The sequence below is a fragment of the Rhopalosiphum padi genome, chromosome 3 (assembly GCF_020882245.1).
Source record: "Rhopalosiphum padi isolate XX-2018 chromosome 3, ASM2088224v1, whole genome shotgun sequence".
In the NCBI taxonomy this organism is placed as follows: Eukaryota; Metazoa; Arthropoda; class Insecta; order Hemiptera; family Aphididae; genus Rhopalosiphum; species Rhopalosiphum padi.
The window spans coordinates 44,610,398-44,726,773 of NC_083599.1; the positions used below are offsets into that span (position 1 = coordinate 44,610,398).

The following is a 116,376-nucleotide window of genomic DNA, read 5'->3' on the forward strand; positions in this document are numbered from 1 at the left end:
GCTGTAGGATGGTCATTAGGACCTGAGACTTGTCTAATGATTCCAAAAAATTTCTATTAAAATTAACATAATAATCATCATTATATTTGTACAGAAAAAAAAATATAATATATATTTTACAGGTTATAAAGATAATTTAATTACTTCTAGTGAGTCTTGATTAAATTTTGCAGTTAGGACATAACTAAAGCCACATTCGTTCAAAAGATAGTCTATTAAGTGTATAGTTGAACTTAAGGTGATTCGTAGTCCTTCACTAGTTGGTCTAGTTAGGAACTCACTTTCTTTAATTAGTCCTTTTTCCAAATTTACTTCCCATTCATCCAACCAGTGTATAGCATTATTTAATATCTAAAATCAAAACTCAAATTAATTTTTAATCTCAATTAACATTTATGAACATATATAAACATATAATATAATATATGAATTAAAATTATAATATTAAATTAAATTAAATCAACACAATATTAATTATACACAATCAACAAACATGCGTCACAAACACACACACAAAACATAAAAAAAACCTCCAAATCATGACTATTTTTTTTAATTCCTTCAGCTGTATGTCTCCTATTTAATGCATCAAACATATCATTTATTCTATTTGTAAATGCTACTGTTTCTTCAGATCCCTTAAAACAATCATAGTTTTTATTTCTATACAATTCAATACCTACTGCCATCGATTTGCTAAAGACCTGTAGAAAATTATTAATAAATGTAATAAATAGTTGTAGGAATCAATTATTTTATTTATTACCTGAACTGCATATTTGACCTTCATCTTTGAAAGATTGTTCAATTCAAAATGATGTTTAGTGAGTTTTGGACAAACTTTAATAATATTGTTATTTTCTATTTTAAATAAATTTGTATAAAAATCCCATTTAATTAATGACTTAAACGGATCCAACTATATAAAGTTTAATAACATTAAAAAACATTTACATATTATTATATAATTAAAATCTATTGAACAATTTTAATTTACTCTTAATTCTTTATTTGTGAATAATCGATTTCGAATTGTTTTCATCAAATGGGGCACATCAGAAAAAACATAAACTTTTCTTGCTGTATCGAAAGGATTTTCAAAAAAATTGCAAAAGTTGTTTCTTTTGCCTGATACCTATTCAAATGAATTAATTCATACTCAATAGTATCAATACAAAATCAAGTTTAAAATATAGTAATTTATTAATAAATTACCCCTAGAATAGACCACATATTACGATTGGTTGCTGCTCCATCACTCGTCATACCAACTATTTGACCTCCAGTCTTTTCAATTAAAATAATGGATTTAATAATTAATTTGGCAAGATCAATTCCTACATTTCAAAATTAATGTGTAATGTAAGCATTTTTACAATTTTCCTGATGTTATTTGTTAATGTATAATACCATTAATACCTTTTACAGGACCATGTGAGGCAAACACTGCTATAGGTTGTACAAAACTCTCAGCTAAACTTTGCCACATTAAGACAAGTCCATGATTTGCTTTTTTATTGCTGTCTTTTTTGGATTCTATTTCCTCTCCAAAATCCTCAAGTCCAATGTAGGTAAGTTCTCTAGTGTTAACACTTAAGCTTTCTCTTAAACTAATTTCATCAAAAAGTAAAATACCTTTTTTTTCAAAATTATTTTTAGTTGAAAACTTTTTGGTTAAAAGTTTAAATAAATTTTTATCAAAACCACATCCAATTTCTACTGCCAACAAATGCTTTCTAATGGTATTAATACAAGGAAGTGGTAATATATTCTGATCTCTCAAAAACTTGTATCCACTAGGAGATCTAGAAAAAAATTAATTTTATTGTTTTAAATCATGTATTTTTCAAATTATTTTATTAAACTAAAATTGTGCATTTACCTTATTTGAAACAATAAACACAATAACATCCAGTTCTCACTGTACCTACGGTTTTTGGAATTTTTAATTTTAGAAGCGTTATATATTTCGTATAATAAGTCAGTTTGATTTTTTGGTATATTGTTATTTTGAATTATTTGTTGGAAACTGTTAGTAGAGATTTCTTTCATTTTATTTTTCATTTTGTTTAGTGTAGATTCTAAAATTGTAATTTTATGTTTTGCTCTAAAAAGACTTTTGGAAACGTCTTTTTTAATTCTTTTTAAATTATTAAGCTGTTTTTTTTTGTTTGGTGAAAAGTAAACTTTTGAGGATTTTCTATTGAATTTATTTTTAATGTTGTATAGCAATCTTCTACACCATAAACACATGTTACTGTAAAGATTAGAATATTCTGTTAAATTTGTATTAAATTTTTTTAATTGTATATATATTGTATTTTTTTTATATAATATAATAAATGTGAGTATATAATTACTTACTTTTTATTGCTTTTAAGTAATATTGTAGTACATTTATAATGATACCATGACTCATAAAATTCTATTATTTGTGGTCCAAGTTTAGATTTAATATCTGGAGTATTATTAAAATTATCACATCCACTGCAAATTTTTAAATCATGCAATAATAATATTATATTTTCCAAGTCTTCAATACATTTTATACAATACGAAGATGACAAACCAATATCTTCAGTTGTAATTTGTTTATTATTTATATGAATAAATAAATTTAAATCTATATTTAAAGTAATAAAAATATATTAAATATTAGTATTTACCATTTAGTTAGTTTAGTACCTACCTTCTGTTAAAACAAGTTGTTTTTCTATATTTCTTAAAAAAGTTTTTTTATAACTCCCTAATGTATAAAACCCAACAAAAGTTTTATTTGGATAACCATACAGTTGAACATCAGAAAACCAATTTGATGGAACATTTATCATTTTGATCATTTTTAAAATTGATTGAAATATTATTGAATTATTCAATGGTGATACCTATAGATACATGTAATATATAAAATGTTTATTACAGGGTCTTAAAATATAAAATACAAATCATAAATGTTACTAAATGCCTTCACTATTTAACTTTTTGACTATTAAAACTTATACTATTACTGTTTACCGCTTTAGGACATTCATCATCAATATTTATGTTAAATGTATTAACTGTGGTAATATCCTCATTCTGGGAATAGCAGTGATCATTTATAATGTTAAAATGATTAGTGATCTATAATATATACAACATTATACAACATTAATGACTAATACCTACACATCATGTATTTCAAATAAAAAAAAATTTAATATTTATAAAAACCTTTTGTTTTTTATTTAATGGTATATAATCTAAGTTGGAAATTGTACTTGAAGTTGGTTTCATTAAATTATTTTGACTTATATTTGGTCCAATACTGTTTTCAATGATAGGCTGCAATTGTAAACATTTTTGAGGGACAGCTCCAGTTTTAAGTCTTGGTTGTTTTAGACATATCTTAAATGCATTTTATGGTTTTTTTATATAACTATATGACATAATGATTTGAAAAAAAATTAAAAATATACCGTATATTTGTTAGTTCCCTGGCCTGATACCCATTCTCTTGTTATATCTTGAGGCTTAAAATGATTTTCACATATCCGAGATTTAGATTTTAATGTAAAACCTAAAGCTTCATTCCAAACTTTGCATAAATCTAAGTCTTTAGGTACACCAAAAGTACTTTTTTTTCTTTTGGAATCACAAAATGGAACACAACAACTCATTTTTGTTTTAAAGAAAAATATATTTTGGATCAATAAAAAAATAGATCTACAATAGTTATACCACAGAACAATATAAGAATGTAACTAGTAACCACAAATTAAAATATATTATATAATATATATTTTCTAGTAATTGTTAATTTAATTCGTGGAATTTAAACTTTGGCGGTAAATTATCTAGTAAAAGTCGCCACTAATATGATAACAAGCGCTAGGTGTAGTTTGCAACAGCTGTTCTAGCAAGTCAATTTGGGTTCCAGTAAAATGGTTGTTTGTATAGGTCGTTGGGTATCCAGTATATTTTAATTCGTGGTTATACTTATGGATTGTCCATTGAACCTGTGGATAATTATGCGAAGAGTTGCAACACGCATGCATAATTCGGAGACTCGTCGCTAATATCGACAACAAAATAATACGGTGTGATTACATACCGCCGATATAGATACTATATTATGATCTAACTATCTAGCACGAAAAAATATCTTTTGCCGTGCTATTCAAGGTGCTCTCACTCCAGCAAGGGGTAAATTAAAAACAAACGATCACATAAAAAAAATGTACAATAATGACGGATGTAATGACCGCACCTACCTCCTAGGTATATCTAAGTCTAATAATGAAGTATCTACTGCTGATATAAAGTGCATTGTGACATTTATAATGAAGAGTATTGCGAAATACTATTTATTTAATTTTTATAAACAATAATTTATTATTTGTTCCTATACGGAATAAAATATAATTAAGAACTATTGATTAGTTTATAACTTACTGATGAGAACCCTAGTTACCTCAAATAATCAAAATGTTCATTATCGAGTGATAAACTCTCGTGACTCGTTGATATAATATTATTTACGATAGGATATCACGAATCTGCTATATATACCTAGTTACAACGAATTTTCATATTTGCCATTTAGAAATAATATGGAATATGGTAATAATAATTATAATTAGAGTTTAGAAGTAATGGAAGTTATAGGAGCTAAAATATGCACGAACAAATTATAAAACATACATGAAAAAGTGTGAAATGCAAAAAATTATGCAGTTCATTATTCAAAAATATTTAATATCGCTATTACTTATCGACTATTGTTATTACTTATTACTTATTATTTATTAATATACACAAAAAAAAAATATAAAAATTATATTAAAGTTGTAATATTGTCTATTTAAAACTAAAATATGGCGCGTAACCGATTGGCATTTAACATTTTATTAACTAAAAAATAGTAAAAAAAATAAATTTTAAGATTTTTAGAAAATATTAATTATGCATGATAAGTAGGTATGCGTATATCATAATATAAATATCCACTTTTTTTCTTTAAAATCGACAAAATATGCAAAATATATATTTTAATTTTTAATTTTTAAAGTCAACATTGTATAGCTCGGATTTCTAGCGTTGTCTGCTATAAATCTAAAGCAGTGGTCGGCAACCTTTTTGTACTCTTGGGCCACATTCACAAATAAAAAAGTTCGTGGGCCAGACAAAAATAAAAATTTTATATTCTTAAATTATTTACTATAAAAAAAATACTGTCTAAAATTTAAATAATAATGTTTAAAAAAAATTTCGTTCTAAAATTTAAAGAGGGATGCGGTGGTCCATGGGCCGGTTACCGACTAGGTACTGAATTCTATAGATTCTATATTATAGTCATATAGACTATAGAGCATAGGTACCTTCGGTAATCGATCAAAAAATCCATTATATATATAACAGAAATCAAGTTCTTATAACTTTTTAGCACGAAAACATGGTCCTAATGTCAGCAAATAATTATTTAAAGATATCTCATAGTTTTTATATTTTTTCCAAGTATTTATTATAAATGCAATATTTTTTCTTTTTAATATTTTGTTGTTTTTTGTAATATATTTTTAAATAAGATTTGCTCTGAATATCCAATAAAATATGTATAACTTGGTAAGTAGATGAATGAGATGTATACAACTGAGCGTTATAGTGGCTATGGAAAGGTCAGGTTGGGCCCATTGGTTGTTCTTGCTTCTGTTAAAGGTTCAGTTGCCCACAAAATTGGTAGAAAAGCGGCATCAGAGGATATAAAATTGTACCGAACTACGTTTTTATGCTAAAAAGTTAGAAACTTAATAGTTAGAACTTATTTTTTGTTATATAATATATATATATATATATATTATGTGTCGTAATATTAAATTAGTGTGGTGTATTATTATTATAGTCATTATTTATATAATAACATTTTTTTAAATTAAATATTTGTGTTGTGTTTACTCAAAGAAAAAAGGTAAAAAGTGCGCAAATGTGTTACGCCCATCCAGTACCACCGTACACCACTAAACCAAGTAAAATAAAATTTAGTGATGCGATGCCTCAAAAGTGAGTAAATAAATATAATAGGTATTTTAAATTACATTTAAACTGTGTAAACGTCATATCCACGTGGAAATCGTGAATATCTTTTGGAAAAATATCGGAAATTGTACTATTTTGTTATGCTATTGTCATAAATATTTAACCTTAACGTCCTTAACTATTAAAATTAGTCTAAAAACGATAAATTATCCTCATCATAAAATGTTTTTATTTATTTAGTTGTAACTCCAATAAAATAAGACTAAAATAGTCTAAACTTTGGAGACTTGACATTTTAATACTTATAACTTATTAACAAATTTTTTGGAAATACAAATATTAAATGCTAAAAAATAGTTTTTCGAGCTAATATTTTTTAACTTAGAATGTAGGAACTTTGTATAAGTATGTAGTTAATCGTATGGTAAACGTAAATTTATTTTTGAATTTTTAATGAATGGTTCAAATTTTGAACTAAACTAGACTTTAGATGATTTTCATTACAGTTGTAAATTTTTAATATGGAAAACATTTCTAATCGAAATTTTGATACTTAAGTACACTTTTGGTTTAAAACTACAATTAGTGATTAATTTTAATACGGACTACACCATGATTGTAGAATGTAGATAGACGGTATTTAAAAAAAGAAGTGTTAACATTTTTAAAATATTTTATTTATTAAGGTTAAGTTTTGTTTTGTTTACTTAACAACAAGTTCTATAAAAAAAATTAAAATACTATAACAAAAAGACAAATGGGGGTACTGAGGCTGTAGTCACTATACGAATCTGTTAACTATCAGATACTGAAGTCCCACCAAATATAGGTATACATACGAAAATACTTCTAGAATATTGTCGATTGGCCCTATCTTGAATATCCCTTAGGATCTATAGACAGGTAAAGATTATCGAAGTGTTTTCTATTTGGATTACTTACTTTAAAAAATAAATAATTTAATTGACTTATAATCTTAGTTGTTATTTATTTTAAATTAACGTTTTCAAATAAATTAGTTTGTTATTATATCTTATTATTATAACTATTATCAGTTATCACTAAAAAGTATATCTTTGTTATCGAAATAAGTATTCTAAATTTATGTTATTTATATATCAAATATAATAAGCATTTATTATCTGTATTACATTATTTTTATTATTGGGAAAAGATTATAATCATGAAAAGTTCTATTGTTAATACGGTAGATGAGAAATGTGTATAAGGGATAAAAAAAACAGTTTCACACTACTACGGTCATTTAAAACACGCATGAAGTTTAGCTGTACTATTGACTGTACGAGAGTAAAAAAATTGCCTATTCATAACGCTTAAAAATAAAGCTTTTTCAAAGGCCTTTAATTGAGTTTAATTACATTTTCTTATACACTTCATAGCCGTAGGCCCGTAGCAGTCAGTCGAGTTATCTTTGTGCTACATTTACATCATTGCCGTCGCCTAAAATATAATTTGATTCCTATAAATTAATGTTATTATTTTTTTTACACTTATTAGTACAAAAATTAATTTCCATAGTTAACCATAATGTTAGTTTTAATTTTTTTTTATATCAGATATTTAAAATGCTCGGATGTTAGTTAAAATTGTTGGGTATTAAATTTATTATTATATTATTTTTATTTTTGTCTTAGACAATGTTTATTTTAGAGAAACAGTGATATAATAATAATAATAATAATAAGTATAATATTTAAATGCCACTTTTAAACCAAATGGTTAATAGACAAGTAAATTAAATAAAGCGTATTAATTATATACTATTTATATATATATTTTTTTTCATTTGAAAACATTATAATTGGCCATTGGGTTTGAGGGGGAACAATCTTATCACCACAAAAAAGAGACTCGATAAAATAAAAGCATATAGTTGTATTATATTTATTGTATTTATTAAAATAAATCATTTTAACTTAAAACAATTATAACAAAAGAAATGGATTATTTTTTTAATATCTAATATATATTTGTATAAGTACACTTGGTTTATGTAATTAACCAAAATAGGAATATAATCAACTCATTTACTTTTTAAAACTTATTTTCATATACTATATATTGTTAGAAGTAAATTTTAATGGTGCTAAAAATCAGATAAAATCCCGCCTAATTATGCTAATTGTACTTACAAGTTTACAGAATTCACAAAATTGAAGGTTCATATCATTGATGAAATTTTATTAATATATATATACAGTAGTACATCAATGAATCAGTTACAGATTATTTGAGGGGAAATTCTATGAACTTTAACAAAAAAGCAGTTTGTGTTAAAACTAATTGTCTAAATAATAATACAATAAAAATAGCAAATAAAATATTTTAGTATGTTTTATTCATGGTATATTTTGAATACACAAATATAATAAATAATCGGATATTTCTAGCAATAAACCATTTTATTAAAATAATTGATCTAAGACTAAATTATAAAACGAGCATATAATAGTATGTATAAACTAATTAATTTCAATATTAGTAATACTAATTGTATGATATAAAATATTGGATTTAATCAAATCATTTATTAAAAACAATTGTTAAATCATAAACCCGAACCGCGACAAAATCTTAGGTAATATTATTTTGTACAGTAATTAAATAGTTTTTAAGACTAGAATTATGAAAAAGTAGAAATTTAAAACTTCTAAACAAATGTCAATTCATCAAATCAAGTTATAATTACATAATATATTATAAATAAAATATGTAAATTAATTGCACAATAATAATTAATACAAAAATTTTATTGTCAATGTGTTAGTTTTTAATAAGAATAAATCCAACTTTAGATTAAAATATATAAATTATCTGCAAACATTTTAATTTATACTATTTTAGTACAAAACTAATTTATCAATTAGTGTTAAAAAGTGTTAATTCTTTTAATGTCTACAAATAATGTATAAGAAATGTTTTTATTCCTATATTTTGATTAAGCTTATCTAAAAATGTTCTGTGTGTAAAGGGCACATAGTAAATTGTATCATAAAATGTATCTATATTACTAATAAAAACCATATTATAATGGTGTACACTGTACATGTTTTATGTAATGTTCTTTAGCATTAGATATTAACACTTATGGTTTTTATTCTAATTTTCTTTAGTTATTTTTTTACAAAAATTTTTTTTTGTTTATAAAATAAAATAATTTAGTGAATTATTATGGTATAATTACTCTAAAAATCAAATTTTAGATTTAAAAGGAAATGGGATAAAAAGCATTATTACACTCAGAATATAATTACTACATAACATTTAACAATTAAGATTAGATATATTATATATTAATTGCTTTATTTGTGAGCTCTGTAAAATTCAATAACATAGAGAGTAACTGAAGTTCATGTATATATTTATCAATAAGCTACAGTACAACATTGATAATCTAGATGAATTTAGAGAAGTGTTATCTAAATTATTGGTGGGTTTACAAGGGTACAAAATTATCAAGAAATGTTGTCCTATCAACTTAATTTATTAGTTTTTATAAAAAATGAAAAAAAACAAGTTATTTACATAATAGGATGTAACATGGGTTTTCTCTAAAAAGGCCTAGTTAATTTTATTATTTCTTATGTAGTGAAAAAATTGTTTTGTTGTTAGTGTTCTTAACGTTCCTTCAAATTGTAACAATTTTTTATAATGGACTGAGAGTTTAGGTTAATGAAATATGTGTGAATAAATTTATTTTATAGTTAATTAGTTCTTGGAATTTAGATAAATTACTATAAATGAACTACTGTAAATTAATTTTTAACAAAATTATGATTAAATAAATAGTATAAGTTGACTTCAATTGTAAAATGGTGTCATATAGTTTCAAAAATATTTCCTTCTAATTAGATAATTAGTTTTTTTTAACAATGTACATAATAGGTAACCCTGTACACAAAATATGATCAAATAAAGTGTCTTTCTGAATATGTATTAATATGATAGTGATTTAATAAGTATTTATTTAGCATAAGAATAAAACCATATTTAACTATAATTTATTAGTTTTACTTAATAAACAGTATATAATAAAATGTTTATCAACGTTATGACATATTACGTTAAATAAAAATGCTTTGTAAAATCATGAATATAATAAAGTAAAGAATGTTTTATAAATACGAGTACACAAAAAAAAATATTAATTATTTTTAATTATCAATTGTATCAATTACATAAAATAAATAATCCAACTAAATTAATATCAGAAAGACACTAATAACTGACCGTTCCAAATATTCTTAATTTAATTAAAAAAAAAATTAATCAAGTTATTTGTACAAAAAATAAAACAAATTCGTTTGTTCATTCACGGGATTTTACACATAGATAATAACAATTAGAAATGAGCAAAATGACGATTTTTTACAACAAATGACAATTATTGTAATGACAAGTGTTCAAAGACCATTAGCAAAAAGAGTTAGTTTGTAATTATGTAATTCTATTATTTTAAATTTTATTTCAACCTTAAACAATTCATTAATAATTTTAAAAGGATATGGATGTGATACCTACACGTGTTATATGTATAACAAAGCAAATTTGAGTTTAGCTGTATACATTATGTGTTCTTAGTTTTAATATTACAGTAAATTAATCTATGAACAAATTTAAATGTAAGAATTTATCAGTGTTCTTTTGTGATTTTTCAATATTTTAATTTTTAAGCAAGTTCTAAGTATGTAAAATAGAATAATTTAAAAATTCTTATTGCTCGTTTTAAAATATAAAAAATAAATTACCAACAAAAGAACACATATGTTTTTACCTTTCAATTGGTTAATAAGTTAATAAATTATTATACACTGTAATATTAAAACAAAGAAAGTAAATGTACTTAGCTGGTCATAGATTTATTATATGTTGTAAGACTTAGACATGACATGCAGTATCACATACTATTAAGTTAAAAAAAAACTACTAAAATTGAATATGTTTATGATAAAATTAGAATTAATTTACATTTAATAAAATTATACAAATAAAAATTAAATTAAAAATTTTAAACTGTCTAGAAAAATGTTATATAATTACTGTGGACTATTTGATTATTTGACAATTAATAGATTTATTGTTACAAAAAATGTGAAATTAATTCAAAAATATATTAAACCTATACAGTACACATATAACAAAAATGTAATATAATTATTTCATAGTTGAAAATATATAACTTTAAATAATACTTATATCTTATAACTTTTAACAGTTTTAATATTAAATGTATTTCAGTTGAAAACCATACCTGGTTACTTAGAAAAAATATATTTATTGTTTAATAATTAATTATTGGAAGTGAATTTATTTTTTTTTTTATTCATGTTGATTTAAGAAATATCATAGCAAATTATCCTTTGAACACTAGTCATTTAAATATTTAATATTGTATTCGTAATTATTAATTAATTATAAGCATACTACAAGTCATAAATATTAATTAATTGAATAGATTTAAAAATAGTATCCCACATAACATTGGAACGAATTAAACACTAAAAATATATCTTTAATTACTGACTGGATTTTAATAATAGAATAAAAATATATGTATAAATGACACATTGATGGAGATATTATATATAAAATATTGATCAAGTGATCATTATTGTTATAGCGATAAAATGAAACTTAAATTTTAAATGTATCAAATAACAATTGGACTCATCAGAAGTAGAATATATAAGATAAAGATGTTATTACCAACTCTATGACAAATACTCATAGAACTCTAGTAACCCATTTAAAATCAACAGGAATAAATTTAAAAATTGTATATAAATCTAGAAGCTGAACTTAAGGTTAATTATTAAAAATGTACATTCTATTAATACAAGAAAACATTTATAAACCATTTGAAAAAAACAGCAATGTCTGGTTTTACATAGGGGGAATAACTACAAAATGTGTATGTCCATCAATGTGTTAATGATGAATATTAATAGTATGAAAAAATTAACAGTTTATAAAGATTAGAAACTAGAAAATGCAAGACTAGAATTAAAATGAGCATTTACAAATAAAAACAAAATAAAAATAAATGCAAAATCAATGAAATAGAATTTTATGACCAGAATCGTTTGATATTGTTATAGAACAGGGATGGGCAATTGGCGGCCTGCGTTTCATTTTTAACAGGCCTGGTGGCTCGTGCTACATTTCAAATTACTTTATAAAAATATAAAATTTCAGAATTTTTCAGTATTTTATTTTATTATAATTATAAAACTTGTTTATGGTAAATGGTAAAACATAGATAATAATTCTTATCTAGCATTGAACTATAAATGTCAAATGTAAATTTTATTGACCTTTTTTTTTTTTTGCTTTCTATGTTCTCTGGACTGCTAGATTTTTACTTTCAAAAAAATTGGCCCTCTAGAACAGCGGTTCCCAACCCATGGGCCATAGGCCGCGAGCAGCATGGTACTGGACCACAAGCCATAGGTATAATATTAAATATTATATATATTTAAAATAATATTATTATATATTTTTTGTTATATTGCTGATCATAATAATATTTAATCAATTTTAACTAGTGTACAATAAGTATACAATTAACGATACATATCAAACGCTTGAATGTAGTTTTATCTTATATAGCAGGGGTGGCCAACTTTAATAGACTTGCGATCGACATCCAAGATTTTCTAGGTTGTCGCGATCGACCAAAAAAAAAATTTGTCAATAAAAAAAAAATATGTATATTATATATGTGCATGCGTGTTACACTTCTTTTATTCGATATCTGTATATAATCTCATTTTTCATAGTTATTTATTGCATTTTCTAAGTATAATTTTTATATTCGTTGATATATTAAGATATACAAATTTACAGAAAAAATTCAAAAATTCAAGAAAATACGAAAGGGAGTCGTGATCGACTGGTTGCCCACCCTTGTTATATAGTTTTATAGTCTATATATGTATATAATATATAATATATATATTATAATTTTATGAAAACGTATATAGGTATGTTATGGGTGGGCCTCAAATATTTTTTTACAAAATTAGTGGTCCGCAAAACTAAAAAGGTTGAGAACCGCTGCTCTAGAAACATTGAGTTGCCCATCTCTGTTATAGAACATAGTGAAATGTTGTATGCTTATTCTTATAAAATCTAGATTGGGATCTTATTAATTTCTAAAAAACATTTAGAGTTATAATAATGATACCATTTTTCATCTAAGTTCAAAATTCTTTTATAAATTCATAACTTGATATTATTGTCTTTTTGAAACATGTTTGTTGTATAATGGCCTATAATAAAAAGTTAAGTTATTAAGTTTTTAAACATAAATACTTGAACTTTATACATTAAATTAAAAAAAATTAATTAAAATTTTTTTTTATAAGTAATTCATTAAATTCACAAAATTCAAACTAGAAAAAGAAATAGAAAGTAAAAAGAGATCCTTAAATGTTACTTCATTATTAGTTTTCACAAGTTAATAATTTCAAAAAATTGATCGCACAATGATTTCAGATATCCATCAATAATTTTAATAAAAAAAAATTATTTATGTGTTAGTACACTATAGTATTATTAATTAACACATTATACCTATAATAATAGTTTAACCTATCATATTGATAAAAAAAACATGTATTATACTATTTAACTATTAACTATCGTAACTAGATGATCCGTGCTCACGATTTGGACTTGGAGGAGTACTTGTATTACTACTGTTGTTTGAAGCTACAGAATGCCTTGAACTACCAATCTGATGATCCTATTAACAATATTAGTTATAATGTCTGAAGTATTATAAATAATGTATGATTATCATGACCACTTACTTTATATTCATTTAAAGATGAAATGCTGCGATTTAATGAATGAGACATTGGTGGTAGATCTGTATCTGAGTGATGATGTGAATAGTTAGATCCAAAAGATTCTGGTGTTCTTGGTGGGAGTATTGTTTTCTTTTTTATGTAAGATCTTTTTGCAGTAGATCCTAAAATAAATAAAACAAGGGATTACTATATTTTATTTTAGATAATTAATATTTTTATTTTATACGTGCATTAAAATAAAACATTTTAGCTTAGTTTATTGGAATAATTTAAGAATTCATAAATTGTTATTAATAAGGAGAAATCACTAAACACAAATTATATTAAAAAAATTAAAATTAATAATTATAATTAGATTCTATTATTTATGTTATGACATAAATAATTAAAAATCTTTTTTATTGGCTAGTAATACTTTTAATGTATGCTACACGTACTATTTAATATTACAATAGTCCATACAACTACATAGTAAATCATGCCAAGCTTACCAACAATTGGATGATAAACAGTTTTATTAATATCTGATCGTAATATTAAATTTTTACTTTCTTCAGGTGACTGACGAGTCATGTCAATCACATATTTTGCTCTTGCCATTTTGAACTTGTCTAAATTATAATATTTTAATTGTAATAAATACAATTGAATTGTTTATTAAAATCCATTTAAAACTTTGTTGACAGTTAAAATGCAGTTGACTTTAATTTTTTTTTTTCTAAGCCGGTAAGTTTATTTATTTTAGTTTTAATATTTAACATTTTTATATATATTAAATAGAATGTGATTAACCCACCACTTTGAATTATTATAGTTGATGAATGGTAAAATAAAATTTATTTTAACAATATGTTCATTAATAATATTATTCTAATAAGCCTGACCAACATATTTAAATACAATTGTATAATTATTTCAATATTTTTTATTAATTATTTATTTTTACTAAAATCTTTAAAAATGTATTAGTATCAAAACCTTTATTAATACTATTTTTTTAATCATTACTCATTAAAATAAAAAAGTAATTACCACTCAATGTTGAATGTTGCTGCGATGGACTTCGTGAAATTTGAAATGAATGCTTATTAGTTGTAGAAGTAAATGGTTGAAGAGGCTATAAATAAATAAATTTTAGTTTTTTCTATATCGTTGAAATTATTATTGATAAATATTAAATAACTATTACTTTAGTTGGAGGCATAGAATCGGCAGTTTCAACAGTTGTAGGTAAATCAAGCAATCTTTGAATTTGTATTCCATCTCCTGGTCCCATATGACTTATATGGTTAAAATTAGTAGGAGCTGATATTATTTTTGACCTTCGATCAGGTCCTCTAATTGCTTTTTGTCCTTCACGCACTGAAAACCTTCTTCTGGTTCGTGGAATAGACATACTGCCAGTTAAATCTCTCCATCTGATGTTGATTAGTTCTCCTATAATAATAATATTCAATTTTACAAATTAGAAAAAACTTTTTAATATATATGTTTTTAGCATACTTTGGTGTACATTGGACAAGTATATTATACATGGTAAGTCATCAATATAACACACAGTTAATGAGCCAGTATTATTAATAGGATGGGAATTTCTTAAGTTCAAAGTTTGAATCCAATCACCACTATCAGCATTAAATATATTTATATGGGTTTCACTATATATCAATAAATGACCATCACAATAACCTGTAGAAATTAAACAACAAGTTAAGTATAAAATATTCTTCATATATTAAATAAACCATATGGTTTAAAAAAAAATACATAACTTACTAGCATCAATAAGATCACTAGGATACATAATTTCTCTGTCTCTTGATTTCCGACCTTGAGAATCTACAAAAATACCTAAAGATTGGAAGATGAGTAGAAATTCTCCTCTAGGAAGTTCAATTGCTTTGATTGCATCCATTGCAGAGTATGATAAGAAACCCATCATGTGATTATCAGGGTGTACCAAAGCTGTGAAACAAATAATATTATAAATAAAAAACTTTATACTTAACCAAAAATAATAATATTACAGATTGGATGATGATCTCCAGTTATATGGTAAACACTGAAGCCAGAATGGTAGCCGACACATAACCGTCCATCAGTAAATACAGTTAAACTTTGTGCTTGAGATGGTAGCATTATTTCTCTAAGTCGCTTATGCCTCAATTTAGTCCTGGTTACCTCGTAAATAATCACCTGAGAAGTATTCTACAATGTAAATAAATAGATTTTAATTTAAATTGAAATAAGTTAAAAGAATATCGTACTTAGATATGCTGACACCGTTTTACTTATAATTTTACTGTTATTTTTAATAATAAGACTGAATTGACCATTTATCATATTTCTAGGTAAAAATATTATCAGAGTATTTTTTTAAAATATTTTAATTAGAGTTTCAGTATTTAAAAATTGTAAGAAAAAGCTCTTGTGGTTTCTAGGACTAAAAAGTACTAACAAACGCACAATAATTTTTATATAAATAAGAAAGATATATTAATTAAATAATTAATAATACTTTACATTTTAAAATACTCATAACTTGTTCTGAAATTATAAAATAAAAAAATAACAAGGTACCCTAGACAATTTTATCTTTTTTATCTTTAAGATTGATAAGATTAACAGATTAAAATTGATTAACAAGTCAATTAACTCAAATTTTAAAAAATAATAGAGTAAAAGTATTCTTCTCCACGTAATATTTGCTGTTAGTAAAACTAAGTCAAGATATATCAGTACAAAATCCTCTTAAGGATTTCTTCATTTTACCTGTCGTTTTACAGCTATACACAAACAGTACTGAAGATTTGTCATGCCAGGATACTTCTTCATCAGCCCAGTGCAAAATGTGATACAACCTTTACTTTCAACTACTTTAACCCATTCCACATCATCTCCATCTAAAGCACGGACTGGAATTAAACGAACTTGTCTTTGTTTACCAGATAATACAACAATAAGTTGCTCTTCTGCTATATAATCTATTTGAAAAATTTTCTTTGCTTCTCCAATTTTAGCGATTTCTAATGAAAGATTAACAGAAATTAGATAAAATTATATATTTTAAAGTTGTGTAACAAAATATATTTATATTTATAAAACAATACACACCTAATTGATCTAAATCTATACAGTACAAACCATCTTCAGTTCCTATTACTAAACGATCGGGATCAATTATAGCACTAGCCATGGCATTTTTGGTAATTGAAATTGTATTATCCACGAGTTCTTTTGCTTTAAATATCTAAATTAACGAGAACAATAACTAATTGAGATAAAAACTTAAATTAAAAATATATAATTTGAACTCTTACTACCGTCGTATTGGGTAAATTATTCCTTTTCAAGATTCTATGTAATTCACTTAGAGCAACAATCCATTTATTTTTTTCACTTTCTGTGTCGGCTAACATTAATGTTTGATTTTTGACTCCAGGTGGATCTAAAAGTGAAGTAGTTATCTAAAAAAAATTAATAAATTAAAAATCAAACAATGGATTTATAAATAATTCAAAATCTGACAAAATACATACACGAAAGATACAAGGGATATCTTTTTTTCCAGCATGAATAACATCAGATTCTCTTACAGAAGAGACTGCAAATTCTGGATCACGCATATCTAACACTTGGGATACAGTTACTGCAGGTAAAGCATTTCGATCTTGCGAAATGTCATATAGAAATAATTTGAAATCGCACACTACCACAAACTGTCTCACCCATCCTTTTTTAACACCACCAGATCTTGGCACTTTGACATAACCTTCATAAGCAGTACCTATACCTCGTGTGGGATCTATTCCTAATGGTCGTTTTGCTAAAATAATAATTGCATATTTAACAAGTTTTTTTATATAAACGTTATATATGTAAAATATAGATAAATACTTTGATCAGGAGGCACTGGACAAAGCAATGGTACTTTGTCTGAACAAATGGTGTGGCACACAAATCCACACACCTCACATATTACACCTTGCCGAACAAGACCAACCATCAATGATGTACAATGGTTGCATTTAGTTGGAGAAGAAAATGTTCGAACTACAAACTGATGACATTTTCCTTTTTCAGAAATTAAACTGTTAGGGTTCTAAAATTTAAACATTAAATAATAAAAAGATATCAAACAATAAAATTAAATAATAATATAAGTCACTAACTGTGTTATTGAAATCTGAAAAGCTAGACTTTCTAATTGATAGTGCTTTATTGTCATCAAAACTTCTATCATAACTATCAATACTATCATTTAAATTAGATTTATTACTATTTCCAGTTGCAGATTCATTTAAAAAGTGATCTAAATAGGATAGTGGTGAACATGAAGATTGACCTAAAACTGTAAAAATATTAATTATAACACAAAAAAATAATAAATACAAACATTGTAATTAAAAACTAGATTTAGTAAAAATTAAAACATATTTAATTAACACAATAACTAAAAACTTAAACATACAATTATTTTATAGCTCTAAAAGGATAAAATAATATTTAATATGAATTGATTATATTCAGATATAAGAATCGATGACAAGTTTAAAAATATTTTAGTTTCAAGTTTGAACATTCAAATTCAAAATTTGTTTTTAATTAATGTTTTAATTAGTAACTAGTATTTTGTAATCAAAAAATAATTGGAATATTGTATTTATTGACAAATAATTAATACATAAATAAATATATACTAAGGATAAAATTAAAACAATTTATAGTTGTTTAATTTAAAAATATGGTAAATCTATATAAATTATAAATAATTTATTTGTTAAGTGTGACCCTTACATAAATAAAAAATTTTAATGGCAGAAGTGATGCTATTTCATGCACATAAAATAAGTATAATAATAAATAATTAATTTATATTTACTTTTATTATTATCTAATTTATTTATAGTTTTATTGTGTTCTACTATTTCTTCAAACTGAGATTAGGTACTTATATAAAATTTATACACACTACATTGCATCTTATCAATAATCACACTACAATTTAACACATATTATACACAAGTCTAGCAATTATTACTTAAATTAACAAAAATTACATTAACATGAATGTCTCAATAATTAGGTAACTTCCTTCAAACTTCTAGTCAGTGTTGTTAATAAAACAATTATGTTAAGGTTAACAGCAAGATGATTTCACACATTAATCTAATCATTACAAACCTATTGACAAAAGAAGTTCTAGTCAGAAATAGTATTGAAATAAGATAATGACGAGCCCCCAAACACAACTCGATAATCCAATAAACAAAGGCAACTTGCCTAATTAAATAAAACAAATTATTATAATCGTTATAGTAATAATTGTTACAGCATAGATTATAAAAGATAACTTTGTACAGTTTAAAATGTTTATAATCATTTCTAACATGATGAGCCAACAAATAAAGAATCAATGTCTATCACATAATAGTTTAAAAAGTTAAGCCACACTACACATATATTTTTTTTATTATTAATTATAAATAATATTAAATATTTGAATAAGAATATTACATTTTTAAGTAGAATAGTTAGACTTTTATAGTTAAATAGGGTATTAGATAGCTCATTGCCTTTTTTGTTGATGTTGAATAAGAGGAGACTATAAAATGAACTGTAGATTGAAAAGCAATTGTCCATACTCATATTATCTATATTCATGAATTATAATTTAATCCCGCAATAGAAGTTAAATGAAGTATAACTTTAACCTGTAAGTGGGACCTCGTAGTGGAAATATCAAGGATTAAGTTTCAAATACCAATATTCCTAAGATATCTAAGTATTAAAAATAGATGCATAAACTATGCCTCCACCACAATGTCGATTACATCTGTTAAAACCATTAATGAAGAGGGACATTCAAACTAAATAGATTAAGTAATGAAATTATTTTTATACCACACTAATAATCTAATTAACTTAAATAATAACTATCAACTATTTATAGATACTACATTATATATAAATATTTACTAATTAATATCCTATTTTAGAAGCCTTTATTAGAATTTTTAACTGAAAAATTAAAATGTATTCCATAATATGATTGCTGAAAAATCAATTAAAGTAAAAATTAAAAACATTATTTAAGCTGTGCAAATTTGCACATTTAACAGGCAACTTAAACATGTATACAATAGACAAACCACCATACTCTGAACATAATTGGCAGACACACTACACGGGCAATCTTAGTTTGTGCACATTTACTAAAAATAAGTTTATTTACACAAATTTTATTATTTCGGATTATTTTTAATACAATTACTCATTGGCACACAAATTATGGATATACATTTTCATTATTACATTGTTTATACAGAACTTCAGCTTTATTTGTCTTGGTTGTTTATAATTTTGTTTTTGAATTGAGTTGAATATATGATTCAAAGGCATAATCAGGTAAGTCTTAATTCATCATCCAGACCAAAATTTGTAAAATAAGTTATCTCAATTTTTTACTAAGGAAATAATGGAAACTAAAAAATATTTAAGCCATTTATCAACCAATAAATTATTATTTTAGTACTCTCGTAATAGTGAACTGCTTAAAAAATCAAGATTAAAATAAATGTTATCAACTTCATAGAATTTTATATAGAGGAAAAACATTTCAAATTGGGTTATGATCATATTTAAAGTCGACATGGATTTCTTAAGTAATAATTTGCAGATCGAGAATGTATATGATGATTAATATTAGAAAGTTTTACACATTGATAATTTCTATCATTTATTTATGTTTATCTTTTAAAAATCAAAATACAAATAGCACATAAATATTTTTTTATAATTTGAATTTTATAGAACTGAGTTAATTTGAGAAATAGTAAAATAATACATAGATATAAACACATTAAATATTGTGGCACAAATGAATATAATATTTAGTGCACAAACAAGTTTCAGATTTTAAATGATAAATTTTAAAATTTGTATGAATTAGTTATAGTTAACCACAAATAGCCATAACAATTTGCCACTATCTAATATATAATGAATTTTTATAAGATTTTTACCTAAATATTTTTATACTTTTGACTAGTCATATTAAATAATTTTTTTTGTTTGCTTTTCTTAGTAAATTGGTTACATTCTAATCTGGAATTGAAAAAACACACAATGTTCTGAATATAATTTATGAGTCTAAAATAAAATTTAAATGATAATATAGTATAACAGAAACCTAGATAGATCTTAGGTAATCTGTAATTATATGGCATAGAAACATAAGATGTTCTAACCTATAAATATTTATTGGGAGAAAATAAAAGCGTAAATATTAACTATGCTGGGACACTACACTATGAAAACGCTGTAATATTAAACTTTATCAAAATATTTTATCTTACAGGATTGTCTGGCATCTAGCTGATTTTGTAATTCCTTTATCATGTCATCTTTATCTTTCATATTATATACCAAAGATTCATACCGCTGATGAAAATCTCTTAATTCTCTGAAAAATTATGGAAAACGTTTATTATTATTGGTAACTGAGTTAACTTGAGTTTAATTAAGAGTAATAAGGATTTTTACTTTGAATGTCTTGGACAATGCTTTTACTAGCATCTAAATTAAATATTTGTTATAGTACAAGATAATTTTTTGTAATTTTTTAGAATTGCTGCTTATTGAAAAAACAATTTTTAGGTTAAAATTTTACTTTCGAAATTGAAACTCAAACTTGTAAAATTACTAAACTAAATCATGAACCATGATTTAATCTATAGACATTTTTAGAACTGTATGGTTTAACATTATAGTTTCAGTTTAATTTTTATATTTATTAATGTAATGGAAAAATCTTTTAAATAATATTTTTAAGTAATTTTACAATTTAAAGCTTAAAGTTAGGCTCCAGTAATTATTCACATTAAAATTACTAATAATTTTTAATATTCATCATAAATATGTATTTTGGTATAAGCAAAAATTCTAAAAATCTAATATACTTTTAATAAAAAATAATAATATTAGCAATATATAAAATTATGATATAAATTAGAATTATTTGTTAGAATATTATAGGTCCTTTTCCAACCCATCGATGTTTATCAAAAAATCATAATATTATGTTCTTTCACAAAATATGAATACATATATGAAATAAGATAAATCGTACTTTTGCATTGCAATTAATTCTGATCGAGTCTTGCTTAACTCTTCGCCTATTGATTGCTTAGCTTGAATTTCTGACTGCAATGAACTTTGAAGGTTTAAAAGTTCCATTTTATCAAGTTTTTGGCTTCTTCTATTTCTCCAACTATTATCCTAAAAATAAAATATTTTTAATAACAAAGACATCTATTCGGCAATAGTTGATTCTAAGATGCTTATATTTATATAAGATAACGAATAACTAATAAATATCCTGCAATTAAGCAGGTGTCTTAAAACTATAAAAATTAATAAAATAAAATCGGCAAAATATTCATTACTTAGTCAAATAGTGGGAAAAAATTGAATTTTGTATTAAAGGATTACCTTTTTTACTAAAAAAAAGTATTTGCTCAACAATTATAAAACAAAAAATAAATGAATACATATTAGAGTATGCTAATATCAAAATAATAATGATTAAGTTAATATAATGACAATATTGTATAAATTTATATATTTTTATTAATATAAAATAATTTTAAAAAAAAAGTCCAAATATTTTTGAACTATAAGTAAACTATTTAAATGAAAGAAATAAATTAAAATGTAATATATTAAATATTATTCTTACTAAAGCTGATTGGCCATTATTATTTGGACACTGTTTTAAATATTCTAACTCTTCTTTCATTTTTGCTGCCAAGACTTGCAAATATCCTCTAGCATCTTTTTCATCACTAATCCTAAAAATATAATTAATAAAATAAAAATATAATATGTAAGGTGTATATTTAATTTTTACCATTGAATTATGTCTGATATTTGAGATTCCAATTGATTAATAGTCTGTTTTTTTACATGTAATTCATCTTTCAATCTTTTATGTTCAAATTCAATTGAACGGATTATTTCATTACTTTCTTTTTTCTGAAATTTTTTTTTTATATTTAACAAATTTTAACCAATATAAACATTAGTTTTATTAACTCAGTACAAAGTTATTAAATTATACTATAATAAAAATATTTCAATAATTAATATAAACAAATCAAAGATAAACATACTTCTTTTTCTAAAGACTTTTGAATAACTTCGTTTTCAAATATTTGATCTTTCAATTTGTTAGTATCCAAATTATATTTTGCTTGTTCCTTGCTGATATTTTCATTATATTCTACTTCTAACCGTTCAATCTCTCCTTTCAATCTATTTAAGTAATTTACATTCGTTAATTTATAAATCAACAAATTAATTTTTTATAATTGCTGTATAATTAAAATATTAATAAGTACATTAATATCATAAAGAAATGATCAGCTAATCATAAATATTATATATTTAATTGTATAATATTAACATGTATTTAATCATAATGTAAATGAGACAAAACCTTTTAAAATTAATAAAATAGGATATTTTTGTGAGAATGCTTTTACAATTACCAAATAAACCGACATAACATTTTTATGTTTGGAAAAAACACGGGAAGTTACTCTACTGTAAAACTAGAAAAAGGCACAAAGAACTAAGCTACATTGTGTATATTACAACAAAAATAACTACCTACATTTATAGCATTCGATCGTACAAACACAAATGTTTCTGTGATCATTAGGTATTGAGATATTTCATTTTTTAGTATTTGGTGCAATAAGAATATTATCAAAAATGCTATAAAAGTAGGGAGCAAGAAACAAACACATGGCTCTTGGTATATCATTGCTTACAACCTTATATAATATCAATATGATGAAGATGTTACAAGTAAAGATTTCTTGAATAAAATATATAATTTTTTTTGTAACTTCAATTTTATTAGGAAAGATACACAACTATACACTAATTATTAGTATAATTATAGTTTAATTTATTTATACTTGCAAATTTCACTTAGACTATTGTAAATTTGTAAATAATTATAAATTTACTTTTATCACTATATTATACTATTTAAAAAAATCATAATATTAGATAGATTAACTATCATGAAAAGTTTAATATTGTGAGTTAATGTTTAATGAACTCAAAATATAAAGTAAAATGTATAGGTTTATTGATTTTACTTTACTGTGGTAATAGATAGAATATAATAAAATAATATCATAATATATATTGTATAGATCAGTGGTTCTCAACCACCGGTCCGCGATAAAAAAGATACCAGTCCATGTAATATTGGAAAAATTATATTTCTAAAGTAGTGGTTAAATGATAAAGTTAAACCTTGTACATTGTGACCAGATTTCACACTTGGAAATATTTATCTGTAAGTATCTGTTATTATATTCTGACATCATTGATTATAAACTAGTCGTACAAATTACAAAATAACAAAATCAGTTTTCAATTGCGACTGAAATGTCCCAAGATTTGTATGAAGTATTGACTGAGAAAGTTAAAATACTTAATTTTATAAAATGCAATGCCTTAAATTCTAGGTTATTTTCAATTTTATGTGAGGAAATAGGATCTGAGCATTCTCATTTATTAATGCATGCAGAAGTTTGGTGGTTATCCCACGGTAGAGTCTTGGCTAGATTTATTGAGTTAAGAAAATAAATAGAATTATTTTTAGTTAAAAAAAAAAGCAATTATATCTTATTCATACAAAATACTGAATGGATCACAAAATTTACTTACTGATCTGATATTTTATTTTAACATGATAAATACTCTTAATTTAAGTTTACAAGGTCCGCTTACAACAATTTTCACAATGTATAATAAAGTTTATGCATTTAAAAAAATAATACAGCTGTGGATAACTCGTATTCGGGAAGGAAACTAAGAGATGTTTGAATCTTTTTAATTATTTTTAGAAACTAACAAGGTAGACATTGATAATATTACCATAAAAATTAAAACAAAAGGGTTGAGAACCTTTGGTATAGAAACAGAGCTTCAAAAAATATAAATATGGAACCATATATTTTGCAGAATTTTGATATACATTTTTAAATGTAATCTTAACAACAAAAAATGTAAGAATCCTGTTTTAACGAATTATAAGATATTATTTAGTACTGTTTTATTTCTAATTACAAGAAATAAATTAAATAGGTCATTAAATAGATACTTATTAATTTATTTAATTTAATAATTTAGTTATTTAATTGTTTTTAATTATAAAATCTAAGATTTTAAACATGAAATTTTATTCCCATTGGTTAGCATACCAAAACATGAAAGGTCTTCAAAAAAATTTTTTAAAAAATTTTCTAAAAAATACATATCATTGCTTTTACAACCAATTCTAAATCTAAAATATTTCTTTTATAGTTTTATAATAAATAAAAAAAATATTTTAAGTTCACATTATATAGGTACGTCAAGTGCTAATTTTTTTTAAATTTAACATACCGAATTATTTCTTGCATTGCTCTTTGGTTAGCATTTTCATTAGTTTCAAAATTATTACTAGCAAATGACGGTGGATTAGATCGTTCAATTTCACTCTTATACTAAAAATAATATTTTTATTATATAGTTATCTTCATATCAATTAATATTACAAATAATTTATTTACTTGATGGTACAATTCTTCATTTTTTTCACGCAGTTTACGTTCATTAATAACTTCAGCTATAGATTCTTCTAATCGACTTTCAAGCTCTCTACGAACTTTTTCTGAACGACGAACTTCTTGACGTAATATATCTATTTTTGACATAGCCTCTTCTAATTCTTCCTCTTTATCTCTAACAAGCCTAGAGAGCTTTTGTTTGTGTTGCCTGAGTTCAGATAACCTAAAATAATTAAAACAATTAAAAACCACTAACATCACAAGAAAATATTCTTCTTCTTAATCAGCAGAATTAATATAATACACATACTTATTAGTAACATGACCGTATTCAGTCATAGCATTGTTCTTTTGTCCCATGGCATCCATTAATTCTATTTCTTGAGCTTTTAATTTTTCTTGTGTTTCTTGTTTTTCCTAAAAATAAAATGTTAACTGTATTACACTAAACAATTTAAAAATATTAAAAATAAAAGCAATTTTTAACTGCATTTGTAACTAATATTACTAAAATGTTTTAACTTACATTTTGAATTAAGAAATAATAGTGTTTTATATTTTAAACAATAGTAATTATAATTTTTACATCAAACTCAATATAACAATAGTTGTAATTAACTAATTTATACTTAAAATGTCTATTAAGCATTTAGAATTAAATACTTTACTATCAATCGATATTTGTATAAATGCAATTTTGTAGGATCTTTACATTTTATTTATAAATAGTTAAATTTTTTGTTGATTATATTAAATAATTATTGCTCTATTTTGTGCAGGCTAGATGTGGTTAATAAACAAAATTGATTGTTCTACTCATCAATTAGGATAGACCGCTGATTTTTTTTTTATTAATAATAAATACTAAATACTTAATCAAAAAAAATATAAAATAAAAATTTAAGGTTATAATTAATTACTTACTTTTTGGAGTTCTTCTTTTTCTTGTTGAAATTTTTTTATTATAATATCCAATTCATTTTCATCACTAAAAGAAGCATTATGAGTTTTTTTATTTTCTTTATATTTTTTTAATTGATCTTCGGAATCTAAACATGAATATAATGTGAATTAATATTTATACATAATAAATTATATTATATTAATTTATTTATTTTATTTAGTTTATGAAACTATATTGTAATTGAAAATAATCTGTCTTCAGTTAGGACTACATCTTAAAAGTTGACATTTTGTTTTTTTTTTTTACTTGAGTAAATTTATTTATACAATGAAATATCCTCCAGTTTTTTTAAATTATATTAAAAATTAAATATAAAAATAAAACAAATAAAACGTATTTTATTTGATATTTTATTGATTTATTTTAAATTAACATGTGTGTTATACAGTATCAAATCATTATATAATGTTGTTATTTTTATTTCTTAAGAATTTAAAACACTGAATCAAAAATATACTTCTTTACAATTTTATTGTTGCATCTAGACTCAACAGACAGTAAAACAGTGGCTGCATCCACACTGCATCTAACACTGACCATACCCAAGCAATTAATTGGCGTTAAACATTGCCAAGAAATTGTACCTTTGTAAATTATTATAGAACTAGTATTCTATTGTTTAGTATAACTTAAGCAATAAACCTAAACTAAAAATTTTTATAACCTAGCTTTTGTTTTTTATTAAGAATAATTCATAACACAGAAAAAAAATATTGAATACTGTTTATTCCAGTAAACTTTTCAATAGTATTAATTAACAAAAAAATCTGATGAACTGATTCAAAGTTAAATTAGTAAAAATATCAAATAATATTATTTCAACCTTCTACTTCACTTTTTCTTTCTTGAGATCGCATTCTTTTAGTTGTTTTTCCCGATGAAAGAGACTTTCCAATAGATCCAAGATCTGATACAAAGCTATTTTGAGTAAAAGTAAAACCAATAAAAGGTAAATGTAGAGCAGAAAATATAGGATTTGAAGGAGTAGGAGGAAATATATCAGTTTTAATATCAATTTCTTCAACATCAAAATGACTGGTATCAGTTGGACTAGACACTTCAGGAATATATGGTGCTACACTGTCTCTTATAGTATCCCAATCTACACCAATAAACCAATTATGTTCCTGGAAAATGTAATTTTAAAATAAAATAATTATTATTAAAATTATTATGAGTATTATGATTTAATTTACTTTGAAGTCATTGATGCCAGTTTGGCCTAATCTTTGTTCAGCACTACAAATGAGTTTTTTCATTAAATCTTTTGCTTCTTCCGAAACTTGTACTTCTTGATCATTTGGGAAATCAAAACAATTCTAGATCATAGATTGGAAAATAATTATTTTTTGGTTGATCATAACAATTAAAATCTCAATTTGCCAAATGTTGAAATATAAAAGTCATGAAATTATATAGTAGGAGAAAATCAGGATAAAAATTAATATAATTTTGACCAATAAAAAAAAATGAATACATCTATTATGAAAATTAACAAATATAAGACACTATAGAAATAATATATAATGTGAAGTTAGTGTATATTCTCAATAGATATAGTTAAATTCAGTTAAATTAGTTAATAAAAAGCAAGTAAAATAGGATATTAATTGTTATTGGCCACATATTTTGAGTCGTTCAGATTACTATATCATTAAGATAAAAATTAGCCAAAGAAAGAAATAATGAATCTTGTAATTAATTTGTAACTATTCTTGAATCAGTATAAATAATTGAATATATAAATTAAAAATAAATAAATATTGAAATAAAATATAATACTGAAATTTATACAATTATAATTATATAATATCAAAATAAACAATAAAAAATAAAAAATAATATTATACCTTTGAAATTCATTATAATCAATGTTAAGTTTTTACAATACTTCAAAATGTTAATTTAATACAATTGGAGGAGAAATACTAAGATAAATTCTTTAAAAATGAATATAAATACCTTGTGATTCATTATTTTAGCATAAGTATGTACAAGAGATTCAGCATAAAATGGAGTTTCTCCATAAATCATTTCGTACATACATACTCCCAATGACCACCAATCACATTCTCGTCCATAACAACCTTGTCCATCTTCAATAGCTTGTAATATTTCAGGAGATATATAATCTGGTGTGCCAACAGCAACATTGCTTTCAACAAAACCATTTGAACCCACTTTTAAGCATGATCCAAAATCAGCCAAACGTATATGACCATTAGCATCCAATAATACATTATCAGGCTTAATATCTCTGTAAATTTAATACTATATTATTAGATTCTAAATAAATTTCTATTTACTAATTTTAAACGATAATTTTCTTAGTAAAAAATGTGGTGTATTAATAAATATGAATCTAAATAACTTTATTTAACCTTGCATATTTTAAATTTATTTTCCAATATATTTTTGACATTATTAAATCAATTTTTGGAATCTGAAATAATTTTTAATAACTGTTCTTTTTCATTTTAATGTTCATATTATATCATATATAATCTATTTACACACAACATACAATACAAGTGAGTTATTGGCAATAATACAATAATACGACACAGATTTTCAATATTCAATTAAGTATATAAGTGACCAATTATCAAATATAAAGGTAAGACATTTACTGTATTTGTTAAAATATATATATTCAATAAATCTAATTTTAGCATTTTATTTTCATGCAACAATGAAACTCTACTTTGGTTGTTTAATACATTTCTAAAAAAATGTTATAACTCACCTATGAACATAATGTAAATCGTGAATTGAATTAATTGCTAATATCATTTCAGCAATATAAAATCTGGCCATATCTTCAGGAAGGCGATCAAAAAATTTGCTCAATAAAGTCAATAAATCTCCTCCGCAATAATAATCCATAACAAGATACTGAAATACATTTTTAATGAAAAAATTGATTTAAATTATAATTATACACATTAAAAGTTAAAATACAAGTAAATAACTTCAAAATAAAACCTATTACAACTTTTAACAGTGTGGAAGAGATTATTAGAAGAGATACACAATTTAGCTATTAAAGTTAAAGGTATATTTAGGGTATTAACTATTAAGTATGATTTTATTAATATTTAAATTTTAAAATTATTTATAAGTATTTAAAAATTGTAATATTTTACACAGTTTTGTTTAACAACATAATTTTGAGATGAAAGATCAATCTACTTCAATGATAAAAACAGTGACACAACAATGCTTTTACTAAACACAAATTTACTATGTTACTAGATATTTAATTGTGTACTAACATCCATTTAAAACCCATATTTTCAGTCTAAGATTGTTTACAACTTATAAATATATATATATATATATATATATATATTGGAATGCTAATGATATACATTTTTAAAAATTTTTAGTCAATCTTAGTACCATTCAAAAACCATTTATTATATTTAATAGGATATGAAATTTTAATTATCAAGATATAAGCAATATAACTTGTTTATAACTTGTATAGGAGGTATATTCTTTTAATTGTATTTTATAATATACAAAAAATTACCAGGTTTGTTTCATCTTGAAAAGCATAATGTAAGTTAGTTATCCATCTACGATCACCATACACCAAAACATCTCTTTCTTCCTGAAAATTCATTTAATATATAAATTATTATTTAACATTTTATCATATTAGTATTAAAAACATTATTTTACTTGAAAACATGCTGTTTCAGCTCTTTTAAGCATCTCCCATTTATTAAGAATTTTCATAGCATATACTTTATCTGTTCCTTTCATATGTACAACACATACTTCTCCAAAAGCTCCACGGCCAATTACTTTGATAGTCTCAAAATCATCTCTAGTCAAACGCAATGACTTAACACATAATGCCACAGGTTTTACTATAATTATAAGTAAAACACATATTTAAAATATTATTTTAAGTAATAGTCTAAATGATCAGTTTTTTTCTCTTTTTTAATTTCAATCATTCTATGAGCTGTACATAATATAATATGCAACACAGTAAACGTAAGTAATGACATTTATTTATTTAATATATTAAAAAAATTTAAAGGCATGATCAAGAAAGAACCACAACAACTGACAAAACACTTCGGTATAATTCAATGCTAATAATTAATAAGAATGAATTTGTAAAAATAAAAAAATTGCAGATCTGTTATTTTTATCAATAATTAATAATTAATACATACCAAATTCTATAAAATCAGATACAGTCTTTTCTCTGCGTAAAGAAGAATTATTACATTCATCATATAGCACAAGCAAAACATCTAAAAGGGTTTCAATACTGAAGCATTTTCCTTGTCCTTGTATTGGACCTCCTAAAAATAATGCTTCCAACTGTCTCAGTCGATTATCGCCTAAGAAATGTAATTTTAAAAAAAAATGAAAAATAAGTTATTAATAAAAATATAAAATTGTACTATATTACCTGATAAAAGTTTTATATCAGTCACAGCTTCCGACATGGCATTCCCGTGACTTGACAACTAAAAAATCTAAAAATATATACATTTATGTAAATTAAATTTATACTTTATAGTTGATATATTATACTTAAAATAACTGAAATTAAATTTTGTATAAAAAATATATTACCTAAGGTAATTCACATACCAATGAAGTCTATCATAATTTTTATTATGCTTTTTAATTAAATCTACTTTAAAAAATAGTAAGTAAAATATATGTTTAATTTGATAGTTCAATTTAATAAAACTAAAAATTGAAATCAGTAAATGATACCTTAAACTTTAAGGCTTAAAGACCTATATTAAGCACTTAATTTATGATATTTTTTTTTTACAATATTAAATAATATGTTTTTACATCCAGACCATCCAATTGTTAAATGCTTATAAAATTAAAAAATGTCTTTAAATTATAAAATGAGATTCTAACTCAAAATAATGAACTCAAACAAATATTGAACTGTGTGGAAACATACAAGTAATAAATAATAGAGTTAAATACATATAAAATATAAATATATAAAGCATAAACTAAAGAAAAGGATTAAAAAATCATGAATGGCTTATTATAATTATTTATTAAATAACTAAGAGTGTCTCCAAAAGAATGCAGGATTTAAAACTGCTATAGATCAAATTTATTTATGCAAAAAATAAACATATCATTTTCTTCAGAAGAGGTTGAGGTTTAAACATGAAAAACAATATCAGGCATAGCCCCCCCCCTACTAGCCCTACATGCAATCACTTGGTCCATGAAATTCTTCATCACCCGATCACATATTGCTCATCAAGTTTACAGAGAACACGTCCAAACACCAAACCTACCCACCTCGATCTTGCAATTTGACATTGTGTGATTTTTTCCTATCGGGATATACTAAGTCACAAGTTTACCAGAACAAACCATGCAATTTGTTAGGCCTTAAAAATATAAAATATCGATAAGTGATAGGGTGGTTTCAGTTTTCAATAAATAGGAAATATTACATATGTGTTCATGTTTTTTAAACTATTATATCACAATAGATTAAAAAATAGACAAAATTATTAGACATTAAACCAAGAGAATAATGAAAATTAGTATCAATAGTAGTATATAAGTAAATAAATGATAAGTGATAAGAAATATATCTTAAGTCGAAGCAATAATTCCTACATAAAAACCTAACCTAAATACATCCATGATTGTACTTGTACATCAGGTTTATTAAATTCTAGTATTAGATATATTATACTGATCTTAGAGATTCTAGAATTTAAATATGTCTTTTCTATAAACATAAAAGTTATTTATGTTTATTATTGATTAATTTCATAATAAATAACCAAATTTAAAAAGGTAATTGTTATTCTACAGCCTTCCAAATTAAACTAGTCGTAACTTGATGTAAAAATTAAAAGATTTTATTTTAAAATTGAATACATAAAATGAAACTTAATTTAATACATCATAGAATTAAATTATGCTAAGAGATTTACTCAATGTATGCAATACCTATATTTTTTATTTTATAACTATAATATAAAAATTAAAATTCAACAAATATTCACTTTTTATACATTATAAACTCATTTATAACATTCATATTCAATAAAATATATATTTATAACACTTAATGAAAAACGAAAAATGATTTTTAATTACTTAAAACATATTCTAATAATAACATAGATATTTTAAACCAAAAAAATTATAAAATCAACATTTAATCATGATACAAACATAATACATAATATTATTATTTATTTACTTGGTAACCAATTGCAGACATAATATTATATTCTATACTAAATACTTCCTAATAAATACATAGTTTAGAAACTAATACCAATATATTTATCAATAACAATAACTTTCCAAAATCTTTTAGGATGATGAAATTATATGTTTTATTTTTCAATAAATATTATAAATAGATTAATTCACCAAGCTTGCTTTGCCTCCTTTTTACTGCAGTTAAATACAATTTATTTTATGTGTTTTTGTAATACTTAAGGAGTGTCCTGTCGGGAGAAAAATTTCTATTTTACAAATAAAACACTCTTTTTTACTTAAAATTATTTGTAATTCATCTTTAAAAAAAAATGTACCTAATCCAAAATTCAAATGAATAATTTTTGAGTTGATAAAATATTTCTATAAGGATTAAGTCTTTGAAAATGGAATATTGGATCTTAGATTTATTATACTTTGATCATTTTTACAAATTATAAATGTAGATAGATTAATATTTTTTACTAAAATGTATAATTCACCATAGCCCTCATATTTTCTAAATTCATTATCATCCACCTATTAACAAAGTTAAATAACTCAAAAACTAATAGTTTAAAGTTTGATTTTAAAACATTAAATGTTCACTAAATAATTTACTGAAAAAAAATTGTATCACTATAGGACACATCTTCGTCATCAATGCTAAAAATCAGATTTTTAATAACTGCAATATTACAGAAAAAAGACGTGAACATACTTAGTGAATATTATGTCTATAATATATTGTATCATTTGTATTTGTGAATAAGATAATATCAAATTTTGCTGAATTCGTAACCAACCAAAAAATTAACAACTAGAGGATGTCCTAATTTTATCATGTTTTAATTTATCTTGATAAGTTTATAATCTCCTTAAGTTATAAATTAAGCACTTTTAATTATTCAACACATAAAAAACACAAAACTGTCTGATAAATAAATATATTAGTTATTAAAGAACAAAATGTCAATTTATATTTCAAATACTTAAGATTATGGAATTATAATTTCAAATGTTTAGCTCCAATGACTAAACCGAAAAAAAAAATAAAATAACCAATTCAAGCTATACAGAAAAACAATGTTACAGATTCAATAACTTTTGATATCCTACATGAATAATTATGAAATTTATAACCTAGAACACAGTTCACAAAGATCAAAATAATTAAAGAAAACGATATATTTTAAATCAGCATCCATATTTTTTTATCATAATTTTTAATAATTATAATTCATAAATAATGCACCTAGGAACTCATAAACCTCCTTTTAATTATATAAAACAGTAATTGATTTAATTGAATATAAACACAACAACTGTATTTATATTTATTAATGTTTTATGATTTGTTTATTAGTCTTGCTTTTATGACTAACTAATAATTTTAAGAACCATTACATCAAAATATTGGTTATTTTTATTTTTATCGAGAAAAAAAAGTAGTTTATTATTGAAAAAGCGAATATTTTTGGAGTTGTAGTACTAAAATAAATAAATAACAATTAATAATAGGTACTACAATAAATTATAATCATATAAAATATAAGTACATTAAATCTTAGAATACTTTTAAAAAATTAAAAGTAATTAACAGTAAATATCAAAATTCAAACATAACACAATTACAATTTAAATCATAATACTAACAGATTATTAGTTATTACCCAACTATTCATCCAACGTCAGCCTCTCAGTAATGCAAACACCATAAATTATAGTATTTCAATAGGTACACTACAATAAGTAACAACAGAATATTTTGTTTCTAAACTATTAATTATTGATAATACTATACTAGTATATACAATACACTAATTTTTTACATTTTAGATAGAATTTAAAAGATATAAGGGATGTGTCTTGATAACCAATAAATATACCTATAAATAAATTAACCTTAGATTTTAGTACCTTCTACAATACCAAAATTAAAATTCTAACTCAAACAACTAATTCTACCTACATATACACCATACATGGTATTATAATAATTGATCGATTCAGTCATTACATTCTACAATAATATTGACATATTGTTAAAAATTATACTAATACTTATTGAAATTGCAATTAATCATGAGAATACATTCAAAGTTAAAATAAATATTTCATTTTTATGTACAGCATTACAAAGTTAGCATTGTATTTAACTTAACCGAACATTATGTGTACAATTGAATTTTCTGCATTGAGGAAAGCACCCCTGGTAGTAACTAAATAGTCAACCAACGATCAGTGTAGAAACAGTTTGACAAAATATGTGAGCCGATAAAAACAAAAACCATATCTGACCACTATTGGTGACTACGAGTGGGTGACCGACGCGAACGTCGCAACAGTTAATCGTTTGGATGAAACGCTGTTATGGATACAGTAACTACTAACTATACATTATTTACTCACCGGAATTAATTATTATACTGTTGTTTGCGATCAGTACGCTGTATGCAGTGCCTCGGCCGACGTCGATGTTTTCAGGTACCCCGCGCCATCCCGAGACCGACGGACCAGTCACCCGATGCGCCCATCACGACTGATAGGATCAACAATTCGACGCACGTGTAACAGCCGCGCAACGTCTTTTCTTTTCTTTTACGTTTCTTTCGTCGCGTATTTCCTGTTTTGGTAATTTGTTAATTACCTCCGTCGTCCGGAGCTCGGAGTTAGCCACTGAAGAATACCTAGTTTTTTCTCTTATTTCGCTACCCGCGGTATCACGAACGTTTGGAGTTCGGACGTCGTATAATCTCGTACGCTGCGCGCTGTTGACGAGGGAATTTCGACAACGCGAGTCGGACCGGCACGCAACGCAACGCCGCGCAACGGTACCATTATTTTTGGGCGCGTTGACCTTTCGAAACGCATTCTGATGTGCGCGTTGCACCGGACCACTCCGAATCGAACGATTATAGCGCGGCGGTGTCGACTGTCGAGGCCTCGAGGGCACCAGCTGCTGCTGCAACTTGCCCGCCCGCATATTTAGCACGACAGTGGTTGTACGGCGTGATCGAATGACCGAATCGTGTATAATAATAGTATATAGTTAAACACTTAAACCCACTATATATTATAGACGTACATCTAGACTAATTACTCTACACCAGTCCTTCTCCAGTTCTCCATTTAGATCGTCATCCAATTTAGATTTAATATCCACAATAATATATCAACCAGCATATTAGATCTACTACAATTTGTTCTATTACTTTATTACATAAATTATGTGTTTATTGTATACATAATATATGTATTATAGCAATAGCATTATAGCGATAGCCTAAAGATACATACCTAGCCAAACATTTCTGTTATATAAGATATAATAACTATTATATATTGCTGTATAGATAGGTCCTAAGCCGTAGTACTAATAATCATGAACTCATGCTAATAATATCTGGAGGTATTGATAAATTATGACACTATCAAATATAATGGTCTATGTCAGTATAGACTATAAATAATTTTATAATATGAGTCTATGTAGTATTGTAGTGTATACACTGCAACTGCAGTAATGTATATACTTGCATAGTTGCATATATCATATGGTATGATTGCTATGTATATTATACGTATAAAAACACCTTACAATTAATGAATTATACCTGGCATTAGTGGCATTGCGCCAATTAAAGTTTTAAATCCGCCAAATACCAATATAAAATAAGCTAGGTATAGCATTTCTAACATAAGAATTCTGGACTTCTGGTACCAATCAAATATTCGTAATATACGTTGTATGCAAATAATCATTATTTTTTTAATCATTTTAAGATATTAAAATTAAATTATCTACTATCCAAAATTCTTAAGTATTGCATATCATACAACGATACAACAACCAATTTTAATTCTAATAATTTAATATGTATTTCAGTATTTCAATCTGAGAGACAGCACGGAAGCTATACAATATACAATTAAGTATTAACCAATCACCAATGCAAAAAGTGCAAAGCAGCAGAGTGACTATATTCACATAAAAATGGTATGAAAGCAGTGCATGCGAATATACGACAATAAGACAGGTGTTAAAAATTATGTAGGTACTTATTAAATTTAAAAATAAAATTATTATATTTTCTAATAATATAAATCTTAAGTATAAATATATTTATATATTATATATATATATATATTATTATCTATATTAGTATAAAAAGTATAATAATAAAATAAAATTTGTAAAATTAATTATAAATGATTTTTTAGGAATAATATATAACATTTTTTTTTTTAATTTTGCTATATGGACATCCAAATGACGGAACAAGTTCCGTTTATGACGGTTTAAGTATCCATTTCACAATATATAAATATATAATCCATATTGTGTAATTACGTGAAGTGGAGAACTCGTGGATCAATTTCGTGAAATGGATGCATACGTAATATAATATGTTGTCCATCATTTCATGAAACGTACAATAACGCGATATGGATGCGACATATATATTTAATAATAATTAATAATTTATAACTAATTTTTTTAATTTTTAACGCAACTTCTACCATAAGAAATCAAATACATTTTTAGTATATTACCTACTTTTGAGATAAACATATGCTAAATTATGTACCTACCTAAAAATGTATAATTATTACTTCTTTATATTTAATTTTTTTATTTCTCAATAGTGCGATGAAAAAATGAACGAGAAAAAATGTGATAATTTTCGTTTATCAAGTTTGGTAACAACAATTATTAACATTACGTCCTTATGTGTGTACCATATAAATTTGCTCGTAAACGACGAGCTTGATGTGAATGGTAGGTACCTATATAGATTTAAGACAATTGAGCTTGGGAATCTAGGTAGTAGTGTACACAGGCCAAATTGTATTTAAACTATTTAACACAGTTTCGACCATTTTATAACATTCAATATAACTATGATTATTTTATTGAGTAATAATAGTAATATTATGAATGACTACTTAGATTATGCTCGTGAACTTTTGATTTATTTTATCAAACAATTTGAATTAATTTATGTAAAAAACCTCATAATAGATACATACTCCTTATTCATTATGTAGACGAATTTGACCTTATAATAAAGTTGCCCAAATAATTTATTCTAAAGATATACATTTAAAAAAAGAACACTTAAAAGAACCACTAACGGATGATTTAATAAAGTTGAAAATTTATCTAATACCTAATGGCAAATACAACTACCATTTGTGTGAAAGATTAAGATATATGAAAAAAATGATGCTGCTTAAAACATTAGATAAAATAAAAGTACCTATAGGACAGTAGGACCTAGCTATTTATACAATAAATATTATTGCATAATTTTATCAATAATTAAAAATAAGTTTAATGTTTATATACATTAACCTTATAAACCGGAAAAAAAAATATTTATCAATAAAATATATTTAATGTATATAATAAATACCTACCTAACATTTCAATTTAATTTAATATTTTTTATTATAATTGCATCTTGTTGGAGCGATGACGAGGAATATTTTGGCAATGTTATTTCATAATAATTTATTGGCATAATTCTCATAATGGGTAATTGAAATTAAAATAATTTTTTTTTTCAGTATTAAACTCTTGTGCTATTTTATTTGGTAAGGATTAAAATATATATTAATAAGTTAAAGAAGTAGTGATCAACTTTTTTTTACCAAGTCATAAAAAAATTCTTGGTGGGCCAAGAACTTAAATACTTTTAATAATATGCATGAATTTAATCGAAGAACGACATGGAGATAGATGTTTATTTATTATGGGAAACCGAAGTTTGCTTTTATTGATTTTTATAATTGAAAATACTTGCTCACAAATATAAGTTGAACAGAATATACACAACAGATCTTGGCTACAAACTGCCGAACGTTTGGAAAATCTTCTTTGGTAGATTTGAATAAAACTCAATAAGATTTTGTGAGCTTGAATAATGTTGAAATTGTGTTTTCAAATAAGTATTTTATTGAAAATTATTGATTTCTGATTGTAAATACTCGTAAGTTTCAATATTTTCTCTATCTATGTTAAAACAATAAAATTTTAAAATCGCGTATGTATGAGTTTATGAGTTTAATGCCAATGCTCCACTGTTTTGGAAATACACCGCAATACACTACTATCTTATTTTTTTTTAAGTGGCACAACATTCAAAATGGAAAAATCAATTAGAGATAATTTATTTTGAAAAGATTTTATTTTACCAAAGATGAAAATACTAACGAGTTTTTATTTTATACTCTAGTGGGCCGGTTAATAATAAATGATCGCGAGCCGTATAGTTAGTCATCACTGAGAAAATTACATATTATTATATAATACAATATTAATTATTATTGTATGTTTTTAGCTACCTACTGTTAGAAATTTCAAGAATTATAAAAATTGTACTGACATTGACATAATAAAACCACTGAAGCCATACCTATTTGGCTAATGCAATTACTCGTGGAAAACAGAAAGGAATAAATAAATGATATATTAATATGTATATATGTTTTTTACAACTATGTATTATATTATATAAATATTAAATTATATAATTAATATTTATAAAATAATGCAGTACCTAACAGAAATTTAAATAATCACACTTTATATGAATATATCTACGAAAAATATTGTATTTGTATTCGTTGACTAGTCGTAGTAAGTTTATAATACAGTGGTTCTTAATCTTTTTCGAATGACAGAACACTTAACATTTTATAAGGTTTTTGCGGAACACAGCCGTAAAATACAACAGTAATTATTTACATTTTTTAATTTTCTAATATTTTTCTTACTGCTTTTAAAATTTTGACAGAACACTTATACCAAGTCCAAGGAACACGGGTTAAGAACCACTGATATAATATAATAATACCTATTACCTAAATGCTTAGCTTTCCAGCTTCTATTTTCATTTAAAAGGACCCGAGGACGCCATACCCACATGTGTTGTCTCTGTCTCATTAATAACGTATACATCATAACAAATTTTCGTTCAACAAAACACATTTTGTGATGTTAGCTTTAATATTAGAGTTATTATTATAGAAAATTAGAAAATTACATAATATGCGTTATGCTTTTATTGATATTATAATTTTAAAGTGAATTGTGAATATTTTACATAGCTATAATCCTATAACTAACTTTAAAATGATAATATCAATAAAAGCATAAATCATTTTCTAGATTATATTCTTACATTAAAATTTGATAATAGGTAAACTTACTCTAATATTAAAGCTAACATAACAAAATGTGTTCTGCTGAACGAAAATTTATTATGATGTACATTTAGTAGTTAGTACATTACCTGTACTGGCTATACTAATATAGTTATATTATTAATCATGTGAATTAAGGGGATTGGAAGCGGTGATTTTCAGTCTTTGTCTAACACACATCTAACATATAGGATTATAGACGTGTTCTATTTCTAACGTACCGATTGATAGAATGAAGCGATAAAAATTCTAAAAACGATTTGAATTTGGCGTCAAGTCTTCTTGAGATTGACTCTCCATTTTTGATTTTTTGATTTCAAATTCTCCAAAAATTGAAATATGTCAATTTTTTAATTATTATATTTTAATATAATATTTTTAGGATGTGTATCCAGAATTCTTATCGCTTCATTATATTATTAATTGGTACGTTGGAAATAAAACACGCGTATAATCCTATGTTGCGTAGTGTGTGTTAGACAAAGACGAAAAATCACCGCTTCCAATCACATGATTAATAATATAAATATAGGTACAATAATAAAAGTATAGCCAGTATAAGTAATAAATATTTTAAATATAAAACTAAAACCTATAATTATACAGAATATTTCATAACATATTTAACAAAATATTCGTAAGATATTATAAAAATATACACAATATATTTTTTAAATGATAAATTAATGTGTAGTATTAATAAATAAATACCAACACCTTAAAATTAAAATAATAATTAAATTCAAAAATTTTAAATGCTAATATAATAAGTATAAAAAGCTATAAATTAATCTAAATATTTTGAAAATTTAATTAAGTATAGTAAATTACAATTGAAGTACCTAACTGTGAAATAATGAAATATTTCTACAATTAATACCTTAAATTTTTGAGTTACAATAAAAACATTTAAATTGTGAGAAATCGTTAATTAACGCGTGAATAATATCCAATTTAAATTTTATATTTTACCTAACCTTTTTATTAGTTTTTATTTAAATTTTTAAATACAAATTATATGGGAAACTGCGATCATTTTTTTTTTTATTTTATATATTCATCATGTAAGAAAAACTAATACGGAATTTTGTACCTAAATTCAATTTTTAAATTCGAGGTATGGATATTAAAAATTGTATGCATTATATTACTTACTAAATAAATTGTAAATGTTAGTAATTTTGATACATTTTCCAAATATTTTGCTCTTTTTGATCCTCTAATTGGCATAAGAAATTTTCAATTTTATTTTATAAAAATGTCAATAAAAAATTGTTCACTCTAGGTATCAAAATATTTAAAATTTGATTACAATATTCCACATAAGTTTTTCTTACATCTGTATACAAATATGAAAAATACATAGGCACAATTTTTTTTAAAGATATACATTTGAAGCTTGAAGCTTTATTTTGTAAACAAAATTTGTTAAAATCGCAAAAAATTACAAACTATTTTGTTGTTAAAAATTTATAAAAACTTTTAATTTTATATTTAAGGTTTGAAAATTTAATACAAGATTTGTCAAAAGTATTTCATAATAGAACCATAAGATCTAAAAAATATACAAAGATAATAATTTTTATAATCATTTTAATTTAAATTGTAACATAATAATGTATTTTAACTGCAACGAATAACGATGTTAATTATTTTGTTATAAATCAAAAACATTCGTGGGGACTTAAAACTTGTACGTATATCACATTATTATGCATTTTACTATTCGCAATGTTATTATTTTATTTTTGAACTATTTATTTACACTTGAAAATATGTTTTTCATATTATAGATGTTTGAAATTTTCATCAAACGTTATATTATCATTTTCTATTCATTATCATCATATTGTAATTTTTAAATATTTTGATTCTTATTTCTTTATTGAACTATTTATAGGTACACATGAAATTATTAAATTCAAATTTAACACATCCGTTACAATGTCTGACAACTATATTATACAATAAAGTATCCACTTGCCCACTTTTTTTCATTACTGAAGTATTAGACACAATGGTCAGCATTCTATGTCATAGGTACGAAAAAACTTACCGCAATATTACAACCAAATTACTTACCAATAATCGGCAGTCTCGAACGCAAGGGGGGGGGGGTTATATGATAGTTATGAACATTTTTTCAACCAACGCATATCAGAATAAGTAACCAATAGAATTAGCGATTGTGATACCTAAAAAACAACTAATAACTTGTATAAGTTATATAGTAGCTAGTAGGTTATATAGACATATATATTTTAAGCAGTACCTACCTGCTATAGCTAAATTTTTGTATCGTGGTATAATATATTATTATAATATGAGTAGGTAGTATTTTTATTGAACAAATATTTATATACTATTATGTAAATGTAAATTAATTAGTATTGAAGTTCACAATAAAATTCATAATAAAAAAAATTTGTTTTTATACTTATTAATAATTGTATGAATTATTGTGTTCGTGAATAGAAAAAAATACGTAAATCTTATTACCTATAATTATATTTAATTCATATCTCACACAGCTGACCTAATTATATGAATACATTTTGCAATAAATATATTTATTAAAATCATAATGTTATACTGATATTACGTCTTATGTATAATATACCTAAACATAATATTATTATTATATTTTATTAAAATATGTTAAGGACAAGTACCTACGATTTAGGTCATTGTAAAAAAAATGTCGGTTAATATATGCCAAGAAAATATTGGTAATATCTTAACAAGTTGTCTAGGGTTCAGAAGTAAAAACACATATTTAAATTTAAATTATAACATACACATTTTATAAGTATAGCTAATAGCTAGCTAACGTAGTAACGTATATATATAGTACCTACCCATCAAACTTCAGTTCACCTTGTCACCTCGACCTATATATACGACTGACGAAGTGTATATTATAATAGCAGCAAACTGCAATTATTTATGAAAACATGTTAAAATAACTTAAACATAGATTGTGCACTAATCATTTATAACATAATAATAATATTAGAATATTATTATTGATAATTCAATAGTTTCAAAATTTTACATTGGTATAGGTATATAATAATAATAAATAATAACTAAAAGACTTAAAAGGTTGTAGATATGCCTACGCAATAATTTAATAATCAAATAGTAAATATTATCTATCTAATAAAAATTAACATGACACGCAATTATTATTAATATTTTATTGTTATTATATAAAAAAAAGGGTTTCGTCTATATTTAGATAGTTACCTAGGTAATTGTGATAAATATAAATGGCGTAAAATAAAGTCTGATTATTTAAAAGATAAAATCAACTAATGATTAATTTTCAAATTTTATAGGACAGACTTTTTTTTTAATAATTAGATTGTTCCAAAATAGAGTCCAACTAGTTTGAAAAAAATGTTATGAAGTTATCTAAAGTAAACGCATCTAATTAAAATGCATTATGCATTACAATATTTTATTAAAAAAAAAAAATCATGAATAACTATTATTAGTTATGTTAAAAATTATATTTTAAACAGTACATACCTAATGGCTAATTTATATTTTTTACATCATAAAATTATATTTTATGAGTTTTTGTTTTGTTCTTAAGTGTTAATAAAGGTTATGATTTATGAATGAACAAGAAGTATACTGTTCTTAACTTCTAACCATTGCTCATTTATTTATAAATGTACATCCAATTTTTGCAAATTCTAATTATAGCAAAATGTTGAAAATTCGTATTAAAATAATGATATGCTTTAAGTTTGTAGTGTTGCATCATTCGCATTTTCGCAACATTTTACATATGAAGTTTGAAAATCTCTAAAGTATGGGAATTTGTTTTTGAATAATTTAAGAAGGTTAACTCCATGACAAAATAGATAGGTATGAATTCAGTGCCGGATTAGCCTACAAGCAAATTAAGCACTGCTTAAGGCCCTTGAAAAAATTTGGCCCGTATTTTTTTTTATTTGAAAAATTTAAAATCTGTATGTTTGCACACTAAGTCGATGGTCAGACTAGACCATCAGCTCAATATTTTACCAAATTATTAATCCGTTTATTGGGGACAAAATTCGGCCGATGTAATTGCAGGTCATACTACACCCGGATTTTCATTGAATTCGCCAACATTATGCATTTATGCCGTTTATACATTTATTTCTATATATATAGAAATAACGCTTATACTTAAGTGAGAAATAATTTTAAGTTATTATCAAAAATTTCAATGTACATGGAAATCGAAGAAATATAAGAAGGAATGAACAATTTGTTAAAAAGATTTCTCAGACGATTTTACAAATGAGTTTAAACAATTTTTAAGTTTTTCATCAGAGTCTTTATTATTAATTACTATACGAACGAAAATAAAAAATTAAGAATACAAATATTTTACTTAATATTTATAAGATGATAGTTGATTTAAATGTGACTGAGAGTTTTCCAAATGTTGAAAGATTATTACACTTATATCAATTATATCTTTCTCTTATGTATACCAACTGTACTGGTGAAAGATCTTTTTCCCGATTAAAATTGTTAAAAATCGTTTTACGATCTTCACTATTACAAAATAGTCTGCAGAATCTTGGAATTTTGAGCATCGAGAATGAATTTGTAAAATCTCTAGACTTGTATGAAGTCATTCGAACTTTTTCAAATAAAAAATTCAGAAAATAATAATTATGTATAGATAAAAAAGAGAGACAAGTGAACAGAGTGCAACGATGACACTCAATATGACAGTGACTAATTTTATAATAAATATACATATTATCTCATACCGTATGATGATAATAATCGTATTTAGCAATATTCCGCGCACCACGCCTACTGTAGTTCGCCCAATCTCATAATCTATTTTGTCATAGTTAACTTATAATTTTTTAAGTTCTGCATTCAAATAATCACATACTTTAATACCATATTAAACGAATATAAATAACTACACAAATTATAATATTTTACCTATTACGACATATTAATGTAATATGTACCCTACAGTAGGTGGATAATTATAACAATAACACTTTTATTTTTAGAATGAAGCCAATATAATTATTTTTAATATTAACCTTTGCGTTGAAATTAGTTTGATTGTATATTCATATTTTCTTAATCACTGTTAATTTTTCATGCTGCTTGTTTAATTTTTAAAATGTTCACAACTTAGAAAATATATAAGTATGGTAGATGTTGACTGGATTTCTGGAACTAAACCTGGCTGAAATAAGTGCTATATCTAATAATTGATATAACAAAATAATTCACTATATTGATACTTTTAATTTATGGATGTAATTAATTAATATTTAAGTAATTCTTATCTCTTATGTTGTACCAGCGACCAGTATCAGTAAATTTTAGTCTTTAGACAGTTAGTATATGTTTTACTGAAAAAAAAACCTTGAGAAATTATAAATTAATAATTATACTGATTATAGATCTTATAAATAATTATTTTTGATGTGAACTTATTTTGTAATCAAATAAAAATATAATAATATGATACTGTAAAAGTAGAGTATAACAAATAACAATGTTCTATATTTTAATGCCAATTAAATATATACTGCAGGAGGCAGGATATAGGTATATTAATGTATACTAATTTATATTAATTTGATTAAAAATTAATTTCCAGAAGACAACGCTGATTTAATACAGCTAATGTTCAGTGTTCATACATTTTAGTTAATTTTATCTGAAGATAACAATCTAAATAATGGAGAAAAATATTTGTTTCAATTATATTTTTTACTAATGTTTATACTAATTTATAATTATTATAAAAAAATAAAACTATAGCCAAACACTTATAACCAGTCCATAATTTGAGTGCTTGCCGAGATTTTCTCTGTAGCTTCCAAACCCAATCTGGGTATCTAGTATTTACATTTCATTTTACATAGATTGTAGTTATGAATACTTTCAGAACCTAAATACCTATATTGTTTAAATTGTATAATGTGCAATAACATTGTGTATAAACACACTTCAAAATTACTCCAACCAAATTTTTGTCAAATATTTTTTGTTATCTATTGTAGAATTAGATAACAAATATAATCTCAATAATTAGCATTCTCACAATGAAAATGCATTTGAAAATAATTTGTATTTGTATTCAAAATTTCTAAACTTAATTATTTAGAACCATTTAATAATTAAAGAATTCTAATTAATGTGACTTGTATTGTAAAATAAATTAAATGTATATGGACAATATAAATTATAACTAGAATACGCATACATAAATATAAGATAATTTTTTTAATCCTATGTTTATTCTTAAACCATGCATTTATGTATGTTATACATTTATTTAATTTTAGAATTATTGTCTCTGATTAAATATCATGTTTATTGTTTACGTCATACGTTCAAAACTAGAACATTAATAATTGATTTGTAAATTATAATACATACCTAATAAAAACAATTAACATGATTTAATAGTATTTTTTCTACATATTTTGTAATTAAAACAAACCACATCAACATCATACACTGCATTTGTGAATTTTTCATTTTATTTAAGGCTAGAAATAAACAAATCTAAGGTAAAAAAAGAACACTTAATATTTAATGACTGTATTTAATAAAATACAAGATACAAAATAGTAAATACTGATAAAATATAAATCATATAAGATCACTTCGTGCAAACACATTTGTGGGAAGCGATTTTAAAAATGTATATATTTCAGTAAAAATGTATTAATATGTTAAATTAACAAAATCATAAAAATTAAATATATTAATATGTAATTTATCTAAATAAACATATTTTTTTAAATCATTTTCAATTAAATGGTTACTAATAAATTTGTATTAACATTTTAATAGTTATTGGTAACTATATATTGGTATAATAAGTAAACAACAATCATAAAATATAAGAAAAAGTTTGAGCTTGGGGTAATATTGCAGTAACTAGAATTTTTTTTTAACTAGATAGAGGTACAAGACGTTTTAGTTCATAAGTCATCATCAGTTAGGCATTTTATATAATCTATTTAATAATATTGCAATGCGGTAATATAATATAGTAGTATATTAGTATAATATTAAATAATTTATAATACTATTTACTAATAATTAGGGCTCAGATTTATATGTAAATACATATTTTTACTGTGATTTGATAAATTAATTTAGATGTGATAAATTTGTTTCAAATAATTTTTAATAAAATGAACTATATTTAATTTTACATATTTCTTAATGATTTAATTTTTTCCTAAATCTTTAGATAATTATTTATTTATTTTTAACTTAGTATGCAATTTTCTGTGTTTCCAAAAGTACGTAAACAAAATAATACCAATTATTGAACCCTAATCTATGATCAATACGAGTTCCAATAAACGATTGATTGGTATTTATTATTTCATTAATAGCCCGTTTGTGTTCGAAGTACTAACAATAAGACAGTATATGTATGTTAACGAAGGTATCACATGTGTATCTGATTATTCTTAGTATCATATTTAGACGTGTAATTTCGAGTGTTTGTATTTAAATCATGCCGAAAGTATTAGCATCCTAGTACGGAAAAGCTAAAAAATATCTTCAAGAATTTCCTAATGAACATTTTAAAAGCAATAATGAGATTTATACTGTGAGTGAAAAATCTGTTTCTATTAAACGTTTTTTAGTAATACAACATATTATAAGGACCGCCAAACACGAAGAAAGTAAAATAAGAAAACAAAAATTTAAACAACAGTGTTTTGCTTCTACTACTTTTACAGATAATAAAAATTCATTTAATTGCAGTTTTTGCTGTGCTTTTATACATAAGGATATTCTTATCTCCAAGTTGGAAAATAAATCTTTAAATGCTTTTTAAGATTTAATTAAATTTTTTTTATTTTATAAAAAGTGATTTTTTATTAAATGTACATTTATATATTTTGGTTTTTTTTATACATAAAAATCCGAGCCCTACTAATAATCTATATTATAGTGCAGTTTCAAATTTGTTGTGGTATACAATTTTTAGACCCAAATAGAAAGGGAATTGAAGTTAAAATACAAGCTAAAGCTCAAGTATATCTATGCTTTTTAGTACAAGTAAGTAATACAAATAGTAAAACAATTAATACAAGTAACACAGCTATATATTTTCTGTTTTAAAATCTATGTCAAATTAATTTGGATTTATTTTTTTGTATCTTCAGTTTGTTTTTATGGTATATTACTTTGGCAGATGACATAGTTTCGGATTCTGATTTTGATGCCTCTAGAAGATTTAAACAGATATGGGGTTCTGGCATCACTGGAGTGTCCTTGGGTTTTACTACAATAATTTATATTTATTTAATTAATAAATGTATATGATTATATATATAATATTAACCTGTTTTTAACTTCTCCAATTCAATTATTTTCTTTTTAAGTCCTATGATTTCTTGTCTCATTTTAAACATAGTAATAGCATTATTTTCTTCTTGAACTAGTTGGAATAACATATTAACTTTTGCTTGATAATATTTTTTTAATTCCATGAATTTTTTTTCAATTGACAAATGGAATTCTTGATAACTGTTATTTAAAGATACAATAGTATGCCTTTGTCTATCATTTATTGCCTAAAATTGTATTACATTTATAATTATTAAATTAAAAATACAAACTAGCAAACTGTATATGAAAATATATACATTTGTAGATACATAAGATACATATACTCACATCGAGTTTAGATATTAATTCATCATTTTCTCGCCCAGATTCTTTTAAATCCACAACTTTAATAAAATAATGTACCAACAATTTTTTAAGTTCATTTATATTTAATGTTGATAGACATTTCCAGAAAATTTTTGTTTCATTTGAATTCTGTAAATAAATAATATTTCTATGCATAATTATATATATTTAAAAAAAATACTTTGGTGATGCTATATTATTATAATGTTTTTATTACCGTTTGAATAAAATTTAATAAATTGATATTATTATTGTACATATTATTTTTTAATTCAATTAAATAATCTATTGAATTAATTGCTTCATCATTTTCTAAATATTTTCGAATATCTTCTTTGAACACATTATTTTCCTTTAAAATAAAAGTATCATCAGGAATACAATTATTTAAAAATAAATAATGATAAATAATAATGATATGTTAAGTTGAGTAGCTTTAAAACCAAATCATTATTAATATTTGAATTTTAATTAACGTTAATTTATTTTAATGTAGATATGACTTAACCATTTTTCATGTATATAAAATATATTAACTTAAAATAATATTAAATAAAAAGCATAGTAAAAACTACCTTTTGATGTTTAGGATTAAACATTCCTCTAGGACGTGAGCTTAAAATTTCATTTCTCATATTTTGTAAATCCAAAAATTCTTTTTTTAAATTATTATTTCCAATTAAATTTGATGATACATGGACTCTACTTTTTTCTATGCTTGATAACACCTAAAATTGCATAAAATCTATAGACAATTTTAAAATCAATTACATAAATATAAAATATAAATACTTACTCCCAAATTAGATAAATTATTTTTCAATTGATTAATTCTCTTTTCATTTTGTATTAATAGTAATGAAACATCTTGTTTATTTTTTATTTGGTTATTTAATTGGTCATTAAATATTTTTAAGCGATCATTAGAAGTTTTTAAAGCAATTTGATATTGTAGTAATCTAAAACAAAACATTAATTAGTATTTATTGAGAACAATTTACAATTTATATGTAAAAATACTTTTCTTCACTATCACTGGCAATTTTTATAATGTCATCCATTTTTTTAATTTTTTCTTCATATCGTAATAGTCTATTATTTGTTCGCTCCCCGTAATTCATATCTTTAATAGTTTCATTACTATAATTTGATTTTGTTATTTTATTTGACTTATTTAATTGACTTAAAATTTTAATATATTTTTTATTTATTCTATTGTACTCTTTTTGAACTTTTTCTTTAGCATTGCATCTGATTTCTGCATAGCTGGCAGTGTCGTTAATAAAATTTTTCTAAAATGATTTAAATTTTAGTAATTTACATAATTATGTATTATAAAAATTAATATTTTATAATATGAGAATAAAAATGATAACATAATTACTTTTATTAATATAATATCTTCTAAATGTTTAATGTTTTTTTTTAATCCATCCTCATTAATAGTAATTATACTCAATTCTTTTCTTTTTAAATTTACTTCTGTTGTTAAAGTTTTTAATTCTTCTCGCAATTTTGTAACATTATCTAAACTATTGTTACTATTAATACAATCTAGTAAAATTTGTTGGTTTGAATCAAATTCATAATCTAAAAATGATAAAAATTAATTAATTAAAATTCCAGTGGCATAAATAAAAGGGTTCAGAGAATACATTTATCCGGCCCGGAAAAAAATGTTTTTTTATTTTATAAAATTTTATCTTATAAATCAACGTAATTTTTGTATACACTTATAAAGAACATAAATTATATTTATAGAAATAAGCTTAGACATGAAATTTTTTTTTTGATTTTTTATTTCTTAGAGGGTTATGTTAAAAAAAAACTTTTATATATTTTAATAAAATTGTAAATTAAAATGTTGAAGACCTATGTTGTATCAACAACTATGTTAATAAAATATATTATTGTAAAATTGCAAACTATGTAACAATAGAAAATAGTAAATTTATATATTTACATTATAAAATTATAAAATTATAAATTGCAAACCAATATAGCAAAAGCCAATATTAATAATAAATACTTTATATTACTATAATACTATAATAGAAACTGAATAAAAGTTAGTAAAGAACTTTTGTTGTTGTTGTGTATGTTATGTAATAATTGTTATTGTACACAAGAAAACAATTATCTCAATTTAATAATACATTAATATAATATAATATAGTAATTAATAATTAATTTATATTTAGGGCTTTAAGGTTGGTATTTAATTTTATTTAAGAAAAAGTTAGTTAGGTACCTAATACATTTAATAAATATTATAATATTAGTTTAGGAGAAAGGACTAAATTTGATTTAAACATATGTCTATATGGCTATATTATGTAAATCTATTATCTAATTATCATAAAAACTAGTATACTATTATAAAATTATTAGTATTATTATTATTCAGTTAAAATAATTTGTATAAATTTATACATAAATGTAGCCAATATTGGTATATATATGAATTTAGCATTAAATAAAAAAGTAATCAATAATATTTTATTTTTTAATAGTCTATAAGGTACTACTGAATATTGTTATTAATGTGTTTTTAAATTTAGGACTTTTTTTTACTTAAGTTACATAACTAATATTTTAATGATATTTAGTTAAAATATTTTGAATAATACTTACTATCGACATTATGATTCAATTCGTCTGGTAACTGAGTGATACTTGTTCTAATAACATAGTCAAACCGAAAATTTATATACTTGTTATACGTGTTAAACACACTTATTAACTTTTGATCAAATTTTATTTCGCTTATAACACTATCGATGTCTACACCCATTTTTTTTACTCGACCAAATGGATTGCGAATTGGTAACGGTTTTAGGTTTTTGATGAGTAGGTCCGAGGTTGAATTCATTGTGAATTATCGTTCTGAATGTCTGATTCAATTTAAATACGTAATAAAAATTATAGTAGTAGCAGTAACCAGTAACAGTATTAACACAGACGTCATTAAGTATATTAATAAAATAGGTATTTTAAAATTATAAAAGTGTAAATAATAATATTATTAAGTAATATAATATCGTAAAATCATAAATGCTTATCACAGTGATTTCCCGTTATCGCTAGCAGCACTCAGAAACGTCCGTTATTCCGCTATTCGCAATGGTCCGCCTTCCGGTACCGTTCGTCGGCACTGCCGCGCAAATTATTGCGCATAATAACAGATAAAATGTTATAATGAATCGCGATGATCACAACTGTTGGGTCGAATAAAATTGTACTCCGCCGTCGACTGTGGAAAAGTCGATACGCGGTTACGTGCAACGACAATCGCGTTTTTTTTCTTACTACCGAACCCGCATAATACAATATAATATATAATTTATAGGTGTCTGCCGTCTGCCGTCTGCCGACTACCGCCTGCGGTTCGGGGATCACCCATGCAGTACACGTGCGGTTAGTCTAGACCAGGGGTGGCCAAACCTGTGCAGTCTGTGGGTGTTTAGTTTTTGTAATAAATAATATCTTCATCGTTACAAATTACAATAGTATATTACAATAGTAAAATAATCGCATAAATATTCCCTCGATCATTTAAAAAAAATATACTAAAAATATAGTAGCAGACCATTGTATTATTGGATGTGTTAAATATTTAAATTGTAAATCAATGATAAATCATTACACACGAAAAAACGATTTTGAGCGGAGATGGTTCGTCTCGTATTTTTTCTAAAGGTATTTTATTTTATATTTTTATTGCTCTTATAGTACCTAATACCGGTTGCCGGTTGGTATACTCTGTATATTAACATAGGTACATTTTTTATTTTTATAAATATATTTTAAGAGGACGTTATACCCGCATATGTTGTAGGTAGATACCAATATCGACAATATTAAAAATATAAACTGCTTAACTTTTGGTTGCATGTAATAATCAAATTCAAATACTATTATATGTAGTATTATTGCTTTTATCTTAATTATTTGATTTGTTGAATTTCACTTGTTACTCGTTAGCCTATACATCCAATCAGAGTTGGGCAAAATATTTTATAGATAATTATACGAATAAAAAATTACTCAAATAATTTTCAAACATGATTATTTAAATAAAAAATTGTTCGTATGATTTGTTTTATAATTATTTGAATAAGAATGTAATTGAATAACTTTAACATAATGCTATTATAAAATACAAATATATTCGAATTCTTTACTCTCAAGTTTCTTCTTAAGATAGTTCTATATTTGTTTCATTTATAGTATTTTCCTATTTATTTCAAATAAAAGAAGATTTACAATCATAAACTTAAAATACATTGCTATAACTATTGTTTTTTAATACGTACATTTTTAATTACCAAAATACCAACCATGTGTTAACTAAGATAAAATTACTGAAAATTATTCGAATAACTATGTGTTGAAAATTAGTCAAATAATTTTTTATTCGGATAATCATAATTTAAAATTATTCAAATAATATTGTTTTCGAATTATTAGAATAAAATATTATCTAAATAATCATCTAAATAGAATTATATTCGAATGATAACCAACTTTGCATTCGATATTGTTAATACATAAGATATCTATACTATAATCTACCGTATGGCTAACTGAACAGTTGTCATTTTTGTAAGTTTAGATCGACATTTTGTTGATTAATTAATAAGTCGATCTCGAAGAAAAAAATGCCGGAAATCGTAAAAGTCAACGAAAAAAGCACCAAAATAGATGTGGGTGAGGTTATTCATATTTCATATGTGCCCTTCAATAGGGCCTAAAATTAGAGTATTTTGTTACTGCACACCTAATTCCATCACACACCAAAATATTTTAAAATAATAAACATAGACCTAGTAGTGCACAATGCACATCAATACATCATGCTACATATATAACTTCGTTGCATAATTATTGTTGGTACTTATTAATAATTAGTCATAAATTAGGGCACGGATGTTATTGCATTTGCAACTTTTTTTTCTACTTTTTCAATATATTGCTAAGTACGTTTTAAATGCATGTGATATAAGTACGAACTAAAATCTATAAATTTTAAATGCAATGTTTTTCAATCTTTTCAATTTTTGGATTTTTATTGCAATTTTATTGAATTTACTCATTTATATACAACTATTTTAGTTATATAGTCAACACATCTATGTTATCTTATAAAATAAACATAATTTCAAGTTGGTAGGTTAAATACCTACTGTTAATAGTTAATACTGCTGTATTAATAAATATGACTATTTAACAATTATGCACTATATTGTTATAATTTGTTCTTCAGCTACTTCGAGTAGAATACTGAATTGTTTATATTTATATTTTTGGTAGAATTTTTGATAATATTACCAATAAATTTAAAATATTTATAACAAAACGCTGTTATTTGTTAGTGCAAATTTTGGTATTTTTTAGTGTAGTACTGCAATCAATTTTACTAATCTTTTAGTACTACAACATTCGTGCTCTACTAATTAATAATTTTCAATAATCAATATTGAATATTAATTAAATAAAAATTTAATAGGGAATTTTTTACTGCGCGCGATATTGACTTATACGTTATAAGTTAATAATTTATTAACATTATGTTTTATGTAGGTAGGTAGATACTTAAATTAAAGCGAAATTACATACGTTTGCTATACCTTCATACATTATTATTGACCTATACTAGTATGCTACACTACTCAATGTCTCAGTCTACTAATAATTACACCACAATAATTTATCGCTTTTCTTTGTATGAACTTGATTAGTTATCACGAGTATTATTTTATTAAAAAATGAATTGGCTACATATTACATAGGTATAAGCAAGACTAAAGATTTATATCATATACAGGCATACAGCGTTATTCTATAGTAGGACTAATTAGTTTCTACTTTAGTCCATGCCCTAAGAAAATATAATATAATGTTTATGATTTGAAAATAATATTAAATTACCATTATTATGTACAAATAATCTGAATTTTTATCCGTATTAGTATCATAAACTATACAGTTTAATCACAGAATATTCTGTGGTTTAATAATTCAGAAATTACTGTTAAATCTCGAAAATAAAACACTTTCTACCGGGAGCCGACCAAGACTCTTCAATACATTATATAATATACTATAGAACGATACTTCTCATTTATTTACGGAAGATTCAAGATTTACAAAATTATCTATTGAAGAGATATTTTTAATGACTGATATTGATTGCAAGTAGTTGAATATATTAAAACAAAAAGTTACCCACTCCGTATTTTTATTGTTAGTCATTAATTTAAGTTGATTTTAATTCCAAATTTTACAAACATTTTTTAGAACAGTCAGTAAGTATATTCTGTAGATTTCCTATTGTGGTGATTTGTTCTATTGCTTCATTTAAAATACTGGCCAATGCGTCAATTGGTTTTTGCATGATTGAAGACAACTAATAAAAAAAATAAAGATAAATACGTTGTCACAAACAACGATGCGAGTTAAAGTATTTACATGATTTAGTTGGTCGTTTTCAAAACAAGAATATGCCTCAATTTTAGATATTTGGTTTTGAAGTTTATCGATGGTATTTAAGTATTCCTCAGCTGGTGCTTTTAAAATACGACGTAAATCATTTAATTTTAACTTTGTTTCGGATTTTATCTTGCTTAACACAGATTTTTGTTGATACTTATATGTTTTTGTCTCATCACAGCAACGAAGTTTTTCTGCTAAAATCTTTTCCAATTTCACTTGTTTGATTCTATACACCAATGAAACATTATTATTTAGGTAATTTATATATTATTAGGTATAATATTATAATGTTAGGCGCACTAAAATTATTTCATTCATTTTTGTTTGGATTCGTTTAATTAATAGTTAATACGATTAATGTTATAAAAAAATCTTAAAAGAAATAACGAGTTTTAATTTCACGTGCGAAGTTAATACACGAAACGATATTTTATAATATTTATACAAGTAAACTAAAGATAATACAGTTATTATTTGTTTTGTATATACATACTTCAGATGTTTAGCTTTAGACTTTAATAATTGATTCGTATTATCGTTACAAGAATCATTGCTCTATAATATATAAACAACATGATAATAAACATTTAAAATTTAATTTAAATTAATAATATAAATGCCATTACAATATTTTTTAGTTTTTTACTGAGAATTTCAATATTTTTTTCAATTGAAGCGCTTAATTCTTTTTCAACAATCATTTGCTTTTGAACTGCTTGTAACGCAGCAGGTAAAAATTCTATTTGACTTAGCCGTTTTTTGAAATATTCCTATTACAAAATAAGGTTAGAATTTAGAATTTTTCTAAACAAAATAATTAAAAATTTGAAGAATTAAGCTGATATAATATTTTATATAATCGAAATCAACATTTATTAGTACAACTAACTTTAACCCGGTTGAATTCAGATTCGAATTCTGCCGTCAGCTTCGCCTTTTCTTTGTCCAGGTTATTAGATCGGACTATTTGATACTCTTTTTCTTGTAGTCCATTCATGTACTGAAAAACAATATTAAATTTACAAGACCTTATTAATTTGGTTATTTTATTTGAAACACGAACCGATTCATTTGTATCGTTTAACTCGTCAATTTGTTGTTGGGCTTCCGATTTCAAACCATCCAAGCGATCACTGACCGCTTTAAATTCGTTTCGCGCATTTTCCACATTACCCTGAGTGTTCTATAAATAATTTTTATGTTTTTATTAAAAATATCAATAGCTATTACGATAATTAAACTGTTTATTTAACCTACTAATTCTATCTGTTCTAATGTCATGACTGCATTATTAAATTCTTCTTGTGTTTTTGTTAACTGTGCATTATTGTCGTTCATTTCATCTGTTTTAATGTCTAATAGTACCCGGTACTTTGATATTTCTAGTACAATTTTGCTTTAAACAAATTAAAAAAAAAAGCAGTATATAAGTTCATTTTTAATATAGTTTATTATGAAATTATAGGTATGTAAATAAGGAAAAATTAAGTTAAACACAATTTACTCAAATGTGTCTTTCATTGTGTTATTTTGTTCGCAAAGTTCTTCACTTAACTTTTTATTTATATTATCTTCATTATTAGACTCCTAGAAAGAAACAAAATCACTTATAATTTTTAAATAGTAATATTTTAATTATAGCTATCTAACTAAATGTAAACATACAAAACAGTTAAATTTGGTTTTATTATTGTTTCCAGATAAATTTAGTTTACAACGGTCTTTTTTCAAGCCATTTAATACTGTTCTTAACTTCAAAATTTCTCTTGTCATTACATCCAGTTTAAATTCCTCAACAAAAAATAAATAAACCACAATATAATATATTTTAATAATAAAAGTTTGTGATATAAAAGTACCCTATAAAATGTATTTTATACCATTTCCTTTTTCCCGGGAAATATCATTTCACCAGTTTTTGTTCGATTAAAAGGTTTCTATAAAAAGTAAACATATAATAATGAAAATACATATGTATAATATTCTATTAGTGTCAAAAACTTTTTAACTAATTGTTAACATACTCTTTTTTGTAACAATTCTGTCATTGCCAACCCTTTTTGAATCTATAAATTACAAAAATGTCATTACCTATGTATAAGTAATTATATAGTTGAAGTTTTTAATCAACACATACGTCTTCATCCAATTGCAATTTGATTTTTGAATTCTGATGTTTTAATAATGATATTTGTAATCTTAGATCTTTTATAGTGTTTTCAATTGTTTCATTTCTTATGTCTTCTTTTATTTCATTCTTACATTTATCGCTCATTATAATTTTTTTAATAAATATTTTTTTATAGAATAAAATTAATTAATTTTTTTTAATAATAAATCATAATTGATAATAACAAATTATATAAATTACCATGGAAATTGTAAGTATATAGGTCTATTTGTCTTATTAGTTTAAAATTGTAATTATTTTTGGCCAACTAGGTAAATACTAAATTTACAATCATATAAATTTATCTTAGAAATTTTTATTAAAATCAATTGCTGTGCTTTATTATATAATTATTAGTGAAGAGGTTCAGTATTCTGACTTTTGGTATAAAAGTACCTACTTTTCTATAATATTGGTACAAAGATCTTCTCCTCATTTTTTGGGAGAATTATGTTTTAGATATTTAAAAGTTTAAATTATAGCAGATTTGCATATCATAAATCCTATGTTTCTTTAGTTAATTATTTTAGATTCTGAGCAAAGCGATGGGCGATGATGATGAATGTATTATAGTTTTAAAATTGGTTATGTCATTTTTTTCTGTTAAAGTATTATTTCATAATCTATTACAATATAATGATTAATGAACAATAAATTGGTGTGATACGATACACTACTGGACTACTGTATATAATAGATACCTATGAAAAAGAACAAAAATCACTTATTTTATTGAATTTCTACTGAAGAAACTTCAACTAGTTCAACTTGACTGCATATAAGTTTATTAATTTGTTAATTCTAAACTAGTGAGTACTTAAAAATATTGGAAAAGTACTTCAATGGGATTTTTATTTTATAGATGTCTGAAGTTCATATTATGATAAAATGTATGAATGTATAAACGTAAATTATTTTTTTAGTTTTAAATTTTAATATCTAAAGATTAAAAATTTAATATAAGAATTCTCATAAAGAGAGATTAATTTTACTTACAAAAATCTTAAAATCTGAATAATAATTAGGTATGTATAACTTTGTTATAGACATTTCAAATGTTAACAAAATTGTATATTTAAACAAAAATAATGATTTTAGTTATTTTGTAGTCACCCATTTAAAAACATTATTTGTAGGGAATAGAAATGTATTAACATTATATATTATTAAATACATCTACACAATGAACATTTTAGATTCATCTTAAAATATGCATAATATCACAAACTATGTATGCACACCGTTCTATGTTTGTTGTTTGGTTCTACCGTATACCTATTGACTTACAACTTATAAGTCAATAACATAATATAGTAATATATTAATATTATTATAATTAGATACTATTAACTATTAACTATATCATGTGATTTTTTTCTAGACAAAAATGAATTCAGTTTATTGTGTGTTGTTATGAAAAATTTATAACAATAATAATAGAAATTTAAATATTTTACAAAATATTCTTAGAAATATTAACCGATTGACAGTATCCGCTCAAAAACGTTTCTTATAGTTATTAAATGACAAGTGTTAAATAACATTAATGATAATGAATATTATAGATCACTATTTATCGTTGAATTTAAATACATCCATTACAATGACTAATCAATGACGTGGTACACATCACACTTATTACACGGTAGACCGAGTTCCCAAGTTTTATTCTTTACATCACAATGTTCCCCATTACTCATTAGTCATTAGTGTATAGATATGACAAACATATAGAATCATGACGTGATATCACTATTTAAGACAAAATGTTAATTATTGAAGGCAATTTTGGACATATTGAAATTAATCATAATTTTTTAGGTACAATTTCAGATGGTATTATTATACAATTATTAATTTAAGTACAAATGTATTATACAACGCAATATAAATATAGGAAGAACTAATATTAAATTATAATGATATGATTTCGGACTTACGTAGGTAAACAATTATATGTGATAGTACGAATCACGATGTAGATAAAATTTCGTGGCAAGTTTTTTGTGGTGATCGATACAAAATATACAGAATAAAACAAAATACTATTATGTTGTTAACAAATGATAACACGTTGACGATGATAACTCAAATAGCAGTTTCTCAAATTTCTCTATTATACGACTTAATGTTTTTTTTTTAACATATTAATAACGTAATATTCTATATTTCTATATTAATTTGTCCAATTCCAGTTTTTGCTATTTGTTTAGTGATAATTTTAACTATTTTAGTAATGCAGCATTTATTTAAAATGTTGCAAAATCGTATTCCTATTTTATAAACTTTTGTAGATATTAATTATATCACTCATATTGTATTATTATTCATTATTGTTCCATTTGTTACATAAAAGATAGGACATCCAAGCACCTAGCTTATAGGAATTAAGTTGATAGTATTTAAATAACATCATAAGTAAGTATATTCAAGTTTATTAAGGAATAATTTATTTGAACAGTTTTTAATTGTTTTTATTTTAAATATTTATATACCTACTATAACAAAATATTTGGTTTATGCTATTTGTTTCTGTTCAATAGTTATTTCCTCTGATATATTTTTAATATTACAGCAACATATTCACTGTTATTATTTTAATAATTATGTATAAGTATATAATAATGCATTTTTTATGAATATTAGTTTGTTGTAGGTTTTTGAAATGTTGAGATACAGAGGAAAAAAATTAGCACTTAATATTGTGAAAGAATTGGATTCATTCCCTAAGGTCCAAGAAGAAATTTATGAACCATCTACTTATAGTAATGTTATATGTAAGATTTTCATAAAAAAAAAAATTAATAATTTACTTAAATAATTAAATTGAAACAAAATATTTCAGAAAATGTAGTACATTTATTTAATTATATTTATATTTAAGTTAAGATATGATATAAGTATTTATATTACACATATTAAAATTAATTTAAGCATTTTCCACAAGTGTTTCTAACGTTCAACAAATATATTTATCCAATATTACCTATTTTTAAGTTTCTCTCATTATTGTAATAAAACTAAACTACCTATAATTATTACTTTTTTGAAAACTAATTGTATTATTATATGATTTTAGTAACAGTTTTGATTTCTATATTTGGATTATGGTTATTGATTTCTGAAATACAGTATTTTTTACAAGAACATTATATATACAGATTTGTACCAGATACTGACTATGAATCTAAACTCCCAATAAACATAGATATTACTGTTGCATCAACTTGTGACAGTAAGTAGTTATTGTTTTTAAAATACAATATTGTTTTTAATAAATTTTGTATATTTTTTTTAGGTATAGGTGCTGATATTGTTGATACAACAGGACAAAATATGATGTTATTTGGAGAATTAAAAACTGATGATACTTGGTGGGAAATGACGAAAGAACAGCAACAGCATTTTGATAAAATGCATGAATTCAATGCATATTTAAGAGAAGAATATCATTCAATGAAAGACATATTATGGATGTCTGATGATTATAATACATTAAAAAAAAAAATTTCTGTTAGGTAAGTTAAATATAATATAATAATATTTATGCCGAATTGCATAAACAATTATTAAATCTTAAATCAAACAATAGTGAGCTAATTGTCCTTTTAAAATTATTTATTGGCTTATTGTATTTTATTGAACCAGTAAATTGATCAATTTCTTATGCAACTTGACATTAGAGATTAAAATACCTATTTTCATGACAGGAATACAATTTTAATAAAAACTAATTATTGTTAAACAATTTGTAAAACAAGCCCATGTATCATATATTATCGTGTTTAAACTATTTTTAGATTGTGAATTAATGTTTTAATTATTATTGTTTATTATTCAGTGATTTATTGGTAAAACTATTCATAGGTATACTTTTTTTATGCAGATAGGTAAAAGCTTTTTAAGTAAAAAAATGTTTTTCTTCCCTCAAAATATTTATTTTTTTAGCATTTATTATTACTATCAGATATTGATAAATATATACATACAATATGTACAAATACTTAAAATTTATAAAAAAAAGTCTTTATCAAATGTGATAATTTTTAAAACAATATCTATTAGTATAATCAGTTACAAAATATTTTATTATTATTTATAATTTTCAATACTCAGATGGTATTAAGTAAGTAATAGATGATTAATCAAACAATATTTTGAGATCAATGACCTTTTATTTACCTTATACCGTTTATAGGTATATTACATTTTTTATAATTTTTTTGAATTTAAATTTCTAAAAATAGAATGTGTTGTTCCTTTCATTTCTTGTTTTTATCGAGCTTTGATTATTTTTGTTTTGAAAAAATACCATAATAAATATTCATAAAAGACTATCTTTTAAAGTTCTAAGTATGTATATTGAATAGTCATTATGAAGCCTACAAAAAAAAAATGGTTTATTGACCTATCATCAAACTTGAAGTTAAGAACATTATTGGTTTTTATATGTTAACTTATTTTGAGATATTTCAATTTTTATGTGTGTTATAAAAATATAAGGTAAACAAAAAATAATACAATTTACAAATGCTCATATCTTGCTGGATAATTAAAATATTGTATAAAAGCCACCATATAAAATTAATTCACAACAAAATAAGGTTAGTTCTACTGAAAGTAAATATACTGCATTGCCATAGAGAAATAATACACTGAATACTGATATTACTTTAAATAATATTTCTGTTTTATTACAAAAAACTAAAAATAATTTAATATGTAGTAAAGATATTAGCTTTGTTCGTTTTGACAAAAAGTGTACACTTTCTCAATAATAGTGTACACTGAACTACTGAAGCGTTATATTTTTTTAAATTTATTATTTATTTTACATTATATTTATATATGTTTAGAATGTACAGAAATATATATTTTTTTAATTTTCCAGAACAGATAAACCAAATACTTTACCTGATGCATGTCGCATACATGGGTCATTAATCTTGAATAAAGTTATTGGCAATTTCCATATAACTCCTGGAAAATCTCTAATAGTTCCAGGTGGGCATGTGCATCTTACTGGTCCATTTTTTGGATCAGAGGCTACTAACTTTTCCCATCGAATAAATCAATTTTCATTTGGTGTTCCGACTAAAGGGATAATATATCCATTAGAAGGAGAACTGTATGAAACAAATGAAAGTAAAGAAATATAGACTGTTTAAAATTGACACATCTTTTGTATAATTTCTTCACATTAATTTATAAATAATTGTATTTGATATAGGTGCTGTTTCCTATAAATATTTCATAGATGTGGTAGCTACAGATGTTAAATCACATTCAAATGAAATAAAAACATATCAGTATTCAGCAAAAGACATACAAAGAAAAATCGATCATAACCTTGGTTAGTATAAGGGTCTAGATTTTTATGTTTATAAATACTTATTTTTAAATTATATTTCTATTTTTTAATTCATGGCTCTGCGTTAAATTCTATTATTCATATATTCTATAATTAATTTTTATTTTTGTAATCTTAATTAAACACAATTAAGTATAACATTAAATAAAATAATTTAAATTTAGCTTCAAAATGTGTTTACATTTTTTACTGTAAGCTATTTTCAACTTAAGAAGATAAAAATATTGGTCATATAAATTTATAATTTTCTGAATATTGTATACAATACTAAATTTATTATTAACTATTTATTTTATGCATTGCTATTTCAATTGTTTCATACTAAGATAGAAATGATAAAAAATAATGTACAATGTATTCAAATTTAAAAACTTATAATATTTTTGAAATATTTGTATGCATAGAGCAATACATATTAAACATACACATATCATATATCTTATATATTCTTTCCATATTTATGAAATTTCATCTGAAATTTTGTTCTTGTACTACATTTTGTATTTTAAATGGCTAAATCATTGAAATAAAAATTATTTAATAAAAAGCCAAATTATGATTAAAAATATTGCTAGCCACTGTAGTCATTAATACTGTTGTTTAATTATGTAATGATAAGCTTCTCTATCTTTTATGTCTAATTTATTGATACATCTATATCTCTATAACTAATTTAAGATTTAAATCTTAGGAAGTCATGGTATGCCTGGTATATATTTTCAATATGATATAAATGCACTCAAATTTATCATCACGGCAAATAAAATTACCATGTTTCATTTAATTATTGAATTAGCATCAACTATTGGGGGTTTATTTTTATTATTTAGTAAGTATATTTAAAAAATATTTTACTATAAACTTGTACAAGTTATAACTTACTTGTAATAATTATTTTTGTTTCAGATTTTATGAAGATTCTATTAGATAAATTTACTAAAAAAATATATTCTTTTTTTACAATTGATAACATCGCTTAAAGAGAAAAGACCTGATATAAATATTAATCTATTATTGTAACATAATAAAACTATTAAATTAAATTTATTTTTAAATTATTTTTATTTTATCAAGGATATAAAAATGTATTGGGTGCAACTACAATCAACTTAAGATAGACTTTTGAGCTGTGATATACACTTTTCAAAGCACGTATTCGTACATGTAAACATATTATAATATATGCAATTTATTTAAAAACAAAACATTTATTGTATTAAAACAAATGTATTGAGTCTTTCATGCAATAACTTAATAATAAATTAATACAAATAATAAAATATGAAATTTATACTATAAAATATTAAACTAAAAATAATTCTTTAATGTTTTTCATGAAGTTATGAAAAATTAAATGAAAATTAAGAAAATTAAACATTGATAATAATTTTAAAATTAAATGCTGTTACTCAGGTTATAATTTTCCAAGAAAAGTGTAAAACCGTGAATTTTCTTTATATCTAGGTTATAAAATTATAGAAAATGTAAATGTTTTTTTTTATTTTCGGTTGGGTTTTTTATGTTGCCCTTTTTTATTTTTCTTAATATCACGAGTCTTAATGTAGTTTAAGTATCTTCTAAAATGCATTTGTATTTTTCGAGCTGCTATCTTACGCTGTATTTCATGTAATTTTGAGTGCCAAATTCTATCATTTTCCTCTTCCTTTTCAAGTACCACATTATTGTAAAATGGCATTTGATATGAAATGGATTCCTAAAAATAAAAAAATAAATTCCAAACCAATTTACAATAATCAGTTATTATACTCGTCTCTAGTTGTATCTAAGTTAATTTTATTCCAGCATCAGCTACAATAGAAAAGTATCAACACTAAATCCACAGTAACCTAGTGTTTGCCATGTATAGTAAATATTATGAATTTTATTAGAACTGATATGTAGGTATAATAATTAACAATAGATGAATAAATTACATTGAGATGTTTACACCAAACGAAAAAATTGTCATGCTTAATTGACTATCTACTATTAAATAAAATCAATTGTCAATGCCAAATAGATAATCTAATATTCTATTCAACATCAGTGCTTATGTGGAGTCCTCAATCAGCAGTAATTTAACATTCTTTTTATAAATGTACCTATTTTTAGAATGTTTTAATATTAATTTAATAACATCTCAATAGTGTTTGCTGCAGATGGCGTTGTAGATACCTATAGCCAGGTTAACAGGTACAAATAATTTAAACATTATTACAACTTGATATCACTTTAACATTCTAAAGTTTTTACTTGGATTTAGATAGCTAAATAATAACAGAATAATATATTTGTATAGTTTGGACCTATCGGTTGTCACCTATATAGGTAATAAGTAAAATTCTATACCTAAGTATTGATAAAATCATTTATTTTACTTACTTGCAATTGAAAAATAGTATCTTCAATTTTTTTTATTTTTGAATTAAATCTATTCACATTATTATATTTTTCCATCATCTCTGAATCATATGTATTCACTATTAGAGCTTTTCTGATTTTTAAATCGTTCCTAAGATATAACATTATTACAAGAAATCTTATTTGATTTAAATGCCATGCTATAATTAATTAATAATATAATATACTATATAGGTATTAGGTATAATTTGTTTCCTTACATGTTGCTCTTGTCTGTGATAAAACATTATTCAACAATAATGATTGATCAGGGCTCGGGACTTATAGCAATTAAAATCATTAAAATAAGCGCTTAAAAGCATGATTTATAAGCATTTAAAAAATTTAAATTTGAGCATAAATATTTAATAAAAAAAACAACTTTTTTTTACATGATTAAGTAGGTAAATTTGTAACTGTGCTAAAAATAATATAATTAAATATTACAAAAAATATTGAAACAAAATGATTAGGAAAAGTTTATAACTAAAAATAAATCTTTATATTATAAAAAGATCAAACTTCACTTTTGAGACATTTTCTTAGAAATTTTCTGAAAAAACTATCCATAAAAATAGCAAATGCTTTAAGTCCCGAGCCCTAATAATGATAAATACATTTAAAAACATAAATAAACAATATTTTAAATGATAGGATTACGAATCGATATTCCCTACAATCATAATATAGGTACAAGAATAATTAACTTAGAGCTCTGAATGGGACTGTTTTTTTAAATTCTAACTCGGTCAAACATTTTTACTTTCTAGATTTTTAATCAAGTACCTATGGTAATTAAAATAAAAAAAAGTCTGAATTTTTAAAACTTCAAGAATTTTTGTAAAATAGGAAAATGATAAAAAAGTAACTCAGTTGTAATGAGTAAGTGGATAGTAGCTAACTTTAACATAAAATATTAATGAGAGAGATCCGATATCACACCCAAGCGGTATAATGATTTGAATTCACAAAAACATTGGCATGAATAGTCCCAAAATTTCTATTTTTTAACTTTTCTCCAAAACTATTATAGCTAAAAAGTTGGTTGATAGCTCATTAAAAAGGGATACAAAATGTGAGATTAAAAATTTTGATCTCTGACTTGGCAAGAGTTTTTTTAAAATAAATTTAGCCTGTCTAATTTGGTTCAACCTAACCTTGTTTTTACCTAAAATTTGATAGGTATGTTTAATGTTTAATGTGTAATAAAAACACACAGATTTTTTTTTTAATTAAAATTATTTGTTTTTAAATTAATACATTTATTTTATTGTTACTATTTGAAATACGAGTATGAACTTGTAAGCGTAAGCCTGACTCGGTCCAAACAACTCACACCAAGTGTATACTGTAATACAAACCCAGTTCTGGACAGGGCCAAAAAGAGCTGGACTGGGCTAGCGTGGTCCGTACAGAGCTCTAGTAAGTACCTATATTTACCTGATTTGCATACGAATATTTTTTTTAATCTCGTTGTTTTTTGCATTTGACTCAATTTTTGATAACAAGCTTTTTGCATCTAATTGTAAATTCACAATTGTATGTTCGTGTTCTTTCATTACCGCAACAATAATTGCTTCTGATTTCATTCTAAAAAGATAATATCAATGTACCTATATTAGACATTTTACTTGTCTAATCGATAATGTTTTGATAGATATTAATTTATCATAAGATATTATACACGTACTTCCTATTAATAAAATATTAATAAAGTACCAACTAAATATAATAAATAAATACGTTTTATTAATGAATTAAACATACATTTTTTTTTTCGTGACAAACTGTAATTGTCGATCTACAGCGTTGAAGTAATGTACAATTTGATTTTTTTTTACCGATCTTCGTCTGAATGTCATGTTTAATTTGTTCATATTTTTGCTGTTCCTTATTTATCATATTGCGTTTATAATTATTGGCGACATTATAGAAATCTCCTTTTAAATTTCCTTTAAAAATTGCTTTGCTGTTCGCTTCCAATTCTTCAATTATTCCAGTAACAAATTGGATACTCAAACTTACGTTGTGCTTCACAGTGAAATACTTCTTTAAAGCACATTATAATAAATTCATATCAAATTAATATTTATTATCAGCAGAGTTTATAATTATAATATGCACTAAAAAACAATGCTTATGCATTAGAAATGTTTAATTCTCAGTAAAATATGCAATCATTTTTTTTAAAATAAAATTTACATTTATATGGAAATAAGGTTTAAAAATACATAATTATTCAAAAATGTATTGTATTAGTATAATAATATGTATTATTGTTTAATATGATAATAATAAAAATATTATTTATTGTTTAAAACTTTTAACATTTTTTTCTTAAACTTAAGAACAATTTAATTTTAATTCTATCAAAATAGGTATATTTACAGTAAATAATTATTGATAAACATATGATGGGATTTGGGATTTAATCGACCGTTAGAAAAGTTCGTTAACACGATGAGTGTACACAGACGTAATTCTAAAGGCTAGAAAACCATTCTATATCGTCTAAATCTCTCATCCCCGATAACCGATAGTATAAACTTAAAGGGTTTACCCGGAAAAATAAATTCACGTCAAATAAAAATATTTATGACATTATAATATTTATCTTTATTTTTATAAATAAGATTTATATTTTATAGCTGAAATTTTTATTTATTTTATATTAACAAAAACTCTAATAGGTATAGGTAACTAGTAACTACATAATTTGAATTTGATATAATACAAGTATGCAAAAATATAAAACAAAAATGTTTGGACTTGAATAATTGTATAATACCAATAATGGTACCTACAAATAATTATGAAACAAATTTGTATCAAATCAGATTTTGAATATACATAATTTCTTAAAAAATATGTAAATGCATGTGAAGTTGCGATCACTGAATTTTTCAGGCATTGAAGCATCTGCAGTTGTATTTTAACGTGCAGATTTATAATATTATCTATACACGATTAATGATTATATTAAACAAGGTTAGGAAATTTTAGTCTTTATGTGCATAAATATAAATTAAATGTAGGTATTTAAATTGTTTAATACTTATAGTATAGGCATACGCCATACGGCTGTCGGCTATACTATGCTATACTATAATATTGTTGCCGTTGTGCATATTTTTTCAAATTTAAATCTTATATTTTACTCCCGATGTGATTATGCCTATTTATAAGTGTAATGTATATTACATTGATTAATCATTAATGACTTATTACTGTAAAACCAATAGTACCTAATTAATACCCACATTCATCGTTCTGCTTTAAGAAATTAATAAAGTCTTTAAGTGTTAGAGAGTAAAATCCGATAATAAAAATAATTATTAGGTATTATTATAAATACTGACAATACTGGTATTTTACTTATACCGCCATACCGGAAATTTCTTAGTCTAAGATTTTTAGCCAAGTTATTGGTTTTATAATGATGTGTGTTTTTTGTGTCATCACCTTTTGGAGTAGTAAAAAGGGCAGGCAAGTGGGTATCGCTCTGTTGTATAGTAGAGGTGGAGAGTAGGTCACTATATTATGGTCAATGGATGTGTTAAATTTGAATTCAATGACAGGTATATTATTGATCATTGTTTACGAAAAAACGATTCTGAACGGAGATGATTTGTCAGTCTAGGATATATCTATTATATTAATTACCTATACATTTTTTTTTTTGATAAAAATAATTTATTTTTTTCAACTACTAGTAAAAATCTCAATTTTCTACGGTTTATACTTTTTGAATAACAACAAATATTTTAAATCGTCTTTTTAATTTTAATTTAAATTTCATACGCTTATAAAATGTTTTCTATATTGACGCTGGAGTTTTTTTTACAGTTATCTGAAGAAAAACTTATGGAGAACCTTGTATTGGATTTTTTAAACTTAGGTATAATTCATAAAAAAATTTATGAATTTTCCACTTCAAAATTCCTTGCAAACTTTCGCGATTTTTACATATTTTGTGAACATTTGAACTTTAAAAATGTATTACAAGTAAATTAGTTGTATGATGATTTATTAATGATTCAAACTTTTTTAAATTTATCATTTAATATTATTGAAATTATACAAAACGTTTCTGGTTATTTTAGCCAAATATAAAATACAGGTCTATATACAATTTATTCAATAATAACAAAAGGCCGGAATTTTTTTATGATGCATGTCGTTATTTTCTGCATCAGGTATATGCATTATGCAGTCAATGAGCGAATGAGTTTCCATAACCATAAGTCACTACTTGATTGATTAAATCAGCGGTTCCCAAACTGTGCACCGCGGTGCCCTAGGGACACCGTGAGCACTTCCTAAGGGCACCGTGGTCTACGTTAATTTGGTTATCAATGAGTTTTTTTTTTTGTTCTGTCTTTCGTATTATTCACAGCAGAGCACCGTGGCTAAATTGGGTCCAAAAAAGGCACCGCGGAAAAAAAAGCTTGGGAACCGCTGGATTAAATAATAACAATTTATATACCTAGCATATTTATATACCTAGCATATTTATATACCTAGCATATTTATATACCTAGCATATTTTTTGCATACTCTGACGTTAGTTGTAGCACATGTTCATGTGTTTGCATATTTATAATCACTGTAAATTTCCATAAGTAAGTTTACCCATGATAATACCTAAACGAGACTTACAGTTGAGCTCTACGCGTTCTAGCTTAATTGTTTATTTTATCTAATTTTGTTGATAAAATGTTCAAATCAACACGTATACATGATATACATTAGGTACAACTGCTACTTGCTTCTTGCTAGTAATAAACATTTATATTTATATTTTTACGAAAAATTAAAGTAGACTCACCAAGTGATACTGGAAATTTATGAGATCTTATGTATTTAATGATATATACAATTTATATTTCGAAATTATTTAAAAAACAAATTTATATAATTGTACTAATAAATGTTAAAAAAAATGTTTTTTAATTTGGATTTTCTCGATAGGTTTAATTAATGTTGATACGCCAATAAAATTATAATAATATTTATTACTAAAAATATCTATTATAATTAATCTAACATATACATATATACATATATATATATATATATATATATTAAGTATACATCAATAAGGTGTTAATAAGTACAAAGTATACGTTTTGAGCATAAAATATAATATATTGCTTTTAAATATTAAAATTGTTGTGATTTTAAAATAGTAAATAATAATATTATGAAATAAAACAATATAACAATAATACAATTTGTTTTAGGTGAAGAACAATGTAATTTATTAGAGGAACGGCTTTGGGAGAACTTTAAAGGCGCATTTTTTGTATGTACCTAATAATATACAAATATTTGCGTGGATACTAATTGTATATTCTATGAATATTTTTCAAGCTTTTCTTTAGATATATCTATCTGATTCGATTCTATTAACATGTTCATACTTTCATAGTACATCTCAAGCAGGATATTTTGATATATTAATTATATTTTATTAATATATTTAGCCTATCATCGAATATACATAAACAAATATATATATAGGTAAGTTTAAAAATGTATATTCATAACAGTTGAAAAGAATATAGAATGTTGTGTGGATACTTAACATCACGCAATCGAAAATTATTTTGATCTCACTGTAGAATTTTCGTAATAAAAAAGTAAAAAAAAACATACAGGTCTAAGGTATACCTTATACAATATTCATATACAGTATACATTTATACTTTTTTACGTATACGTACAGCCGTACAGGGTAAATATAATGTAATACTTACATCAGACAAACCGTTTGCGTTGGTAATAAAATTAAATAAACAGGGAAGTATCGTATTCTTCGTTTCTTTGAAGTATATGTTAATGTTGTCCATTTGACAGTGTAATTTGTAACGATAGTGTTGTAACCTCGTTGGCATAAACGTTGAATAGTCTTAGGCGTTTTGCATTTTCAGAATAAACATTAAGTATGAGGGCCTACATCTCACTTTTACCTATTTACCACAATTAAATACATACACTACCTATTAACAATACATATAGATACACGACAACAACGCGTCAACGCGTTATCGATTTAACATAACACTATAACAGACAATAACCGTGAGCAACCATCCTTTTTTTGTGAAGTTTGCATTTTATTAGCAGTTAGTTTACCCTTTTAAAATACATATCTAAACGCCAGAAATTGGCAAGTCATGGCCGATCACCGGTGGAAGGTTTTACGGGGCACCGGGTCCTAGCAATTTTTTTTATGTAGCTGAAATATTTTTCCATGAAATGCCCTAGCGCTTATATAGTTATACTTATATGGTATTTTTTCTTTTATTTTATATAACTTACTACTTACCTATCTAAATACAGTTTTTTACGCATAATACAATTAATGAATTAAACATTTACACACGAACTCTTGAAATATGTATTTATTTTTAAAGCATTATATCAAAATATTATTTTGCTCCGTGGTATTAAATTATGATAGCTTAATAGTTAAGGGGCTAAGTAATGTGCAAACAGTTCAGCTCCCATGTAGTGGTTCAAAAAAACTGTGCGTGTAACAATAATTACGTGCGGATGAATAAGTGAATCTTCTTTCAGTCATACAACTGATATTAGGTGTGTATTAAAATAAAATAAAAATAATAAACTTTACTATGTGGGTTTATGTAATAAGTGAAGATATATGAAGCTATTCATTCTAAGAACGGTATATCAGGTCCGATCCCGAATGAGGGCCTAAAGTTTTTTGTTCCTTTTTTTTGTATTGTGTCTTCAACACGAATGATTATGACACCGGATAATTGATTATATTATTAAAAATTTTGATTATTATATTTATTAACTAAGCTAAATCAAACGAAATTTTAGCATGCCCAGTGGTTTGTCGTTCTTCGTTGTGCGAGTACTATTACATTTTACATAATTATTATATTATTAACTATTAATAAATTTTGTATTTCTATATGTGTTATCGGTATTATATTTGTGAATTATTACAACAAAAAATATTTTTTTTTTTGTTTTACCTACTGAGTTTGGTCGATAGACTATTAACTAGTCAGTCATATCGGCTTCATGAGCTATTAAAATGCAACTGCTTGCATTTTAATAGCATTTACAATTTTTGAGCCCTGGGTCAACTATATTTTTACGCCCCCCCCCCCCCCCGAAAAAAATAGGTCCACTTTTTTGATTTTTCTTAAGAGGGCGGCATACCCGGTATGTTGTCTTTGTCTTACTAACGTATATTATAACAAATTTTCATATAGCAAAACACATAGGTATGTTAGCTTTAATAATAGAGTACATTCACTTATTATCAAATTTAAAGGTAAGAATATTATCTTGAAAATGAGATATGATTTTATTAATATTACCTATCATTTTAAAGTTTAAACTTAAAAGTGAGTTATAGCTGTGTTCTGTGTAAAATATTACAACATTAAATTGTTCATAACTCACTTTAAAATGATAATATCAATAAAAGTATATTTCATTTTCAAGATAATATTCTTACCTTTAAATTTGATAATAGGTAAATTTACTCTAATATTTAAGCTAATATCACAAAATGTGTTTTGGCGAACGAAATTTTTTATGATATACGTTAGTAAGAGACAACATAACGGGTATGTCGTTTCTCTTAATACGTTTTTAGTTATAATTCTTAATTTGTCAATTTGTCATGTTTTAATTACTATTATTAAAATCTAAGTTTAACAATAAATAATATTATACATTGCAAAAAAAATCTACAAAAATGAATACAATAGGTACAATGGTTATAATTGTTTTCTATATGGCTAATTGGCAAAATCTTCAATAATATCTTATTAATCTAATTATTCTCTTGTGATTTTCGATTTTATGTTGAGAAAAGCTAATGCATTAACAGGGCCGGATTTAGGGGAGGGCAATCGGGACGTCAGCCCCGGGGCCTCCACAATAGTGACTTCGGAAAAAAAATCTTTCAAATTACAAATGCACTGTCATCTCGCCATCCCGTCGAAAGTGGCCAATAGGATTCATTTTCAAAAATGAAGATTATAAAAAATAGACTTCGAACCAGGATGGGACAAAACCGTCTATCAAAACTTTTTCTCCTGAGCATTGAAAGCGATTTACTCCGGGAACTGGATTTCAGCGAACTTATCAACGATTTTTCGGCGAAAAAAGATCGGAAGGTTCCGTTTGTTAACATTTAAATTTAATTTCTTGTTTCCGATTATAATTATATATATGTTTGTTAAATCCTAATAAAAGAAAAAGAATCTACTTTGAAAAAAAATTGTTCATGTTATTTGAAAAATAATTTGGGGCCCCCTCCCCACTCCTCTAAATCCGACCCTGGCATTCAGTGTTTCTTCTTTTATTTCATGTATATATATATACACGTATGCACACGTATGAATGCGTAATAAAATTTATAATGAATCATGGTTCGAAATAATGCATATATTTTACAAAAAACGCGAAAACATGAATAATCCCCATACTACGCGGGTTAAAGCAGCATTGCAGCAACCCTAGCTTACGTAGCATATTATAAATTTAATCAGTAAAGACCATAACGCATTATATATATAGTATAAAATAATTAGGTAAGTATATCATATAATAGTTTCATAGTTCTTGTCACATAATATTAAGCCGTAAACGTAGATCGTACATACAAAATATGTTATTTTTTCTTTTCCAAAAGTGTTGTTTTGCGGGACTTTGTTCATATTATGCACAATTCATAGACGTAACTAGAGGGACTTGAGTGGGCTTCAGTCCCCCAGAGTTTTTGGGTAATTGTATGTGCTTATAAACATAACACATAAAACATATTAGTATTAACTTTATTTTTGCCTACAATATAAAATAGTATAATGTTTCATATAAACGAATAATCATTTAAGTCAGTTGTAAACACCATTAGAAATAATAAATAATAATCTAATAAAATAATATTTGCTAAAAAACATTTTAATCTAGCCCCCCTAACTTAAAAGACTAGTTGCTCCTATTAAATGCACTCTAAAAAAGTCTTCGGTGCCCCAGAGTGTGCAAGCGCATGGCTGCTTATGCACAAACGGAAATTAAAGCTGCAAATTCAAAGGCGACACCGTGGGGGTAATAAAATGTACTTGATTTAAATTGAGGAACATATCAAAGTTATTGCAATGTTCTTATAAATTTATAATTATCAGTCTTACTAGTGGATCATAATAATCTTAGGAATTCAAAATTTGCAAATCAGAGGTCGAAGGAACAATTATGCTAACTAACACTTGTGCTTTGGATACTTTGGTTGCTTAATAATTTTAAATATAATATAGATATATTATTTTTTATTTATGGAGTCCAGACTATGGACTTCCCCCTGAATAAATGCTTGCATACTGTATATACTAAGGCAATCATCTATTTGCTCACTTTTATTTACTTTTTATTGATATTTTTTTGATAAATTATTATGTTAAAGGTTAAACAATCCAATAAATAAATTTACAGTTAAATTAAATTTAAACGATCCTTGAATATGAAAAAGTTCTAGAAGTACTACAGGTTTTAAAATACATACATACATAATATATGCACCTACATTCATCAGATAAAATGATGCAATTTTTTTTTTTTAATTAATTCGACTTAATTTAAAAAAAAAATAAATAACCTAACTGAGTTAAAATATTGTATTAAATAGTCGGCTTGACTAAAAAAAAATGTAATCAAAAACAGTAAACACATAGAAATGATAAAGTTTTAAATTAAAATTAAAATTGGAAAAAGGAATAAGCAATGAAAAATTCAAATTCCCAAGATTAATAATAAATCATAGATAAAAAACGCAATTATAACTAATCACCATTTTATGATTTAAACATTTAATAATAATAAAATTACCAATTATAGTGTTATAATATGCTTATAAATAAAACAATGTAATAAATAATAATAATCAAAATATTAATTTAACTATATTTATAGACAAATGACAATAATACTTGTTTTTGTTAAGTTATATAAAAAAATATTTTTATAAAATCAACAATGTTTTGGGAACCATTGTAAATTAATATACTACAAATAGACAAATAATGCATATTATGTATTCTATAGCTAAAAATTTGCTAAATTGCTGAAAACAAATTTTTATGTTGTAATATGTGTATGTTCCTTACATAAAAAAAAAAAATTATATAAGTAACTATTATTAATTGTAAAGAACACATAAATGCTTTAAAAGAAAAAGGTATCAAATTAAAATGCACAATATAGTACTAAATATTTTAAAATAAAAAAGTAATAAAATACAAAATGAGAAATAAAATAAAATTTCATAGTAAAAAAGTATAACTTATTTTTGTTTAGTTATAACTTTATAACAGTCCATTCGCAACATCAAATGCAGAAGTTCTTTGTCTTAACACTACAATGGCATTATGCAGTTTTAGCGCCGGACCAAGAGGAATGTTTAATATATCCGTTAAATCTTTTTGGGTTAACATTAAAAATGCATCACCATCAATTTCCTGTATTAAAGAAAAAAGTGAAAAAAAAAGGATAAACAATCAATTTATATTATAAATTATAAAACAAAATAAAATATTTATACCTGATTTAAAAAATAATTAGATATTTTGATTCGATCAGAGGGATTATCATCTGTATAATTATTAGAAACTACTATTTCAACAAAAGTAGCTACTTCTTTTACAGGCCATTTTCTTACATCAGTAGTATTAAATATTGGTATGTCTTGTAGAACATTATGTCTGGTCCATGCATTAAGCCTAGGACGTTTAAAAGAGCCATAACCATAGCTCGTATAATCATTAACACCTTTAATTATTTCTAATTCATCCATTGCTTCAACAGCTCTTTTATAAACAGTTTTTGAACGACCGTTGGGTATCTTTTTTATTAAATTATTTTTTAATCTACACCAAATATAAATTGTTTTAATGAAATATTTTTTAAATAGTAATTGATAAATATATATTACTTGTTATTGATTTTTTTAGACTTTTTGTACTTTTTATACTTTTTATACTTCTTAAAACGGTATCTTTTTAGTTTATTTGACTTCAATTTTTCTTTTTTATTATCTTCTGTAGTTACATCAGTACTCACAGGTTCCAAACTACTTGAATACATTTAAATTTGTATTAAACAATAAATCATACATGTATAAAATAAATACACACAGACGTAATATGTTAATGTTATATATCAATACAATTTTTTTAATTACCTTGGAACTGAAGATAATAGATCTTCAGGTGTTATTCTATCAGGTTTAATTATTAACCCAGAAATTAATTTTTTCCATGACTCAAATTCATATGGGCAATCTTTAGCAAATACATGAGTATTTTTGGAAATATTTACATTGCCTTTACCATTACAACCAGGAACTCTACAAGACCAAAGTATTGCGTTTGCTAAAAATAAATATAGATATTATCAATAAAATAATAAATAGTAACATGATATAATTGTATATTTAATTAACAAATAAAAGATAAAAGTGGTAAGCTTAGATATTGTGCAGCTTTTTCTTAAGCATTAAAGTAAATGTATGAAGTTTCACATTTAAGATTAAAAATGTTAATTTTTTTTTTCTTTTTGTTTTAATTCCAACACATAATTTTATATTGAAAATACATGAGGCATATATTGGTTAAAGAGTATATGATATTACACCCAAAGAAAAATTGAAGTGTTTATACATTCTTCTTATTATATCTTTAAAATATTTTTTAGTTTAGACTACAGTTGTTAATTATTACCAACCCAATATGTGATAATAGATATTATGGTTTGTATGGTCTGTTGTGCATTTATGTAATAATAATTATTGGTATTTTTAATTTTATGATCAATCAAGAACTTGTTTAGACATTTAATGTTCTTTGTGAAGTATGTCATGTAACTACTCTAATGTCAAGAATATATAAACAAATTGTCAAATAAAAAATACATAACAAACAAATATTAAACATGGTTTATTCTAATGGGAGGATTCTTTACTTCATGATTCATATCATTTTTCATTCTCATTGTCATTAGTCATCACATATGCTTACGATTCTTCATATAAAGAGTGAAAAAAAGTTATGGTTTCTGATATTTAAAAAAAAGAAAGACTGCAAGAGAGTACAATTAGTTGAAATTTATAAACTATCCCTCTATTATATATATGATATTTACAATAAAGCATAAAATAGTTCAACAACACGTTTTGACAAAAAAGAGCTATGATTAAAGAGACAGACAAATTTTGATGTTTTTATTTTTCTTTTGCAATAAATTACTTGAATAATTTTTTTTTTAAAGGAATTAAAATTACAAATAGTTTAAATTACAGGAATTAATTAGAATGCTTACCTTTAAATAGCTCAATTGGGTGATTAGTTTTTAAACACCATCCAAGTGGATGAATATTTGGACTGTCATCTTCAATCCAGTGTGCATATATAGTATCAAATCCATCATAAAGTATTTTAAGTTCATCTCCTTTAACATCTACTACTTTAGCAATTCTAATTAATGAAGGATTTGCAATATCTACTACTTCAATTGCCATGCTATTAGTAAATTCTCGTAATGGTCTGCGAAAAAATGCATCTTCTGGTACAGGTTGACTATTAGTTTCTTTTAAATATTTAGTCCAAGAAAAAGGTTTTTTGCCTTTGCAATCTAAATAAATTACAGTATTTATTTAATATAAATTTATAAGAGTAATAATGTAAAAATAATATAGTTACCATCGTAACCACGAGGTGGACACAAAGATCGCCCATTTTTATCACACCATCCCACTGGATGTATATTAGTTGATGTGATATCTGTCCAGTAGTCAAAATCATCTGTCCAACCATCAAAATGAATACGTATACGATTTCCCAAAAAATCAGCAATAGTAGCAACACATATAAGCTGTTTTGATGTTGTGCGTGTTAATTTATCTAAAGCTTCTAGTTTAGCTCCAATATAAAATGAATGATTCGTTATACGATTCTAGGTACAATAATTATATCATAATATAATACATTTATATGTGTATAAAGTTTTAAAAATTAATGAAACATTGTTCTTATAAAAAAAATAAACAAGTATGTGTAATATCCATACAAAAATATAATTAAATATGCAACTTACAGTATTTAAGGCAGTAGGAAAATTCCATTTCGGAGCAGGCGTAATACCAGGTATATGAAGGTAATCAGTCCACCTGAATGGTTGATTATAATTTTTTGGTGGTTGCAAAATGCGAGAGTTTTGTTCACACCATCTAGGGAAAAATAAATCTGGGCAATTTGCATTTACCCAAAAATTATATATATCTGGATAGCCATCAAAGTGTAACTTAATGCGATATCCTGGTGAAAATTAAAATTAAATTAAGTAAATCTTAAGCATAATTTTAAAGTTAAAAAAAAAATACAACTAATACTTACCACAAACTTCCACTACACTCATTACACAAAATAAGGCTTCATGTTCTGGATCAATACCTTCTAATCTTTGTCCAACTTTAAAAGGATTAGCATCTAATGGAAAAGGATTGTCAAATAATCTTTTTGGAGCAGGTACATAATCAGTATGTTGCAAATAGCTCAATATTTTTTCTTTTTCTAGTTTACCCTGAAAAAATACAAGAAAGGTTTTACTACTTATTAAAAAATAAAATTATAAATAAATAATTCTACATTTTCAACAACTGTGGTAGTAGCTCTAATTGACTTTGAAGATTTTCTTTTATTTTCTGATTTTTGAAAAGAACGATTTACAGTTATTGGTATTGCAGATGCAATAGGCTCGTAGGCCACCTTACAAAGTTTTTCAACTTTATGCCCAGATACATCTTCTTTTTGAAAAGATGGTAAGCTTTGCTTCCTTTTATTAATTCTACTTCTCAATTTTGCTAAAAGCATTTTTCGATCAATCGGAGGTTTTTTTGAAAAATCTGTATTTTCTTGTGGTTGTCCAATAACAACAGGCTTTTCTGTAGCTAACTTTAGTTTAGTAGCTAATCTTTTACAACCCTTGCTACAATACATAAAATCAATCATTTCAAGTTTGTATGCTACTGTACTACAATATTCATATTCACACGTAACAAATTGACCAGGTGGAATCGCTAAAAAATAAATATAAAGTTTAAAAATATATAACAAGACATAATAGCATATTATATGAACTAATAATAAATAATAAATATTGTTATACCTAGTTGATGTTTTGTTGTATTAATTTTATTGGGAGATGATTTTGGTAATATTCTCTGAGTAGTAGTAACTTTTGGTAATAAATCCTTAATTAATGGTTCTAACGATATTTTCTTGTAACAAACGTTGGGTTTGTTACTAAATTTATTCAATTTTGTATTCTGAAAAATGACAACCTTTAATTATGTACTACTTTATTAAAAATATTTAATAAATCATACATTTGCTGCATAAACTTTATTAGGAATCATCTTCAATAATTGATGAGTAGGAATTTTAGCAATAGTTCTGTTGGGATTATCATTTTTTTTCATAATATGAACAGGAACTGGTTTACCATGTATCATAACAGTAGCATTCGGTTTTGTTTTTGATTGGTTAATGGAACTTAAAGGAACTAATCTTACAGTTTTTTGTTCTTTAGCAGTACATTTACCTGTAATAAATATAAAAAAAATAAGTAGTTTATAAATGACTGTAAAATTATAATTTACAGTTTTTACCAACCATATTTTGTTATAGCTAATGGTTGACCATATGTTTTGATTAGAGATTCAGGCTTTGATGATAGTTGAAAAAATCCAGGTGTAGGACAAAATTCTTGTTTAATATTAGTATTTAATATAGTCTTATTAATATTATTATTTAAAATAACCACATTTCTATGATTATTTATTACATCTTTACTAGTAATAGTATGGGGTATATGTTTTTTCAGTCCACTGATATCTCCAAAATCAGTTAAATTTGTATTTTTGTTTAATGATGATAGAACTTTTTCTTGTTGATTATGTTTAGAATCTGTAATACTTACGCCAATCTTCATTTCTTTAGAGCTTGATGGATCTGTATGAGGTTTAAATTTTCTTTTTTGTTTTCTAATAAATGAATTTGTAGATCTCTGTTGTATAAGTTGAAAGTTAGTGTTTGATGCAAATAAATGTTTGAATTTTTTTTTTTTATTTTTTCGTAAAGCTTTGTATCTTTGATTCTGAAATTCTTTGAAGTTAACAACAAATTTTGATTTAATATCTTTAATTTTTGGTTTTTCTTCAATTGCATTAAATTTTTCGGCGACTGTTACTGGTATTATAGAATTTAATGGTTTTAACAAAGGTGATTTGGAAATACAAGTCGGCAAGTTTGTGACTTTTCCATTTTCTATGTTAGTTAATACATATTTACCATTTTTTTGTGGATTTATAACTAGTTTTGACTTTAAGTCATTTGGAGATATTATTTTGAATCCAGGTTTTAATGTCGAAATGCATTTATTATTAGTAATATTAACAGGATTTAACTTGGATTGTAATCTTTTAATAATTGTATTTGTTGGATTGATGCGTGTATTGGAAGGTATTATAGAGAAAGTTGATGGTTTTTTAATTTGGCCAGTCATAACTGAAGGAAGTATTTTCACATTAGATATAACTTTTTGTGGTACAGCAATTTTTTCTATATTCAAAGAATATGTGTTTGGTCTTAGACATACATTATTTTGATTTTTATTAAGCGTTTTTAAAAACAAAGGAGCTTTGATCAGTTTGTTGATTGGTATCTGTTGTGTAGATTTTTCAACCTTAATATTATCAAGAATTTTTAAACTAACAGTTTTTTTTTGTTCAAGTACTATAGTTGAAGTAGGTTTATTTATTTTGGAAACTTCTATACCATGTTTCTTATTGTTATTATCCAATAAACTATTCAAATCACGACGAGTATTATGAAAATGTATATTAGATGATTTGACAAAAGCTATAGCAGGAAGTATGTGCTTTACTGGAATTTTACGATTAGATAATGATATTTCAACATCATCAACTTTAAAATGATCAATTTTTTTTCGTTCTTGAATTACAGTTGAGATAGATTCATTTAATTGGGTAACTTCTTTACCAGTTGAACTACTGCTATTATTCAATGAACTACTTATTTTGTGAGGATATATATTGTTTTCATTTTTAACAGAAGTAGTTACAATAATTTGATTTACTGGCTTTTGTTGTTTAGATATTTCAACATCATGTATATCTCCAATTTTAAAATTTTCCGTTTTATTTATTTCTTGGAGTTGAGTTGAAATGGATTCATTTAATTGGGTAACTTCTTTACCAGTTGAACTACTGCTGTTATTCAATGAACTACTTATTTTGTGAGGATATATATTGTTTTCATTTTTAGCAGAAGTAGTTACAATAATTTGATTTACTGGCTTTTGTTGTTTAGATATTTCAACATCATGTATATCTCCAATTTTAAAATTTTTTGTTTTATTTATTTCTTGGAGTTGAGTTGAAATGGATTCATTTAATTGGGTAACTTCTTTACCAGTTGAACTACTGCTGTTATTCAATGAACTACTTATTTTGTGAGGATATATATTGTTTTCAATTTTAGCAGAAGTAGTTACAATAATTTGATTTACTGGCTTTTGTTGTTTAGATATTTCAACATCATGTATATCTCCAATTTTAAAATTTTTTGTTTTATTTATTTCTTGGAGTTGAGTTGAAATGGATTCATTTAATTGGGTAACTTCTTTACCAGTTGAACTACTGCTGTTATTCAATGAACTACTTATTTTGTGAGGATATATATTGTTTTCAATTTTAGCAGAAGTAGTTACAATAATTTGATTTACTGGCTTTTGTTGTTTAGATATTTCAACATCATGTATATCTCCAATTTTAAAATTTTCCGTTTTATTTATTTCTTGGAGTTGAGTTGAAATGGATTCATTTAATTGGGTAACTTCTTTACCACTTGTACTACTGCTGATATCTAATGAGCTACTTATGCAGTGAGATTTTAAATTGATTTTAATTAGTTTAGGTACATTTACAACAGAAGTAGTTGTAATCATTTGTTTAACTGGCACCTGTTGTTTAGATAATTCAACACCATTATTATCGCCAATTTTAGAATGTTTAGTTTTAGTTTGTTCTACTTCAATTAAAGTAGATTCATCTAATTTGGTATTTTCAATACCACTTGTATTACTGTTGTTATTTAATGTATTACTAATGTTACAATGCGATTTGTGAGGATCTTTCAATGAATCTGAATCCATATTTGTTGCTGTGTTTTTATTAGATTAAAAATCATTTATTTCTTCAGAATGATAAGTGATAGCCATATTATATCCTGGAAAATATTTTAAATTAATTAAAATTTCTCTAGTAAATATTGTACATATAGTTTTTCAATTATGAACAACAATCAGATATCACCAGAGTAAATTACACAAACCAAAATAAAAAAGAATCTAAAAAATAATTAATTGTATTAATTTGTAAATACTTAAAAAGCATGTTACATTTGTGCCTACTTTAGTGGGTATAATAATTGTATATATTAATCAATTGTAAAAAATAGAATATCTAGTATAAGTAATAGTAATCTTAATTCCAACTTAAGCGAATAGAGTAAAATAATTTATGGTATAATTCTAGATTAAACATTAATTTACAAAAACAAACTACTCATTGAACACATATATGTATTTAGTTTTCACTAAAATAAATAATTTAATATACCAACAATTCATATACATGTTTAATTCAAAGATTACACTGTTAAAATGTATAAATGTATAGTAAAAACATAATTAACATTCTTATGAGTAATGTATGATGTATATTATAAAGATACATTAGGTGTTTATAAACACACAAAATCAACATTAATGCTGTTGATGATTGGCTTAAAAACAGTACTTGAATTTGGAAAAGAAGGGGGGAATGTGTGTAATGTACTTGGACATTAAAATGTCTTATTGAATAGGATTTAATTAGAAGAAGTACCCTTGCCTTACATTTATATTTTGTATTTAAGCATTTTGACCACAAACACCTTGTCCTTTTAAATTAAAAAATAATATCAATACAGTTTCTATTAATAAAAATTTATAATGTTAAGTACATCCCTAATAATAATATATATATGCTTAAGATTATGAAATAATCTTGACATAGCAGTAATTAACAAGTTAAATTCTAGTTTGATAGATGTAAAAAGTAAAAATAAAAAAAAGATCAATGTGATAAATGGTTTTTAAATAATGTTACTTATTATTAGGATTAAGATAACCTTAAGAACTAAAAAAAAAGATGTGTGCAAATATCCTTTTAAAATAATCAAACATAGTATTATAAAATGCATTAAAAAATTATATCATTCCTAATTCATTTTTAAATATATACTATTTATACATTTTTAATAGAAATTTTATGTTTCATATTTGAGTGTTTACGTGTGTTGTGACCAGCAAAACTAATTTACCATTAATACTATTAGTAAGCAATTACTTACTAGCATATGTTAAAATATATACACAGTGATTCTTTTATCATTAAACACTCATTATTTCAACATTTTTAGTTTTATACTTTTCTAAAACTACAAACATTTTTATTGTTTTCAACTTTATATTTAATAGTAAAATCACTATCAACTTTTGATTTTTAAATAGGAATCTATATTTAAAACGTCATAAAATAGTAGGGCTATTTATTTTTTTTATGAATTTTAACATTAAAATTATTATTTTTCATTTAACTGATAGTGAGTTATAGCTGCTCAAAATTAGGTGGTTTGAGGTTTTTAGGTGTTTGTCTTACAAGTTTTACGGCTAGAGCCGTTGGTAACTACAGGTACAAAATTCATCACTGCATCAACAGTCGATAACGAGTTTATTATATATTATATGAAACAAGAAATATTATAAAAACCAAAAACCGCCCAACTTTATAAAGGTATATCTTGCTAAAAATAATAATTTGAACGTTAAAATTTATGAAAAAATAGCCTTATTAATTTAATACATTTTAAATATAGGTAGCCATTTGAAAATTAAAAATTGATAGTGGTTTCACTATTAAATAAAAGGGTGAAGAAAATAAAAATTTCATAGTTTGAGAACAACATGAAACAAAATATTTTGAAAAAATTTTTTAAAAAAAAGTCAATACTTGATGAAATAATGAGTGTTTAATGATAAAAGAATCACCCTGTATGAATTACTTGTACTGTGTGAAAGAACACATTTATTAGTCACGCGGGATAAATAATCTCCCAGTGTATTTACATTATCTAAAGGACAAGTTCATAATTACAATAAGTTTATCAAAATCACATTATAATATAATAATAACAGTTATTCTAATTGAAATTAATTTAAATTTGTTGAGTATTTGAGTGCATCTTTCAGTTTGGAAAATATTTATATTTATATTAATAAGTAAAAATTACTTCATACATTATATTTTATCTCGATCTCTATATATAAGTATATTATGCTACTAGTGATTGGTTAGTTAGAAAGTTACAATAGGCAAAATGGTATTTTTAAGAGTTGCACAAAAATCAACGCTTCTTATTGTTATTGGAATTTTTCTGAAATACAAAATGTTCAGAATTTCAGAAATGCTGAGTCTATTGTATTTCATTACGTTCCCAGACTTCTGTCAGAATTTTTAAATAACAAATGTAAGTATGAACTCACTTGAAACGTTGTCAAACTGCAGGTACGCAGTTGATTCTAAAATTAAATAGAATGGGTGTTGTTTGCAGTTGTCTATAACGATACGTACTACTACAATGAGTACAATAGAAGACGCAAATTTTTAAAGTGATACAAATTATTAACTGCATTTCCCAGCAATAATAATAACATAAGCAGTCGGTTGTAGGTTTAAAACATAGGTAATAGTCGTTACCTGTTAAGCGACAGTGCAACACACCTTTAGATGGTATAAATTCAGGAAGCTGTTAAGTTTTGCTGAACATTTGTGTTACTAATGTTCTCCCGAAACCAGCTGATTTTACTGAAATTCTGATCCGTAATCTATCAGTTTTTTTTATAAGGCTCTACAGTTTCACTACTAAATATTAAAATGACGCCAAAAAATAATCATTACAATACATTTTTGTTAGTTCTCATAAAAATCCACTGAGAATACTATCCACTATTTACAGTAACAAACTTGTCACTAACATAATTTATATTATATTATACCCACGATTATAATAAACGTGATAATAATAATTAATAACGTACAATAACGTATTATAATCGTGAGTATAGTATACTTAGAGTACCTTGGATCATATCACAGAATAACATAATATATTATTATCTAAGCAGTATACTGATAATGATTTATTCGTTAGTAAATTTTTCAATGATAAGACCTTGTTATAGTTTATCATTATTTGTATCCCTCGTGGCTCGTACCTAACTTGACACGACAATGGTTGAAAATTGCGAACATTGAATTGTTGAAGTGAACTGAACATTTAATTAGTCGTCAGAATGTACAACAAATAATTATATTTATTTCCCTTAGTGCCTTAGGTATAACCTCTCAACTTTACCTCCATTCTGAACACTCAGAATTCAGAAATCGTCATAAACAAAAAAATCAACTATATTTTAAAAGTGGGTTATGTTATCTAGCAATTTTGCTTTCTCTGTCGTTTTTTATGTTTAATTATATATTTGTGTCTAGTTAAGGGGCCGTTACACCAGCATTTGTTTTCTCTGTCTATCTCCCACATAATATGGGAACAAAGATACTCCGTATTTCCACGATTACGACTCTCTGGTTCAGTTTAGGGCAAAAGCACCTGTTATATATTTTATAAAGAAGAGTATTTCCTGTGCATTGACCGGCTAAATTTTTAATACTTACACTTTTTATAAATATGAGCATGTTTTAATTTAAAATAATTTTGATTATTTTTATCCATTAATAATTTATTCAAAATTGTAAATATTAAAAATCTATCCGGGCAATGCACAGGAAATACTTTTCTTTATAAATATATAATAGGTGCTTTTGCCCTAAACTGAACCAGAGAGTCGTAATTGTAGAAATACGAAGTATCTTTGTTTTTATATTACGTGGGAGATGCTGGTGTAGCGGCCCCTTAAGTAAATTATGTAATTGTCGAGCTAAATAGTTATGTATTGAAAGCTAATAATAATAATATTTATTAATTAATCATTTACATGAAATAGGTGATTAAGTGTATACCAACTTATGTATGGACAAAATTAATACGCTGCATTTTAATTTTACAATATGTATCTAACATCTAGGCAATTGTGGTATTGGTTTATTAAAGCTACTATATTACTATGTTGCCATTTTTATGAATTTGTATTTAAATGTTGTTTATTGTATACATAGCATATTCTCCTTTGATAATATGCAGTTTTAATTATTAATTTATTATTTTTATAGTTGTATTGATGATTTTTATATTTTTAATCAAGTAATAGTTATTTAATTGATAAATGTATGAATGTTAAATAGAAACTATTATTTCAATTAATAATTTTACAGAATACCAACAACAGTTACCTAGATTAAATATTGGTGTTTCATATTATTATTTACAATAAGTTCTAAATTTTGAGCGGAGAGATAATGTATTGATTTTCACAATGATGTGTCTATAAAAATGTTGATAAGAAATATGTTAATGGGTAAAAATGCTTTGAAATTTAATACAAGGTTTCTAATAAGTCATGGTATTTTTTTATAAACATTTAAAGTTAGAATATTGACAAAATTTGTAAAAGTCAAAAATTATATATTGTTTTGTAATTTATTAGATTAATCTTGACATCCATTCAGAGCCCAAAAAATGTTAAGTGCTGCTTTGTATAATGTAAATAAATATAATTAATAATTATTATCAAGACTCAAATTTAATTGGACATAATAGTATTATTATCTATGTTGAAACTGCTCCAATGTTTCCAAAAACAAACTATTAAGTAACAAATCTAGTTTTTAAAGAAATTATGGATAAAAAGTACTCACAAGATTTTTACTTGGAAAATGTTTAATTTATTAGTAATAATAATAGTAGTGCAAATTAAACAGATATATGCTTTATTGATAATTATTTTATTTCTATTTGAGTAGCTACCTATTTAATAAAAATTAATTAATACTTCTTATTTGAAATTGTTGTCAAATGTGATGAACAATATTATTTTAGTGCACCACTTTACTTCCAAAACTTAAGTTTAAATTTATTTAATTATTTAATAGTATAAAGTATAGAACTCATAAATAAAACAATCAGGTGCCTCTGATAATTCATATACATTAACAAACTTGGTGTTAACATCATTATTTTTGAAATATAACATAAGCACAACATTTATTTACTTTTTTACTTAGATTAAAAATAAAATATCAATTATAATTATGAACTATATTTAAATATATGTGTATAAGATAATTTTGTTAAATAAGTTAGATAAAACAAAAAATAAGAAAATCATATTTTTGCTCTCATGAAAACTAGTAGAAGTGTTGTTTGCGTTAGATTTGAAGCCATTAATATTATACTGACAAAAAAGATATGAAATACCAATACACTGTTTGCTATACCAATGGACAAACTTGTGAAATAGCCAACATAAAAATGATAACATCATAAGCTATAGAAAATAATATAATTTATAACTATGAACTTAAAACCAATTATTAAAAACATCTGTTCATATCAAATGAGCAAGTAACAACCTATAATAATATAGTTTTTATGTTACATTGAACATTAGTAAATAAGAATGATTACACCAGTTAATTAGAATAAAATACATAACCATGGTTGTAGCCAAAACTGCAAAATAAGGTTTAAATAATAATTTATTTGGACTGTCCTCGCAAAAGTATCATTAATTAATGTTATTGTTATATTATAATAATAATGTGCTATTGAAATAAGCCTATAAATGTATAATACAAAATAAATATGTTATAGGTACATATTAGATCTGTGAAGAATTAACACCATTGCACAAACCTTATATTTACTTAGCAATTGTTTTTTTATTTTTTTTAGATAAAAGTTTTATAAAATCTATACTTATAGATTATTAATATTATACATTATTATATACCTTCAAACGATTCTTTTGGAATTCCACTCATCTGCGCGCTGAAATGATTACAGCATCAATAATTAAACTGCTCGAGGAACCAGAGGTCAATGAATTAATCAAGTAAACATATGTATTCGTCAACGGAAAATGCACATAAGCTGTATTAGCATGGGCAACGGTAGAACAGAAGAGACACTAAAGGCCAGAACAGACCAACGAGTAATAGGTAAATGACAATCAGCTAATATATCGATCGATGTAGAACAAGTTGCTGGTTGTTGGTTTGTGATAAACTGATAACTGGTTTCCTCCATGACAGAGTGTCTGCTTGGAGGTAGAACACGCATACTACATTAACTATAGTATCTATATACGACCAATTTAATTCTGTTCACTGTTGATAGTTTGTTACCTCCGTCATAGGTGTAGATGATTCTGATGATTATTGATTAGTGTCTATTAATGAAGTATTGAAGTGATTTTTACGTATTTATTAGATAGTCTAGCACAAATTATAAATAAAATAAAAAAGAAGGGAAGTAGGTAACTGTTCTGCAACAGTAGGTGTCGAACAAAGCTGATTGAGTCAGTTGAGGAGTAATACATTAAAATGTATGTGTTCAATTCGAATTTGATGATACCTAAATGAAAATGAGCGAAAACAGCCTATTGCCTATACATATTACTATTAAAATACTTGGAACAAATCTAGTTTAGAGGCCAAGCTTGTTTTTCAATTTGTTTTTCATCGAAACTCGTGTATCTCATCGAGTTAAGAACGATGGTGCAATCCGAATTTGTCGCTCTCATTTAGTTTCGAAGTTATGGCCGTCCAAAGTTTTCGATTTTATGTTTATACGCATGCGCGCAACACTACTATTTGGACAATTTTTGTTATTTTTTTGTACTTACGTATTCGCCATTCGGTACACATTTTTTTTTATTTTTATTAATATACGATTTTCGACATCGCCATTGAAACCCATCCGTTGCTTCCAAATTGGCACATATGACATAATATTAAATTATGTCTCTGGTCGCACTTCAATGTATTGTCAGTTGCTATCAAGTTCCATGACTGTAATTTTTGAATCACAGTTTGTGAAACTGGTCCATTGGTTTTGTATTCAAACAACTCAAAGATATCAATAAAATTAAGATCAGACATTCTGTAAACTTTAAAACTACAGTATAACGTGACTTTATTGACAGTTATGACAAATTTCTATTTGATTATTTTTTCAATTACCTACCTTTAACCTTTCAGCAGGTGCGTATGCGCAGTTTGTACGACAATAATTATTGTTTATTAATTTATAAATTATTTATTTATTGACCTTACTTTTATCTACGTATCCCGATTAATACATGGGTTTTTCTATGTATATGTTATAAACACTTAATAATTTTTATCTTATTTACGTATTATTAAAATTTTAATTGATATTATTTATAATAAATATGTAGTATATAATGCCAAATGCAGTGATTACGCGTGTATCGGCACTCGTCGCTACGCTCCTCGGCGCCGTCGCTGCGCTCCGAAAATCGAAAATATCCCCCGACTTGCTATGCAACACCACCTCAAATAGGTCACAGAGTACATACTACATAACTACATAAGTTTCAAAAAAAAAAAAAGGTGTACCGAATACGTAAGTACAAAAAAATAACAAAAATTGTCCTCCGCGCGTCATTATAGTAGTGTTGCGCGCATGCGTATAAACGTAAAATCGAAAACTTTGGACGGCCATAACTTCGAAACTAAATGAGAGCGACAAATTCTGATTGCGCCATCGTTCTTAACTCGATGGATGAGATACATGGGTTTCGATAAAAAAAAATTAAAAAAATCGCTTGGCCCCTAAACTAGATTTATGCCAAATACTTTATTAGTATGTAGTAATATAGTAAATGAATTAATTTTAACTTAAATATTTGAAAATTTAATCGTGTGTATAAATAAAGTAATATATATTTGTATAATTTATGAGTTAAAAGTTTCAAGTAGGTATCAATGAATATTACTGATAATAATTACAAAATAATAAATAAATAAAATTTATTTTTTACTTAAATACCTAATTTCGTCCAAATTTGAACTTGAAGTGCTTGTAAATAAAAATTATTTATATTAAGACGTATTGAAATATCTTATTATATTTTTCAACCAATATGGGTAATAAGAACTTATGACTTATGAGGAACCAGGGGCGCCCGCAGAGAGGGGCCAGTGGGTGCCATTGCACTGAGATTTTTTAATAAACAAAAAAATTATTATATTATAATATATTCAATTTTTTTTTCTAAAAACCAATAATCATGTAAAGTAAACTTTCACAGAAATACAGAATAATATTATGATTATTATGTCCTTATGTCTTATGATGAAATTTAGTATATTCTTATACATTGTGTCACTGTGTATGGTATAATAATTATTATTATATCTACTATCTAGACTATCTATTTATATTTAGATGTCTGAACAAAATATACGGGAATTACCACGCTCGATAATCGAGAATATTCGATAACAAGTAACACTCTCCTCAGTCCTACTCCTCCCCGTGCATTACGATACGTCGATACCTATTCGTAGCTAGCGTAGCGTCTAGTTCATTACTCATTGTTCATTACTAGTTATTGCGATTCATCTTGAATGTTAATTTATGACAATTCGACAATAAAGTAGGTTTTCAAGTTTAAATTACCGAGTTAAAGAGGTATTATAGTTGTTATAGTTATTAGTTCGTCATTCAGCTACAACAATTATTATCATTATGAGTAATAAAAGAAAAGAAGACTCAATATTGAGTTTTTTAAAAAAAAAATTAAACCATTACCTGAGTCAGATGTTCCATTGCCACAAAGAGATACATACGAGACAGTAGGGTCACAAAACATAATTTTAAATATAAAAAATTAATATTGAAGAGTTCAGTGAAGTAGTTAAATCTATCAATAACTTATATGGACCTCTTCTTGATAATTTTGAAGAAGAAGCAATAACTTGGTATGAAATATGACTAAAAAACCATGTGATCCAAGTACACAAATAATTGATTTACTAGAAGAATCTAAATACTATCCTGCTGTAAATACAGCTTTACAAATAGCCATTACATTACCAGCAATTTCCTGTTCAGTTGAAAGAACCTTTAGGTACCTAAGACCTAACATATTATTATAAATCATATTTTATATTAATTATTTAATATTGATTATAATTATTATCTATTTTAGTGCTTTGCGTCGTATCAAGATTCAAGGCATGGGTAAGATCTACAATGTCCAATATGAGGTTAAGCAGTTTGGCACTAATTCACATTCACAAAAATAGATTTGACGATACATTATTTTTTGAAAATCACAAAACTGATGTTATGAATCATTTTGGACTAAATGTCAGACGTTTATCATTACTATTTGATTCATAATTTTTTGCATTAAATTTTTGAGTTATGTTTATATAATAATGTAAATATATGTAAAATATATAACATGCATTTCAATTTGCACCCACTGAGCTGATTTTCTGTGGGCGCCCCTGTGAAGAACCTTGTATTAAATTCCCAAGACTTGATGGTGCGAAATTTTTTTATGAAGATTTAAATATTACAAAATAATGTCAAATGTTATCTATATATTTATAGCTTAAAAACCGTCAAATATTTCATCATCAGATATAGAAAATGCTTATATAAACATTTGAACATTTCAAATATCAACCTACAATTAAATATTTTTAAATCAATACTTATGTAGGTATTTACTAATTTTCAAAAATTGATCTATAGGAGAATTAGATATTTTATGAGTGAATATCCTATGTCGTAAAAATTTAAGGTTTAACGCTTAAAAAAAAAAAAAACAATGTGACTTTCTGGGTAATTTTTTTTCTTATTATAATCTGTAGAAAAACTAACAAGGAATCTTGCATTTGATTTTCAAATTTTATAAAATGAACATTTTTATGAATAATTACTAACAAAAAAGTTGTTTGCATACCTATTTTCACAAAAATGATGAAATTGGTCAAAATTCTAACATCATACACTTATAAAAAAATATTGTGTCCATGTAATTTTGATACTTTTTTAATTAGTATGAATAACTTATAAAGATCCTTATATTAAATGTTCAAGGTTTTTGACTGATCAAACAATTTCAATGACAATAATTGAAGTTAATAGTTAATAGATAGTTAAATATTATGAAAAAGTTATAATTAAGAATTTAAAATGCTAATATAAACATTTAATAAACAATAAACAACTCGTATTTTTAAAAAGAAATGCTTACTCATTATTTGAAAATTGAATATTATGAGTGTCAAATTTTAAGTTTTTTATTTATATAAAGTTTTTTAAAACTTATTATCTTAATATCATACAAATATAGACAATAGACAATTTAATATTTGGATTAAAAAAATATAACATAAAAAATAAAAATGCTTGTCTAGAAATAGATATTAGGTAACTATATATTTATTTATTTATAAAATAAACGCCATATATTATTATTTTAATAATATAAAATATATAATTATTTTTTAAAATTAATTATTATATTATTAAAAGAAATATTAAAATATATATTCTTTAATAATGATTTATTTGTATGTATAGTATTTTTTCAAGATAAAATAAAGTAGGGATGACTCAAGTTGATTATTCTAATAGCAATTGAAGTCAAAATGGTTTTGGCATAAAATTTGAGTATAAATCATAAATAAATAAATGTGTAAAAATTCTACTAACAATTCTGCTAATAATATCTGCGCACATCTATGAGCCTTAAATGGGGATCTCCCCTTGCAAAAATTAATCATCGGCAAATTAAGCACATGAAACAAAAATGAAACAAAAAAAAAATAAAAATAAAAAGGAAGTGAAAAATATTTTATAGTATTTTATTAAAATAATAGATGAGTGACAATTAAAATTAATAAATATTAAATAGGTAATATAAAAGTAAAAATTAAAAATCACTAGTTTTTTCAAAATAATTGGTAAACAAACAAAAAATTAAGGAAAAATGGGATTTTTTGCTAGATAAAATATAATTAAAACACTAATCTAGTTTTTGACTAAAGATTCATAGTTTATGTTGTAGATATTCAACTGTGTATTGATTATGTTCATACTTCATTATAAACGTCAAATACATTTCATAAATAAATAAAGAAACATGTTGTGACCATTGATATTATTATAATTTAATATATTATATTTTCAATGGTTAACTTGGTTATGACCATTGAATCAACAGATGAATTAAAAATTAAATAGTGACAATTTAAAATTTAAAATAAATATATAATCATTATAGATAATTTTTTTTTTATTTTTCAGAATTTGAAATGGTAATGTGTTAAATTTTAGGGAATATTATTAAGAAATTATACTTATCAAAAATAATTTCCATTTCAATATTTTTTGTTTCTTGGAAAAATTCTAACGCAATTAGCTAATGCGTTAGCTACTTTTGTTATGCGACTACACAACTGATATTTCATATTAATATTTACTTATATTTTATTTTACTAAGAAAAATAAATCTTGTTAGGGTATTACAAAATAAATGAATACAATTAAAATTGTTTTTATTTAATAAACATTTAACATACATATATATAAAAAAAATACACCAAACTATAAATACAATTATTTGTCACCATTAAAAATGTAACCACAATTAAAAATCAACCAATAATATTTTAAATTGTAACTGAACATTTAAATATAAGCAGTGAAGTTTCACACAACAGTAAAATACTAAAACAGTTAATACTTAGGTTACACACACATAATTGAAAATTTGTAAATATTTTATGTAGAGCTAAATGTACAATAAAAATGACAATATCATTTTAAACAGTATTAAAACAAAATTGATAATTATAACTTACACTAATACATTATGGCTAAAGTTTTAAACAAATACTTAATACAAATATTAATTTAACACATCAATTAAAAAAATTAGGAAATCTTTAATTTATAATATTTTTGTAATTTATTTCATCTATTTTATATTATATAAACATAAAATATTGGTAAACAGTATGGTATATAATTAGATGAAATTTGTATTTAAAAATAAAAAAAGAACATTAAAGTATAGTTTTTAATTAACTTATAATAATTTAATTTAAAAGGAACATAATATTATTTTTAAGAAATATCTCATTGTTGATTTCCTATCACATCATTTTTTTAAAACTATTTTTCTGGGTTTTCAATTTTAATTAATTATTCATATATTAATTATAAACATAAATTTGTCTTTAATGTATATTTATTTACAAAAATAGCTGTAGGTACAATGAATAATAATAATTAGCTATAATCAGAAGAAAGTTATGAAACAAGTTAAATCATCTATGTACATGAAAACAAATAAAGTTAAAATTTGGTATCATATTTTTTGTTCATTTTGACTTAACTCTTTTTAAAATGTATCATATTATAGTAAGACAGTTTAATAGTTGAAAAATATAAAATTATTAAAATAATGTAAAATTACTAAAAACAGTGATTTTTAAATAGTTAAATTTCATTAAAAAAAAAATAACTAGTGAATTGAGCGGACAGCGTTTGAATAAATATGACTTTATTTTTAGTAGATTCATATTTTTTATAGGAAAATATTTCAGAGATCAACTCCAATCTTCTTTTATACATCACTAATCAGAAATAAGACATGTATAATTTATGAAGCATAGGTATAATATTATTAAATAATTATTATATAATTAATAATTGTTAAAAAAAAAAAATTAAATAAATATTAATTATGTAGACATTTTTAGGCGGAAAGTAAAAGTATTCTAATATTTGAAAAACACTTAGATGGTAAAATTTACAGTTTAATAAAAATTATTTTCATAATGAAATAGGTAGTTGAAAAGGGCACAATACGATTGCGCTTCTGTTCACGACTTCTGTGAATGTGGAAGTGTACAGGACGAAAAACACCTATAGGAATGCCCAATGATGGAGACCCAATGTAAGTGGACGGACCTTTTTTCAAAACCAAATGACGCGGTCATAAAAGTGATCAATAACTGGACAGGAAGAGGAATTTGGACTGACTCACACGAGACAAACAAACAAACAATATTAAAAATAATTATGATATAGTTTAATTTTTGTTTAATAAAAAATTTGGCAACGTCGCACCCAATTTCACGCGAAATCGTATACCTAAAAAGGAAAAACGAGCGCAATCGTACTCCGTCGGTTAAAAACGTATTTAAATAACTATTTTGAATAATTTTTTTTGTACCTTATAGGTAAGGTATCCAAGATGACAAGGTTAATCTTAATAATTTTTAAACAATAAAAAAATTGTTTATACTAATTTTCATGGTTAGAAAACATTTGAGGTTTACTTAATGGTAGACTACTGTAAATTCGGTAATTAGTAAAAAATCATACGAGAAAAACGATACGGTAAAAAACGACTAGGTGAAAAACGTTAATTTCGATAAAAAGTTATTAAAATAATTGCCGTCGTTTTTTTTCTAGATTCAAAATACTTAATTAAAATTGTTACATATGCATATACCAATATTAAAGGCCACCATGAATTGTTTTATATTTTACAAATTTACAACTTTGTTTGTATGACTATGATTTTGTATGTCGGTTAGGTCTTAGGTTGGGTTAGGTTAAAATGATGTATGGTTATTTAGAACTCCGAAGGAGACTTAAATCAAGAAGAAGTTTTATTGCCAAAACAAATGAGATCCGGGACCCCCAACCAGGTCCGATTAAGTAAATGGAGAGAAGAACTACAAACTGAAACACCTGTTCCACCTGATGAACGACTGCTAAAAAACGTAAAATAGGCTAAAAACCGGAATTGCTAAGACAAGAGTCAATATGGGGAAATGGGGATACCAAGAAGAACCTGACACTTGTGAATGCGGCGAGAGGCAATCCGATGAACACCTAATAAAATGTGCCCTTACCGGCCTTATTAGATTATTAGCTAATAAAAAATAAAAATAAAAATAGGATAATATTGAAAAAATGTTTAAAAAACTACATGTAAAAATGTGTACAATAAGTCAAAAGGTAGTATAATATGAAAATAGTATTTAGTCGTAATAGTTTTTACTATTACAAATTTTTAGAATATTAGCTAATAAAAAATATTATAATAATAATATTATAATCTATATTAAATATGAATGCCAAATGACAATAAATAATTAACACTTACCGTTCAATAAAGATAAATAAGCGCGAAGTTAATCAATAAAATTGTAATGCAATGTATGACCACCATGTAGGCATTATTAACATAGTCTTTTTGTTCTATAAATGACTATTTTTTTTACAATCAAGTTTTCGATAAATGCCTGCTCACGTGAATATACAAATTCACGTTTTCACGTAAATATGATTCCGATACGTGTTCACGTGATTAATTTTTCGTTAATTCGCGTGTATTAACCATACGTGATTTATTTTGTTTCATTCACGTGATCACGGTATACGTGAACACGTACATTCATATTCACGTACAAAAACAAGACCCCTAATTTTTTATATATATAACCTAACCTAACCTATATATTAGATTTTTACATCTAATCTTTACAGGCACCCCATAGCGATATTTAAAATATTATTGTATTATTAAAAACTATTCAATTTATAAGTTATTTTTGGATAAAATTGGTTTCAATTATTTTAAATTTGATTGACCTTACCTTAAGTTCACAGATACACTGCATACGGAACCATAGCTATCTGAACAATAAATCTACTTTACAAATTACAACCATCTATTGTTTGTTAGTTTTATAACAATTTAATTTCTAACAAAAAACAAAATGAACATACAATTTAAAATTAATATTTAAAGTAATAAACCTGATTGATGATCTTCGAGTAAAAATTATAATTATTTCTGGATTTTCTGCAATAGTTACTTGGCATTATTGAACCCTGAAATATTTTAAATATTAAATTATTACAATGTATGGTAAAATATAATACTTTTTTGTATTAGAATTAGATTATTCATATTTAATTTGTATAAATAATAAAAATATATTTGCAACAGATTTACAGATGACAGGCAATGATATGAAATATCTACCTAAATTTGTATTGAACATTTAATTTAATCTAGGTCGGTGGGCTATTAATAATAATTGGTACTGCATTATGATGGAATATGAATATTTTAAATTTTTTATTATGAATAAAACGTATTTAGAATTTAGATTAAATAATAAAACTCGATTGATATTATTAACATTTACGATGTACATAACAGAAATTATTGCGATTATCGAGCGAAAGCTGTGTACTAATAAGTAGTTAGGTACTGTGCTATCTGTAACTAAAAGTAAATACGTACGGACCTCGGGCAACGGCCGTCGGTTTTGGACTCATGGTCAGTGGTCACGGGTCACTGACATTCAGCATTTACAATCGATTACATTTTAAAGTTTGTTTTTGTTTTGTATTACATTTAAAAAAAATTACTATAAAACTATTATAATTTTAAAATAAAGAAAATTAAAGGTTGCGCTGAAAAGTTCCGCATATAAGACGAGTTGCTGCTGAGCAACTCATTGTTGGAAATAATAAAAAAAAGAAAGCTTAGTTTTTTTAAATATAAGATAAGACTAGATATTTTTATATTAATTATCTATTTTTTTTTGTATATTAATTAACTCCTATCAGTGGCGTGGTGAACTACTTTTTGACTAGGGGCCAAATACAGAATACTAATCCACCTACCCACCTAAAATTAATATTAACACTTAAATTTAAATGCCAAGGGTGGTATTTAATTTATTTTACGCCTATACTTTACCTAGATACGTACCTATAACTTTAGGCATCATATGGTAGTCAAGAGAAAAATTTTTATTTTGGGTTTTTGAAGGAAAACATAGTTTATTTTCGATTATCAATAGTGATTTTCTGCGTCATTAAGGCATTGAATATTTTGATGCAGTCCCCCAGATTTTGTTGATGTTGGTAGAAAAACGGTGAAGTTTTAAATTAATAATGATTGGTTGTTTTTATAAAAAATTTCAAACAATTGGACCAACTTCGAGATATTCGCAGACTAAAATATGGATCTCTTGACTGCATGGAATATGGTAGAAGTGATTAAATTAATAATATAGGTCAGCAGTTCCCAACCTTTTTAGTTGTGCGGATTACCAATTTTGTAAAAAAATCTTTGAGGCCCATATATATACGTAAGCACATATATATACATATATATATTTATTAGGTATATAATACAAATATTTAATACTATCATTTTAAATATATATATAATATTTAATATTATAAGGTTCACGGCCCAGCACTACTCTGCTCACGGCCCACAAGTGAATCGTGGCCCATAGGTTGGGAACCGCTGATATAGGTTAATATAAACTGTCTAAAAAGTTGTTTCAAAAACAAGATTCTAGGTGCATTCTCCTTTTGATTTTTTAGTTACAGTTGGACTATTTATGTAATTAAATATTTTACATTCCTATTTTATATATTCATGAAAATATGTTTATGTATCTATATCTATTTTGTAATTTGATAAAAAATCGTAATATGTATTAAAACAAAAATTGATTTATATTTATAAAGATAATAAAGTATTCGTTTATACAAACCGTTATTGTGGCTGCTCGTTGTCTTGGATATAATTTTAACGGATGGCTCTTTTGGCATTGTGATCATTTGGTTTCCATTTAATCCATGCTGTACGTTAACTGTTTTAATAGTGGAATCTACTGTTTTGTTTAAACAAGTATTTGTTGAAAATTTAGTAGAGCAATTTTTAACTTGACAAACTTTTTCATGTTTTAGTATTGATGTTGTAGCTATATTTGTAAGAATTGAAGAATTCTTATAAAGTTCATTTTCTTCTGTATAGAATACATGTGGAATAGATGAATTTTCATTTTTAATTGAAAAGGGTATTTTCAACAAGTCATTAGGTTTTAAAGGTGCTGTAGTTGAAATATTTTTAGAATCATGAACTTTAATAGGGTTAGGTACATGTATTTTTTTTAAACGTTTTTTTGGAGGATTATTACAATTTGTAATCAGTTTTGAGGATCTTGAAATTCTTGTATGAACAATAGGAGTGTATATATATTCGTTTTTAATTGATCTAAGTTTTTTGCCCAAGTCTTTAGATGTTGTAGGCACAGCGGTTAAAGTATTTCTTGTTTTACGTAATTTCACACGGTCAGCAATTGATAATGAAGGTATATTAGTTAAATGTGTATTAGAATAATCCTTGTACTGCGTTTTCAAATCTTGGTATTTTGAAGTTATTGTATTTTGACTTTGAATAGGAAATGGGTTTTTGAACCAGTCTTTAGAATTTTCAATATTTTCAGGAACTGTAGTTGAAGTATTTTTGATACCACAAGCATTTGACTTGTAATTTGGCATTGTTGTAGTTGATTCTTTGATTCTTAAAGATCTTTTATGAACAACACGTGGAGTATTTACATTTAGAATTGACACGGATCTGTAAAAAAAAAAAAAAAAAATTAATTTAAAACATATTTATTTTATCAACTTAAATTATATATTATTTATTTGAACAAATTTTGTCTATTATTTTGTGTAGTAAAAATATGTTAAAAATTCAATGTTATAAATGTTATTAAAATTGGCTACCAATAGTCAGTTTTTTTTTAAGTAGGTGGGTGGATGGGGGTACATTCAAGCAAAAATTAGTTTTATACATCCAAAATACAAATGATATATTGATTTTGCAATGATTTAGGTAAACATTTCAGAAAGCTCTTTATCGCTGTTTTCAAAATTATAATTTATTTCTACATTATTTCAAGAATTTTTTTTGTTTTTAATTATTATTATGGTAATGTGGTTTACGCAGAATAATTTTTTTTAGATTTTGAGTAATCTTAGAGTAAAACCACTTATTACAAAAATGAGAGAATAATATTTTTGAGGGTATGACATAACGATGTATCTAAATATTGTCTCAAAACGATTTAAACATTATTTAAAATAATATTTTTTTTTTGAATGTCTAATACAAAATCAAATAACAATAAAATAAAAAACCAATATGTCATTCTCTCAAAAATATTCTCTATAATATTTGTAATAGGTGATTTTACTCTAAGATTTTAAGTGAAAGCTTTTTATCTATGCTGTATGCGAGTCTGAGAGAGAAAACTAATATTCCGCTGACATCCTCTTAATTTTTATTTTGCAAATTAATCATATAAAATAATATCATTAAAAAATAATAAGTTTGATGATAAATAGTAAATAATATATATAGTTAAATGTTGTAAATCAGGTAATTAATTGTTGAATTTAAATATATTTTATTCTAGAGGTTTTATTAACATTTTTGTAAAGTTTCAATTAATGTATCTCAACTGTATTTATTCCTATATGTGTTTTTAAAATAATAAATTATTTTGAAAAGTTTAATAATGGATTTTATGGTAGACTCAGTGTCTCAGTTGCATAAACAATTTCCAAACATTTAATACATCAATAGTGAGCTAATGGTTCTTTAAATATGATTTAGTGACTCATTAAATTTTAATAAATCATTAAATTAATCAAATATTTTGAAATCCAGCATCAGTCTTTTGAATACATTTTGTACAAAATAGCAATCTTAATGATTTTATCCTGTTGTTTATTAGTTAATTTGATTCAACTAAATTTTGTGTAACAAGTAACAACTATAGAAAATACGTAATAAATTTGATTTAAACCATTGTATTGTTTTTTTTTATGGTATATTAATAAATTAAGAGTATAAAATTGAGATATTCATAATCTATTTTATGTTAACTTACTTACCCAGCATTTTCAACTGTAGTCAATTTACTGGTACTTGGTTGAGTTATTTCATGACTGCTATTGATATTTTTATGAGCAGAATTATTCACCAATGCAATTAAATTTTCGATTTTAGTTTCATTTGATGAAGAAGAATGTTGACGTACTCTATTTGATGCCTCTTCTAATAAACCTTCTAATTTATCAACATCTGTAGCATTGATAATTGCATCAGCTACTGAATGAAAATAAGTAAATTTAAGTACAGCCGGTATAAATAATAACTTCCAACATTCCATTATATTGGGATCTGTATGAGAGCCTTCTCCTATTAATTCTGATATTTTATAATAACATGAGCAAAATGTATCTGATTCCAAAGTTGTTTGGATTTTATTATGATCAACATTTTTATCTTTAATAACTTCCCATTGTAATTTTTTAAGTTTTGTCAGTAAAACATTACTTTTTTGAAATATATTACTACCTAACATTTTAAGACCAATGAATAAGCTTAAAATAATCATTAAAAATCCGTGTTCATAGTCAGAATCTTCAAAAATTGATATTAAATCAATAATATTTGTTTGCAACATTTTATCAAGTTTTTCAAAATAATTAATGTACAGGACTGTCAGTTTATGAATTTTCTGAGCCATAACATGTTTGTCTTTCCAACTTAATATCCAATTTACTCGTGATATACAATGCATATTTGTCAGCATGTTCATAAATAGTATGTTGTTATTAATAACCAAAGTATCTTGTACAGTTTTATTGAAGTATTTTTTATGTAATTGTTCAAAACATAGCAATGTTAATTTCTTGGTTCCTAGTGATGGAAAAACAAAAGGTGCATTAGTTTGGGAAACATCTAATTTTTTTGTACCAAAATACTCAATGTTACTACCAATTTCAGAAAAATTGGCATTTATTGTTTGTACATTGCGTATTTTGATTTTACCAAATAATAAACTATCATGTGTTACTGATTTCTTGATTTCTGTGGTCTCTTCCTTTTTGTGGTTCATTATTATACATTTTTCATCGTTTAAAGGTTTGGCCTCATTGTTTGTATTCGATTGTTCAGGTAGTGATTTTAAATTAGAATTTTGTAATAGCTGTAATTTTGAATATTTAAGTTTTGATTTAAATGTATTGCCATCCTTTGACAGTATTAACTTTGGAATTTCAAACTCTGTATTTTCAGTTTTAATTTTTTTACGACTAGGTTCTCCACTTGTAAACTCCTCTGTTTCTTCAGTTTTTAATTTCACATGTTTAGGTACTCTATTTTTAATATTTTCATATTTTAGTTTATTTTCCAACCATAAAGGAATCCTAAAAAATAAATAACATTTTATTATATTGTTAAAATATAAAATATGTTCATTTCTTATAAATTAAACTACTAATACATTTACATTGAATAAAAAATTTGTAATATGTATAGGTCTACTACATTTTCAAACGTTTATTATTTAAAATAATATTATATTTCACCAATTATCATATGCTTAATTATATGAAGTGTTATAACTTTATAATAATCTCAATACTTGAACAGATATGATGAATCTATTTAATACAATTCAAATTCCAATTAAAAGAGAAAATAAAATTTTAACTTGAAATGATGTATTCAAAATTTCAAACTTATATTTTGTATTTACGTATCTTAGTATTATCTGTTATCATAAATAATTAATAATAATTTATTATACATACGTAATTTTTTCTAAGGAGACATATGGTTCAAAATTAATAAAGGAATACAACATTGTTCTCATTGATTCAGCTGACTTCATATTTATTTAGTTATTATTTCCTGTAGAAAGATAATGAGATGTAAACATTTAAGATGCATAGAAATCAATAAAAAACAATAATAAAAAAAATACCTATAATTTTCTTATATTTGTATCTATATAAAACTCTTCTTTTCCAAGTCAGTTATTCTCTTCACTCTATTAAATTTGTTTAAAAAATAAAATCATTTATATTATTAATTATTATCACATAATAATTTTTTTAATATAATTTATAACATTCATATTTTAAAAATCAATAATAACTTATAATAAAAACAAAACCTATTCAACTACAACAAATTAAGATATTTTAAACAAATCAACATAATATAAACAGACAATATTCATATTTTTAAAACTAATAGTAGAGACATTCACTATAATATTGATGTTAAAAACATAACATTGATTAAACGTAACAAATATTAGCTGTTGCACTTAGATCAGTGTGAAAAAAACAAAATATTATGTGTGTGTATTCTCTCAATATAATATTGTCTTAATTTGTGGCATCTTCCATTAGTAGTTATTTTCTTTTTAATTTTAGTTCACATAATTTTCTGATTGTTTCTTATTTTATATTGTAATTTATTTTGTTTGTATATACATATACTAGCTGTTCTGTTATGGCGTTGCCCGTGTATTAGATGCATTAATAATGTGGGAAGCTCACATCGATCAAACGGTTTTCAAAGTGTATTCAAATAAATCAGACAAAATGCATTGGAAGTGTAATACGTTATTATTTAGAATGTACTATTATATATTTATTAGTTAAATAAAAAATTCAAGTCGATCCTATCCAATAGTTGCATGTATTTTTATGACTCCACAAAGGAGAACATATTCTTATTTCTCAGTATAATTTTATCAAAAAGTTATTTGGCCTGGACTCTAAAGTAATCTATTTATTTTCTTTTTTTTTATTAGTTATCTATTAATTTATCTTATTTTTTTTTTATATCTATATAGTAATTCACTCATCAACACCCCGACCGAACCGCTGAGTCTAGAGATTTGAAATGTTGTACAAAGGTTCCTTAAACAATTAAAGAGCCCACTAAGAAAGGATTTTTCAAAATTCGACCTCTAAGGGGGTAAAAGGTTTTTTTTTATATAGCTATATATATATATATGTTTTTTTAATCGTTTAATAATTGTTTGTTATTTCTTCTAAGTGATTACTAGGATACTAAAAATATGTCTAATTGTCTAACTTCACTCTAACTACTTTAGATGTTTATTTTTATTTTTTTACCGTGCGGCTACGGTATTATAATATATACCGTCCCCTATTTCAACCCTTTACAACTCTTTTTTAGTATTAAAAAGTAGCCTATGTCCTTTTTTAGTTAGTACAATGTAACTTATATATTTAATATATATTTGTGTTTTTATGTTACAACGAAGAGTTTCTATTAAATATGCTAATTCAAATGCAGTTAACATGTCTTTGCTACAATAATATTTAATTTACCACCTACTTATTATCCACTATGGTAAAAAGAATAGTATTTTACACAACATTAGATAAACTTATACATAGAATTGATTTTAGGTTTAACCAAGAATCACTATAAATTATAAATTCAAATGGATACAAGGTGATATTGAATATGAGTGAAAATGTTTCATATAAATGTTTAATACATCAGTTAAGAATTTATGAAGATGATTTATGCACAGCAATTAACTTAATACAATTGTAGCAATTACAAATATATCATACATTCCAAATAATATTTCTATTGAAACAAATTATGATTGGTTGATATGATTGATTACAAATCAGAATTAGTATTTTGTCTAACTCCTTTTAAGTTACAGTAATAAGTGACAATATCTATTGAAATTTGCAGTTGTGAACACTGTTTCTCAAAATTGAATATTACAAAAAGTTAACTTTTAACTACAATAACTCAAATCAGATTAAATTCTTTTATATTGTTATTTATTAAACAAAAGAAAACTAATGATGTTATTAAGGAGCTATTTCATATAATACAACACATCAAATATTTTATAATTTAATATCTACTTTTGATTTCTCGAGTTCCCAAATAACATGTACTTATAACATGGATATTTTAATTTTTGTAAATGCAATTTTGCGAAAAATGTTTTGTTTATATAAAATATAGTGGAAAAATATAATCTATGGTTGTTATTTACTTCACGAGTAAGGTGATTTTCTTACAATTTGTCTGTTGGGCATTGAAATGTATTGAGTTGTATCATAGTTGAAAAGTAATTAAAAACTTATATGTTTAAATATAACAATTAATAATTGGTTGTTGAAAATGTAGAATTGGACAAAACGAAAAACAAGTTTATCAGCCATTGCTATCTGCTTTTCATTTAATATGATTTATTTTAGGTAATATATATATAATATGATAATTATTGGTAGGTATTATGTGTAGTTTTAAAATATAAAATTATAATTTGTAATTTAAAAGCTGTTTAGGTCGTTTACCTTATGGTTTATTATAAGTGTTTGGTGTGATAAAAACAGAATGTTATAAAGGTGGAAACGAAAATCAACAATAGACGTTAGCAAATTAATGACAGATATTTAAATTTTAAGATCTAATTAATAAAAATAGTTAACGGATTAAAGTATACATTAAAATAATGATAATGTTACCTAAGTACATCATAAAATGTAAATTGTAATCGTGTTGAGACCACGAGACGAATTTTTCATGGACCTTGTTTGACCTTCCGTTCTATGTAACTTCGGGTAGGGACTCAGAACGACTGCTAATAGCGCTAAAAGGAAAATCGAAATACAATACAAAGATCACCATTAGATCGGTATACGTAATCGAATTGAAAACAATAACAATATTACCATTATTACATGGTTGCCCATTTGGTAAAAATCTGCAGACGAAATACAGCAGCTTCTGGAACGTGTTTTGGTGTGTTTATTCTGCGCGGGGTACACAAGACAAATACTCGAGAATGGACGGCAAAGGCGAATCAGATAAACGTCGAATATCAATGGCGGCAGTCAGACAACAGAATACCGACTACAACAGTGATTAGAGACTACTAGCAGTACTAGCGACTGGCCACCGATAGCGCGCGTTCACTTGGAACCTCCTCGACGCCGCCGGCCGCGGTGAACGCCACCTCCTCTCGCGGGGACCCCGCCGTGCGAGAACGGCTCAACAACGGCAGCTGTTGCCTATGCGCCGCCGCAATGATTCGGAACATGACGTCATTCAGACGTTGCCAGATTTTGTTTTTAGGTTTTTATCTCTCCGCCGTATGCTTATCGCCGCCACACACTCTTCATCCTCCTCTCCTCATCGTCAATAACGACGATAGTTTACATTGCCCGGGCCAACTAAAATTCTGGCATTATTGATTTTCTCGTTGAACTACCCGCCGCCGCCGCCGCCGCCGCGCCGCTTCTGAATCTGGTAACCGACGAGGTATACGGTATTCGGATAAAATTGTTTCGGCTCCCAAAGATAAAAGAGCGAGAAGTAAAACGGGGAGGGGGACGCATATTGATGATCGGGACACTTACTTTATTACTGTTACTAGGGGCCAGTGAAACTCGATTCCGGTGTTCGTGGCCTTTGAGGTGGTTGAGTGAAAATCATTTCACAGAAAAATCCATAGGGAATGGTGATCGGGTGTCTAGAAATTGGTCACTAAAAATGTGATAAAGTCGATTACCGTATTTGTGAGTTGACAGTTTTTCTATAACTAATCAGTTATCATTTGGTGTAAAAGTTTGTGTTGTCCCATGTCTAGTTCTTTTTTGAGTTCAAAAATAATAATAGCATGCCGAAAATTGTAATTGAGTGTTTAGCTATCAGTCATCAATCGGTGTAATACCGTGTCCCGTCGCACGCCCGGTTTTTTTTTTCTGAATGAATAAAAATAATATAAACATGAAAAATGGTAATCATGGATCTATCTATCAATCCTCAACCTATATGTAAATTGATACCTAAGTTGTTTTGTAGGAGAAAATGTTAAAGTCGACTGCCATGTTTGAGTATTAAGTAATCCATAATCATCGGGAAAGTTCAATTTAGACGTATCTAAACCTATCGGGTAGGCAATCCGACTGCATCGGATTGCGGACGATATGGATGGTGCACGCATGAAATTGTATTTCTATTTTACATTGCCTGGTTCTTTTTTGAATGAATAATAAAAATAAAAAAAATATTAAAAATGGTAATCGGGTGTCTAGCTATCAGTCCTTAACCGATGCAAGTCGACACCTGTGCTGGGCAATCCACCTACGGCGAATTATTATACCTCCTGAAGTCGAAAGTCTGATGCTGTTTTGCAGGAGAAAAAGTTTAAGTCGAATTACTTGTTATAACTTAAATTAAGTTGTCAGAAATCATCGGGGAAAATCCATTTAAACGAAACTAGACCTCCCAGGTAGGCATCCGACTATGTTGGATCGCGGATGTGCGTGTAGCAAGTGAAATCAAAATTTGTGTAAGCTCGAACTTCGAATAGTATAAAGTTCCTATACAAGGTACCTGTTAGATTATTTAACATATCGTACATATTTTAATATTATGATACTTGATACTTGAGTCGATACTTGAATGTGAATGCATGTACAGTGCTGATTCTTGAGCACTTAAACCGTTTCTGAGCCGTGACGAATTTTGCGTCCAGAATTGTTTCACTTATGCAATTCGTATAATTTTGTGTAATGAAACTCGGATATTCTTATTAATTGTCTTTTTAATGCATATGTCAACAATTACCGATTTATGTGCATTATTACATAGATACATATTTCATAATATGACTAATATATTTTATATTTATATACTATTTAAATGTACCAAATTCATTCAAAGATTTAAATATTAATTCTCAAACATGATCTGTATAATTTAAATATATATTTTAAATATTAATACGTATATTGTGTTTCATTAGGTAGGTGCCTATTTTTTCAACAATATAAGAATATAATTATTTAAATTTAAAACCTGTAGAATTATACTCAAATATTAAATATAATATACCTATTATAAACAATTCAGACCATAAATTAAAACTTATTGATGATTATTAATTATTAAATAATTTATTTACTCTTAAGCAAAGTTTTACAAACACGTGGTAGCTAATGAATACTATTAATTGTTTAATATTGCATATTATTAACAAAAAAACATTATAACGTTTATATATTGATTTTTATTAGTTGAGTGTTGGATAACTATTATACTCCAGAAGCCTAATTAATTTACCTAATATATATCTTACCATAGGAAAATTTTACATATTATTTAATGTAGGTATTTGTTTGCACTTATTGTCTATATATACTTTTATATGATTTACAGCGCAACCTGTTAAAGCTACCGAGAACAACAAAATAATATATAAATACGATATAATGGATAAATGGGCTTAGAATAAAACATCAGTCCGTAATATAGTATACGTGTAAATTTAAGCAAAAAAATAAAATAAATATCTCGTACAGTCGTACATCGATCGGCGTTTGCAATCTTATGTGAGAAAATAAAATGCGAAAAAAACGTCCAGAGGACCGTCGTCGGCAGTCGTACTCGTTACAGCGATCGCGACCACTACAAACGTAAACGGCGAAAAAACTGTACGCGTGCGGCTTTCAAAAGATGCACATTACGCGAATAGGAAAAGAACGGATTGGAAAAACTCTGGAAAAGTCTTTATATTATATAAATTGCGCATACTTTGTATAGTAAACGAACTATTTTTCACGTTTTATTATATAAGAAGAAGAAGAAGAAGAAGAAGATTAAACCTAGTTTGCTAATCATTATTATTATTATTAATGGTACCATAAACTATAATATATACGCGCATAGGCATAGTCAATACGCTCGATATTTAGTGCCTACGTCATACACGTTATCAAATCAGATAAATTTTATCAATTGGATCATTTGGATCCTAACAAACTAAGATGCCTATTTAAAATGTATGCAAAATAGATTATTAAATTATAATTTTGTTTGTTAAAATAATTAAAAACAGTTTAGAGCATTTTTTTTTTGCATTTTCCTTTTGTGAATAGATTTAGCTGTTTAAAAGACTATGACTTACGAATAAATTGTATTTGATACATATTTTAAATGTGTATTTTGTTTTGTTTAGATCCAAAATAAAATTTTGAAGAGGATTGATAACGTATGTGATGTCACACTAATAGTCCGTACAGTATTTTGGCCTAAGCGTTTGCCAATTGTCACCGTTCCATAATCAGGGGCGTCGTTTCAATTTTTTTTTGGTACGCAAAAATATTGAGCGGGGCACTATTTATTTTTTTTCGACATATTTGACATTATTGTGATATGGCCGAGCGGGCCATGTGGATGTGCCTTGCGGGCCAAAATTTACAATTTAGAATTTTAGGTACGCAAATGTTACCCTGCGTACCGCAAATGACGCCCCTGGTTCCATTTATTTCATTGTGTGTTTCAAAACAATTTCGACCATCGGCAGTAAACAAAAAAACACCGTATCAAACGAATTTAAACTCTAAATATTACTAATACTAATTCAGACCCTACAAATACAATATTATCAATTAATATAATATAATATCAATAATCAATATAATACAATTATGATTGTTGGCCGTATAATACATTTATACCTATCACTTAGATAGGTATAATATGCTTGTACTTATATCGCGTCGGCACTCGAATGACTATAGTACCTAATTACTGCACCAGGTAATAGCATGGTTAAATACTTAGATTAAGTACTATTAATGGGTGCCGTGTCCCTCTACATTTGAAGCACACGTTATAAGCGACGAGTCTCTGGTTGAGACGTGCTATCTGCCCATGCGTGTGTTTATTCGTCGTATATTCATTTTAATAACTGTATTTTCCCTGGGAATTCATGAGTGATGGATTCAAATAAATATGCGACGAGTTTACTCGCGCATGCGCAGATAGCGCATCTCAATAAGAGACTTGTCGCTAATATAGTAACAGTGCTTCGAATTGTTTACATACAGGCGAGATAGGAAATGGCTCCATTCAAAGTATTAGTATATGATCTAAAACTATATTATACTTTTAGACTTGGCCGATAAAAACCCTTGCCAGCTTACGTCGTATTATCATGCAATGAATTAAGATTTGTTCATTATTCCATAAATGCACTCATAGAACGGACTTTGGTATTATTGCGCTGTCATACCTAAGTATTTAGTCATGGCTAGTAGGTATAGTAACCAGTAAGTACTCCTCAATTACAATCTACCTGATCAATAATATCGAGCACTCGACTGCGGAACTCGATTTGCCGCTGCCTACTGGACCGAGAATCAATATTGACCGATTCATACACATACATATTGTATTCTATACGCTGTGATCAGTGGTTACCTCCGCCATCAAGACATACTAATCTTTAATCGACGCTCGACGCCAAATACAGTAAACCTTGGTGGTGGGGGATACCACTCGCTCCACCGAGAAACCGTTTCTATTCACTAGGTCGCTCACTTCACTTGTCTCCCAACTAGGCCGATTACTGTACTCGGCCGCTGCTTATGGTGCTACTGTTAGCCGCTGGTCGACAGCAGCTGCTGGCAACTAGCCTAGTGTGACCCGCGCCTTAGTGTTTAAATCGATGAGTTGTTTGTATCAGACGAATACTCATCCAGTGTAAATTAGGCTTTAAATAAATCTTGCGTCCTGCCGGTTTAGTTTGTTGTTGCATCATGGTTCGCCCAATTAAAGATTTTAATAAAACAGGTGATCATACGTATCACTACAATACAACTAAACCGACCTATATGTTATAATAATCTACTTAGTCTCATGCATAATAAATAATTGACACGTTCCTAAATCAATATAAATTATTACTATGGCAGATAATGTATTATAATTATATTAATTCTAGTTTTATTAGTCGTTTCTAAAATCATCAACTTCTAAATACGAAACAAATTATTAGCTTGTAACAATTAGTTCAAATAATGATCGATTCGTCGATAATTAGATTATTATATAAAACAGTGCGTAAGCACTCTTCTGTTCTTAATTATAATAATAAAAAGGTACCATAATTATGCGATTTATAAAAATATTTTAAAATAGTAAATACCTATTTTTTATGTAGGCATACATAGTATTATTGATTTAGATAAGAATATTTGTTAGTTATGTTTTTGTTAAAGAATTTGTTATATCTACCTTCAGTAACATGTGAAATTAATCCCAACGTACTGAAACTACCAAATATGTAGTTTCCGTCTGCTACCTTGCTCAGCATCAAAGATTAACATTCCTTTATTTATACACGCCTAAAAAAAATACCTATACACAATATATTATTAGGGTGTTCATGTATCAGGTTATATATGAAGGGTATATATATACTTATATTGTTAAAACCTGTTCGGATGAACACTTTATAGGGTAGGTACTAGGTATTATCCATAGCAGGTAGACTAAGACTGGATACACACCAATACTGTGAAAAAAACTGCCATGATCCACTGAATGCTCACTACTATAATCGGACCGCCGGCCGGGTCGTTTCTTTTACATTTTTTTAGTGTACATGAAATTTATAAATATTAAATACATACTAACATTTACGATCTACTACAAGGCTTACAACATTTTATTTTTAAAATTTTAAATATATCAAAATTTGGTCAAAAATGTATTTGAATTTGCTACATTTGTTATAGATAAGATAACTAGTTTTAATTACTTATACTATTAATAAATAATAATTATGTCTGGCGTATACTGCCATGATCATTTTTTTAGTTTTCCTGAGCAGAAGCACTTGTATTTTAATTTATAATTTCTATTTATAATAGTTGAACTGAATAGGAACGAAATTATAAATATCTTTTGAAGCATTTATATTTATTTATATTAGTTAGGTAGGTACTAGGTAGGTACACTCTTTAAATCTGTACTACAAATTATTTGGATTTTCATATTGTACCCAAATATAGGGACCGAACCACCGTATTATAAACTATAGTGTTAGTAAACACTTAATATATCGTATAAATCGTGTCATGTATATTTCAAAGTTATACCACTTATTGACTATGATAAAATGTATAATTCAATTACATATATTGTTTAATTAGTAAATAGTAACCACAATTGACATTCTCAAAAACTTTGCTGAAGTTTATTTAGAGAACCAAAACCATAAACCTCTGTTTAACTAGGTATTGAAAAATCTAGAACTTAACCAACCTATTACTTCTACAAAGTATAGAAGTGTAGGCAAACACAAACACCACACAATATATAATATCATTAATATCAACACTTGTACACAGAATTAATAGGTATTCATATAGATGTATCTGTTACTTACGTTACATTGGATCATATTATTTATAGCTTCAATCATTATAGACAATTAATAAAATCATAAACAGGTATTTCTACCTATAAAAGTATATCTATCGTTTTAAATCGTGTTATGGGATATACAGTGCACATTTTATATACATACATGTTTAGATTACTAGCTAAATCACATATTTATATAACACGGAAGGCTGAAGGTATAAAATAAAAGGACCGTTTAGGTAATGGGATGAGAATATACTTAGTTTGTAATACATATACGCAGTTGGTGAAGTATAGCCGTATATGGGCTGCTCGAAATATGATTTGGTAGCAGACTTTCATTAAATAATATTATATAATATAAGTAAGCCACGAAGCAAAATATTATGTGAAATAGTAATCATATTATCTGTAGTATACTGCGCACTACGCAGTAACATATTGTGTTAAGAGGGTTGCCCTATAATCGACGTTTCCGCTATTGTGTGGATCGCACCTTACAGCGTGGTGGCCGACCGACTACGACAGCTGCACCCAGTTGCGTAGCCAAGAGGGGGAGGGGGCTTAAGGGGCTAGTGTCCGGGACGCAATTCGTTCAAAAAGGTTCGTCTATCTGTTTTGGTACGCAAATCGTGTGCACCGGGTGATTTACTGATATGCGTGTACATATATAAATACCTAAAAGACTCGCAAAATGTATTGTTTATTCAAATAGATTTCGGTTTTGGTTCCAGTTCTAAATATTATGAAATATGGATTCCAAAAAAGATTCCGGTTCTTAGATTTTCTCTAGGAATCGATTCTAGAACCAGTACTTTCGGATCAATTTCCAGTCATGAAGGCATTATCGTATATACATTTAATTTTATAGCTCATATATATTATATTATAATGTAAAGAAAAAACTATAAAAGCATTTTCTTTTTATTTTAAAAATTATGAAAGTCCCTTTATTTGAAAACATGAACGAAAAAAGGAATGAATACAATTTTTCATATTCCTCTAAAAAGAACAAAATTCCGATATGCTCCTTCAAAAATTACAATATGTAAAACTTGTTTTAAAATTAAAATAAACAATAATATGTTGAAGTGTAAAGGGACTAAATAATATCCATAACATTAAATTGTATAACGTCAAATTCTTCTAATATTATAATAATAACAGAGTAAAATGAATTAGTCTTGACATGAAATTTGCTGTTGTGCGTAAGTTAGACAAAGATACAACATGCGTACTCATCTTTCTCTTTAATATATTATCGCCGAGATATTGATAGACAATTGTAACCACATATTGAGACAATAAAATAAAACTTTCTGAAAACATAACTATTTAATTTATGATTAAAATTTAAAAGTAATTATAGTATGTATAATGTATGCATACTCATATATTACAATTCAGTTACATAAAAAATAACTGTAGACCCCTAAGGAATTGTGTTTTAAATAACTATAGGTATAAGCGGTGATTGTCCGCTTTATTATCTGGGAGACACCCAACCTAACCTTAGGTATATAATATATAGACATATTAATGCATCGAAGAATCCGGAAAAAAGACAACATTAAGTTACAGAAGAAGATAGGAAGTAAAATAATAAAATGTTAAAAAATTGCTTTGTTAATATACATTTGTCCATATAGTGGTCAATGGGAATAAAATTATGAATTTTCAAAACTTAAGTTATTCATATTTTCTCCAACATGATAACGTTTAAGATGCATACTATTATTACTTTATACTAGATAATTTATAATAAAAAAAATAAAATCAATAAAACGATGGACCGAATTTCGTATGTGTCTACCTACAACTAATCACAGCTCCCACTGCAGTATTCGAAAAAAATAAAATACTTATATTGATATATAATACGTGTTAATGTAAATAAAAAAAATAATTTTTAACTTAACTTAAGTTATAAAATAAAATTACCCATTAAAAAAATGTATCATGAAAAATACTTTTGAGGATTGATATGCAATTTGTCTAAATATTGTCTCAAAATATCTAAATAAATTAATATCCATTTAAGTTTTGGAACAATTTTTTTAAAGTTAAATACAAAGTAATAAATATTAATAAATTATAAAGCCGATATACGATAACGAAATAAAACCTTTAAAATTCTTAATTTTTATAATTTTTGTAATAGGTGATTTCGTTTTAAGATTACCTAAAAATCATCTGAAAATATTTTACGTGAATTCGTTGCACTCGAGTCGCTAGAAAGAAAACAAATAATACACCAATATTCTCTTAACTTAGTTCATTTTTTTCTGATAACTTAACTTAAACAAGTAACACCCAGCTTTGGAAACAAATTAAAAATAGCGATATCATATACAGTATACACTATACGAGTTAAACACATACTATACTAGCTCAACTTTGGTTATAATATATAGGTTTAAGGTTACTAGATAATATAACTATGATTTAAAAACTTACCAATATTATCTACATGGCCTATGGCCACACATTATTTATGCATTACATTATATCCAACTTATAATTGGTTTCAAATTATGTACTAAGATAACAGATAATTAATATAACAGAATAAGAGATTTGAATGCTTTTATATCGGTAAAATAAATATACATTAATATTTAATTGTACGGTATGAATAGTGTGCCTTAAAACATTAAAACATTTAAACTCGTTTTTATTAAGTAAATTCCTTTTTTAAAATCATATCTCTGAACAATAGAAATGAAAATTTTTTTCGGAAATGACTATGTAGTTATCTAACAAATAGTTATATAGATTATAGGTAAGACAAAAAAGAAATATAATTATATAATATATATAATAAATATATAGGTATAGACTATTGGCTATTTATAAATTTTAAATTAAATTTTAAATTTTTATATCAGTTATTAGTTATTACAAGTATTTTGTATCTTATAATTTAAATCACAATATTAATCAATCAAATCTTTCAAACAAAAATATAAAATGAAATGAAATATAAAACGTGGCATAGGAACAGTAAGTATAGCTGTTAGGCATCACATTTGTAGAGGCTGCACGTCATACACAATTGTATTTCAAAAGTGGGCATTCTTATTAAACTATATTCGTGTTAGAAACTGTATTTTATTTTTACTCGTTTAAATTATTCCACTAGTTATACGTTTATTATTAATCAATAATGGATTTTTATTCGTTTTTCCAAATCTCTGTTCATGATTCATTAAGTTCCTATGTTATATGCAAGTTATGAATGCGTACATAGTATATACGTATTAATGTATTAATATATTAAAAATTAAAATAATGTAAAAATAAAAAAACTAATATTGTAATATATAAATATTCTAGTTAGTCTATACACAATTAAAATATAACTAAAGATTATTTTAAATGTATCATAAACTTCTATTTCTATAATTAACTGACGATGGGCTGTAATTATGCAAAAAGTACTAAGCAACATAATTAAATGATTTGTTATATAATATGTCGTTTGTACTAATTTAGTTAACCGTATACCTACAACACGCGCGAACACATACTACCTATAAATAAATGTAAATATATTAAGAATTAAGACAGGTATTAACTTAATTTAATACATAATATTATTGAATACCTATCTAATATTACAATTTACAAATCCATGTTATAATAATATAAATCCTAGTTATTATTCCGATTTCACGTCATTGCCGATAATCACAATAATAAGTCATAAGTCATTCAGTCATACTCAATAATCATTTATTTTATTGTTTTATCATTGTTTAATTAGTACAAGAGCGTTTTTCTGTCGTTGTTTCGTCATTATTTTTAATATGTTTCGGCTATTTGGAGATTTTTTAATTATAAATTACCTAGTGAAAATATTCTCGTTTCCAAAAAAAAGTCAGCTATTATGAAGTGTCCCTTAAGGACTTTTTAATAAGGAGGGGAGGTTTCACTGTGTAATGCATTATCTATAATAGGTATATGAAACATCTCAATTCTCAGTAAACATATAACATATAATCTACGTTTATAATAAGGATGACTTCGGTTTATGTATATGTTTTGGTATACATAAACATAATTATTATTCGTATGATAACGGTATACTATAGTTAAAATAGGTTTATTTCACGTCTAAATTACGTTTAGCCATATTTGTATTTCGTATATTTTTCGTGATAAAAATACGTGATATTTTACGTTTAACTCGTTTAAGTTACGTCTATAAACAATATACATATATTGCCATATTC

The 116,376-nt window shown here is 25.0% G+C and overlaps 8 protein-coding genes across 20 annotated transcripts; 1 reads left to right on the plus strand and 7 right to left on the minus strand.

Moving 5' to 3' along the window:
• Positions 1 to 2,970: 2,970 nt before the first annotated feature.
• On the minus strand, positions 2,971 to 3,967 carry LOC132925099 (uncharacterized). Its single transcript, XM_060989522.1, has 3 exons — positions 3,459 to 3,967; positions 3,214 to 3,387; positions 2,971 to 3,123 (listed from the first exon to the last, which is right to left on the minus strand). The coding sequence occupies exons 1-3, from the start codon at positions 3,657 to 3,659 to the stop codon at positions 2,971 to 2,973; spliced, it is 528 nt and encodes a 175-aa protein (XP_060845505.1). The 5' UTR covers positions 3,660 to 3,967.
• A 4,385-nt stretch (positions 3,968 to 8,352) lies between these two features.
• On the minus strand, positions 8,353 to 35,543 carry LOC132923932 (serine/threonine-protein kinase Genghis Khan). Of its 4 annotated transcripts, none has more exons than XM_060987945.1 (32): positions 35,091 to 35,543; positions 30,883 to 30,949; positions 30,641 to 30,811; positions 30,135 to 30,325; positions 29,983 to 30,063; positions 29,194 to 29,342; positions 28,410 to 28,704; positions 27,644 to 27,766; positions 27,271 to 27,574; positions 26,408 to 26,532; positions 25,794 to 25,900; positions 25,487 to 25,706; positions 25,320 to 25,420; positions 23,024 to 23,165; positions 22,762 to 22,886; positions 22,591 to 22,702; positions 21,982 to 22,130; positions 21,209 to 21,315; positions 18,023 to 18,201; positions 17,748 to 17,952; positions 17,390 to 17,676; positions 17,171 to 17,317; positions 16,965 to 17,100; positions 16,623 to 16,876; positions 15,878 to 16,046; positions 15,627 to 15,815; positions 15,354 to 15,539; positions 15,040 to 15,287; positions 14,883 to 14,967; positions 14,342 to 14,461; positions 13,851 to 14,011; positions 8,353 to 13,783 (listed from the first exon to the last, which is right to left on the minus strand). In XM_060987945.1, exons 2-32 carry the CDS (start codon positions 30,917 to 30,919, stop codon positions 13,673 to 13,675), a joined length of 5,016 nt encoding a protein of 1,671 aa, XP_060843928.1. In that variant the 5' UTR covers positions 30,920 to 30,949; positions 35,091 to 35,543; the 3' UTR covers positions 8,353 to 13,672. The 4 variants fall into 4 exon arrangements, with proteins under 4 accessions (XP_060843928.1, XP_060843926.1, XP_060843927.1 ...); XM_060987943.1 differs by having other exon boundaries at positions 15,878 to 16,058; positions 35,091 to 35,541; XM_060987944.1 differs by having other exon boundaries at positions 15,878 to 16,058; positions 17,174 to 17,317; positions 35,091 to 35,540.
• A 10,928-nt stretch (positions 35,544 to 46,471) lies between these two features.
• Positions 46,472 to 51,990, minus strand: LOC132927300 (interaptin-like). Of its 3 annotated transcripts, XM_060991811.1 has the most exons (10): positions 51,671 to 51,990; positions 51,240 to 51,499; positions 49,990 to 50,195; positions 49,626 to 49,897; positions 49,402 to 49,564; positions 49,181 to 49,333; positions 48,823 to 48,957; positions 48,588 to 48,734; positions 48,253 to 48,484; positions 46,472 to 48,192 (listed from the first exon to the last, which is right to left on the minus strand). In XM_060991811.1, exons 2-10 carry the CDS (start codon positions 51,475 to 51,477, stop codon positions 48,038 to 48,040), a joined length of 1,701 nt encoding a protein of 566 aa, XP_060847794.1. In that variant the 5' UTR covers positions 51,478 to 51,499; positions 51,671 to 51,990; the 3' UTR covers positions 46,472 to 48,037. The 3 variants fall into 3 exon arrangements, with proteins under 3 accessions (XP_060847794.1, XP_060847793.1, XP_060847795.1); XM_060991810.1 differs by having other exon boundaries at positions 51,240 to 51,990; XM_060991812.1 differs by lacking the exon at positions 48,823 to 48,957 and having other exon boundaries at positions 51,240 to 51,990.
• A 2,839-nt stretch (positions 51,991 to 54,829) lies between these two features.
• On the minus strand, positions 54,830 to 59,307 carry LOC132927096 (interaptin-like). Of its 3 annotated transcripts, none has more exons than XM_060991553.1 (12): positions 59,211 to 59,307; positions 57,125 to 57,166; positions 56,981 to 57,037; positions 56,766 to 56,891; positions 56,605 to 56,687; positions 56,358 to 56,496; positions 56,164 to 56,283; positions 55,990 to 56,100; positions 55,727 to 55,870; positions 55,594 to 55,655; positions 55,077 to 55,326; positions 54,830 to 55,014 (listed from the first exon to the last, which is right to left on the minus strand). In XM_060991553.1, the coding sequence occupies exons 2-12, from the start codon at positions 57,146 to 57,148 to the stop codon at positions 54,889 to 54,891; spliced, it is 1,242 nt and encodes a 413-aa protein (XP_060847536.1). In that variant the 5' UTR covers positions 57,149 to 57,166; positions 59,211 to 59,307; the 3' UTR covers positions 54,830 to 54,888. The 3 variants fall into 3 exon arrangements, with proteins under 3 accessions (XP_060847536.1, XP_060847535.1, XP_060847537.1); XM_060991552.1 differs by lacking the exon at positions 59,211 to 59,307 and adding an exon at positions 57,238 to 57,432; XM_060991554.1 differs by lacking the exon at positions 59,211 to 59,307 and adding an exon at positions 57,238 to 57,256 and having other exon boundaries at positions 56,960 to 57,037.
• A 44-nt stretch (positions 59,308 to 59,351) lies between these two features.
• Positions 59,352 to 63,696, plus strand: LOC132927097 (endoplasmic reticulum-Golgi intermediate compartment protein 2). Of its 2 annotated transcripts, none has more exons than XM_060991558.1 (8): positions 59,352 to 59,688; positions 59,927 to 60,047; positions 60,350 to 60,505; positions 60,569 to 60,788; positions 62,162 to 62,415; positions 62,501 to 62,623; positions 63,333 to 63,470; positions 63,548 to 63,696. In XM_060991558.1, exons 2-8 carry the CDS (start codon positions 59,936 to 59,938, stop codon positions 63,619 to 63,621), a joined length of 1,077 nt encoding a protein of 358 aa, XP_060847541.1. In that variant the 5' UTR covers positions 59,352 to 59,688; positions 59,927 to 59,935; the 3' UTR covers positions 63,622 to 63,696. The 2 variants fall into 2 exon arrangements, with proteins under 2 accessions (XP_060847541.1, XP_060847540.1); XM_060991557.1 differs by having other exon boundaries at positions 59,353 to 59,688; positions 59,917 to 60,047.
• Positions 63,697 to 63,878: 182 nt separating this feature from the next.
• LOC132927098 (uncharacterized) lies at positions 63,879 to 71,161 on the minus strand. The gene is given in 6 exon segments (XM_060991559.1): positions 63,879 to 64,355; positions 65,024 to 65,153; positions 66,482 to 66,631; positions 66,809 to 66,879; positions 66,881 to 67,090; positions 70,801 to 71,161. Coding segments are annotated over 6 exon segments (915 nt in total). The 5' UTR covers positions 70,939 to 71,161; the 3' UTR covers positions 63,879 to 64,139.
• A 3,704-nt stretch (positions 71,162 to 74,865) lies between these two features.
• LOC132924187 (uncharacterized) lies at positions 74,866 to 88,397 on the minus strand. Of its 5 annotated transcripts, none has more exons than XM_060988335.1 (13): positions 88,175 to 88,397; positions 79,756 to 82,392; positions 79,470 to 79,684; positions 79,250 to 79,409; positions 78,730 to 79,160; positions 78,478 to 78,664; positions 78,179 to 78,399; positions 77,785 to 78,037; positions 77,405 to 77,716; positions 76,269 to 76,458; positions 76,020 to 76,160; positions 75,630 to 75,954; positions 74,866 to 75,546 (listed from the first exon to the last, which is right to left on the minus strand). In XM_060988335.1, the coding sequence occupies exons 2-13, from the start codon at positions 82,316 to 82,318 to the stop codon at positions 75,394 to 75,396; spliced, it is 5,151 nt and encodes a 1,716-aa protein (XP_060844318.1). In that variant the 5' UTR covers positions 82,319 to 82,392; positions 88,175 to 88,397; the 3' UTR covers positions 74,866 to 75,393. The 5 variants fall into 5 exon arrangements, with proteins under 5 accessions (XP_060844318.1, XP_060844322.1, XP_060844320.1 ...); XM_060988339.1 differs by having other exon boundaries at positions 76,020 to 76,157; positions 88,175 to 88,396; XM_060988337.1 differs by lacking the exon at positions 88,175 to 88,397 and adding an exon at positions 84,990 to 85,292.
• An 8,708-nt stretch (positions 88,398 to 97,105) lies between these two features.
• On the minus strand, positions 97,106 to 102,797 carry LOC132925100 (uncharacterized). The gene is made up of 4 exons (XM_060989523.1): positions 102,718 to 102,797; positions 101,011 to 102,330; positions 98,817 to 99,685; positions 97,106 to 97,125 (listed from the first exon to the last, which is right to left on the minus strand). The coding sequence occupies exons 1-4, from the start codon at positions 102,795 to 102,797 to the stop codon at positions 97,106 to 97,108; spliced, it is 2,289 nt and encodes a 762-aa protein (XP_060845506.1).
• Positions 102,798 to 116,376: the final 13,579 nt, after the last annotated feature.

Bases quoted from the DNA above. Each gene is read 5' to 3' on its own strand.
- LOC132924187 (XM_060988335.1), bottom strand. From the start codon at position 82,318: ATGGATTCAGATTCATTGAAAGATCCTCACAAATCGCATTGTAACATT. The intron at 78,665-78,729 runs GTAGAATTATTT...GTATTTTTTCAG, and splicing joins CTACCACAGTTGTTGAAAAT to GGTAAACTAGAAAAAGAAAA. The intron at 75,955-76,019 runs GTAATATATATT...TATTTGGTGTAG, and splicing joins TCTAAAAAAATCAATAACAA to ATTAAAAAATAATTTAATAA.
- LOC132923932 (XM_060987943.1), bottom strand. From the start codon at position 30,919: ATGTCGGAAGCTGTGACTGATATAAAACTTTTATCAG. The intron at 17,101-17,170 runs GTAAGAGTTCAA...TCGTTAATTTAG, and splicing joins ATTTACCCAATACGACGGTA to ATATTTAAAGCAAAAGAACT. The intron at 15,288-15,353 runs GTATGCTAAAAA...TTATTATTATAG, and splicing joins CTTGTCCAATGTACACCAAA to GAGAACTAATCAACATCAGA.
- LOC132927300 (XM_060991811.1), bottom strand. From the start codon at position 51,477: ATGAATTCAACCTCGGACCTACTCATCAAAAACCTAAAACCGTTACCA. The intron at 50,196-51,239 runs GTAAGTATTATT...TATCATTTTTAG, and splicing joins ATTGAATCATAATGTCGATA to ATTATGAATTTGATTCAAAC. The intron at 49,565-49,625 runs GTATTTTTACAT...GTTTTGTTTTAG, and splicing joins GCCAGTGATAGTGAAGAAAA to ATTACTACAATATCAAATTG.
- LOC132927097 (XM_060991558.1), top strand. From the start codon at position 59,936: ATGTTGAGATACAGAGGAAAAAAATTAGCACTTAATATTGTGAAAGAA. The intron at 60,048-60,349 runs GTAAGATTTTCA...ATATGATTTTAG, and splicing joins TACTTATAGTAATGTTATAT to TAACAGTTTTGATTTCTATA. The intron at 62,416-62,500 runs GTAAAGAAATAT...TATTTGATATAG, and splicing joins ACTGTATGAAACAAATGAAA to GTGCTGTTTCCTATAAATAT.
- LOC132925100 (XM_060989523.1), bottom strand. From the start codon at position 102,797: ATGAAGTCAGCTGAATCAATGAGAACAATGTTGTATTCCTTTATTAAT. The intron at 102,331-102,717 runs GTATGTATAATA...TTTATTTTTTAG, and splicing joins GTCTCCTTAGAAAAAATTAC to GATTCCTTTATGGTTGGAAA. The intron at 97,126-98,816 runs GTTTGTATAAAC...AAAATATTTCAG, and splicing joins AACGAGCAGCCACAATAACG to GGTTCAATAATGCCAAGTAA.
- LOC132927096 (XM_060991552.1), bottom strand. From the start codon at position 57,375: ATGAGCGATAAATGTAAGAATGAAATAAAAGAAGACATAAGAAATGAA. The intron at 56,497-56,604 runs GTAAATTGTGTT...ATTTGTTTAAAG, and splicing joins ACAATGAAAGACACATTTGA to CAAAATTGTACTAGAAATAT. The intron at 55,327-55,593 runs GTATGTATATAC...ATTGGTGTATAG, and splicing joins TCTAAAGCTAAACATCTGAA to AATCAAACAAGTGAAATTGG.
- LOC132925099 (XM_060989522.1), bottom strand. From the start codon at position 3,659: ATGAGTTGTTGTGTTCCATTTTGTGATTCCAAAAGAAAAAAAAGTACT. The intron at 3,388-3,458 runs GTATATTTTTAA...AATGCATTTAAG, and splicing joins AGGGAACTAACAAATATACG to ATATGTCTAAAACAACCAAG. The intron at 3,124-3,213 runs GTTTTTATAAAT...TATATATTATAG, and splicing joins CATTAAATAAAAAACAAAAG to ATCACTAATCATTTTAACAT.